The 144,179-nt window shown below is 41.7% G+C and overlaps 3 protein-coding genes across 6 annotated transcripts; 2 read left to right on the forward strand and 1 right to left on the reverse strand.

Annotated features, from left to right (window-relative positions):
- Positions 1–20,494: 20,494 nt before the first annotated feature.
- On the forward strand, positions 20,495–104,762 carry nfic (nuclear factor I/C). 3 transcript variants are annotated; one of them, XM_041934622.1, is made up of 13 exons: positions 20,495–20,637; positions 42,666–42,836; positions 43,042–43,218; positions 47,841–48,024; positions 62,090–62,164; positions 63,536–63,610; positions 64,549–64,681; positions 68,545–68,666; positions 73,076–73,189; positions 73,336–73,493; positions 74,272–74,455; positions 93,541–93,629; positions 103,410–104,762. In XM_041934622.1, the coding sequence occupies exons 1-13, from the start codon at positions 20,557–20,559 to the stop codon at positions 103,428–103,430; spliced, it is 1,584 nt and encodes a 527-aa protein (XP_041790556.1). In that variant the 5' UTR covers positions 20,495–20,556; the 3' UTR covers positions 103,431–104,762. The 3 variants fall into 3 exon arrangements, with proteins under 3 accessions (XP_041790556.1, XP_041790554.1, XP_041790555.1); XM_041934620.1 differs by lacking the exon at positions 93,541–93,629; XM_041934621.1 differs by lacking the exon at positions 103,410–104,762 and having other exon boundaries at positions 93,541–93,907.
- Positions 104,763–119,567: 14,805 nt separating this feature from the next.
- LOC121605303 (general transcription factor II-I repeat domain-containing protein 2B-like) lies at positions 119,568–121,390 on the reverse strand. The gene is given in 2 exon segments (XM_041935174.1): positions 119,568–120,305; positions 120,308–121,390. Coding segments are annotated over 2 exon segments (1,821 nt in total).
- A 5,409-nt stretch (positions 121,391–126,799) lies between these two features.
- sass6 (SAS-6 centriolar assembly protein) lies at positions 126,800–142,036 on the forward strand. 2 transcript variants are annotated; one of them, XM_041935161.1, is made up of 17 exons: positions 126,800–126,907; positions 126,988–127,076; positions 128,735–128,795; positions 129,003–129,082; positions 129,177–129,281; positions 130,114–130,282; positions 130,728–130,805; positions 131,422–131,541; positions 131,807–131,998; positions 135,081–135,275; positions 136,459–136,548; positions 136,972–137,151; positions 139,294–139,375; positions 139,882–139,985; positions 140,256–140,356; positions 140,680–140,771; positions 141,583–142,036. In XM_041935161.1, exons 2-17 carry the CDS (start codon positions 127,015–127,017, stop codon positions 141,633–141,635), a joined length of 1,764 nt encoding a protein of 587 aa, XP_041791095.1. In that variant the 5' UTR covers positions 126,800–126,907; positions 126,988–127,014; the 3' UTR covers positions 141,636–142,036. The 2 variants fall into 2 exon arrangements, with proteins under 2 accessions (XP_041791095.1, XP_041791096.1); XM_041935162.1 differs by having other exon boundaries at positions 126,809–126,911.
- The last annotated feature ends 2,143 nt before the right edge of the window (positions 142,037–144,179 follow it).

The following is a 144,179-nucleotide window of genomic DNA, read 5'->3' on the forward strand; positions in this document are numbered from 1 at the left end:
CTCGTCCATTGTCATTGTGGCTGCTTACATCCTACCGCGGGCTAATGCTAAGTTAGCATTAGAGGAGCTGTACTGCCTGATCAGCGGGCAGATGAACGACAACCCGGAGGCTGCCGTGATTGTGGCAAGGGACTTTAATCACTTTGAACTGAAGGCGGTGTTTCCCAAATTTCCCCCCTGATGACAGCTCTCCAGTCACCCTGCACTGGTCACAAAGTTTCCGACCAGAGACAGTAACATTTTAGATCAAGTTTACTGCAACAATTTACAAGGCTGCAGCAGCTCCACACCTGGGCATGTCAGACCACATCTCAGTTAAACTCATTCCTGCCTACAAGCCTCTGGCCTGCAGAACAAAGCTGACCACCAGGACAGTACAGATATGGACTGAGGAGGCCTCCTCTGCACTTCAGGACTGCTTCGAGGTGACAGACTGGACTGTGTTCAGAGAAGAGGCAGACCTTGAGGAGTACACATCATCTGTATTGTCCTATGTTCAGTTCTGCACTGATGCTGTCCTCCCAGTCAAGACCATCACAGTGTTTCCCAACCAGAAACCATGGCTGGACAGCACAGTGCGGTCCCTGCTGAAAGCCCGGGATACTGCCTACAGATCTGGAGACAGGCTGGCTTATAGCAAGGCTCGAGCAGAGCTGAAGAAGGGAATTAAGCAGGCCAAGCTCCAGTACAAAAACAAAATTGAAGATCACTTCAATAACAACAACCCCCAGAACATGTGGAAAGGCATCAGAACCATAACGGACTACAAGCCTAACACTCAGCTCGCCAGCCATGACCCCACCCTACCTGACACCTTAAACAACTTCTTTGCCCTTTCGACACATCAGGCAGCAGAGAAGTCACACACCTACCCCGGCTGGAGGAGCAGCACCAGCCCCTCGTCCTGCAGCAGCACCAGGTGACATCCACCCTGAGGAGGATCAACACCCGCAGAGCTACAGGACCGGATAAGGTGTCAGGCAAGACTTTGAGGACATGCGCTGACCAGCTAGCAGGAGTGTTCCTGGACATTTTCAACCTGTCCCTGCAGCTGTCTATGGTTCCTGAGTGCCTCAAGTCCTCCACCATCATTCCGGTACCGAAGAAGACATCCATCACCTGCCTGAATGACTACCGGCCTGTTGCTCTGACCCCGGTAATCATGAAGTGCTTTGAGCGGATTATTCTCAGGTACATCAGAGACTTCATCCCCTCGGACCTAGACAGCCTTCAGTTCGCCTACAGAGGGAATCGGTCCACAGAGGATGCTGTCTCCATCACCCTGCACACAGCCCTGACCCACCTGCAGCAGCCCAACACCTACGTCAGGATGCTATTTGTAGACTTTAGCTCAGCTTTTAACACTGTCATCCCAGACAAGCTGGCGCTGAAGCTACACGCAGTGGGTCTGCCTGCGTCTCTGTGCCACTGGATCTGAGACTTTCTCACCAACAGGCCTCAGGTGGTGAGAATAGGGAACATCACATCATCCCCTCTGGTCCTCAGCACGGGCACGCCACAGGGTTGTGTGCTCAGCCTGGCCCTCTTCACCATGTTTACTCACGACTGTGCAGCCATACACCCCACCAACACAGTCGTGAAGTTTGCGGATGACACAACAGTAGTGGGTCTCATCTCAGATAACAACGAGACCCCCTACAGAGAGGAGATACGCCAGCTCACCCAGTGGTGTTCAGCCAACAACCTGGTGCTGAACACAGGGAAGACCAAGGAGGTCATTGTGGACTTCAGGAGGTCCAGGAAGACGGATCACGCCCCCCTCCTCATGGACAGAGAAGTGGTGGAGCGTGTGGACAACATCAGGTTCCTGGGCCTCCACATCACATCTGACCTCCCCTGGTCCATGAACACCTCCCGCCTGGTGAAGAAGGCACAACAAAGGCTCTTCTTCCTCAGGAAACTGAAACGAGCTGGACTCTCCTCTCGGTTGCTCGTCAATTTCTACTGGGCCACAATTGAAAGCATCCTCTGCCTTAGTGTGACAGTGTGGTATGGCAGCTGCACGGCACAGGAGAGGAAACAACTGGCATGGGTGGTTAAAACTGCACAGGGCATCATGGGCTGCCCTCTTCCTGACCTAGACTCTATATATGAAGGCCGGGTCAGGAAGAGGGCGAGATCCATCGCCACGGACCCCAGCTATCCTGGCCACAGACTGTTTGTACCGCTACCATCAGGAAAGCGGTACAGGAACATCCGCACCACCACTAAGAGACTGAGGGACAGCTTCTTCCCCAGAGCTGTTAGAGCTATCACCCCCAGCAGCCCCTCACAGGAGTGAGAGACTGTGAGAACTGTGAACCACTGCACACCGCACTTTACACCTACACTTCCACCTCCACCTGCACCTTCTGTGTACTTAACTTTTAGGTCCACACATATACTTAACTAAATTATATACATTTTAGTATATTGGCACATTTCATTTTCATTGGCATATTTTATTGTCCACTGGTATATTTTATTCTGTCGGTACATTTCACTGTGTATATTTTATTCTGCTTGTATATTTTATTCTGTTTGCACATTTCACTTCCGTATTTTATTGTTTATTGTTTAGTATATTTTATTGCCTTAGTATATTTTCATTCTGGTATATTTTTAATTGCTTTACGAATATTTTTATTGCATGTTGGTTTATTTTATTTTATTGTAGTTATCTTAATTTTATTCTTTCTAGTCTTCTTAATCTCTTACTATCTGTTCCTAACATGGGGGTTGCAATGAAAATTTCATTGACATGCTCAATGACAATAAAGACTCTTGAATCTCTTATTGCCACAGTCTTCTGACCTGTATGACAGGGAGTGTTGCACAGTGTGGTAGACGCTCGTTAGTTCAGCTGCTGTCACCTTATCTGTGTTGGAGTCTTGGTTGGGCTTCAGCAGGAACATATTCATAGAGTGGGAACTGTTCTTTTGAGCCATACGTTTTTTGTGAGTCTCGGACTGTTGGTGTCGTCTCACATCATATTCACCTCCATGTGAAACGGAAAACTTGCTCTGACAAACATCACAAAACTTTGGTGCAGTCACCCTGCACTGGTCTTACCCAGGAGGAGTAAATGGTTTCCCACTCTTTGTTGTAGCTGCATTTCCTTTTTTTACGAGTCGTGCCTTCATCTTTTTCCTCCATGTCTCCTGCTGCATGCTGAAGCGATGCTGTTGTTTTTGGCGGTGTGGGCAGGCAGCGGGCGCACACACCTGCGTCTAGCTTGATTGACAGATCATCCCCGCCCCCTGATGACAGCTCTCCCGTCTCCCGACCACATACACACAGCTGTTTGATAAGCGCCAGATTATAGCCTACGGTGAGACTGCATTTCAAAAAATCAAGTGCCACTGTCAATAAATGCAGGACAATATCTCAATTTGCGGGACGTGTGAAAAGTATTTAAAATGCGAGACCTTGAGTAGAACCAGGCTCTGGGTGGGCAGCCAAGCGACGGAGAGAGATGTTCGGAGCTGTAGCCGTAACGTCTCTGGTGCCTGTCGTGGCGCCAATCCCCTAACCGACCGGATGCCATCAAGCTAAGTCCTATGATCCGAACAAGTCAACAAAATGTCATGGAGACACGCCTGGTGGCATGTCAGTGTAAGGCTAGCAAGCCTGTAAGCCTGCATGTTCTATTACGTGTAAAACCATGACCTAAATGATAACCATCTTCACTGGAACAAAACTGCATACCCAAACCCCTGGGTCGTGGAATGTTACTGGGTCTCAGAAAATTGTCTATCAGGCCATGAAGAAATAATACAATTAGACAATAAATATTTATATAGCTTTATCAGCAAAGGTAGAATAAAGGAGATGTGGGAGCTATGTACCATTACTTATTTTGGTGTATTCAATAATTTGTTTACTGTTAATAAATAAGATAAGATGTATATATTTTATTACAATGAGAGCAACTGCAACTGACCCAATTTCCCCTCGGATAAAGTATTCTGATTATCATTCTGATGATCTCTCGTAACATTTCTTAGTAGTCTGGTTCTGCAGTAATCTGTCTTCTCTTTTTTTCGTCCAATGGCAAAAAATGATAAGCTGACACAATTGAACATTAGCCAAATTATACGGTTTGCTATTAGCTTGGTATTTTTGGTGTTGCTAATCAAACAAGTCATCCTGTAGAATCTTAACTTGTGTTAACTTTTATTAGTGCCTGAGAAAGTTCATATCTTCTGTTATGTGAGACACCAGTCCAAGTGTCAGCTATGGGGAAATGTCTGATTTATTTAAAAACACCCATTGCATGTGATCATCAGAAAGGTTTCTTGACTGGCAGAGGACTGGATTTGTACATTTAGTTTATGACCAGAGAGTGGCCACTGCACTTTAACTCCAAACAACACTATTATTTTTAATACTACTACTACTACTACTACTACTACCACTAATAATAATAATAATAATAATTCAGAGGTAGTGAAATACTTGCCATTTTGACCAATTTGAATAAAATGAAACGCCATCTATTGTTACATTTTTGCGTGTGTGTGTGTGTTTGATGAAATGCAATTTAAAACATTTAAAAAGATTTTGATCCAACTAAGATTCAGTTTGGATTTAACTAACAGAGTCAGTTGGTTAGAGGTGGTGTAAAACTGCTCTTCTTGCCTAAAGAAAATGAAATTGAAGAGTTAAAACTTTCTTTGATTGCAATGGATAAAATGCATTCATAGAAACAATCAAGCTTTCATACTGGCCTCTCTGCAGCAAAAGTCTACTTTTTGGCAACTCTGCTGCGTTTGTGGTCACAATGTTGGAATTTTAATATCACAATACACAGAGCAGTCTCTGTGTCAGTTTATCACTGTCTTCCTCTGCACAGATTGTGTTTTAACTCCAGCCTTTGACAAAGACGGTCACTGACACTACAAGACTTGGCATCAGATAGTCTAATGTTTTCATTAGGAGTCCTGATGACAATAAGCACTGGTTGGCATAGAGAAGAGTCATAGATTTAGTCGGAACATATTTTACTGTTTATACAGTGAACTGTTTCCACTGAATATCAAGAAGCCACATGTTTTGAATATGACCTCACTCCATCTGGAAGAAACGTACTACCTGTGATGGACAGCACATCTCCTGCAGGTAGACACACACACACACACTCTAACATGTTCAGTACAGTTTTTCCACTTCATTCATTCAGTGACAGTGGCCTTCCATGCCACACAGAAATATCTTGTGCTTCATGTTTCCTTATGTATCATTATTTGTCAGCAGTAATTCTATCATTCAGTCACAGCAGCCTAGTGCATGTGCCCTGAAATCATTGTGTTTTAATCAATAAACAGTTGTAAGCCATTACTCTGAAAGTAGAATTGTTAAATACGCCAGCAGTGGGTGGCTTATGTTGTCAAACCTATACTGACAACATAATTTCTAAAGATTTTAAGAGATTTATGTGCACTTTATTACACCTAAACATATATTATCAAAGAAAATAGATTTTTTTAAATCACAAGGACAATGACCGTTTTTCAGTTTGAGAAAACTTTAAACTGTCATCTTCTAATAAAAATGAGTGACATTTTCTTCTTTTAAGCTGACCTATGGATGCACACAGCAGCTCAGCTCAGTTTAAAAGGTCTGTATTCCACCACAGTATCAACATTATACATGTGAAACTGTGCATATTACCTAGGCTAATAGGGATGCACTAATCTTTTTCTTCCCTTTTCACAATTTCCAGTAACCCAGATTCCAAAAATATGGGATTCTGTGTAAAACGTAAATCAAAACCGAATGCAATCATTTGCAGATTCAGAGTAACAACATATTTACAAAAATCAATGAAGCTGAAGAGGTAGAACACTAAACATATTGTCTATGTACTTTTTAAAATTAATTATTAAATTAAGTATATGTCAAAAGGGGTTAGCAAATTATCACATTCTATTTTATTTATCTTTTACACATTCCAACTTTTTTGGAATTTGGATTACAAATCAGTTCAAATCTGTATCAGCTCATGATGTATAACAGATTGAAGTAATTTTACTATGTGTACATGGTTCCATATAACAACCGATCCCTTCTTAAATGCAGAGGCATTCAAATTTTAATCGTGTTGTTTGAAAGGGTTTATGAATTCAGTTATATTGTTACAGTGCATCAACCTCATGACGAAAGACAGGCCATGATGTTTAACTTGTCTTGTACATGTAGCACACTAGTGCAGTATGACAGACAAAGACCTGACAAACAGTGCTAGGCTATCATGAGGAAAAGTGAGCAGAGCAGATGCTGCAGGGGAAAGTATTTCACTCTGCTTCATTGCATGTCATGGCATCTTTAGACTGAACCACTTATGTGTGGCTCCTTTTTTCTTTGTTTTCCTCACAAACCAGAATCAACCTGTTACACTACATTGGTTACATATGTATATATGGTAAACATGTTTTTGTGACTGGTTTTGATTTGCTCTGTTTAATTCAGTTGAAGTGAAGACCGGTGAAAGCAAGCTGCCCTGAATCTGTTGATTTAGTTCTGGAGTCGATGGGACTCCAGAAGAAGAACAAGGTCAGTGCATACCTCTCGTTCTAAAAGTGACTGTAAGCTGATACAGTCATGTTGTCTTTGTTCTACTGATCATCCAAAGCTTGATATTTCTTTCATTTTATATTCTTGTGTATGAACACAAATGCAAAAATAGTGCACTCAGCATTAGTGCAGAGTTCACTTTTCAATGTTTATATATTTTATGCCACAGAGACTCTCAGACAAATATCACATAGAAGATGTATTCAGTGAAAGCTTTGGGTCTGCTGCATTTTATTTCTATAGGTTAGACAGAGGTCATGTTGTCTGTTGCATCAAACCACTGACTGTAGCAAGACCAAAATAAAATAGTTTTGTTTATGTGTGATTAACGAACACCCTCCACTCACTAAAATGTCTCTTTTTCTGTCTTTTGTTATAGATGGTGCTGATTGATCAAGAAACTTTAACTTGTTAAGAAGAGCTGTTAATCGTTAATTAGTTCAGCACAGGGTGGTTTTGGGTGACTGTGATGTCACTATTTTGGTGTGAGCCGTCTTTGGGCCAGACCATTTCAGTACTTCCTTCAGTCCAGGAGGAGGAGGGGGAAAGAAAAATTATGCATCTGACTGTTGTAAGTATTTTGATAAAGTTGATTTTTCATTGTGTTTGGAATCCTAACTGACGTCCTAGTGATGTGTTTTTCCACTGTCTAGAATTGTGTCATCTGTTGATATCTACTGCACATCTTTTGCAGCACAATCCCAGCATTTCCAGACAATTTTAAGCACTAACATCAGAAAGGCTCAACTTTGGAATAGGTTAGTGACCCTGTTGTTTACATCTACAGATCAAAAACCTGTTAGTGGCTGTAGGATGTGTGAGATGCTGAACATAAGTTCACGATAACCTCCTTTATTGATGAAAACATATAGCAACGAAAAATATCTTACAGGAAGAAAAACTGGTAATTTCAGGATATAAAAATGCTAGTGAGCTGTGCAATTACACATCCTGCCATGACTCTAATGGGAATGTGATACACAACAAAAATGACTGTTACGGTTCGATCAAGGAGAGCCAGGACCCAGATGCAGAGTTAAGAATCTGATATTTATTTACAACAAAAAGTAACAAAAAAAACACCTTGCGGGGAAAAACATTAGAGCTAAGATTAAACAACTGAAAATCACTGTTACAGGAAAAGTAACAAAGAAACACAAAATCACCACGAAGAAGAATAGGGAACTAGGAAAAAACAAAAGTTGTCCAGGAGAAAAACTAAAACTGGTTAGATAACAAAAGAACTTAAACAATCTACACTGATGAAACTAGAGACACGAGAGGCAGGAGATCAGCTCATAAGCAGGGTAACACACGGGTATGTGTTGGGCACAGAGGTGAGTTTGGAGGAGGCTTAAGTAGCTGTGCTGATTGCAGAATGCTGATCAGGTGAGACTAATGAGTCCCGCTGCCCCGCCTCCCTGCGCTCAGCCTGCAACACAGGCAGAGAGAAAACAGAGGAGAGGAGGGAAGCACAGGCAGGGCGAGAGACAAACACTACAAAAATAATCACAAGAATCGAGACCACAACAATGACTTTGTTTTGTTTTGGAGTTTTGTCATGAAATACGGTCTAATCACTAACGAAATGGTATCTTTTTTTTCATTTAGGTGCTCAGTAAACTCTGACGTTCAGTTAGCACTCCTTCAGGCAACAAGCCACAAACAATTTATTGAGATCTGGTTTTGAGGGAAAGTATAAACTATATCAGACTTTTGTGGGGTAATTGTTTTAATGAACAGTGGAGACAGTTGGCCCTGTATGTTCAGTGTAATGTTTTGTGAAACCAATGATGAACAATTACACTATTAGGTTATTATTTTGTTATTTTTTAATTACTGCATGTTCATATTATCTGAATAAATCCAGATAACTTTTAGTAATCTTTATTGTTCCCATTATGTATTTGTTTACTACCATTTTCCTGTTTTGCTGTTAGTATGATACTGATAAGGTGCCTGAACAATAACATAACAGTAATTGAAATAGCAGTTAGGGATATTGATTGAGAACGTGATCGCTGAAACAGAGGACGGCGTGACTTGTATTGTAATGTATTCTATCTATCTAGCTATCTAGCTATCTATCATCCTGTGCTTGCATAATGTTACACTTTTATAGAGTGGCCATTCCATCCTTATGGCTTTAATTTAGACTTTTTTACATTTGAGCATGCTGTCTGTGCATTATTCTCCTGTAAAAAATAAGGCCTGTCATTTGCAGAAATTTCTGCACACATATCACACAAAAGTGGGGACGCAAGAGGATTTTCTGCAAGAAATGCAACCAGATTTTGCACTGAAAATGGCTCAACCAGAACAAGTTTTAAGCCAATGTAGAAATGTAGAAATACAGAAAAAAAATACATGTAGATAAATAAAAAAAGATCAACTTTACTTGACTCCTGTTTTTACAGATCTGTGCACTTTAATTTTCTCTCTCACACGAAGAAATTTTGAAGAAAAAATATTATATATATATATATATATATATATATATAATAAAACACACATTTGTCAGTATATACGGTATGTTATTTCTGTGATGCTGATTTTTCTGAAATACCAGACCTGTTATATGGGATAATAATTAAATAACTAGACAATTCCGCCGAATTTTTGACAGTGGCACGAGGGGGCTGCTGGTCTTATTAACTGAATCAATAAACATGAATGAATTTAATGGAAATGAACCATCTCTATTATCATCAAAAGTTTCCTTTTACTAACAGAGCTCACGGCACTAACACTAACGGCGCCAACAGAGCTAACGGTGCTAATACTAACGGCGCTAACAGAGCTAACAGCGTTGTGCTTGTTTATGTATATGAGGCTGTCTGTGTGTATTTAACTGTATTTGAGTGTGAGTGTGTCTGTGTGTATGTATCTGTCGTGTGTGACTGCATATGTGTGTGTCTTCATCTGTTTGTGTGTGTGTGTCTGCTTGAACTACACATTTATCAAATTGTCCAAAGAATTTTGAACAAGCAGCCCAACCAGTTCCTGCATGGAGATGTGTCTGGTATATGTGTATCTGAATGTGTATATGTGTGTGTGTGTAACTTCTGCCCCACCTGCTGATAATTACCTCTCTATCTCTCCCACTTTTTACCTGTTCCTGAACAGCTACTTTTTCGCTGTCGGTTTCTTCCGAACAACTTCTGATTGTGACAAAAGTAGCTGCTATCAAAAAAACGATTACACTGTGAGATGCGGACAAGTCTGGGCCAGATGTACGTGTGTTTTATGTCCAGATATTCTTTAGAAAAATGACTAAATGGTTGATTTAAAAAGACACACTCTGGCAGGCTGCGACTCAGAAAACATTTGGTGGGGGCTTAACCCTTTAAAATTGAACTTTGACGAGAGAAGAAAGGTTTGTCTACAAAAAGATCCAAAAATTATGTGTCTCCTATTCACCGTTTGGATTTTACGGCAATTTTAGAAAAACATTTCAGGCAATTTCTCACTGGCTCTTTCACTCTAAGTGATGATGTCATCCACTCTAGGGGGAGAAATTCTGAGCATTTTTTGAGAAACTTTATGGTCTTCAGATGGTCATAGCTTGAAAACCATAAGATATATCAAAAAATGTGCTGAGGTTCATATCGACCCGACAAAATTATCTACGTTTTAAAGTTTGAATGAAGTCTCTAGGAGAAAGTATGGCGAAGCAGCCGACAACTGAAAAAGGCTGAAATTTGAGGAAATTTCCCATTAATTTCTTATGGGAAATTCTTCGCATTCCCGATCGAGCCACACGTTTTGATATATAGTTTGCGAGGGTTTTCTCAAAGCTGTGGGACTAGTTACGCGCCAAAATTCTGGCGGAAGATGAAAAATGGGAAGAAAAAACGTGCGGGACCTCTTTGAGCTATAGAGGCGAGTGGCTCTTGCGTTGCCTCGTGCCACTAATTAAGTAATGGGCTGATAGAACAAGCAGGCTGTGGGGCGTACAGGTGGGAGAGACACAGGAACAACAGGAATAGAGGCAAGCAAGTTTATTCCTTGTAACAGACCTAAAATAGCTTCATGTGCCTCGCACATACACACCAGCCTCACTCAGCAAAGCAGTGCTGACAGAAATGTGCATATTCTCGGATGCCTTAACCATGGCTGGTGGTGCTGTAGCTTACCTGAAAGTAGCTCAGGAAGAAGGGAAATTCGAAGTAGAATTTGTTATGGGCAAGGCCAAACTGGCACACCAGAGAAGAGAGAAACTAGAGAGAAACTAGATCTTAAGTTGAATTCTGTCAGGGTCTATACAGACATTAAAGTAGCACTCAGGTACATCTGTAATGAGACAAAACATTTCTACACATATGTCCACAATAGTGTACAACGTATCCGTCAATCCTCCACACTGGAACAATGGCATTATGTACGTACAGATGAAAACCCAGCAGACCACGCCTTGAGATCCTTACCTTCATCCCACCTTGGACTGAGTTGTTGGTTCACTGGGCCCTCATTTCTATGTAAGAGGCCACACAAACCAGTGAGAAGTTTGAGCTCACTGAACCTGAAAATGATGGGCCTCATTATGGGCTTTGTCCAAGAATTTTGGGCATATCAAATTATTGCCATTGCATCCCAAAAATCTGCTTGGCATGTGCATTGTGCAGTGGGCAAAGCATCTACCCAGATCTGGACAGCTCCTTCTTTTACCACTGGGGATGGGTCTCACCTGTGTCTGTGTCTTTTTGCATTATAACAGGCAGCGCAAGTATCCTTGCTTACTTGTTTAGCTGAGTATTCTAACGATTGGTAGAATATGTTTGTCTCCCATTGTGAGGTTCTTTGTTTCTTTATCATGGCTTTTTGGTCTGGTTCTATATCCTGCTTTATTGTAGGCCTAAGCTTGGCATAGTTTTGTTCCTTATTTAGTGTCTTTGCTCTATTAGCTCCAGCAAAAGAAATAAATAGTGTAGTTTCATGTTTCAAATTCACACAGCAAATTGGGCTGCATTTTATGATGTTTTATGTTATGTCCTACTCGTTCCACTTTGTTATCCGATTGTCCTGACAAACTAGAGACAAATAGATTGGTCCTGGATTGATCAGTTATAGGTTAGAGTCAATACTTTGCCTGAAACCAAACACTCTTACCTTCAACCTTGGTTGGGGTAGATAATATCACCTCGAGCAGCTTTGACTGTCTGGGTTCACTCCACCCTCACTTGAAGATTTTGACATGCACCCAGTCTCCTGGCATTATTTGTCACAAATCCTCTGGGATCTGTGTTTCAGTGTTGGATGGTGTTTTTCACCTGTCAGAAGACAATTCTGTGGACATCAGTTAAATGTTTACAGTAATTGGCTAATTCTGCTTCAAGCTGTGCAACAGAGCATACTGTAGGTTGTCTGGTGAGCCTGTTGCAAACCAGTGAGTTTGATTTTTCATGCACATTAATGCAAGTGATAGTGTATGGCCGTTTGACCTTACCTTCAATGTCAGCACAAATCTTAGTTAATTTACCCTTCAGGCTCCCATTTGCTCCTTGCACAATTCCCTGTGACTGGAGATGATATGCACATCCCAATCCGCATTTGACTTTTAGCTAAAATTTCTTTTGTTCTATTCACCAAATGAACTCATTATCTGAGTTGATCTTATCAGATATCCGAAATTGTGGTCCTCACCATAGCCCATAGTGGGGAGTCCATTTTCTTGTAGGCCCCTCTCTTGATCTATATGCTTTTCTCATAGACACTGGCTGTTGTTTGTGCTTGAAGTAGAGAGTCCAGCTTTGACTCTGTAGGTTCATGAGGTAAATTCGTTACCAGGGTCATAATGTGGGTTTCCACACATCCTGCAATTCTGGTGCAGGATTGGACAGGTAGCAAGATCATTTGACAATCTATTACTCATAGCGGCCTGTCTGGCCAACTGCCACATGGTTGCCTTTGGTTATCATTGTGTTTGATTTCTGATGGGGAGAGCATTTCATTATCTCTATGGCTGAAGGGAGCTGCATAGCTGCTAATAGGTCTGCTAATCCAGCCCCATGAGTGACGGCCATGCCATCTGCTCTCTGGAAGCCTCTCTGCTTCCAGATGTTGCCAAACACATGTCACACACTATAAGCATAAACTGTCTGTGTACTCATTGACTCATTTGCCTGCAGGCAACTTACAGTTTGTGGTTAGCGCTTTAAAATCTGGCAACTGTGCTGGACAGGGTTGATCAAGATTCAGTCTAGCTGTGCCATAGCCAGCATGAGTACCAACCTAATCCTTGATGCATGAACCATCCACGAGAAGTGTTAGCTGTGTTTCTCATAATATAAATCTGCTGGTGCCTTCAAGAATGAGTCTGTGTACCCCTTGCAATCATGAGGTTGTCTGTCACATGGTAGTACCATTCTAGCAGCTGGATTAACAGTGGTACAACACTGTATATCAAGCTTACTTTTTCTGGCATGATTTGGCACAAACCTTGTGCTGGTGAACAAGGCATGTAATTGATGGAATGCTAATAATGTACTGGATTTCTCATTGTAATTGTACAGGCTTTTTGATAAGCAAAAGCTGCTGCTGCTAATCCTTGGTAGCAAGGTGGCAGATCTAGACTATACTGGATCAAGTTTTGTGCCTAGAGCCAGTGCATTTTGTAGTTCTGTTTTGAGAGGTTGGAATGCCTATTCTGCTAATGCCATCTCCTCCACCCACTGTCTGCTAAAGCCAACCATGCCAAGAAAGCTAAGAAGTTGAGTCACTGTGGTTAGGGTGCTTTAGCTACTGCTTCAAGTTGGGAGGGAGCCATGTGCCTTGCTACCCCACTCGCCTCCCAAGATATACCATTTCTTGTTGAAAGAAATGTACCTCATCCCTGCTCATTTATGACCTGCTCCCGCTAACGCTTTTAGCACTGTTACAGAATCCTTTTCACACTGCTCCTTGGCTGAGCTGCAAAGCAACTAAGTCATGCATATACTGCAACAATGTACTGTAGATTTGCAACCCCTACAAGTTCTTCTTTAATATTCGATTTAATACTGACAGAGATTCTTGATATCCCATAGAAACACGCCTATAAGTAAACTGCTTGCCTTGGTGTGCAACCTGAAAAAGGCAGAACACAAATCAATTACTGTGTGTTTGGTGGTATGTTTGACAGCAATGTGTGTGGGTCTGGTAAGATTGGTATTTAATAATAATAATAATAATAATAGATTTGATTTATAATGCACTTTACATTTGAATACAAATCTCAAAGTGCACAGTACAGGCACTAAATTAAATTACAATTATTAAGCCATGTACCACCATGAATCATTGGAATGTGACTTCTTAATCAGGAAAATCAGGGAATTGCATGGGCTCTTGGTTCTAACCAAAATGGCTACTTCCAATAACCCACCAATTATGGGTTTGATACCAGCTAATGCGTGCAGCAAGAGAGGGTACTGCCTCTGATAGGGTAATCTAGCACCCGTTTTCAAGATGACTTTGACTCTCTGTTGTGATTTTACCAGCCCCACATCTGTTTTGTGTTTAGACCACAGGCAGTCAGGAACTTGTTGCAATAGATCTTGTTGCGCTGTGCTACATGCGACAGGCATCTGAGCTGGTGGTCTGTGGTCCAGGAGCACTCTTTCTGCTGTCACACCTTGAGGTTCCCACTTGAACCACTGCTGGATGTGTTCAGGCTGCTCGTTGTGGTCCAACATAGAAGTCTTCCACCATCAGCAGCAGTTGTTTTTTTATTAATTAGCTCACCCCAACATTTCTGGTAATTTGTCTCTTCATTGTGCAGTGGAATGGCAAGGTTGACATCCAGGCTTGTCTTCGTTGTGCCTGTGCCCATGGTCTTTATTGTTCCTGGTGCTGATAGAATGGTGAATCTTGAGGTATAAATCTGATCCAGTACACCATTGGATGGAAACTGAGTACTGATTGATTTTCTGGCAGAGACAATGACATCATTGTCCCTTGGCTATCTTCTAATTGGCTTTGGAAGGAAATATGGATCCCCTCAGGTGTGCACATTATTCTGGCTTTGAGTGTCCATATGTCCCTGCCCAAAAAGTCGACAGGTGTTTGTGTTGAGTATAAAATGGATCATACACCATTTTTCCTTCAATCATCATAGGTATAGGCTGTGTTAAAGATGTCACTTGTTTCTTCCCAGAGAAGCTGAGAGGAATATATATACAGGAATATGGCCCACCTGAGTCTACCATAAACTCATGTTATTTCACTTGGATGGTTACTGATATGGTAGGTTATTCTTTAGGATGCCTCAAGATGGGAAGTACCAGCCCTCTCCCCCTTGGCACTTGGCCCTGTCCACGGGTACTAAGATAAGATAAGATAAGCCCCCTGGCTGGGGATTAGTAAGGACAAGATAAAACTTTACTAATCCCCAGCAAGGGAAATTTGGGTGTTACAGGCAGCAGGCAATAGGAACTGTTTTTGGAGTTCTGCCAATATCTCATTTGAAGACAGAGGATGTTGTCTTCATCACCCTGCGCACAGCCCTGACCCACCTGCAGCCGTCCAACACCTACGCCAGGATGCTATTTGTAGACTTTAGCTCAGCTTTCAACACCATCATCCCAGACAAGCTGGCTGCGTCACTGTGCCACACACACCTTAGCCGCCATGTGTTGAAGTTTTCCCCATTGAACGAGAGGGTTGCTGCCCTACGACTTCGGGTTGGGGACAGGTGCCTCACTGTTGTTTCGGCCTACGGCCTGAACAACAGTGTAGAGTACCAACCCTTCTTGGAGTCTGTGGGAGGGGTGCTGGAAAGTGCCCCGACTGGGGACTCTGTCGTTCTACTGGGGGACTTCAACACTCACGTGGGCAGCGACAGTGTAACCTGGAGGGGCGTGATTGGGAGGAACGGCCTCCCCGATCTGACCGGAGCAGGAGCTTGGTTCGCATTGCCGGCAGTAAGTCAGACTTGTTCCCAGTGCATGTTGGACTCCGGCAGGGCTGCCCTTTGTCACCGGTTCTGTTCATTATTTTTATGGACAGAATTTCTAGGCACAGCCAAGGGCCGGAGGGAGTCTGGTTTGGGGACCACAGGATCTCATCTCTGGTTTTTGCTGATGATGTTGTCCTGTTGGTTTCTTCGAACCAGGACCTCCAGCATGTGTTGGGGCAGTTTGCAGCCGAGTGCGAAGCGGCTGGGATGACAATCAGCACCTCCAAGTCCGAGGCCATGGTTCTCGACCAGAAAAGGGTGGTTTGTCCCCTCTGGGTTGGAAGAGAGCTCCTGCCTCAAGTGGAAGAGTTCAAGTATCTTGGGGTCTTGTTCACGAGTGAGGGAAGGATGGAGCGTGAGATTGACAGGCGGATCGGTGCGGCGGCAGCAGTAATGTGGTTGTTGTACCAGTCCGTCGTAGTGAAGAAGGAGCTGAGCCGAAAGGCAAAGCTCTCGATTGACCGGTCAATCTACGTTCCTACCCTCACCTATGGTCATGAACTTTGGGTCATGACCGAAAGAACTAGATCTCGGATACAAGCGGCTGAAATGAGTTTCCTGTGGCGGGGTGCTCCCTTAGAGATAGGGTGAGGAGCTCTGTCACTCGGGAGGAGCTCAGAGTAGAGCCGCTGCTCCTCCACGTTGAGAGGAGCCAGCCGAGGTGGCTCGGGCATCTTTACCGGATGCCTCCTGGACGCCTTCCTGGGAGGGTGTTCCGGGTATGCCCCACCGGGAAGAGGCCCCAGGGAAGACCCAGGACACGCTGGAGAGACTATGTCACACGGCTGGCCTGGGAACGCCTCGGGGTCCCCCCGGAAGAGCTGGAGGAAGTGTCTGGGGAGAGGGAAGTCTGGGCTTCCCTGCTTAGACTGCTGCCCCCGCGACCCGGCCCCGAATAAGCGGAAGAAAATGGATGGATGGATGGTAAGTAGCCTCTTTTAAATTCATAACTGAAGCATACTGTGTAAGTGACGTACATATCCTTCATGTAATAAGTACTATAAAAGTGCTGAATTTATATGCTCTTATGTGCTGTCATTCATTCAATGCAGGGATGTTCACAGCATTTCATTTAAGGCACACATAAACTGCACCCAGAGCATTATTAACATCAAAACAAAAACAAATGACTCCGACCTTGCAGCTTCTTGGAAATATGTAACTACTGCCATCAATTCAATGAGAATTATGCTGATGTGGCCAAACAGCTAACACACCTACTCAAAACAAACATGTTGTTTGTCTGGTGCAAACTACAACGGCAGGCCATTCAAGTTCTAGGATTCATGCTTTGCACAGCTCCACACTTGGCCTATCCAAATTGCAACAGAGAGTTGCACCTGGAGGTGGGAGTCTTTGATTATTGCTAGAGTGTGAGTCTATTCCAAATGAATGACCAGGACTTTTGTTGCCTATGCCAGCAAAACACTGTCCCTGAACTTAAAAACTATGACTGTAAAAAGGTACTGGTCAGAAAGTGATTGTTGCAACCCACCACCAACTGGTGACCTTCCTCAACAGTCATTGTCCCTTCCTGATAACAGTCATTATCAGGAAGGGTGTGATTACTAATGCTTGTTTGGCCTCTTGGTTGATGGCCCTGCAAAGTTTTGAAATGGACGTGTGTTGTGCTCAGAACAGCAAAATTCCCTTGGGTACAGGACTAGCAGTCTGCCACCGATGCTCTGACAATGCTCCCACTAGGACCACTCCGGCCCGTACCACCACCTGAACTTTCATGCCACTACTATTTTGACCAAAATGTCAAACACCAAAAGTTCTAGTTGGATCCCCAAATCACTGGCTCATACACAGAACACTTATGATCGCCACTGACTCAGCTTTTTTTGCTACATGCCACAGAAGTGCAATGGCTTTATAATCTCAAACAGGAAACAGGTAAAACTGGAAGGAGCTGTTCATGGCCTACAAAACCATGTGAGCATGCAGGACATACAGGTTTATTGTTGGTAAGACAGGGGTCACTCTTAGGAACTGGTCAAAGGCAAAGAACTCAATGATCTGACTGATTCTTTGGCCAAACAGGGCTGCCCTGAACGGCACACCATGGACATTTGACACTCCCACCCCTACGGTCTGTGCTGTCACTCTGTCTCTGGCAGCTGCTGTGACTCTGGTTGCTCTGGCCAGTTCAGCTGTCGTCTCTATATTGCTTATGTTTTCTGATTCCAATAATGTATCAAATGCATGATCCAGCCATCCATAAGATGGATTTCTATCCAACCGATACCTCAACCCATGCTATCTCAGATGCAGACTTTGAGTCTATTCTTGAATTAAAACACATCTTCAAGACCAGCGACTCAGCACTGCGACTCATCAAGGGCATCCTGGTCCATGTTAGCGAGCTACTCATTTGTCCTGCATTCATGATGCATCAGAACCACAGGGGGTGATGCTTATGCATGACCACCATGTGCAGACCACAGAGGCACCTAGGCCACACAAACATGTCACCTACATACACAGAAGGTGTTTGTCAGGCTTAAACCGAGACAGTGTGTAGGAGAAACATCCAGACTACAGCTACACTAACTTCTTGGGCTGAAACAAGGAGGTTAAAACACATACAGAGGTGGACATAACCCACATGTTACAGCAGCTACAAAAATTCACCATTATCCAATCAGAACTGAGTGGGGTCAACAAGAGAGAAACTGTTCTTTAGGGGACCGCTAACTGCAGCCTCCACCATCGGCTGTCTTTTCAGCATATGAATCTCCACTGCTGCCTTCAAACTCCACATAAGTGAACTACAGGTGGAGATTCCTGGAATTCAAGAACAAATAGAAAAGTAGAAATTAAGAAAAAAAAAGACAAAATTTGTCTACATTTTGCTGTATAAATAGTGTATGTGAAGTCCAAGTTGTGGAGGGTAAAAGGGATACTTTTACTCTCCATCCATCCATTATCTATACACTGAATACGCTGAATCCTTTGCAGGGTCACAGGGGGGCTGGAGCCTATGACAGCCGTCTCTTGGGCGAAGGCAGGGGACACCCTGGGCAGGTCGCCAGCCTACCACAGGGCTACACATATAGACAGACAACCATGCACACCACTCATTCACACCTACGGACAATTTAGAATTATCAATTAACCTCAGCATGTTTTTGGACTGTGGGAGGAAGCCGGAGAACCCGGTGAAAACCCCCGCTGCACAGGGAGAACATGCAAACTCCACACAGAAACTGTGGAACTGGGGATCTTCTAGCTGTGAGGCGATGCTGCTAACTACCGAGCCACCGTGCAGCCCATACTTTTACTAAAGTACTAAAATTTTGACAAGTACAGAGGAGCAGAAAGGGATCTGTTGGTGATGTCACAGGTCATGTGACATACTCTAAGGAGCATGGTACACACCCATTATAAACTTTGAAAAGGACTGAACAAGACTAGACTGAACAAGACTAGAACTGTGATATTTCAAAATGTTAAAAGTTAAATACAAGCTAAATAGTCTTGTCCACCTTTACCACTGTTCGCATACGCCTTACATTTAGACAAGAGTACACACAGTGAATCCTGAAATTGCCTATTGGCAACCACTTGCTCAAAAATATCAGAGCTTGGGCTAATTGTGGGTATAGATTGGGTAAACTAGTTCCCACATTAGGTATGTGACTGCAATTAGGTGGTCAAAATCATATACCTGGTTGAAAATGAAATACCATGAACATCCCTGCATTATATAAATTGCAACACGAAAGGGCATTTAGCACTTAGTATAAATAAGTATTACTTGAAAGATATGTACAAATCACTTACACATTTATGATTCAGTTGAGATTTTGAGAGAGGCTACTGGCAAGTGAGAAATAGCATAGATAAAGTCATTGGCGGAGCATGTTTCTCTTTTCCCTCAGTGTGCCAGAAAAACACGTGAAGCATATTTTGCAAAAAGCATGCCCTTCATTGATAACGAATAAACCTCCCTATTTTAGTGAGATACTTGAACAACCTTTTTGATACAGATGATATCTCTCTCATGTTCATACCTGTTCTTCTTATTTTTCCTTCTTTTTTTTTTGGTGGGGGGTGTTTGAGTGAAAGACTAGTAGAAGTAGCAACTAATGTTTTACATACTGCCACCTGCTGTCCAAGAGGGGAATTTAGTACACACATCAAGTAGGCAGTTCCGCCTCCTGTCAACTTTTTTGTTGAAAGGTTAAAAATCAGGGAGATGTAAAGGAAAATATTTAAACGGGCGGAGGAAAAATGGGAGGGTTGACAGGAATGGTCTTGTGACCTGATCAAAGTTTAAATGATGTCTGTAGCTAAAAGTATCAGAACTAGAAGCATTTCAAAGTCTAAGTGAAGATTGCTTCATTTACTTACATTGTAAAAATGGTTTGAAAAACTAATACTTTTTCAAGAGGTATGAAAGGAAGAAAAAAGATTAATACATGCATAAATGTCCCTCAAAAGCTGAACATTTTGATATTTGAACAGTTTCTTTAGCTGAAAGTATGCATACGTAGTAGCTGACTGAAGGGGTATGGAATCAGAATTTAAAAAATGAAAATAAAGAGTGAGAAAACAATTGTTAATCATTATAATGGTTAATAAAAACAAGAAATCAGAGCTATTACAGGCACATTCTCCCAGATAAGCAACACTGACCATTAGCCATTAGTGCTTTATTTTTACAGCCCATTCCCCCAAATGTCTAGTAGATGTCATGTTGTCATCAGGGAAGACTGAGGAGGCAGTGATGAGAACAGAGCGAGAACTGAGTGAAAAATAAATGAAAGATGAAAGAAGAAAAGGGATTGGAATATCAGGCAGCAAATAGAAAATGTAATGGGCTAACAGTGTGAAAGGACAGAAACAGTGACAGAGGCAGAGAGAAATCTGAAAACAAGCGGCAGCACTATTCTCTTCTGCCGCAGCCTACCGGGTGGTGGTGGGGGGTGGGGGGTTTGCTGCCGTTGAGCCAGAAGCTTGACGCGGGACGTTCCTGCTCTAGAGCACCGCGGATTTACTCCACCTGGCACGCGCACGATGATGGAAATGAATATGGAATGATAACGACCGACAGCGCAAGATGGGCAGGCGATGAGATCAGCTTTAACTTCTCCCGGTGGCGCCTCGGCTTCGAAATGGTAGGACTAAACCCGTTCCGGTACAATAATAGATTCGAGTGTCCCTTCCTATTGGTGTGCTGTTCCATGTTTTCCGAAAAGACGCAATGCGAGGAGTTGATTGAGTACAATAACTACGCAGCTGAAAGTGGAGCAGAATGTGGGCAAGCCCTAAATCTCAGTTTCTCTCCGTATTTTAGTTTGTAGCTGCGTCCAAACGTTACACTGTAGTCCCATACGTGACGTTTGTCTATGTAGAGAATCTGCCGCTAAATTTCATTCAAAAAGCTGGCAGATAAGATATCCCTTGCACGCCTCCAAGTATAAACACCTGATACGACACAACTTCAAAACAATCGTGAATTGTCACGAATAATGCTTAAATTCGGCAAACACTGTCCACGAAAAATAGCACATACTTTAATAAAATCCTAACTTTTAGAATCATTTTCAGTCGTTCGTCCAATTGGTGCCTTCCGTCAAACACACTGCAGGGCGGAAGCCAGCAATGAGAAGTGATTATAAAACTTGATATTTTGCTGACATAAAGTTCGTTTTGTGTATTATATATATAAGCCGAATTTGCCAAAATACCATCAAACAGGAGGCGAGTTGATCTCACACATGAAACGATAAGTGTGTCTGACATGAAACAATAAGTCAGCTTAAAACTCTTACAGTTTTGAGTGAAGTTTGGAGTAGCGTCGCCTCCGTGCAGGCGAATGGGGCGTATTGGCCTTATACGTGATCTAACCCACAGGCATATGTGGTTTCCTACGCCCGGTGACGCATTTGCAGCGGACAAAATAGTGTGTGTATATCGGTGGTGAAAGTTGTTCAGTGTCGGGGTTTTGAAGAAGAGCGTGCAGCGGCAGGCCCGTCTGCCTCCGTTGCCGTTCGTCACGCGGGACGGCGGATGGCCAAGTTGAAGTTCACCTCAAGCCTCCTGTGTGTGTGTGTGTTTGTGCGCGCGCGTGCGTCTGTGCGTGCGTGCGTGCGTGCGAGCGTGTGTTAGTCAGCAGAAAATGGCCGCAGTTAGAGCCAGCGGACTGAGTTAGTATGACAGGCCGACAGAGGGCCTCCTGTCCTGGTATACAGCTGGGGCAGAGAGCGTGCGGATAAACACAGAGCTGCAGATGGTGAAGGCAGTCCTGCTGTATCCGCAGTCCCGTTGGAAACACTCACTGGAAGATTCGAATTCAAGCTGCGAAATTAGTCGATTGACAACAGCCCAGATGCCACTGTGGAGAATAAAGAAGTGAAATAATGCCCCTCCATCACCCGTCAGTTCCATTAGATGATACGTGGCACACATTAAACTTGAGAATGTGTATTTAATTGATTGCTGTGGTTAAATCACCCTAAACCCTGCTTCAAATAGCAACGTGTACAGACATTTTGAGGGGCTGTTGCTCTATCCTGACGAAAGGGCATAGTGCCACCCCAATTTTACGTGTCCCCAATCCCTATGTACCTGAATTGTGTACAATATGGTCATTTAACTCACCACAAATAAGCTTTAAATATCTAAATTGTTTCAATATTTAAAGACTAATGAAATTAAAGAACTGCAGATTGCAGTTCTTGTAAATAGTTTAAGCAGCAGTATGTTTTTGCATCTTGAGCTTAAGACTGCCAGCTACCACTTTGATTTAAAATCAAAGTGGTAGCTGCAAATCAATGATAGTTGACCTGTATGGTAATCAAACCATTTCAACATGGCTCAGTGTCTTTCAGTTAATTACTTGTTACAGCAGGAGCTATGCAAAGCATTCAGCATTAAGGAAATTCCTTTGAAACCAAAAACATGAAAACCACAATATTCTTTGAAAACGTTTTGAATTTTGATGATTATGAGATGATATTGTATACTGTACATTATGTACAGTTAAGAATACCAAAATACTTTTTCCAAATTCAATTCAATTATTAAAAATTTGATGTACTTCATCCATCCAATCACCCAAAGCCAAATTTGATTGTTGTCATATCTCCGTGAATGAATAACACAGAATGTCAAAGTTACAAATATTATTATAATAAACATTTCTGCGCATGAAATTTCCAGAGACAATAATATAAAGTAGGTTTGGCAAACCTACACAACTGTTTATTTCTATTTCATATTGTCCATTCATGGTTACTCAAGATCAGCAGCCACCTCACTAATTGCTGTAACTGTAAACCAGCACAAAAATGACCAGTTACCAACATAAACCACCATGTTCTCAACAGAGACATTACAAACACAAACAAAGGTAAAATGTTATTTTGGAACATAAAACAGCAAACTCAAATGTCTAGTGTGTAGGATTTAGGGGCATATACTGGCAGGAATGGAATTTGATATTCATAATTATGTTTTCATCAGTGTATAATCACCACAATGGAGCTGAAGATTGGAAACACTTCTGATCGGAGGCTTTGATTGGACATGGCCCGGCATCCACAGTTGAGGTTGTGAAGCTGTGGAGGTGGGCTACACCAGCATCACAGTGCTGACTTGCAGCTGAATGACAGCAGAGAGAGAGAGAGAGAGAGAGAGAGAGAGAGAGAAAGAAAGAGCATTTTTAAAATTTGACCACTTAAGGTGAATGTGTCAGGTTATGTATAGTTGAAGACAAGAATTAGCCTTTGGAGTTTAGAGGTTACGAGAAACTGTTCAGGGTGACTTAGAGGACATGCACAAGGAGATTCCTGACTGAACTACGCCAAGCTTAACCCCTTGATGCCTGAATTTATTTAGAATTACATTAAAAAATTAATTCTCTGCGTTTTTGCTTTCAAATTGATCCTAAATAAAGAGGAGTTTGTTATTTTTTCTGTAGCACATACAATAGATATAATTTTAGGTATGATGCAAATTAGCGACAACAGGCAAATACTTTTTTTTTCAAAATTCATAAATGTGCATCATAAAAGCCATTCAAAATTCATTTATTTCATCAAAACAGCCACAAAATTGGCTCACAACCATTACATTGGAAAAACAACACAACAGATTTAGTGCTTGCAAAGGTTCCTAGGTGTGTGTTGAATATGCACAAACCGCGATTCTGCTGCAATGTGGATTAAAGCGATATGATGCGAATTCGCGACAGTCGGTGTTAAGGGGTTAATTTATTCAGTGCCTTTTTATTGGGCATCAACCTTGCATTTACACACGTATTGTCTAAACAATAGACATGAAGCACACACAAATGCTTTGGACAACTGAGTCATGAGCCTGCTGGAGCAGACAAAATGACAGATACGCTTGCAGTCTAGACGACTACAGTACAGTAATTGTTCAGTAATTTCAATTTTTAAAATAACCATACTGGACCATATTTCATCACATTTGATTATTTTCTCGGAAATCTGGAACCAAATCAAACCAAAACAACTGCCTCACATGAGACAACATTTAAGTTTGAAAACAAAAGCGGCAAAACAGTAAAACTAACTGACTTTAAAAATGGAAGCTTCAAGGTTCCAAATGAGAACAACAGAGATGCAATAGAGGTGCATTATGTCGCTCCTGCGCCTCATGACAATGTGGTAGGCAGTCCTGCTGCTTAAATCACATGACCTTGCAAGACAGCTGGATTGCTAAAACATACTGCCTGCCCCGAATATACAACAAAGACACTAAAGCGTTTTTTAATATGAACTCTGATTCTGTCCACAGAATCAGGTCTGGACATTGTCCAGGGTTGTCCTTTCACACATAACATACACGTAACATGTTCTCACTTGAGGGGTGGCACCTGGGTAGAACGTGCAGGAGGGCAACTCATTTCTGGATGTATCTGCAGTGTCAGCAAAAGAGTGGAAAGCAATATACAGGCAAGCAGTAAAGAGTATGAAGCAGCTACACTTCGTGCAATGTCATCAACACACCCACTCACTCACTGTGTAGCAAGGTAGCAGAGCATACACTATCAATGACAGTGTGTAAATACGGCTTAAGGCATAGCTCCTGTGGTGGAAGCAGTTTTGCCAAATCTCTACTGGTGGACACAATTCTACCGTGGCACGATACAAAGTGTCAAACCAACTCTAATTTGGGGATTTTGGGATTTGCAAGTTATGTAAAAGTCTGTGCTCAATGCAACAATATCACAGCATCATCAGCAGCAGTCATAAAGACAATGTGGAAATTTTCATACATAGGGCATCACATTGGTCATACCATTCAATTTTTTTTTCCCCTCCCGAGGGTCACCTCAGCCAAAGAGGGCAACTGGCAAGTTTCATAATTATTAAAATAATGTAGAATGAGCTCCACCTGTACCAACACAGTACAATTTTTAAAAACTGTTCACATGTATAGGCATCAGTAATAATAATACATTAATTTATATAATAATAAATTAGGAAACATTCTGTATAATGAGATCAGAATGCAAATTATCAACCAGGTAGCCTTATTATTTATTCATGTTCATAGTGTGCATTGTTACATTAGTGACATGTCAGCTGCATTCCCATATAATTTTTTTATATAGGCCATATTTGTTTATTGTTCATTTTGTACATTGTCACATTCACATTCCCTTTTAATATATTACCCCATTGGCTAACATTCTATTGATTCACTTATCTTCATATATCTGTAGGCTATGCACTTTTCATTGCTTGCACTGAATCATCATCAATCATTAGAATGCATCAGAAACAAAACAGTATTTTATTGTAATGGTGGAAATGGTAATAGTTGTCTCTGATTCAATATTCAAACTAAATATCAATTTTTAGCAGTGGTTTAGTCCTGCATTGAAAATATCAATTAAAAGTACATAAGTATTATTAGCGAAATATATTATATTATTATGATTATTATTACCGATGCATTGATGTAGAATCATTTTATTATTTAGTTTGTCAAGGTGGGGCTAGCTTTAAATATTTTAACGTACTATTGAATAGTTTAAGCTCTAGCAAGAAATCATAGTTCATAAACTGATACTATTCTTTATTTGTAAATTTTGTTTTTCAAAAGAACATGTTGAGTCGTGCTCTGGGAAGACTATCTGTGTGTACTTGTGTTATGTTTGGTGTTGTTTCACCACTCAACAGAGCGGGGCAAATTACAAGTGTGAACACCTAGTGTGAATTGCTATACTGTGTAATAAGTGCCCTCAGTTTGTACTCATAATGAATTCAAGTTGTTTTTCAAGACTGTATTAAAGCCACAGTTGTAGACAATGTAAAGCGAATCCTGAGATGAGCTGTTATGTTTGATATAAGTATCGTTTAGGGAGGCAGTCCGTCATTTGGGATTGGCTGAAATCATAATGTCATTTCAGTTTTCTTTCTCTAAATTCTTTGGCCACTCACGTCCTTCCTTCTACAAATGACACAGTCTCCCGTGGTCTGTTACACTTCCGGCCATATTCTCGTAAGATTGATTATTCTGAAACTTGTCCGTGTTTTTCTTCCTGTGAGGCATTTTTACAAGGCCTCAACTTTTATGGCATGTTGTCATTTTTGGAGTTAACCCAGTAAAGTATCTGAGGCAACCAAAGCTCTCTCCTGTGTGGATTCTTAAAAAAACGCAATGAAACGACCAAGGAAAGGCAGCGCTTTCTCTAACCTGGAGGTACTGCTGCTTAACTGAATCAGCGGGGAAGAGCATGCAGAAATCTGCAAAAATAAATGATGATGCTATGGAAATTAAACAATTCATCCGAGGAATGTTATGTCAATGCAAACCTTGGTCTGATTCAGCTTCTCATCAAAATGATGTTTTTTCCTCTTTACGCCTCTCAGGTAAAACTACACTGTGCATCTGTCTGCCTCCTAATAACTGCTGTTACACTTGCACTGCTAGTTAAATATCAGGAGCAGGTGCACAAAGTGAAGGGATGGGGTGCTGAACCACACTGACACCACAATATGCTTTGTGTGTGCCTGTGTAGGCATGTATCTGTGCTTTATTTTTTGTCTGGGGACTTGGCAGAAAGCCTCTGATAGCTGCAGAGTTTTCCACGGTGCAACAGCATAACAGTTCCTTCCCTTATTACACTAATGATACAGCCTGTCAGTGCTGCTATTGCTGTTATCACTAATACTACTACGGCTACTACTTTTTTGGCTACAAACCAGACTCAAACGTTTGTAGATATTTAACAAGACTCAAGATTAAACAGTGATATCTGCATGGAAATTAGGTGATTGTGGCAAAAAAATGCAGTTCATTGAGGTGAAAAATATGCACTATATTTGCACAACTATAATAGAATATGAAGTGGGAGAAACAGTAGGAAAATGTCAAATATTAAAAGTAGTTGTGGGACTTAATTATATAAGTGTTTTTAGCATTTTTAGCATGTTCTGTGGTCAAAAAAAAAAAAGATTATCCATAGTGATGTTTTGTTCTTCTTATTTGTCCTGATATAGTATTATGAATTGGTCATAGTATTGACACAGGGGGCAAGGGGCAGACTGACCAAATCACCAGTTTTAACATCATACGTGCCGTCACTCAGCCTTGCTTATGGATGGGAAGTGATAAGATTTTACCGATACCAACACCATTATGAATTCTGCTTATTGTTCCAATTCTTTATTGATTCGATTATTGTTAATCCTTTTAGTCAAACTGGCTAGAACCTGAGAGCTGGCTGTAGCAATGTTCAGTCTGTTGTCATCTAAAATGGATGAAATGAGAGAATATTTGTGAGAGAAGACTGAGCAGGGGGAATTCAGGAGGAGATTGCTGATCCAAAGAAGGTTTCAGGTGGAACAGGTTGTCAGAAAAAAATGCATTGATAAAAGGGATTGATAAACTCAGACATGTGATTCCAATGGACTTGACAATTTGGATGTCGTAGTAATGCACATTTACTGGGATGCTATCAGTGACACAGGAAGGTTGGAAGACATGACATCAGTAGTCAGAATGCCAGACATTCATTTGTCTTTTAAATGTTATTAATTGTGCAGCCTAACAGCATTTTCCTCATAGGTTCAGCTCACATTAAGTAGTGTAAGGCAACCAACTGCACTGAAACAAGTTTGTGCAACAAATTGACTTGCATCTGCTGCAGTGCAGACTGTTACTGTTATTTCACTGATAAAAGCAGTGTTCTCTGTTGAAGGTGATTTGAAGACTTTTCATTGAGTTTAATTGTAGACTGGGGTTAAACTATGAAGTGAGTCAGTGAGCACTCGATTTCCATGACAACCAACATGCTAGACTCCACCAACTGAGCCTCTTGTGAACGCCACAGTTTGAGGCTATTTTTCAAGGATCAGATTGTGTTTGTTTATAGGATTGGTTGGTAGATTGTACTAGACCAAACAAGGCGGGTACCACACTGTCTTTTCTCCTTTTGTTTTACAGTATATAGTTTTTCAAGACTACCTAGCATTTAGGAAATCGCTCGTAAGTCATACAGATAATAATATAAACAACAATAAAAAATGAGAAATTAATCTGATGTCTTAAGCATTGCTGTGATAACATCCCAAGCCCTCTGGCTCTTGTTCTAATCATAATTTCAATATGTAAAATTATATAGAGACAACAGAGTTACATTCCAAGGATTTCAACTCAGAAACACAATTTGGCCCGCCATAACTGTCACATCACATGGTTCATTTTTTATGCAAACATGGGAAATGATTGGTCAATTGCACACCTTCTACAGTTGTTGCTCTCTCTCTGCAATTTTTAAATATGCTGCTAGGTGGGGCTCTAGAATTTTAGGCTGTGGTTAAATATGGAACTTCAGTCACTCAGTTACTTCAGTAACCTGTCTCTGGTCAAAGATGGTCTCTGGTGTCAGATGTGAATATGCTCGTTGATCTTCCTACACCTGTCGACTGACTACTGGTCAATGGCTTCTGTCCCCTTCCAGACAATGCTATGATTAGTTTTGGTTTGGCGTTCACAGACAGGTGGGGCCTGATATAGAAATTATGTGTATGCACACAAACTATGCATACACCATTTCCCAAACATAAAGTGATATTCATAAAAGCAGAACATGTGCACCTCATCTATGCTTAAGAGCTGGGCCCAGATGCATAAAACTGTTGTGTAGATTCACAATTAAAATGGGTTCAATAGAAACTCAATAAGTTGACATTTAGTAATATACTGTATATATCTGTGGCTATAGGTGCTATAAAAAGTAGGAATGCAACAACTAATGGATTACAGTTGTTGGCGACGAGTTTCATCATTGATTAACTGGGTCTATCTTATGATGCACAGCAAGCGCTGTGGTAAAGTCTCCTAAGGTGGGCTCAGTAAGCAATGCCTTGCCTTGTTGAGCTTGTGATGATTTAAAGGAAATGACACAGTCTGCTTTATCTGTGGGGTAAGCATTTGAAAAACGGTGGAAGCAGAGAATAACTGTACAGCAGAGAAATGCATGGTTACAGGTTCTAACTTAAAAACACACTTGACACACAGAAATGTCTTCCATTAGTTTTTTTTTATCTATTTTTGGCTCCTGATAAAGCTGTTGTAAAGTTAACACTTCATAAAGCTAAGACCCTTGATATTTTAACAGACGAAGACAGAAGGTATGTATGTCTGTTACCTGTAATTGTGTGTGTGCCTGTCAAAACAGATGCAAATCTGCCAGAGGCAGCAGATTCAGCTAACATTAATTAGTTGAAATGAGGTCACAGAGTATATAACATATAACATTCAATATGGCACCGCACAAGTGACAGCTTGTTACAGCAGCTCCGACCGCTCCCCAAGTGCAATTTGTGTACAAACTGTGTAATCCTATAGAATTTATTTTTCTTGGCAGTATATTTTACAGCAGTTTTTCTTATAGTTCTATGTGGCCATATATATTTTTTCAACATATTGTTTCTTTTATATAGTCCTTTGCATAAAATGTACATATATATAGCCAGCTTTTATTTTTTTATTCTGTATTTTGTATTCTCTCTATTTCTGTTGCTTTTTTTTTCCCAACTGCTATTACCTGCTGCCTGTAATACCCGAATTTCCCTGGCTGTAGATTAACAAAGTCTTATCTTGTCTTATAACTTTTTAGATTTTTCCAGCTTTTCCATGCCATTAGTTGAAATAGTGAATCCTTTGTTTCTTTGAATGAAAACATAGTAACATCTGATCAAAGAATGTTAATTATATTTTCCCTTTTTTTTAAATGTGTCACACCGCGGTGAGGTTTGTCTCGTCTTGGGTTTTTGTCTTGTTATTTCCTGTTTTATTTTGTGAACCTAACTCTCCTCTCGTTTCAGATCACTTGCCCTTCCTCATGTGTCACCGGTGCGTCAGCCTGATTACCTATTGTCTCCACCTGTTACCTATTACCCTCCTTGTGTTTAAATTGTCTGCGTCTCCCTTGTCTCGTGCCAGTGTGTTTTTTGTCCTAAGGTCGTTTCACCCGTGCCAACTATTGAACCACAGCCACAGCTCAAGTCATCGTGTAAGCCATTGTTCCTCCTCGTGAGCGTTTTATGTTTGTCAAAGTTTCATAGTCTAGTTCTGAGTTTTTGTGTTCCTTTGTTTATTCCTCGTTATTCCAAAGTCCTCCTTAAGAGTGTTTTTTGTTGATCACGTTTCATAGTCCTTTTGTTTGCTTTCTTGATATTCCCTGATCCTCCGTGAGAGCGTTTTTTGTTAACGATTCTTATCTCATTCTGTAAATTCGTCTTAGTTCTTACCTTCCCTCCTAGCTAGCGCCTTATGTTCTAACCATCCCAGAGATAATTGCGATATTCCTCCGTCTTTTTGAGCGGAGCGTATTTTGGTTTTTGTAGTAGTCAAGTCCCTGTTTAATTTTGATAGCCTTGTTTCGTTTCCTCCTTCTGGAGCCGTTTATGTTTCTTAAGTTTTACAGCCTCTATTCCTCGGCTCAGAGCGCTTTGTGTTATTCAAGTTATTGTTTTGTATCTCTTGTCCACAGTCAGGACCAAGTAGATATTTCTAAGGGTAATTTCATAGCTGTTGATTTCATGCTTGTCGAGGAGTTCTTTGGTGAGTCTGTGAAATAATAAAGCCTGTTGCCGTGTAACTCTGCACCTGAGTCCTCTTTCCAGTATTGGCCTGACAAAATGCAGGAAATACTAAAATTTCGCTTTTTTTATCTTATTAATAATAGATAATTAGCTAAATAATTGTTAGCCCTAATGAAAAGCCACATACATGACAACAACTGCTATGTGTGATGTCATTCTGGGGTCATACAGAACTTCAGTTTCAAATTATATTGTTGAGTAATGACTTATTGCGTTTTTTGGTGCTGAATGGTGAGCTCTTGTAAAGTACACTTTATATATGTGCTTTACTTTGCTGCAGTATTCTGTCACTGTCACTGAAATAGTTTTCATTCTCATTGTGCTGCAGCAATTACTTACATATTGAGGATATAAAGGACCAAACTGTCTCTCTCTGTCTGTGTTTCTGTCTGTCCCTGTGGCAGTTCACGGTCTTACTAGCTCAGTCACTCACACTGACCAGTTCATTCACTCTTTATGGTGGTGTGAATTGTTGTATTTCTGCTTGTTTTAGTTTAAGCTGTACCTAGGACTCTAATGCTGGTGGTAGTGGTGTCTGTGTTTTTCATATTCATAGCACAGTGGCTGTTTTAATGTTGTTGATAAGATGGTCAAAATGTTGCTTTTGTTTGTCTCTTGACTTCATCTCATTGATCACTTTTGATTTAGCCACATACAGTCTATTTGTTCTCACTGACAAAATTTTCTGTTTCTGCTGTCATAACGAAGAAGGAATTTAATAGTGATTTCATTATAGCTCAAGAACGCTACCTGTTAAATGAGAACCAAAGTATTTTTTTGCAAGACTAGAAAATTACTTTTATACTTGCACAGTCATTTGTCAATATAGAAAATGTTTCTTATTTTTGGTCATTTAAAACAAGTGACCACTGAGATAGGTAGACACTGATCATTGGCCTTTTAAGGGGTATAGATGGTGTCACTCTATATTTTTCAACAAATCCTGTAAAAAGACCAAAATCAAGAATGTGTTAGTCCATCTCTCAATACTGTCTGACGTCCCTACCCCGTCTGTGGCACTCAGCTCCAACCAGCCTACTGGTTCCCTACTGAAAATATGAATCTTTAAAAATCACCACTGTTGCCAAGTGCTTGCTCATGAGGGAATTGTTCGGTCTCTGGAGCTAAAGAGTTTGGTCTTTGCCTGCTCTATATGTATAGTGTCCTGAGACAACTTTGGTTGTGATTTGGCGTTACATAATTGAATTGAATTGAATTGAAAATGCCCCACAAATTGTTTCACTTGGACAGGAGCAAATAGTACATTTGGGACTATTTTCAGTGGTTGATTAATACACATTTGATGCTTTCGTAAGTATTTTACAGCAGCAGGATGGAGTATGTGGCAATAAGTCAAAATCAATTACAGTGTGTATGTTAGTTATTAAGTAACGTCACCCAGTGCAACAGTGTGGCTCACTGGTGTGACAACAATGGAGCTCTATGGCAGAGAGGAATGGGATATATAATTTTTTGAATGTATACGCAATAATTAATAGAGGGTGTTCTGTCTGCTGAAAGACTTAATCTTGAAAATGCAATGAGCGAATGTCATGAAGGAAAAGAAGGCCAGCACATCAAGAGACGGGAATGAAAGGCCTTTATTGAGGCGTGGAAAGCTTCCAAGCAATTCCATCTGGTCAGATATCATGAGAGCATTCATGGGGCAACGCTGTGGTGGATGGTGTATTGAGAAGCGGTGACTAAATGTTCTAGCTCCATGGTCAGTCGAACATGGTGGCTGAAAATAGTAGAATAAGAGTTGGAAGAGGGTCAGAGCCTGGTGCCACACATCTGATTTTCTGGAACAAGAATGTGAGTCAGCGATCAAGTTTTTGTGATATGGGATGTGGGAGGCTTAAACAATGAACTGATGCTGGGCCAAAATTAGTGCAGGGAACTTTTGTTTTGTCTGAGGAGAGGGGAACTATGAGTTTGTGAAATGAGTAAGTGAAAGTGATTAAGATAAGATAAGATAAGATAGCCTTTATTAATCCCCAGCCGGGGAAATGTGGGTATTACAAGCAGCAGGCAATGGCAGTTGGAAAAGAAAAAATAGCAACAGAAATAGAGAAATACAAAATACAAAATAAGAGCTGACTATATATATGTACTGTACATTTATACAAAGGACTATAAAAAAGAAAAATATGTAAAATATATATACTGCTGCAAAAACTGTAAGAAAAATTGCTGTAAAAATATGCTACCAAAAAGTCTATGGAATTTCATAGATTTTACACAAATAGCACAAAGGTGGATAAGGTCACTACAGCGTTTATGCTTATAAAGGTAATATGTGTATGATAAATCACACGAGTGCAAAAGACAGTCTGAATATGGAAACCAGTGCTACAATAAGCAACACTGGTGTTGAGCAGTCTCACGCCACCATCGTCAGCCCAATTAGGCTATAATTGAGCTGAAGATGGTGGCGCGACAGTGAAAGAGTCATCTAGGAGATGGATGACATATGAGAGTTTATAATTATTTGTCAGGAGATCAAATATTATACTTCTGGAGATCAAATATTGTTGGCTGACAAAGGTGAAAGGACAGAGGCACTGCAAAGTATTATTCGCCCTTCCAGAGTACACCGAAAAGATCCCAATAGTCGGGGCGGATAGGAAAGACTTTGATGGTGATGTCTGCCTTTGACAACTGGGTTCCTTGGCCTGCAGGGCGGATGAGGGAGATGGCACGTTTGATTTTTAAATACTGCATACAAAAGTCTGAGCTGGGAATTAGGCTTGGGACAGTGGAGCTGTGTGGGGCTAACAGGTCAATGGTGAGGCTCTTTTTTGTGAATATTTCCTAGTAACTATGGCAGTTGGACCTAGAAAATTGACCTTTTATGAATACTTGTGCCTTGTGTGGTCTGGCCTATCTGGCTCAGAGACAGCTGCCTGTGACATTTGTAAGGGGAATCTAGCATAACCTGCAAATAAGTGTGTTGAAATGACACAGTCAATCACCAAAAAATAAACCCAAAAGAACAGGAACAGGGAACGTCTTGAAGCTGGTGTTGAAAAGCAAGGCTTCTCCACCAGCTAGTAAATACATTTCAGTTGGTGTGTTCTGTACTTTTTTGTGTGTGTCATTCCACTTTACCAGTTAACATTTTTTATGGATTTGAATATTACTATTTCTTTATCTGTGCAGTTCTATTGAATTACTACCAATGTCTGGCCTCAGTTTCATGTTAATTTTGAGATGTTGAATATTTATGTCTCCCACTGAATCACCATATATCGAAATTCCATGTATAGTGTTTAGTTTTCATATGTGTCCAACACATTTTTTCCATCATGTGTATTTGTTACACAGATGCTGTTATTGAATGGGGTAGCTGTACCTCAGCAGGTTGTGTCCAGTATCAGAAAGGCCACTGATTAGTCTGTTTAGCAAGCTTGCAATCTTCAGCCATCACTATGTCATTCATTTATTCATGTGAGTCCTCACTCACTCAGTCCTCTCCTACTTGCTCACTTGCTCAAAACTAGACTATAGAAGTAACAACAAATCAAGCACTCACCGGGAACATAGGCATGAATACAGATAAACCAAGGGAAAAACACAGACATGAACAGAGGTGCGGACATGGACAAAGATGACGCAACAAAACACTCACTAAGGTACTATGGCTGTGGCTATGGCAAGGGATTCAATAAGGGAAATGCAGACGGCAAAGTGACGCAGACAACAACCCGACAAAGACTGGGGGGAGACACAGACTTATATACACAGGGCAGGAACACTAATGACACACAGGTGAAACACATCAGACAATCACAAGGACGGAAAACACAGGAAGTAAGTAAACCAAGAAGCAAGGTGGCCCACGATGCCCTGTGCATTTTTAACCACCCGTGCCAGTTGTTTCCTCTCCTGTGCCGTACAGCTGCCATACCACACTGTCACACTAAGGCAGAGGATGCTTTCAATTGTGGCCCTGTAGAAGTTAACGAGCAACCGAGAGGAGAGCCCAGCCCGTTTCAGTTTCCTGAGGAAGAAGAGCCTTTGTTGTGCCTTCTTCACCAGGCGGGAGGTGTTCATGGACCAGGAGAGGTCAGATGTGATGTGGAGGCCCAGGAACATGATGTTGTCCACACGCTCCACCACTTCTTCGTCCATTAGGAGGGGGGCGTGATCCGTCTTTCTGGACCTCCTGAAATCCACAATGACCTCCTTGGTCTTCCCTGTGTTCAGCACCAGGTTGTTGGCTGAACACCACTGGCCAGTGGATGAACCAAAACAGACATTTTCATTTGGTTCTTTGTCAGGTATTTCAATGTACTTGACAAGGCAAGGTACTATCACTTTGATGCAAAAATCCTCCTTAATGTGTGATTTTCTCAAGCTAAGTGGCAAGGCAATTGGTTGTCAGGTGTTAAAAATTGTCCCCTGGCACTTAAACATGTTCATTGTTAAGACCTAAAAGACTTGAGGAATTAGTCAAGGCCTGCAACTAATGATTATTTTCTTTTTCAATTAATTGACTAATAGTTTAATGTACAAAATGTGAAAATATAAATTGTCGTCACACTTATGTTTATTTATTTATTTTATTTATTTATTTAGGACAGTGCACATTGATGAACATTGCTGTAAATGTGCCAGTTTATAGCTGATTAGCTAATTTGCAACTGTAGTCCTTGGGCAGAATGTTAGTTGCCTAATAAAACAACATGGAAGTACACATTAAAAACATGGAAGTACACATTACATAAAAATACAATTACACAATACACATTTCAAAATTACATTCACAAGCACACAATTTAATACAGTCCAACTTAACCAGATCCAGTGGTCTCAGTCTACTTAATGGACACACTTCTGGGCATCCTTTAACCAGTCTTTAAGCTTTGCTTTAAAAGAGGAATATGTAAGACATTCCCTTACTGTGGAGGGAAGACTGTTCCAGATGCCCCCCCCCCCCCCCCCAAGACAGACAACACATTTCTACCAAAGGTGGTCCGCAGGCCCTGGTGTTCATACCCCTGACAGTCCTGTTTTTTATAAATTCATTCAGAGGTGGGGGGGCAAGACCGTGAAGACTTTTGTATATAGCGCACGCAAATTTATAGACCTTGAAACTATGAAAACTTAGAAAACTATACTTTTTAAGGATATTACAGATGTGATAAGAGTACGTTTTTTTGTCCAGTGTCTTTAAAGTTTTTTTATAAAGGGATTCTATTGGTTGGAGTGCTGATGAACATGCCAGTGCCCAGCTAGTGAAACAATAGTCAATGTGTGAGAGGATCATGCAATGTAAAAACATCAGAGCAGCAGTATTATTTAATGAGTTCCTTATTTGCCTGAAGTTTGCCAGGTTGTGTTTAACCAAATTAGATACCTTTTTAATGTGTTTACTGAATGAGAGTGTCGAGTCCAGGATGACTCCAAGATATTTGAACTCGTGTACCAACGAGAGCTCCTCTCCTCCCAGAAACACACCAGAATGAACAATTTTTGGTGGCTGTTTTGCAAAAAACATACAGACACTTTTTTTGACGTTTAGGCAAAGACAGGATTTAGTGAGCCAGTTTTGAACTTTACACATTGCTAATGTGAGACTCTGAGCAGCCTCTGTTGTATTTTTTGCGGCGGCAAAAATAACCGCGTCATCCGCATAAAGCTGGGCATGGACACCTTCACAGACATCAAAGAAATCATTTATGTACAAGGAAAACAGTAAAGGGCCAAGTACTGATCCTTGGGGGACCCCCACTGGGCAATCCAGGCATGGGGACCTGACACCATCGACCACCACACACTGCTTTCTATCTGCAAGATAGGATCCGAACCAATCAAGGGCCTGTGTAGAGAAATAGAATTTAGATAGCTTGGTTAGCAGTATCTGGTGATCGACAGTGTCAAATGCCCTTTTGAGGTCCAGAAAACCAGCTCCCACACAGCTGTTCCTATCTAGAAGGCACTTAGTTCTTTCCATAAACATAGTAATGGCTGATTCTGTGGAATGATGTGCCCGGAATCCAAACTGCATCGGGTGTAGTGTTGTAGAACCCATGTTAAGATGTTCTATTAACTGTGTGGCTACCCATTTTTCTATTATTTTAGAGATGACCGGAAGAATACTAATTGGTCTGTAGTTGTTTAATTCAGATTTACTCCCTGCTTTAAAGATTGGAGTTATCACGCTCACCTTCCAGTTGTTCGGGACAACGGAGTGCTTAATAGATATATTTATCAACTGTGTAATGGGGCGAACAAGGGACTCTTTGTGATATATTAGAAAATTTATGTCAAGTCCATGAACATCCTTGGCATTAGATTTGTTAAGAGCGCAAATGATTTTCATTACCTCTTTTTCAGAGATTCGCTTATGTTAAAGATGCAGTGTTCGCGATTGACTGGATGGTAAACACAACCAGGGGTAGTGAACAGACGTGATATTTCTTGAATAGAGTTTATAAAGAAAGAATTAAATTCTGTGGCCAAAATGGCCGTATCGTTCACTAGCTGATTCTTTATATTTATCTCCATTCCTTTACTGTTTGGTTTGGTCTGTCGACTGGATAGTTTATTGATCTCCTTCCATACCTTTTTTGGATTTCCTTTAGCAGACTCAATTATATTCAGAAAATAGTTTGCTTTTGCTTTTCGTAAGGATGATGTGACTTTATTTCGTGCTGAGGTGAAATTTTGGCGGTCAATAATCAGCCCAGATTTCAATGAATTTTTGAGTGTCTGGTCTCTAATTTTTAACAGTGTGCCACATTCATTAGTGAACCATTGAAGGGAGATGGATTTCCTGGTCCTTGCGTTCCCTTTCCTGGAGAAAGACAACATAACCTCCCTGATTTTATTGGAGTCAGTGCTTTGGTTTATATCATAACAAGAGATAAGATTATCCCATTCTAGCTCCTTGAGAGCTTTGTCAATATTTGGTTGTTGATTCTTCGGAACGAAGTTATAGTTCGAGGACTTATTAGACAGAGATGTATGAGACTTTAGGAGATGGTTTTTATTTAACTTACGGGAAAAGAAGATTACATTATGATCTGAAAGTCCTGTGATAAGGTTGTAAGTCTTAATGATTCTATCCGGCTTGTTTGTGAACAGCAAGTCAATTTTAGTTTTGGAGCAGTTTGTTAATCTGGTTGGTTGGTTGATTAATTGTTTTAGGTTAATAGAATCAGTGATTGTCTTAAGATTTTTTCTGTCTTTCTTGTTGTCCCAGTTTACATTCAAGTCTCCAATCAAGATGATCTCCTTTTTGTGATTTAATGATTTAAGCAGAGCCTTGAGTTGATCATAAAAATCTGCATTAGCTGTAGGTTTACGATACATGCAGATAACAATAAAAGACATTTTGGCAGAGAGGGTGATATTTACCATGACACATTCTAGATTGATGTCTTTAGGTAATTCTATCTGGCTGCAATTTATAGTGCTCCTAACATATAGCAGAACCCCCCCTCCTTTCCCGTAGCCTCTGTCCTTTCTAAAAACATGATAGTCATTTAATGCAACAGCAGCTTCAGGTGAAGAGGCGGATAGCCAGGTTTCTGTGAGACCCAAAAAGTCAATGTTTGAGTTATTCAGCAGATGTTCCAGTTGTTCTCGTTTTGGGACCATACTACGGACATTTAAGTGACTGCCGAGTAAGCCCCTGTTTTTATATTTTGGGTCCCATACTGTTCTAGCATGATTTAATGTTTGAAACAGTTTTGAGGATCGGTACCTTTTCATCACCGGGTTTCTGTGTACGGCTTGCCTCGTACTAGTGTCAGCCCCGCTGGTGTCCGTAGGCGGCGAGGCTCGGGCGACCCGACTGGAGCGATGCCGATGATCACCATCCGGTGACCGTGGTAGGCCCAGTCAGGCGTGGGAGATGTTGTTGCTCACCGGTTGCAGGCCCTGGGGAGGTGGGCAAGGCTCTGCTGGTTGCTGGACCATGGGCCGTGAGTGCGTCCTTACTTCCACCAGGAGCCTGAGGAATCAGGTGCCGGAGATGTGGATGAGGTGTTAGTCCTCCGGCTGTCGCTGGTGGAGGAGCAAGCCACTCCGCTGCTACGCTGGTGGCCGTGGACACAGCCCCGCAGAGGGCCGCTCGCGGTGGTGCTGGTGGCGGTAGCCTCCCGACTGGCGCTGGGAATGCTAGCCCGGCTGTCGCTGGTGGTGGAGTGGGCCATTCTGCTGCTGGGCAAGGGGCCGTGGGCGCGACCCCGCAGAGGGCCGCTCGTGGTGGCGCTAGCCTCCCGACGGGCGCTGGGGATGCTAGCCCAACTGGCAGTAATGGCGGAGTGAGCCGCTCTGCTGAAACGGGGAGGCAGAGCTGCCTGAACACCGGCGGAGGGAGATGGAGCAGCGTCAGTAGCATGCAGGCTAGAGAGGTAGTTTGCTGCCCAGTTGCTGTGGCGATGGGCGGGAGCAAGTGTGATGGGATGGCTATCCCTGTGTTTGGTGGTTCTGGCCCTGGACATGGGTGGATGTCGCCAGATAGGAGTAGACACAGGGAGATGATAGTGAGGATGTCCTCCTTGCCGCTCTGTGTCAGCGGGCGTAATGATTACCGCTCAAGCGCCCCATGGATCATGCAGTTACCGTGCCCGAGATGTTTTGCTTCTGGGAGAACTGCCGGGATGTAGAAGTTTGGGTAATTTTCCATGTGTTCTCCAACGAAAGCTTTTGGGATTTGGAGTGTTCTTAGGCGTGACAGTGCGGTCATGATGGTTAGGATCAAGCAGAGACCCCGAACTGTGCCTGCCACTGCGCTCCTCACACACTTCCTCGTACGCTTCCTGACAGCTGCCGTCGCCATGACAGCCGCCGTCGCCATCTTTCTAGAGGAGGCGCCCGGTCTGATCTATCTGTGATTTGACGACATGTGATCATGTCGTCAAATCACTTGCTTTGTCTGACCAACAGTCCAAAACTTAAATATATTTCCTTACAATCATAGAAAGCAGGGGAAGGCAGCAAACGACTAGGAACTCCATTTTCACTCCTAATTCGGCAAATACAGACGTTTGGTCAGGACCACTTCAAATATCTCTGACTCACCCTGGACAAAAAACTGAGTTTTAAACAACACACCACTGACAACCATAAATGCTGCCAACAAAGACTCTCCATCTCCAACTCAAAGCACTTTCGTTTGCTCCCTCAGGGGGGCTAGATTAAAAGTCTGTATACGTCGTTTCTGGACGTCATATAGATGTCAATGAAATATGTGTTAAAGACAAAAATTACTGGATATCCAGAAGACTTGCTGACTGCATGAGGATGGTGACTTTACATTTGGAAATGTTAAACATTCAAATTGGGTAACTGGGGAGAGCAGCTTGTAAAAGTAGTACCCTTCACTGCAATGCACTGACTTGAAATGATCACCATCATAGCTTTGCAACCATTCATTCCTTTGACCACTCCACGAAATCACTTATATATGTCAAATGCTTTCATTCTCTCACTTGAACCAAAGTGTAAAAATGTTAATACAAAACTTTACATCCGATCTGAACATCTGATCACAAAATCTAATTTTAACATAATTTGATCACCACTGTAAGAATTTTTTAATTTAATTTTTTTAAACACTTCCATGCATGGTGTCACTTCATTGGACTGATGCCTGGAACCAGTACCACATCCCAAAAAGCAGGCAGCAGACTCCAAAAGTCTTGTCCACATATAATATTTGTAACTCTTACAGCTGCAAACAAAGTCTTTACTGCTTATATCCACCTCTTCCCACCCTCCCCGGAGCATGTTTGAGGTGGTCAGCTGCTGCAGTTCTCATCTGGGCCTCTGTTGCAGAACTGTCCCACTGCATGACAGCAGCTAAAAAACAAACACAAAAATCATGTAAGGTCAATAAATGCAGACGCTACTGTTTAGACTTAAGGCACAAACACATAGCAAAACACAAAGAACCATTTTTTGTGCAGCATGACTAGAACCTCTTACAAGAGAGCTAAAAGGAATAAAAAGCTACGACAAATCTGAGAGAGACTGGTCGCCACCACTGCACCCCGTAGGACACATCAGTTATGTGCAAATTCAGCTATTCGGAATACAGTTAGGTAACGCAGAAAAAAAAGACAGACAAAGTGATGTCAAGTTGAGGGTGGACTGAGTCTTTTGTTGTTTTTAACAGGTAGGCTGCATGTGTCTGTGTGTATTACGGGTACGCGCCTAAAATACAAGCGACCGTTATTTTTCCAAGTCGCTTGGAGTAAGAAGACTTCATAAAATGTCTATCTAGCTTGCGTGTGTTTTACAAAAGTGAAATTAACTTCTTACCTTAAAATAGTCCAGGTGCAAGTCGTCCTGTGGCAGGACTTCCTCCTTTGCAAATGACCTTTTTTCATGCAGACGTCATATCCATCCATTGATATTTTTTTCTCCACTGAACTAGAGAAAAACTAATACATGGCAGGTTGGGTCCACTTAAAAGCTCGCTACCATGTTAAAAAAGGTTGGGGAAAAAATCGTTAAAAGCAATGATACCTACCATGAGTCCAAAATATGTCGTTACAATCACCATATTTTTCACAGCAGATGGCTATCAGCCTGGTAACATGAACAGGATTGGTTAATTTAACTCAACTTTATTGATACTGTGTAGTATTTTTCATACAAATATAGCCTAAAATGCTTTTAATAGCAAAATCTAAACATGACAGTACATTAACTAATTCACACTTTTTTATGGAACATGTCAAGATAAATAAAAGTGTTTTTTGTTTTGTCCACTGAACAGTTTAATTCACCTAGGACCCTTTGTTGGCCTGGCTGAATTCTCAGTGTTATTTAATTATTTGCCCACTAATTCTGGTTGTCAGTGGAAGTCCAAATGATATCTTGTCAGAATTCTATACCAGCTGTGTTTTCCACTGGACTTTCAGAGTGTGGCCTGTCAGAATGTGTCCTTTCAATTTATTTTTGTCTTTGGTAGACGTCCAGAATTTGGCCAGGCTGAACTCTTTTCTCAATGTCATTTATTAACTAATTCTAGATGTCATATAAACATCCAGATTGTGGCCTGTTGGAACGTCTATTTTCAACTAGTTCTGGTTGTCTGTCGACGTCTAAAACCAGGCCAGGCTGAACTCTTTTCTCAATGTCATTTATTGACTAATTCTGGATGTCATATAAACATTCAGATTGTGGCCTGTTGGAACGTCTATTTTTAACTAGTTCTGGTTGCCTGTGGAGGTCTAAAGTCAGGCCAGGCCGAACTCTTTTCTCAATGTCATTTATTGACTAATTCTGGATGTCACATGGACGTCCAGGTTACAGCCTGGATGGACAGATGTGATATCAACTTGTCTTGGATGTCCACAGACGTTGCTTGCTCAGTTGGTCAGCATTGATGCTGATGGGGGTGTGCGTGGGGTTGGAGGTTGACCTGTGTGTGCTGGAGGAGTTGAAGACCAGTTCATTTGTTTTGGGGGCATTTAACTAAAGGTGATTATCTGTGCACCACTGTCTGAGATGAGAGGTAGAGTCATGGTAGGTTGCAACCAAGGTGTTATTATTGAGTAGTGCAGGTACAGCAGTGTCGTCTGAGTATTTTTAGGTATGTGATGATGGGTAAGGTGCTAACACAGTCATTGGTGTAGATGGTAAACAGGAAGGGCTTAGGACACAACCTTGTGGGGCTCCAGTGTTGGTGATGGAGGATGAGGATATTGTGCTGCCCAGTCTCACAGACTGTGGTCTGTCACTGAGGAAGCTGAACCCTAACTCAGTGGATGAGAAGTGGTGGTGGAAGTGTTCTAGGAGGGAGTGGAGGAGACATTCCACCAAACACAAATTTCCATACTTTTTGTGCTATGTTTTTGTGACTAAAGATCCTAAAGTGCTCACAATAGACATTTTACATCTACAGTTCCATTACAGCTGAACAGGAGTGAAAACAGCTTTGGTGTGTTGTTGCCGGATTACACGCGTATACTGTTGGGAAAATATTACCAGATTACATGTCCTAACTGAGGAAGTTGGTTTGGTTAAGTGATAACTGTGTGTGTACCATGTAATGTGTATTTATGTTTATCTGTCTGTCTGTCATGTAGGATGAGTTTCATCCGTTCATTGAGGCTTTGCTGCCCCAGGTACGTGCCTTCGCCTACACATGGTTCAACCTCCAGGCCAGAAAAAGAAAGTACTTCAAAAAACATGAGAAAAGGATGACTAAAGAAGAAGAGAGAGCTGTCAAAGACGAACTGCTAGGGGAGAAGGCAGAGGTAGGATAAATAAATGTGGCGGACAATTAAAATAAAAATTTGAATTTATTTTTACAAATCAGGTCGCTAAAATTACCATATTATCATATTCATATATTTAACACATTTCCAAATTACAGTTACGGGTCTGAAAACCATTTTTAATATGCTACGAGGCAATGTGTTAATAGACATAACTCTCTTTACAACACCATTCTGTTCCTAGGTGAAACAGAAGTGGGCCAGCCGTCTTTTGGCCAAGCTAAGAAAGGACATTAGACCTGAATGCAGAGAAGACTTTGTCCTGTCAATCACTGGGAAGAAAGCTGCATGCTGTGTCCTGTCAAACCCTGACCAGAAAGGCAAAATGAGACGCATAGACTGTCTCCGACAAGCAGACAAGGTAAACTAAATTCTGGGAATAGTACATGTTCATTTCCAGTAGTTCTGTTCCACAGTTATGTTTGCATGTTATCCACCATCAAATGAATGTTTGTGTGAATTTGTGAGTGCAGACTTAAAGCACTTTGAGTGGTCGTCAGACAAGAAAAGCACAATTTAAATACAGTCCATTTGCCATGGTCTGTACATGAATGTAAATGAACCCAATTGTACACTGTATTTTTTGTCTTTTTGGCTGAAATGAGTGTACTTATTTTTTCTCACCCTAGATATGAATTTTGTGTCTCCAATCTCCTGTGAAATTGAGAGTAAAATCATCAAATGGTTACAGCAGAGTTATTTTTATTTTTTATGAAATGTTTTTGTGTCATGGGTCATAAAGGAGAACAATGGTCATGTCTCTGAGTGAGGGCTATGTTTCATCAACTTTATTTTTCAATAGTCACATCAAACAAGTAGCTCATAGGAGCAATACGTCTTTAGAAATACAATATATGAGTATTGAGTAATGATTGAACTCTGATTGATTGATTTCTCCATAAACAAATGATTTATGATCTCTTACTGAGCGACAGCAGCTCTTACCTCCAACAAAGGAGACCAGAGCTGGACTTCGTGGATGATTTGTTTTGAGGAAACACAGAACAGGCGGGGATGTAGGACAGTGTGTCTGCCTCCATGAACTGATGCAGAAAGGTTAGTTAGGTTTAGTCTAGGATGACAGGTGAGAGGCCCGTTGGAGAACCTGGGAGCAGACAGAATCTGGGATAAAGAGACAATTAACAGGGCAGAGTCGCCAATTTGTTGGCTGCTCTTTTACCAGCAACTGAATCTGCCAGGTGACGTCAGCAATAAAGCAGGTTAGATTCCAAATCAGTACTTGTGTCTTTCATTGAGAACAGGCCTGACAGTTTGATATGTTACGATGAAGTTAAATCTGACAAAAAACAGAGCCTACCCGTTGGGAGTTCAGTCGCTAAACTGATTGGATTTAGGCAAGGTTCTTGTTGCCTATCCACATTATTAATGGCTTGTCTGCTCCCTCCAACCAGTGGGGCCACTCCTTCAGGGTCAGCTTAACAGTGAGGAGCTCCCAGTCCCAAGTACAGGAGTGGAGTTTGTTATTAGTGGAGGCTCACTGTGAAAGAACAGCACCTACCCCAGTATCTGAAGCCTCCAAGGACCAGCAGAAGAGGGTGGAGGTGAAGGCAGTGAGGGGAGTAATGAGCTCAGCTCACCTGTATTTCTCCTATTTTACTGGGTGCATGGGGCAGAAGGACAGGCAGTGACCAGTGTAGCTGCAATAGAGGCAGGACTTCATGGGCACAGGTTCAAAGCTACTGCGAAGGTGTTAGGTGTGTTCGGGGTGTCAGCTGTCAGACAGCCCTCTCTTGACGGCGCTCAGTTCATCCTTTATTACATCATTTAAAAGCATTTTGGAAAGACACACCCTCACCATTTCATCCATTCGCCACTGCCAGGGTCCTGAAATCAATGGCCAGCTCAGCGACACTCCAGGAGCCCTTCTGAAGGAAAAGCAGACATTTAGCACTATCTTTACCACAGACAGGATGATCAAATAGCTTCAACATGTCCTCAACTAGATTATCATAGGATTAGCATATGGCTGATTTGCTCTCCCATGCTGCTGTACCCCAGGTGGAGCTGGAGAGTGGTGTAAGGAGATTGATCAGGTTGAGAATGGACTGATTACTTTCAATTGGGTCTTTAAGCAGTCCAGAATGCCAGAATGCAGTTCCAAACAAGGTCTCAAGTTGTATAGGAGGGGGTCAGAGGCAGGGTAAGATAACACTTTATTAAATTAAATCAAATTGTTACATGCAGCAAACAATAAAAGACAGACATTAGAGGGTCAAAATACTCAATAAGAAAGGTATACTGAATAAAAATATAGAAAAACAGCTATGTATATGTACATTATACACAGGAGTTTGACAATACTGCTGCCACAAGAATATCAAAATATGTTGCCTTCAGATAAACAGATAATAAATACAGTCTTAACTCTATTGCATAGTGGAAGGAAATATACAAAAAACAGTACAAAAATATGCAATATTGCACAATATGTATGCGCATAAATAACAGTAGTGATGTTGTAGTGGGAAACAACATCAACATCCCTCTCAGAGCTTCCACAGCCCCAGTAGACCACTGCATAGAAGATTGCAGATGCCACCACAGAGTCATAAGAAGTTTTTAACAGTGTCCTACACACTCCAAAGGACTTAAGTCTTCTTGGCAGATGGAGACGACTTTGGCCCTTCCTGTACAAGACATCTGTGTTGTTTGTCCAGTCCAGTTTGTGGTTGAGGTGAACAGCCAGGTCTTTTTACTCGTCCACAATCTCCTGGATGTTCCCCCATGTAATCTGTGGCACCTTCCTGCTGAAGTCTATCACCATCACCTTGGTCTAGCTGGTGTTTATGTGCAGGTGGTTCAGTCCACACCAGTTGACAAAGTTGGTGATGACTTCCCTGTAATCTAATTCGTTCCCCTGTGAGACACATCCAAGGATGGCGGTATCATCGAACTTCTGGAGGTGGCAGCTGTCTGAGTTGTGCCTGAAGTCAGATGTATAGTGGGAGAAGAGGAAAGGAAACTGTACCATGTGAAATTCCCTTGCTGCAAACTACTACATCAGATACACAGTCACTAAGCCTCACATACTGTTGTCTGTTGATGAGGTAGTCGATGGTCTATGCAGCCAGGTGGTGGTCTACTCCAGTTCCATACTGCTTCCCCCTCAGCAGTGACGGCTGGATTGTGATGAAAGCACTGGAGAAGTCAAAAAATGTGACCCTTACCATGCTCCTGGTGTTCTCCAAGTGGGAAAGAGACCTGTGTAGCAGGTACATGACTGTCATCTTCCAAACCAATGTCTGGTCGGTATGCAAACTGTAGGGAGTCCAGCTTGCTGTTCACCACATGACGGAGGTGGTTCAGTATGATCCTCTCCTTCATCTTTATCGTGTGGGAAGTTAAGGCTACCGGCATGACGTAGTTGGGCTCCCTGGATTTCAACTTCTTTGTGGAACCACACAGGAAGTTTTGGAGTCTGGAGTCTCTCCAGACTGAAGCTCAGGTTGAAGATGAAAATCCCATTTAGCTGATCTGCACAGTCCCTGAGCAGCCTGGAGCTGATGCCATCAAGGCCAGTAGCCTTCCTCGCCTTCATCCCCCTGAGCTCCTTCCTCACCTGATGATCTGCTGTTGTGGAGAGGCTTGGGGGGAGGGGTATGTGGTCTGTGATATGGAGTGGAAGGGGGTGAAGTGGTGTGAGGAGGGTGCTGCTGGTGTGAGGGATGCTCCAGGGGTGAAGGGGAGGGGGTATGGGGAAGTGACATTGTCTTGTCTGGGCTCTTGTGGGTGGGGGAGGGAACAGGGGTAGAGTAAAATCTGAAAAAACAGATTCAGCTCACTTGCCCATCCCAATCTTCACATTCAGGGTCCCTGCCGCTGTCACTGCTGTGGCCTGAGATGGTTTTTAGACCCCTCAAACCTCTCTGGCATTGTTCCCCCGAAGGCGCTCCTCCAGCTTCCTTCTGTAGCTGTGTTTACCTCTTCTCATCTTCCTTTTCAGCTCCTTCTGCACCCTCATCAGCTCAGTTTTGTCCACAAATCTAAAAACTGTCTTCTTCTCATTCAATATGGCTTTCAATTCCAGGGATGTTGTTTTTAATAGTCCAAGAAACAGTAAAAAACAAATCACTAGTCTCACCAGCTGTACATCCATACATGCGCATGATCGACAGAGAGTATTGCTGGAAGAAACACAAGAAAAACACACTCAAGTAAAGAAAAACGATCAGAGCTGCTTTAACAAACTGCTACTCTTGTGGCACCTGCTTGAATCAATATTGAAGAAGAAGGATTCTGACTAGAAAGGTTGCAGACACAGAGAAAGGAGAATTAACAAAGGCTTGATTAAACAAAGAGATCCAAAAGGCTGGAAGGAGACAAACTGGTGGTGAGGTGGAGTTGAAGTCCAGTCTTTAAAGCAGAGAAGATTCGCAATGATAAGCAGCTGTCAGCCCGACACCTGAACACCTGATCCCACTCCTGTAATCACAGCACAAGACAGACAGACAGAGAGAGAGGGAGGGGAGAGTCTGCTGAAGGAAGGAGAGAGGGCCGAAGCAGACGGTGTGTGCCCTGTCTGACACACCTGCCAGGACAACAGTCCCTGATGAGTCTCCATCACATGTTGTCATGCAACTCAGGCATCATGTAATTGGTTTAGTTATGAAGGACAGACAGACATCTGGTTCAATACATTTCAGGCTACCATCTGATCTGATTCATGTTTATTTTGGAATCTGCGGTTGGGGTGAAAAAGCCGCATGCTGCTGTGCCAGCTTCGACCAGTGAAATTGGTACTAACTGTTCATTTTGCCCTTGGCTCAAAAATAGAGGTGCTGGAATGACACGTATAGAAACATTACACGTATAGAAACATGGCAAAAATATGGAAGCAGCAACATGTGCCCTGATGCCCCATCCCCCACACAAATACAGAGGACTATTAAGTTTTACCTCTTTCTGCTTTTATTTATTTCTGTTGTTTTTAAGCAATAATGATTATGTTTTGTTTTTGACAAGGTGTGGAGGTTGGACCTTGTGATGGTCATCCTGTTTAAAGGAATCCCATTGGAAAGCACAGATGGAGAGCGGCTGGTGAAGGGAGGCCAGTGCTCCAACCCAGTCCTTTGTGTCCAGCCTCGACACATCTCTGTCTCTGTCAAAGAACTTGACCTCTACCTCGCTTACTATGTACAAGAAAGAGGTATGTACCAACACACACTGTAATGTCGCTCTTTGCTTTGAAACATTGAAGTGTGTTATCTATGTTATTCTTCATTTGTGAGCTGAGATACAGTATATTTCAGGTAAAACTTAACAATTTACTGCTTTGAGATATTGTGCTGACTGAGAGACTGTGAGACTGGGAGACCTGGTGGATTCTGCTGTCACCATTATGCAACCTAGGGGATTACCAAACACACACACACATGCGCGCACACACAGACACAGACACACACACAGACACACACACACACACACACACACAAACAAAATAATGTATTTTTTCTCCTCAGTTTCTGTTGGCTCAGAATTTGCTTCAGATTTAAAGGACTGGTCATGACATGACCTGCGTCTGCGTCATCTTGCGTCCGTGCCTTGCCATAGCCATAGCCATAGCCATAGCCCCATAGTGAGTGTTCTTCGTTGCGTTTCTTTGTTCTTGTCGGTGCCGTGTTTCATATGAGTGTTCTTTGGTTTGTCTTTGTTCTTGCTTTTACTGCCTTCATGCAAATGTTTGTCTGTGTCACCCTGCTGTCTGCTTTTCCATAGAATATCTTGCCATAGTCCCTCAGTGAGTGTTATTTGGTTGTGTTATCTCTATTCATGTCCGTGTCTCTGTTCATGTCTGTGTTATCCCTTGGTTTGTCTGTGTTCTTGTCTGTGTCGTGTTTCATGAGTTTTCCTTGTATTATAATTTCTATAGTCTAGTTTTGTTGCTTTGGTTACTAGTTATAGCCAATTTTTAGTTCTTTGTTAGATTGTTCTTTGGTTTTGTTTTATTTCATAGTAGTGTTATTTTCCTCCGAGTTTTCAGGAGTGATTTTTGTTTCTATTGTTTTGTTAGTTAGTTCTTAAGGTCTTGGTTAGCCATTTGTTTCTTCCTCCTTTGGGAGAGTTTTCTGTTCTTTATTTTATTCATAGTCTTGTCCCCTCCGTTGTGTCTTGTGTTCATGTATTGTCATTCCCGGTGTTGCGTCGTTGTTGTGTGAACTCTTTTATCCTTGTGTGTCTTTAGTCATTAGTCCCCTGAGTTTTGGTTGTCTTGGGTTTTGGTTGTGTTAAATAAATTTGTTTATTTTGGAATCTACGCCCCCTCACAGTAAAGGCTTATTGCTTATTGCTATGAACCTGCAGGTAGTGGTATAGTATCAGCAGTAGCTTTACCCGTCAGCATTACCTCAATCTTTCAACTGAATGGAGAAAAACAGAAAACACCAAAACAGATAAGATGCTGTCAAGGCTGCACCTGCCCTCAAAGAATGTGTGAACTATTCTGTGGAGAAACCAGATCTGTTGAGGATGTCTCTGAAGTGACCAAGAAATTAGTGGCAGTTGACCAGTGTCAGTCTTTCTGTGTTTGATAATATACAGTATTAAAGTGAAGCAGTTTTACACACAGAGGTGGTGCAAGGCATTAAGGTAGGTGGCACTAGAAACAAGAATGAAACACCTGGGGCCTGTTGCACAAAACCAGGATAAGGGATTAAGTCGGGATATGTTGGTTATCCTGGATCAACTTATCCTTGATCTGGTTGCACAAAAGCGGGATAGGGGGAAGTGGGATATGTTTTGACATAAGTTACCATGGAGATTTATTCTGTGGAGCTAGCCTGCTCCAGACCAGGCTAAGTTCCAGGATCTATTTGATCTCATCCCATATCTCAGTCAGCAGTTACCACAAATGGAAACCAATATTTATTCCACTTCCCACTACACAGTCATTTGTGATCATTAATTGCAATCATATATATATATATATATATATATATATATATATATATATATATATATATATATATATATGCAAATACTATGCTATGCAAAATATGCAAATAATGTATAAAGCAAAGAATAACTTACTGCCAGGTAATGTTCAGAAACGGTTTTGTGATAGAGAGGGATGTTATAAATTAAGGGCTGAGTTAAATTTAAAGATTCTTAAAGTGCGCACTACACTGAAAAGATTTTGTGTTACGATCTGTGGAGTAAAACTATGGAACAAATTGTGTGTAGAGATAAAACAAATATCTAACATAAGTTAGTTTAAAAAAAGGTATAAAAAATTGATTCTTGCGATATATAGTAATGACTAATAGGTATTTGGGTGTGTTTTGTGAATCACTTTTTTCTTTACATAATGTAACTGTCAATGCCTGCATACTGTGCACGTTATTCATCGGTAATTGCTGAATATATGGATCATGTATAGGTTGAGGATGAATCAGGATGTTTCAGTCATGAGTTTTTTTGATAAAATGTAATAGTACTTAAGGGGTAGGGTTTAATAAGTTTACACTTCTTCCTACTCCCTTTTGCTCATGTAATCTGAGATCAGCATGAATTGGAGAGGGTGACACCTTTTTTCTTCTGTATTTTTATCATCACTTTTTGTCTGTTTGCTTTGTTTTTTTCATTACATGATTGAAAAAAAGGAATCAATAGAAAAATACACATCATATAGTAACATGATGACATGAAGTTCCTTTATTGAATAGAATAAATCAAAGTACTCCATCAGTTCCTTTCAAAAGTGAAGTCACACAGTGCTCTACAAGATAGAAAGCACAGAATCAAAGCAAATTAATCATGACAAGAATAAATACACATTCTCAAAGGTCTGTATATAAAACACCCTGCATGTCTGCACGGAATAAATGCAGGACAAATCGATACTTAACAAATGAACAGACAAATGTCAGGTCTGTACACACAGTACACAGCACAATAGGCCAAATGAATAGAAAATAACACCTCTGCTATTGCAGGCCATATTCAACTTAAATGTATAGAATGCACTTTAACTGAAATAATTTACAACATATTGATCTCTGATCAGCCAACCGCTGTCGTCATCCGGGAAGATGGCTGGATTGTCCCAGTCCACGTCTGATGGCACTCTGGGGGCCCTCTCCTTCCTCAGGCAGGCCACATTATGGAGGACAGCACAAGCCACAGTAATGTCGCTTGCTCTGTCTGGACCGACCCTCAGATGGTGCAGACATTGAAAGCGTGCTTTCAGGAGGCCAAAGGTCATCTCGACCCGAGCCCTAGTCCTGGCATGGGCATTGTTATATGCCTGCTGTGCTCCCTGAGGGTCTGCGTAAGGTGTGAGGCAAAAAGGCTCACAGGCATACCCTCAGTCCCCCAGCAGCACACCAGAGAATTCACCTGTGAATGCAAAATGTCATCAATGGAGGGACAGTCTTCACACAACCTTGATGTTAAAAGTGGCTATTATTCGAGGTCATGTGGCTCACCTTGTGACAGGCGGCGATAGACTGCAGAGGACCGAAGGATTTGGGAATCATGGACTGAGCCAGGCCACTTTGCCACAACATTTCTGATCAGGTAGTCAGCATTGCAGACCATCTGAAATGATAAGATGTAGACTATTAAACCAATCAATGCACATCACAAGCAATGTACAGTGTTCATTAATGTCATAAAGTCATGTTCACCTGAACATTAATGCTGTGAAAGGATTTCCTGTTCCTGTTTCCTGTCTCCCTCATGGGTACCTGAGGGGTTAGGTCAGCTAGTGGTGACCCACCACCCGTACCTTGCCTGTGGGGTTTTTTTTTTTAATTGATATAAGTACAGACAATATGTGAGCAGGCACCCTCTGGGTACAAAGTATGTACATGCATAATATTTGTCAGGGCACTTACCATTCTGCAGGATGTTCTTGTACTTTATCTTGACTTGCTGCCAAGTTCGTTTGGGCCCAGTCGTGTTCAATCTGAAAACAATAAATTAAATTAAAAAAATGAACAAAGGACACACACACATAATGAATGAAACAACAGAGGAGCATGAGGAGCAAATACGGAGCTGCATTTACATGATTTTACTCACATCTGCAGTCAGTTTCACTGGCAGTTCCAGCTGTTTCATAATCAGAATACAACTACGTTTTTGGGGATGTTAAACTATTTGGATTGTAATTGTGATGGTTTCAGTGGAGTTCTTACGCATTCAGGCGATCTGCAATACTTTGCCACGCTTTCTCTTGTTGTTTTATGGCAGTGGCGGTGTTTCCTTTTTTTTAAAATTTGGTCTTTCACCTTCTCATATGTCTCCATAATTATCTCCTGCTCCAACGGGGAGAAGTATGCTGCACGAGCTGCCATGGTGAATCAGTGAATCTGTGATTGATTGTGGGCCCTATTTGAGGAGCTGTGTGCTGCAACTTATCCAGGATTGGTTTCACCTGGCTTGATGAATCCGTGTCTACTCATCCTGGCTTGGCGTTTGTGCAACCAATTAAGCCTGAACTCTGTTGTTTTGGATTGGTTGAGCCAGGCTCAATAACTTATCCTGGAAGTCTGAATCTACTTTTGTGCAACGGGCCCCTGAGACAACAAAAATAGTATTTTGACTAGTGCTGTTCATATTGTATCTCTACAGTGTGGAACTGCTACATGGTTCTCATGCTGGTCTTGACAATCGTGCATGTACATTCACCTCTGCAATTACATAATTGCAGCTGGCTCCTTAGCGATTTTTTGGAAATTTGAACTGAGCCAGTTACTTTCTCTTTCATCTCCTTCAACACCAAGATAGCCAGAAGAATACTGAAGCAAGTAGAAGAAAAAACACAGCACACATGCTGTACAATGATAATATGTAGCCATTGTAAAAGTTTGTAATGGTCAATACAGTGATGGAAAAGAATGGCAAGTCCCACAAGGAGTGTGGGAGAGTGACTTGTGTGTATAAACACATTAAAATTTGTGCACAAATGGAAGAGATGGAATGTGATTTGGTTCCGCAACTGTGGTCTGTGGAGGTAGAGCAGTCGTCCACTTATCAGAAGGTTGGTGGTTCGATCCCTGGCCTCGGCAGTCTGCATGTCGAAGTCCTTGGGCCTGAAATTGAGTATTAATGCTTGTAATGAGCAGGTGGCCTAACTACGCTGGGTGAATGCAGGCTTGTGTTGTAAAGTACTTTGAGTGGTCAGCAGACTAGAAATGCACTATATAATTACAGTCCATTCACCATGCTGAGCCCTTTAACGGTAGGAGCTATTTGTGATATTGTGACAGCATTCACAAGTTTCCGAAACAGAAGCAAGTGAAATATTGTATGCCTTGGTCAATGTCAGACTCATCAGGACAGAACAGTTTTTCAAATTGAATTGATTGAAAAATATGGCTTGATGCCGTAATGGGACTTTGACGCTATCTGCCTTGACAATACATGGTTATTTACGATCCCTCCTTGTTGAAAATTGTATTGTTTTTTTTTGAACGGCAGAGGCCGCAATCATAGTAGTCAGACTCCCATCATCTTTTGCGTGACAGTCAAACACTGCTAAAAATAAACCCAATGAGAAAATTATGGATGAATGTGCCGATTTTGAAAAAAGATGCTCAATTGACTTTTAGAGCCGATTTCATTTTGGTTTTCCTGTTTCAAGACAATGGCCACGCAAAACAACTTGCAAATACTGCCTTTCCTACAGAAAACACATCAAACATGAGAAGCCATTTGGCACATCGCCACCTAGAAAAGCTCAAATCACATAACAGCCTTCAGCTTCAGCCAGGCCAAAGGAGCCTGAAAGAACATAATTGAGGTTTTGAAATCTGCTGTTTTGGAGTGGGAGCTCGATATGAAGAATAGCAACAATCTTCCCAGTATTGCTGTCATTACATACAATGCACGATAAATGGATGTGGTGGTGAGAGAGGCCGGACTGTCCCTGCACATGAAGTGTTTTGCAGAAACTTTAAACCTTACCTCACATGCGGGTTTGAATATAGGCTGCACCAGCCATGTGCTTGGTCGACTGAAGCGTGTAGCAGCGTTTCTTCAGCGTAGTTCAAATGCCCCAGCTGTGCTGACCACCAAACAGAGACTGTTAAACCGGCCAGTAAATAAATTGATCATTGATGTGGTCATCCAATAAAACAGCTTTAATTATTTTTTAAAAGAACTGCTACTGACTCCTGCATTGTTTTTGTTTAAATTGTACATGGTTCAATCATTCATTGCCAAAGACAATTCATGCTAATTTTTTGCACATGCTTAGGTCATGGTCACTTTTATTTTATTTCATGAAAGGAGGAAAGCAGAGGCACTTTTAAAAATTAAAAAACAAATTGTATATGAATTTAAAATGTTGCACACACGAATTCATCTACATTTTTCATTCATATATTTCAAGTAATTTTTCTTTCTTTCTTTTAGTATTGCAATAAATATCGTACCAAGACTTGATATTGTTTCATCCCTAATCATTACTCATGTTAAAAGAATATTACTGTAAACTGAAATAGTACAAACTCATTCACATAGATACATGCAATATTTACTGTAGTAAGGAGTTGATTTTTCATTAGGGAAATGTAGAGAGACTTGTTGTTTATATGGCTGGATGGTAGTGAAGCATTAATCTTGGTCTTATCTTCGTAATACTTTTAGTTGGATGGTGTGTGTGTCAGTGGTGTGTCCCAATTTATATTTTGTTTTCTTATTTACCATCTAATTACAAATCTGTGTTTAGGTCTGTAGGTCTGAACAATGAAATGTCCACAAACGGCTTTCTTCATTTATGAGAAAGATTTTTCTTTTCTGTTATTCTCCCCATGACCTTTCAGTATGGGTACAATTAAAGACAGAAAGCATAGGAGGGTCTGTCTGTCAGCACAAAACAAGTTTTACATCATTTCTCATCATTTTCCTTCAGTCACATGTGCTGAAACATTTAGCCAAGATGGTAGACATGACCAGGTGAGGGACTAGGGACGGGACAGGACCGCAAGAGTTAAACATAAAAATGAGATAAAAGATTAGGGAGGACATGATTCACAACGAGAATAAGATGGCGTGGAGCTACCACACTACCTGAGCATTTAAGGTCTGTGTGTGGGTGTATGTAAGGGCGCACGGACGTGTGCATGTGTGTTTGGAAAAAGAGATAGAGGAGAAGGCACTCAGGGAGAGGAGAGGAGATCCTAATGGCCACCAAAAGACACAATAACTGTCCCCCTATCACTCAGAGCTCAGCATGTGGCACTGATCTTAAAACCAATAAAGTTCAGCTTAGCTTTAGTGGCAGAAACTAGCACAAGCACAGCCACAGCGTGGGACAACACAATCAATTTAGGGTGTTAGGTACACAGAAACAACAGGACCTTGTGCATTATTATTAACCCGTCTCTGGCCAGACAGTAGATTCTTACCTGAGATCTTTTGGAGTGATTTATGTGTGTTTCAGACTTTCCTTTTTTTACCACTTCGTTGGCGGGTTTAATGGCAGGCTGGTCCTTGGGTGGCAGTGGGAAAATGGTGAGAGTCAACTTAATTGAGAGAAAGCAGGGCATAGAAGTTACTTTCTTGAAGAGAACTTGTAGGCTGTTGCCTAGGTTACTTAAAGTACAAATGTTTGATTGGGAATGAGAAACCTCTTTTAGCACCTTGAGTGCAAAGTAAGACCATGATCTGGCAGGCCACTGATGAGAGCTTCCCCATGATCTCGAAGGGGCCTGACCATTTTGGTAGGAACTTCTTGATGATTCCAACCGATTTAGTGAAACTGAAATGAAAGATGCCTACTTGGTACTCACGGTAAGACACTTTACTCCAAAGGGAGTTTCATATCCTAATCCTTGCCATTGCTGTTGACACACAGTGGAGAGAATAATTATTTGATAATTATTAATGGAATGTTTATTTTAACAGTGAGAGTATCAAAAAGAAAATCCAGAAAATCACATTAAAAATATATATTAATTGATTTGCATTTAATTGAGTGAAATAAGTATTTGATCCCCTACCAACTATAAAGGATTCTGGCTCCCACAAATTAGTCTTTTCACTTTAAGAAAGTACTCCTAATCTCAACTCATTACCTGTATAAAAGACACCTGTCATTACCTGTATAAAAGACACCTGTCCACAGGATCAATCAATCAATCAGACCCCAAGTTCTCCATCATGGGCAAGACCAAAGAGCTGTCTAAGGACATCAGGGACAAGACTGTAGACTTGCACAAGGCCGGAATGGGCTACAAGACCACTGGCATGAAGCTGGGTGAGAAGGTGACAACAAATGGTGCGATTATCCTAAAATGCACAAAATGACTGTCAGTCTCCCTCGTTCTGGGGCTCCACACAAGATCTCACCTTGTGGGGTATCAATGATCATGAGAAAGGTGAGGGATCAGCCCAGAACTACATGGGGAGGGAGCTTGTTAATGATCTCAAGGCAGCTGGGGACCACAGTCACCAAGAAAACCATTGGTAACATGCTATTATAATGGATTCAAATCCTGCAGCGCCCGTAAGGTCCCCCTGCTCAAGAAAGCACATGCACAGGCCCATCTGAAGTTTGCTAACGAACACCTGGATGATTCAAAGAATGCTTGGGAGAAGGTGATGTGGTAGATGAAACCAAAATCGAGCTCTTAAGTATCAATTCGACGCAATGTGTTTGGAGGAACGACTATGACCCCAAGAACACCATCCCCACTGTCAAGCATGGAGGTGGAAGCATTATGCCTTGGGGTTTTATCTGCTAAGGGGACAGATCGACTTCACCGCGCCAAGGGAGAGATGGATGGGGTGTACCGTGTACCATGTACCGTGCTATCCTGGGTGACAACCTCCTTCTCTTCGCCAGGACACTAAAAATGGGTCATGTATGGGTCTTCCAGCACAACAATGACCCAAAACATACGGCCAAGGCAACAAAGGAGTGGCTCAAGAAGAATCACATTACGGTCAGTGGCCTTTATCCCATAATAAATCTATAGATTTCCATGGGATAAAGGTCTGGAGACTGGCTCTATAGTATAGAGGGAGCTGAAGCTTCGATTTGCCAAGCAAAGGCCTTTTAAAGATTTGGAGAGGATCTGCAAAGAGGGGTGGTCAAAAATTCCTTCTGAGATGTGTACAAACCTGGTCATCAACTACAGGAAACGTCTGACCTCTGTACTTGCCAACAAGGGTTTCTCCACCAACTACTAAGTAATGTTTTGATAGGGGATCAAATAATTTATATTATATATATTTTCTGGATTTTCTTTTTGATAATCTGTCTCCCACTGTTGAGTAAAACCTACCATTTACTTACAGACCATTCAATTCTTTGCCAGTGGGCAAACTTACAAAATCAGTGAGGGTTCAAATAATTATTTCCTCCACTGTACTTATTGAGCTTATTGACAATGGTGTGGTATTCGATTATGGGACAGCATTTGACACTCAGCCAGCCAGGTTGTAGATTGAGTTGCATTCTCTGATTCCTGTGTAGCACCTTGTTGAGGGTCTCTAGATTGACTCGTAAGCAGCCAGTTTTGGCAATGGTGGTCATTTTGCTTGGAAATGAATGAGTGAAGAGGACATTGTACAGGTTGTTGTCTCTTGCTAAGGTTGAATCCAGTCTTTGCTGTGCAGTGTTTTGGTGGTACAGACCACCTTTGTTCTTGCAAAGGTAGCAGTTTGGCACTAACTTGTTTCGTTGTTCCTGTAACTTGTGAAGTTAGCTGGAAGGCTTTGTGTCACAGCGGCTGTCTCTAAAGAAACTTGTTTACACTTGATTAGCGTTGTGGATTTAACTAGCTAACCAGCCATCTTAGGCAGGCTCATGTATTGCTGTTATAATACTTTGGTGTGTCTGCTCAGTCTGAGCAGGCTACAATTCAGTCAGAGAGCCATCAGGTAGTTGTTGGTAAGAGAGGAAGAGAAAAAGAGAGAAAAAAAGAGGAAGCTTGGGTTTTCTTGACCAAATGACATCATGGGTCGGAGATCACACTCAACCAATGGAGTTCATCACATCATCATCAAATACCTGCCATAATTTCAGCTCAAATGATTGAAGTCAAACGAAATACTTGTCAAAATATATGAGACCCTACTGAACCAAAAGCATGACTCTCTCTGTTTTTAAAGAGTATTCATGCACACTCCCTAAACACTTCACTTCACTAGCCAGCCTGCTCATAACATGGTACATCTTAGTTGAAAGTAACCATTTTTAATGTTATGAGTTAAACTTGACAGTGACAAGTCAAAATGTCTGGCATGACAAAGGTATATAGCAGCAAAATGTATTGGTATACCCTGCCCTCTACTGGCACAAAGTGTGTCTAACGTATAGGAACAGAAGGATAAGAAAACAGACAATGTCAGACAAGATTCCCCTATGCCCGAGCTTTGTTTTTTTATCATCCCAAAGCTGGCACTTTCACTGAAGCCCTCCTTAACTCTTAAGTGGTTGTTGCTATTGATTTGCCACTTGCGATCTGGCTGTATTGTAGATGCAGTGCCTGATTGACATTTCTCCAGAATAGGCAGTATTTCAATTAAATGTATTTAAAATATCTACTTAATTATTTCTGAGTATTTTGCAATTTGTATTTTGCTGTGCAGAAAGTGAGTTATGTGTAACTGAGATGGAAGAACTGCAGTGTTATGGGGTTACGCAAAGGAGAATGCTTTTTTTAAGTTTTTTGTCTGTATTTGGAAAAGGTCTTAAAAAAGATGTTTGCTAAATGCCCAGTGTTATCGGCATCTGAATGAACTAGTTCATCACCATTGCCTACCTGTTGAGTTCCCAATTGCATTTCAATTGGCTCTTTACTCAATCAGCCAGTGGTCCTTTTGATTGACAGAAACCATGCATTGTGCACCCCTGAATTCACAGCCTCCCACTTCCAAGATGTTCTGATTGGCTACTTCAAATTTATGATGTGGGAAATTAGCAGAGCTCATCTTTTCAATCTTTGGTGGTTAATTTGCAACTTCTGAGAGCTGACAGGAGAACAACGTAGTGCGTTAAGAGGAAGGTTGGGGGCACACGGATGTTTGTGAACAACAGGTTAACCCAGGACACATTAGTTTAAAGGAACAGTGCTGCACGAGGGACAGAGAGTTGCTAGCTGTTAGCATTCAGCCATATTAACTTCCGAAGGAGTTCCTACACGTCATCGCGATAACGATGTACATGCCCCCACCAGCTGCTGGCACTGCACCCCTAGGCCCTCCTGCGCATCTTTCTTCAGTCTTCACTCACGCTCCCCTGTCTTCAACTCTCCCAACCTTCACCCTGTATGTTAAATGCCACACCAGAGCCAGTAGAACACTGGCCTTACTGTATGCTAACACTAAGGATTTCTTCCTCCCTCCCCCAACTGGGCCGCTCTGATCACAACCTGGTTTATCCGCCAGCCATTAGGCATGTGAGGAGATGGTCAGTGGAGTCCAGTATGGCACTGAGGGATTGCTTTAACACCACTGACTGGGAAGTGTTGTGCAGTCCTCACGGGGAGGACATTGACAGGTGCAGAGGGAGCTGAAAAGGAAGACAAGGAGAGGCAAAGATAGCTGCAGGAGGAAGCTGCTGGAGCAGTGCCTTCTGGGGAGGTTTGGAGGGGCCTGGAAACCATCTCAGGCCACAGCAGTGAGCTGAATCTGTTTTTCAACAGATTAAATTCTACCCCAATAAAGTCTCCATTACCTACCACTTTTATGTTGCATTCGATCATTAATAAGACATTAACTACCTGATATTCAGCAATGACCTGATTTGACCAAAAGTGGTCAGCAGTGACCTAAGTATTAGTAATTAGGAAATGCAGTTTCATAATAGGTAAAGACAAGAGATAAAACACATAACCACCGACCACCAGTTACATGCATGCTTTGTTAACAAATTGCTTTAAGAAAACAGACAAATTCTGATAGTAACTGTTTACCTTTACATCACTACTAAACTGTAGAAAACATTTCATTCTGCCATGTATGTAGGGCAAAACATTTCATTTCCCATTTACTGGTCATTAACATGAACTGTGACTGTAATATAGTACTGAGTAGCTTGGGAAGTCTACCCATCTGTGGTTACTGAGATGTACTCTCCTTCTTTAAGGCCCTGTGTCACTTCACTTTTTGTCTCTTGGTACAGAGCTGCTATCACTGTGTGACTAAAGTGTCGCCTTGGTGGACTTGTACACTTTGGCTCTAGCGTGTTTACTAATTCTGAAATCCATTGCTGTCAAGTCTGTGACTGTATATTTACCGATGCATCTTGTACCATCTCATGCTTTAGTGTAGTTGACCGTCGCCCTGCAGTATTTGCAAGTTGTTTTGCGTTTTTTGGTTTCCTTTTCACCATTGGTAGTTCTTGATATGGGAATACAGAAATGTTGCCACATATCAGCTCTATAATTCAATGCAGCATCCTCAATCTCTTTTGTTATCGGCATGTTCTTCCGTAATTTTTATCGTTTGGTTTATTTTTAGCAGCCCTTGACTTGCACGCAAAGGATGATGGGAGTCTGTCTTCTTGACTACTATGATTGTGCACTCTCCTGTTCAAACAAAAACAATACAATTTTCAACAAGGAGAGGTGGTAAATAGCCATGTATTGTCACGCTAGATAGTGTCACAGTCCCAAGACGGCATCAAGCTATATTGACCCTTCAAAACATTTGAAAGTGTTATGTTTAGCAGCCTTGTCAACCCTTCTATTTTTCCAGGGATTCTCCTGCATTTTACCTTTCTCTCCTGCTTTCCTCATGTTTAAGTACTTAATTTTATTAATTATTATCTAAATCTCCCATATTTGTAATCTTTCTAAAAAACAAAAAACAAACAAACCCCTATGCCAGGATCAGACTACATTATTTAAAGATGTCAGATTGAGTGATCACAGTGCCATAAACTCTTGCCATGTCTTGGTTGGGTGACTGGCAAGACGGCCAATCACAGCACATTGTATTTAACGATCATGCTTGAGTTCAGATGTCCTCAGGGAGGTGGGTGAAGCAACTGTCTATCAACCTGATAGAAACATTATGTGTGATGCTGGTCTTGTGTCCCGAAAAAAATGAGAGAAAGAAAAAACTGCTGTGGATGCAATATAACACTAAAGGCAAATGCAAGAGGCTGTGTAAACATTTCTACATGTACTGGGTAGCTTGTGAATAACAACTATGACAGGTACAACAAGTTTTGCACATAGTAATTTTATTTCCATGGTTATTTATTCTACAAGGAGCAGGATTGGCTGTGCTTGCCACATTAAACAGGCTACTTTAACGTTAGATCTGCAATTATTAAGGATAAGCATATTCCAGGCAATTAGGTTGATAGTGCTTCCACTATTTCTCGCCAACATTTCTCTTTTTTGACTCAGTCATGATACTCCCTCAAGGAAATGTCAGATAGGCAGGGGTACTATTACCACAGCTCAACCAACTTTTCCTCTCTTTCATTGTCCCACCTGACAGCAGCAACCTCAGCATCCTTCCTCCTCCTCACCACCAGACTGTGCTCTGGAGACAGCTTTGGTCAACACTCAGGAACATGCTGTGGGAGATGTCACACTAAGTGTGCCAAGACAAAAAAAATCTGACTTTGGGGGGTCTTGAAACTCACTGTGATACTGTCGACTTGTTATTTTTAGGTTTTGTTCAATTATTACATTTAAGTCAAATCAGCCTGAATCAATGAAAACACCTGCACAGCTGTGCAGGGTCTTCAGCAAGCCAGCCATCTGTGCATATTATCCCAAAACAAATTCATTGGGAGGCCTAACTGAATGCAGTTATTGGTGATAGAAGTGATGAACAAAACTACAAAATAAGACCCAAGTATTAATAAACTGAAATGTCCTTTAATCTTAGACCATCCTATTACTGATTAGTTATAGGTGCATCATTTAGCATTTCAATTAATGTGAAATGTACAGTATATTTTGACAAACAAACTAGTTAATATCCAATTGCTTCATGTTAACCATCCTGATTGTTTTCTCAAGTGTACTAATGGAGTTGTAGTAGTAGAGCTACAAAAATAAGCTTGTTGACAGTGAGGACAGCCAAGTATGTATGAGAGACTGGCTAATATCATGGCCATCTGAGAGACGCCCTGATGGATGCATGGCAGATGCATGGTCAGGAATTTTCTGTTCTCTGCCTGTCTCTCCCACTCTCTCTATCTCTGTTTTCCTCTGTGACTGTTAATCTGGTAATGTGTCTTGTTAAATTTGTCTTGATTGTGAAGTGTTTTAAAAAATCTCTCTCTTTCTCTCCAGAGGCAGAACAGAGCAGCAGTCCCAGTCGAACAGGAGTGGGTTCTGATCAAGAGGACAGTCGAACTGCCACCATGGGTAATGTAAAGGATCTTCCATTATAGAGGAACATTATGTTTGTGTCAGCAGATTGCATAAGATTAACTTTGGCCCGTATTTTTTACATGGTATTAAAATGTGATATGTATCCAGACACATTATCTGGATAAGGAAAACACATGGAATGCAAAATGTGAATGAGTGTGTGAATGCGTAGAACTGCATGAAAAATAAAAGCAATACAGGTCGGAAATTAATGGTGTACAGCAAGAAATAACTGTAAAAACACAAAGGCAAGATCCAATCCGAACACAGATCCCATTTTAATACCAGTTGTAAATGGGGTGTTTATTACAGTTTATTATGAAGTGTACGTGCATTTTCATAATCTTTATCATTTTTATCTGACTGTAAACCATTTTTTTCTTCATTTCATATTCACATCAGTTTGTTCAAACATATGAACAAATACAACAATTATCTATTACATAACAGTCCATAAAGATTCTGATGTGATAGTAATAATTTCTGGTTACAAAAAAAATCATGTAAGACCCTTCAAAACATTTGAAAGTGTTTTGTTTAGCATAGCTAAATGCCGCACTTAGGCAGAGAAGAAAAGAGACAGGAAAACGATTCAACATTTTAATGATCACTGAGATTAGTAACAACAGGCAGGGTCAATGTGTTTCCAGAGTTATGGCAAGGATTGTGGAAGAGTAGGCCAGACAGGTGAAGATCCAGTCCTTTCGTTCATTGAGTCAGTAGGTAAAGGTGAAGTTAAACCAGCTAAAGAACAGGGACCACTGAGCCTGGCGACAGTTTCGGGGCTTGGTTTACTGGATGTAGGACAGATTCTTGTGTTCAGTCCAAATGACAAATGGTAACTCAGAGCCCTCCAACCAGTGCTCTAGCGCTAACTTCACCACCAACAGCTCCCTGTCACCCATGTCATAGTTCCTCTCAGCCGGTGTTAAAGGATAACTTTCGTTTTTTACAACCTGGACTTTATTTGTAGCATTAATTACGACCATTTAGACACCCATACAACTTTGGTGGCATTTGGAGTCGTTTTGAAGAAATTAGCCCCAGAGGAGCGGCGCGTATATCCGTATAATGCGAGTTATCAGGGCACCCGTGCATAGCCTCTATAAACGCATAATCTGCGGTGAAACTCGTTCATATTCCAATATTTTGTTATGAAAGCAGAAACAGAACTCAAGGCACGAACCACTTCGGCAATGGTGTGGTGTACATCCAATACGTAACATTTATTGCATGAATAAACATCAAATTATATGGGATCAGCAAACATGTGAATTGATTGACGTGAACTAAGTGCTACTGCTCTAGACTCTCACTCACACACAAACACAGTATTACTGTGAAACTACTGTTGTGTTTCTACAGATGGTCCAGAGTTCCAGGAGAGTTTTTTGACATCAGGAGTTTTCAGTGTCACTGAGTTGGTCCAGGTTTCAAGAAGTAAGTTTACTTTACCATTAATATAAATTAGCTTTAATATAAATTACATTCACCATGTCACATCATCAGACAACACAAGGTGGTTGTATTATTACAGAGTTTGCCATGTGACAGTTAAGAGTCCTGTGCATTGACAACACTATATCCATACTATTTGGGAAACATGAGTTTCCAGGTTGTAATTATGTCTTGCATGTTGATGTGAATGCCATTTGCAAGTCAGAGGCTGATAATTACTGCAGTATAACATTAACATTGTTCAACCATTCATGGCATATTTTGATGCTAAAAATAGTGATAAGCATGAACATGGGTTCATTAGTGGGGGTGGGTCAGTGGGTTAGTTTGAAACCATGAAATTGATAAACAAGGAAACACGTAGTGAAACAAAAATGGCATTACACCTCAGCCATTGTGGCTGTTGACTTTTTGTCAGCATGAAATTGCATCAGATGACACATCAGAAGACAGACATCAATGCCATCTGACTTCTTTTGGGACTTCCCAAGTCCCAACTCCTAAACATTTGGAGTCATAGAGAAGCCACTGTGCACCCTTCCTAACCTATAAAGAACCTACAACAACAAAAAAGCCTTTTTAAAATTGTAAATAATTTCAATTAAACGTTAAACGTTATTAAATTTAAAAGCAGACTATTCAGGTGTGTCTCAGTGTGTCCTTAGCTTTTCAAATGGTAGTTGATCATGGCAGAAACTTCACAGCTAAATGTGATAATTTGAGGTATCATCTGTTGTCTGTCTGCTGCTCTGAACTGACAAACACACCTTTTCTTGCTGCTGTACAACCTGATTGGTTGCTGTTGGATTGATTCAAAGTATATGAATTGCCATTTTAATGAAATGTCACACATTCCACAAAATGGAACAAAAGAGTGTACAGTATGTCATAACCGCAGTGTGTTTTCCTTGTGTGTGTAGCTCCAGTAGTCACGGGAGTAGGTCCTAGTTTCTCTATGGGGGAGCTCCAGGGTCATCTGGCCTACGACCTCAACCAGTCTGTCAACCAGCCAGTCAGCCTCAGACGATCACTGGCCAGCACCTCATCCACCGGGTAATCACAAAGACATGCTCAAATGCACACACACTGCAAATTGCTATACATCTGCACTGAAAACCTTGCATTAACTTTTTGCCATCAGGGCATCAGAATGTAATCAACTTCGTTGATTAATCTTAACCTAATCCCAGTACTGATTTTAACAATTTTTATATGACTGTCAGCCCTTATCATGACTTTAAACTGAGCCTACTTCAAATGTAAATCCTAAACCCAAGTATGTTTCTGAGTATGCATAATATGAAGGTGTAAGGAACTTCTTACTTTTTAAAAAATGGTGTACTCATTTTAGGGCACTACCTCCAAAGTGGAAATTTAATAACCAAATTAATTCTGTGAATCCACCTAATCAGTCTGATATCAAAAGTCTTCTCAGTTGTACTGATCTTTACCACAAAAACAAGACCAGCAGGAGTAAAAAGAGAAAGGGAAAATTGTAAAAAGCCTCCCACAAAAAGGTGTCAGCCATTTTTATCCTCTGGGAATACTGAGTGTGCATTGTGGGTCTGGTAATGGTTGTTATCACCAATCAGGCCTCTTCCCACTCCTCTGTTTGTTTCAACCAGAGAAAAGAGTAATTCCTTTGCAAAATGTTTTGGTTGAGTTGTTTAACCATAAGTTTACGCACAAATAGTGGCATATCTGTCCTCCATCATGACCTATTAAAACACAAAAATAAAACAATGAAACTAACTCTGCTTTTAATAAAAGAATAGGAACAATACAAACATTATTTTTCTCACTACTAGTTAATGAGTTTAGATTGCACAATCCTTTTATTGATACTAGTAAATCACCATGTGAATTAGACATATATATAGACCTAAACATATGCTTGCACTGTGAAGAACTAGCTATACCTTACAGTAGATGGCAGTATGGTCATGTGGCAGAAATATACTATACAACGGCAATCAAAAACTCAGGCCAAGTATGTGTTCTAGACATGGGGGTTGCTTTACTTTTAATGGGATCCTTGGTTGGATGTTATTAACTTGGTTGCAGAGGAATAAAGCAAATAATTTCTCAATTCCAACATGTGCTAAAAATGCTAAGTACTAGTTTCCAAGTCACTGCTAGATCTGTTACATTCTCAGGGGAGGCAACAATCAGAATCAGAGGTGAGGCCTTATTGCCCTGCCATTGTAGAATGAAACTAATTTTCATTCTGTAGAGATTTTGATTACCATTTTCCTTGTGTCTCTTTGGACGCAGTTAATTTCACCAGGCCTCTGCCATAAATCTCTCCGTCAGGCTGAAAGCTGGTCTTTTCTGGGAGTGGATCATACCTCCACTCTGTTTAATGTAATTATGAGTTTCGCTTTGGGGACGCAAACATAAACAAACTGGGTGTGAAATGAATAAAGTTTAGTTGCAGAAACACCCTGGTTGTGCACAGCAATGTCATGCACCTAATTTTTTGAGAGAGCCCATTTTAAAAACCATGGCAGTGACATGCACTTTAGTTTTAACTCAAAAATTACTTGCAAGGTGAGGATATGTGTAAAGATGATATGAGAGCTACAATGGAGCTAGTCAGAGATACTTAAAGAATAACTAAAAGTGATTTCATTTCACTGTTAGATTTAGTTTGCTTTTTATATTAATGCTAACCTTAGGTAGATAAACTTTATTTATCCCAAGCTGGGAAATTGCAGTGCAGCAGCAGCATTACACACAGTGAAAAATTGTGACATAGGACTATAAAGAACAAACTATACATAATTAAAAAATCATGATAGATAACAGTTTATTCAGCGTCCTCCTCTCCACCACAGTCTCAAAAGACTCAAGTCTGAGTCCCAGTAACATAAAACAGGAAGTGACAAAAACAGACCATGACAATGGCTGCACAGATATGTTTTTTTGTCAAATATCAACACTTAATCATGTCCCTCTGTGTCTCATACAGACACAAAAGAGTACCTTATGCATCTGTATGAGATGCAGCAGGCTTTCATCAAACGCAGGCTCTACTGATTATTAAACTTGAACTTCTGGTAAAGTAGGAGGAGAGCTGCAGCAGAGCCGTGTTTGTAATTTTCATGTGAAGCAGTGCTTTTCTGGTGTCAGAAATTGTGATTGTGCTTCTGTGCAATCATGGTCGTCTTCTGCGCTATTTTGGGCTTGTTTTTAAATGCTTAACAGATTTTGTGTGCAAGATATGTTGGAGAGTGTGATATGTAAATCTCCCATACAGGAAAAAACATGTATATTCCAACTCCATACTGTGTATATATATGTGGTAGTGAGTGCACCACAACAGGACCGTAAGTACACATCATGTAACCTATTCTGTTCCAATCACAAGCTGTCCCGATCACTTAGCAATAAGTGATCATAATGCAGTTCAGGACAGTGAGTAGTCAATTTTATTTATACAGCCCAAAATCATGAGTCATACATTTGCCTAAAGGGGCTTTATTATCTGTACAGCATACAACACCCTCTATTGTTTGATCCTTGATTTGGATGAGGAAAAATCCCCCCCAAAGAAATGACTTAAAGGATCCAACAGGGAAAGAATGGAAGAAAGCTCAGGAAGCTCAACAGGCAAGGGATCCTTCTTCAAACATATAAACATATATGAAGAATGAATCTGGGGGGAGGGTTAAAGGATAACTTTCGTTTTTTACAACCTGGACCTTATTTCTAGCATTAAATATGACCATTTACTCACCCAGACAACTTTGGTGGCATTTGGAGTCGTTTTGAAGAAATTAGCCCCAGAGGAGCGGCACGTATATCCATAGCCGGCGGTCGGCTAGTTTAGCTGTAGTTGTCACAGCTATGGTTCGTTATTGCGTATTCGTAGCCGACTGCCGCAGAGTCAGCCGTGTTCGGTAATGACATCATCCACGTCAGAGGTAGTTGTCTAGAGATGCCGGATATTGATAACATGCCACCACGGGCTCAGAGGGGAATAGCACCAGCATATCATAACTAAATATTGGAATATGAACGAGTCTCGCCGCAGATTATGCGTTATATAGAGGCTGCGCATGGATGCCCCGAGTACTCGCATTATACGGATATACGCGCCGCTCCTCTGGGGCTAATTTCTTCAAAATGACTCTAAATGCCACCAAAGTTGTCTGGGTGAGTAAATCGGCGTATTTAATGCTACAAATAAGGTCCAGGTTTTAAAAAGCGAAATTTATCCTTTAAGCAACTTCATTTGTCCCCAGAGAGATAGGACCTGAACCACACGATCTCCTCTCCACTTTGGAGACCACAAACACACAACAGTCAAAGCTCAAGCAGCTATTTACACAGATAGGAGAAAATATACAAACACAGCTACAGAGAGCGGCAATAACAACATGCACACAAGGAGAGAGGACAGAGAAGAGAGGTGAGGCTAATATTCCTGGAGGAAAAAGATCCAGATCCAGATGATAGAGACATTCCGGGATGGTTGATGGTCAACAGAGAGAAACCTGAGTAAAAGAGTGGAGAAAATAGAGTGAGAGAAAGAGATCAGCACACAGCTGTGCTTGTGGGAGACAAACAAACGGGGGGTTAGACAGATGCAGTGGTTTTCAGAAAGTTTACAGTAAACATTGACTATAACTATGAGGCTAAATAGATTTATTGAGACTGGGACCAATCCCTGGACAGATACTGGTAACAGGTACAGGTACAGGTACAGGTACAGATTCCATGACTGACCATGAGAAGCACTTTTGAGAAAAGAAGGTTAGAGACAGGGCGATAATATTCAGACACCCTGAAACAATTTTAGAGAAGTAGCTTGAGGTGAGCAACAAATTTTGTGTTATAAACCTTAAAGGGTGAGTACCTAACAGACAGATGTGATCCTAAAGGTCTGCCTGTGTCTGTGTCTGTGTCTGCAGGAGTAAACGTCATAAGTCTGGCTCTATGGAAGAAGAGGCTGACAGTCCAGGAGGGGAGTATTACCACTCACCTTCCTCCCCTGCCAGCAGTTCCAGGAACTGGACTGATGACATGGAAGGAGGTAACAGAATAAGAATATGAACAAGAATAAGGCTTGTTGTTTCCAGTGTCTGTACTAGGAGCCACAAATAACAATTATCATTAAAGCAAGGGTGGGGAACCCTTTTCCGATCAATTTTTCTAACATCCTTCAAGGCCCATGCTTTCAAAATATATCACACTAACGTAGATGGGTGAACCTCTGGGGTGTGATCCTCACCATCAGGAATCAGGGGATGATGTGCTTTGAGTGACCACACTCTCAACCACACATCCCAGGGGAGCATACAGGGGAATCACTGACTTGAGTCTGCAGGGATATGCACCTAGTGGCCACTTTATTAGATAAACCTGTACAATCTAATCCAATACACCAGCTCAGCCAAAAACTCTGCTTTTATTTTGCCTACAATGTTCTGGGTTTATTTACTCTGTCTAAAAGGTGTTAATTCAATTCTATGTTTTAACATCAAAAAGAACATTAAAGTCATAGTTGGTGATATTGTACTAAGCTGCGTCCATGTATGTAAATAGGGAGGGAAAAAAGTGAAAATGCCTGTCAATGTAATGTACTTCAGGACAACACCACCTTTGACTATGGCCGCAGTAATAAGCACCTAATTGAATTTACACATTTCCAACAAAAACTGAACATTATAAAATTCATAAAAGTTGAATCGATGGCAGACCACAATGAGAGACATGTTTACATGTTTCCGAACACAAGATGTTAGGGAGCAGGCTGAGTTGTAATACCACTATCAGCACCCTTAAGGTGTGCATGTGAATACCTGTGAAGGTGCATGGATGTGTGGGTTAGTAAAAGAGAGAGGGGCAAAGGCACTCAAAGCGAAGCAAAAACAGATCTTAATTGCTGCAGGAAGACACAATAACTCTTTACCACGCAGAAACCCAACATGCAAACTCAGGTCAGGGTTCGTCTTGTAAGTGCAGCCTACCAGCTTTACCTAAGTGGCAGAAAATTAACACGAAACAAAACAAAACCCAATGCTGCAGGACACACAATCAATTTAGTGTGCTAAGAGCACAGAGCAGCAGATACAGTGACTGAGGTATCTTAAACAGCAACAACAGACTAGGTGGTTAATTAATTTCACAATACAGTAAAGCTTATGCAACAATGAAGCTTACAGTAACACACTGGCATTAAACCGGCTCTGCCCAGACAAAAACCTCTTAAGATTGCTTCAGGAGGGATAAGTGAGTGTTTCATTCTGTCTAGAGTGTTCAGCACTTCTTCAAGCTCAGACACCATAGTGTCACTACTTCAGTAGTTTAACAGCAGGCTGGTCCAGCAGAGGAAACAGGTGAGAATTGACTTAGTTGAAAGAGAGCGGTTATTCTTCTCTTTCTAAATGAAACTGGTAAATCTGTGTCTTCCTTCTGCATGTAAACTGAAATGGCCAGATATGTGAACAGCCATTGTATTTCAGGATCTAAACATTTTCAGTGAACACAAATCCAGTGAGTTAAAAGACTGTTGGCTAGTGTACTCAGGGACGGCTGGTATAAAGGGGCTAACAGGGGTTCAGCCCCCACCAATCAGTCAGAAGAAAAACATAGAATATCTGTAGATGGGCTAATTTTTTACAGCTCCAGCAGGTACAGTCCGCTTTCATTCAGTCAGTCATTCTCGTAAGTGATTGACAGGTGTCATGTCACGCCCCAGTGATTTACTGATCATGTGGGCTACCTTCAGTCAGCCCACAGGCCGCTCACTGTTGACCGATAGCAGCGAGTTAACGCAGAGCTGCTGTCTGTGCCAGAGTTGGGACGGAGGGAGAAAAAGTTCAGCTAAGGCGGGTGTTGGCATGAACGAGGTGGATTATTTGCTTTCTTGTCCATAATCCTCAATGTCTTTGGAGGAAAAGCTGGAAGTTAAGAGACTGCGATCACATCGGCCAAACGATGTGAAGAGAAATTGAAAGCTGAGATGATTGTGATGTACAGTAACGCGGAGTTCAGGGATTAAAGTCGGCTTTGTCACTTTTGAGGATGCTGACGGGGAACAACCTTCAGAGCACTTTTTCTGAGACTCTGAAATTAAGACAAATAGCCATCACAACTCCAATGACATCGGCAGAGCCAGAGAGGTGTTTCAGTACGTTAAAGAGGATTAAAGCGTTTCTTTGAAGTACGATGGGCCAGGACACATTGAATACACTTGCCATGCTGTCTATGGGAGGGACTTCATCCAAAAATGACCAGACTTCAATGACATGATTAACCTGTTTGCATCCCAGAAAGGCCGTCGATGTGAGCTTCTTTTCAAATAAGGTAGGCCCATGTAGGTGTTGTACTGAAGGCGCGTTTGGCACTACATGTCGCCAAAGCAGCAGGCTATCTGTGGGCAGTCGGTGCAGTTGGAACACGTTTTGTAGTGTGTGTGTGTGTGTGTGTGTGTGTGTGTGTGTGTGTGTGTGTGTGTGTGTGTGTGTGTGTGAGAGAGAGAGAGAGAGAGAGAGGGTGTAGAGAGAATGAGTGTGTGTGTGTGTGTGTGAGAGAGAGAGAGTTGATGTAGAGCACTAACAAAGTATAGTGTACCTGTAATTGATGTGTGATGTGATGTGTGTATCATAGGTGATGTTGCTTTTGCAGCTATGTTAACTATTTAATCTGTATTATGCATTTGATAGCCAACCCACCAAATTTCACCACCAGCCATGTTATGTAGTTTAATTATAATAAGGTGTACTGAAATGGAAAACTTTAATGGCAAATCTAATAACTGAAGATAGACTTTATTCTTAAAACACTGTAATAGCAACCATTAATTTGAGGGAAATTTAGGCCAACTGACATTTGGTTAAGGTAGCTGGTGAAGTGATGCTCATGCTTGCTAACTGCAATTAGAATTTAATTAGGTGTCTTACAATTAACATTAACTGAAGCTAGCTCCATGAAATACCACTATTGACTAGATTCATTAGAGGTCAGGTAATGCATAACAATGTCAAAAAATGCTATATGTCATTTCATCAACTTATCATCCAGTGTGCTCTGGAAACACTGAAAATGAATATGAGTCAGTGCTGGAACTATTCACTGTTTGGAACTATTTTTTACCCCACAACAGTCTATGGAAGGGTTGCAACTCTCTTATTAGTTTCTGCAATTATTATTGGCCACTCCCCTTTCATCCTGTGAGCCTTGTGCACTGTGAAGTCCTCAACAATCTGCTTTTGGTTCAACTTCCTTCCCCATTCTCAGTTTATAATATAACCAGTCATCACAGTCTGCCTGTCCCACAATGACTAGTCCACCTCTCTTTCTCACTGCGCTCCACAAAATTTTCAAACATTTTTAGCCAAAAGACACTCTGCAGTCCCAGCTGTGACAGAAATTGTCAGAAACAGCAGAAAGGCCTCATGCATTTCACTGAAGGTAGGAGAACATTGGCATCGTAGCAAGCTTAGAAGCCACCACTGTAGTACTGTTAGCATTTCAGCATTTAGCATCTAGCCAGACCTGTTGGTCATGCAACATCTTGGATGTGTTTCATTTTTGTCACTTTGCATGCTCAGCTGGTGCATTAAATCAGTGTTTAACCCCTTGACGCCTGAATTTATTTAGAATTATATTAAAAAATTAATTCTTTGGGTTTTTTGCTTTCAAATTGATTTGAGTTTGTTAATTTTTCTGTAGCACATACAATAGATCTAAATTTAGTTATGATGCAAATTAGCGACAATAGGCGTTAATGCTTAAATGCAAGCATTAACGCCTTTTGTTAGAGGAATGCATGTGCAATTCGGCTCCAATGTGGATTAAAGCGGTATGATGCGAATTCGCAACAATAGGCGTTAATTGGGGGTTAATTGAAGTAGGTACAACCTTTTAAAAACCATGCTGAGGTACAGTAATACTAAAAAATACCCAGAATAACTTCATCCTTAATTTTAGTTTTGTTATTGTCCATTGTAGTACTGTAACTGTAACTAACTGCTAGGCCCAGCCCAGGTGAGACCGGTATCCCCCCTGACACTCAGCCAGTGAAACTGCACATTCAACACTTTCCTCCCCATCCAAAGACTGATGTGCCTGTGTGCACCGATATGTGTGACGTAGCTCTCCTGAGAGGAACCCTGCTACCAGAACAGGAGGGTCTTTCCAACTTGTCAGGTCCAACTGCAGGAGTGAGGGACAGTTAGAGTTAAGAATGGGCATTTTTATCTTGTGGCCAGTGACAAAGATATGAATATATTTGAAGAAGTATAATTCCAATCGAAAAACAATGTCAATATGAATAAAGATGGATGGAGGGTCAGCAAAAACAAAATTTAAAGCTGCTGTTAAGTTGCTCTTTAAACCAACAAGTTAACAAATAACAGAGTGTTAGTACCTTTGGTGCTTGCACTGATGAATATGACTGTGTATTCGTGTATATGTTTGTTTTTGTGGTTGTTTTAGGTCTGTCTCCTCCAGTGAAAAAGGCAGAGCTGGACAGTCCCTCTCCCCAGGAAGATTCACCAAGACTGGGCTCCTTCACTCAGCACCAACGGCCAGTCATAGCTGTTCACAGTGGTCAGTAACACACACACACACACACACACACACACACACACACGCATACACACACACATGATTTACTCCCATAAGGAATAAAAAAAAATAAAATGTCATTTACTGTATTGTTTTTCCCTCTCTGCCTCGTCTCTCCCTCTGTTCAGGTCTGTCTCGGAGTCCCCACCCCTCCTCATCTCTTCATTTCCCATCCTCCTCCTACTTCCCCCATGGAGCAATCCGCTATCCTCCTCACCTGGCCCAGGACCCCCTAAAAGATCTGGTCTCATTGGCCTGCGACCCTGCCAATCAAACCACCAGCTCGGTAAGTGCAACTAGTCAAAAGGTAAGTATGTCGCAGATACTGTTCCCTTTCTCCATTACTACTTTAGCTGGCTAACAGCTAGCATTTTTATAAATAAATATGTACACAAGTTTTCACAGACGTTATTAGAGATGAGAGAATCCACCTCTAATCTAGGTTTCGAGTAATTTCTTGCTCAGTAAAACAAAGAAAACAGGCAGTTGCAGTATCATAGTGCCAGCTGTTTCATACTTTCACACGCAGAGAGAGAGGGAGAGAAAAGAAACAGCAGTGGTAAGAACAGAAGAAACTGCAGCTCTTTGCAACACTCAAATATTACATTTAAACATTTAAATATTTAAGGCAACATTAAAATATCAAATACCATTTGCAGAACTAGTCAGACAAAGTCCCCATAGCTCCTCCTCAAGGAAAATCTGAAGCCTGCCAAAGGTGAACTAATAAGTCATGAGGATCTATACAGTATAACTCTATAATATATTATATATGATATGTGAGTCAGTAGCAGATTCTACCAGATTTCTTATGTATTGGACATACACAGTGAAATGGATGTGTGCCACTCCCTTTAAGTTAATGTTGTAGTTTAAGTTTGCATGAGAGTTGCAAACGAATCAAAAACTGCTTCAAAAATGCCTGTGACTTCAGAGTGCAAATGAATAGAAAATATGTCTGGGATGTATACTTAGTACTCCACTGACCAATTGTATAATTTAAAGTATTGCAGCACATGTTAAATAAAAGTATATTTGGTTATCTGCCTTTCTGACCTTTCTAGCTGAATGGCAACAACCAGGTTAAAGTGCCCAGTCACTACATCTCATCTCAGATGTTGGCACCCCCTGGACCAGCACCCTCCCTGGCTCCTCCCCCATCTTCCCTCCCCAGGCCAACACTGCCTGCAGAGTCAAAGGCCACTACCACCTCCTCTGATGGTGGAGCAAACTCCCCCACATCACCCAGTAAGTGGTCAAAACCCTAACAAACCTCCATTGTAAGAATTGATGTATATATATATATATATATATATATATATATATATATATATATATATATATATATATAAATGTTGGGAAGGAAGTCCAGAGGAAAGACAAAGGGTTTACTGGTGTAAAGGTTCCCTGGGGATATTCCAGACTGTTTTAAAAATACAGAAAATCTGAACGAATACAACAACAACGGCAGCTCATGAGCAATAGCATTCTAAAACTTCCACACAGTTACAGTAATATGCAATTTAATACTATACATTATTGCTTTGATTACCCATTCAACACTTATTTGATCTTTATCATTATTATTATTATTATTATTATTATTATTATTAGTAGTAGTAGTAGTAGTAGTAGTATTGTCTGTTTATCCAATTGTTGTCCTGGAACTATTTAGATAATTCAGTTCAATTCAATTAAATTTTATTTATGTAGTTGTCTCAGGACACTACAAATAGAACAGGTACAGACTAAACTCTTTATCTACAGAGACCCAACAATTCCCTCATGAGCAAGCACTTGGTGACAGTGGCGAGGAAAAACTTCCTTTTATGAGGCAGAAACCTCGAGCAGAACCAGACTGTGGGTGGGCAGAGCGAGCGAGCGAGAGAGAGAGAGAGAGAGAGAGAGAAAGAAAGACAGAGACAAAGACAGAGACAGAGATAAGCTAAGAAAGCACTTTATTAATCCCACGATGGGGAAATTAAATTGTTACATGCAGCTAACAATAAAAGATAGACTGTAGATCAGAGGATCAAAATACTTAATAAAAAAGTTATACAGAGTAAAAATTGAAAAAAAACCAGCTATGTATATGTACATTATATACAGGATTATGAGAATGCTGCTGCCACAAGAGTGTAGAAAAATACATCTTGCCTTCAGATAATAATTAATACAGTGTTACTAGTATTGCACAGTAAATGAAAAAATACAGTAAAAAAATTTGTAATATTGCACAATAAGTAAGATTTAGGATGAATAGTAACATTTGTGCAAAACAGTAGATTTGTGATGATGTTGTGGGAACAACATCAACACAGTCCTATGTTAAGTGATTCTGGAGTTGAATAATCTGACATCTGTTGGTATGAAGGACCTGCTGTAGTGTTCCTTCTTACAGCAGTCTCTTACTCAAGGAACTGCTTAAGCCCCCCCACTGTCTCATGCAGGGGGTGGGAGGGGTTGTCCATGATTGATGTCAGCTTAGCTAACATCCTTTTGTCACCCATTTCCTCAATGGTGTCCAGAGGGCAGTCCAGGACAGAGCCAGCTCTCCTGACCAGTTTATTGAGTCTCTGTCTGTCCCTCTCAGAGCTTCCACAGCCCTAGCAGACCACTGCGTAGATGCCACAACAGAGTCATATCTTTTTTACATTGTCCTACATATTCCAAAGGACTTAAGTCTTCTCAGCAGATGGAGACGACTTTGTGTTGCTGGTGTTTATGTGCAGGTGGTTCAGTCCACACCTGCTGAAAAAGTCGTAGAGGATTTCCCTGTATTCCAGTTCATTCCCCTGTGATACACATCCAATGATGGCTGTATCATTGGAGCACTTCTGGAGGTGGCAGCTGTCAGTGTTGTGTCTGAAGTCCAATGTGTAGAGGGTGAAGAGGAAAGGAGAGAGCACAGTACCCTGCGGAGCCCCAAACTCCACATCTGACACACAGTCACAAAGCCTGTTGGTGAGGTAGTCGATGGTCCATGCAGCTAGGTGGCAGTCAACTCATGCTCCTTCCAGCTTTCCCCCTGAGCAGTGATGGCTGGATTGTGTTGAATGCAGTGGAGAATTAAAAAAAAAAAAAAACATGACCATCACAGCACTTCCAGTGTTCTCCAAGTGGGAAAAAGATATGTGCAGCAGGTAGATGACTGCATCTTCCACACAAACTGTAGGGGGTCCAGCTCGCTGCTCACCAGAGGTTCATTATGATCCTCTCCATGGAACCACCAACCTTCTGATAAGTGCACAACTGGTCTACCTCCTGAGCCACATTTGCCCCAGGTGTGTGGAGGGTGCTGCAGGTGTCAGGGGTATTCTATAGGAGAAGGAGGGGGTGCGGGGAAGTGACGCCATCTGGTCTGGGCTCTTGTGGATGGGGGAGAGAACTGCGGTAGAATCAAATCTGTTGAAAAACAGATTTAGCTCATTTGCCCATTCCTGATCTTCAGATTCAGGGCCCCTGCCGCTGTCACTGCTGTGGCCTGAGATGGTTTTCCGACCACAGCAAAACAGCCAAACCTCTCTGGCCTTGTTCCCATGAAGGTGCACCTCCAGCTTCCTCCTGGAGCTGTCCTTCCCTCTCCCTATCTTTTCAGCTCCCTCTGCACCTTCTGCAGCTCAGTTTTGTCCCCAGATCTAAAACCCTCTTCTTCTCATTCAATATGGTTTTCAGTTCAGGTGACACCCAGGGTTTGTTGTTTGGGAAACACTGCACCTTCCAAGGCACAGTGTTGTCCACACAGAGCAAGCAGTCCCTCAGTGCCATACTGGATTCTTCTGACCATCTCCTTACATGCCTGATGGTTGGCTGTTGTTTACTCACCAGAGGTATGTAGGCAGGGAGCAGATGAATCAGGTTGTGATCAGATCAACCCTGTGGGGGGAGGGGTGAAGAACTGTCAGGATCCATAGTGCTTGCATAGTCCAGTGTTTTATTGGCTCTGGTGTGGCATTTGACATACTGGGTGAAGGTGGGAAGCATGACTAAAGTCTCCAGAGATGCGGAGGAGGGCCAGGGGGTGCGATGTCTGCTGCTGTGAAACTAAAAAACAGCCATACCAATGCAATGGGTGATACATTGTGATAACCAAGGCATGTGTCGTTGTTTCCCTCTCAGCTCATCAAACTATGAAATTAGTGTAAACACAGAACTATGTCCCAGAGCGTCTTTGACATCTGCCCTACACACAGCTACACAGATGTAAACTGTAATTGTGGAGTGGTTTCAAAATAAAGCACACCCTTTGATTATTACAGCCACCAATTTTGTGATTAATTTTTTATGTTAATCTTTTCTATTTGTACTGAATTCATAAAGTATTCTATTTGTATGGACCATATACACAACAACTATTTTTGGCCTGATTTATAAAGAAACTGGTGAAGCACAAATATACGTTGTGGCTATTAAGGTTCAAGCCAAAGGAGCTTAACTCTTTTTTTTTTTGTGCCAGTTTATTAAGGCAGAAGTCCCAAAGGGGCAGGGCCCTATTGTATGTACGGATGTATCATTGTTATAATTATTAGGGACACGGGGCACGCTCCGAGTCACTTATTACTATCCCGCGCGTTTCTTCTTATTAGGGACACGGGGCACGCTCCGAGGCACTTATTACTATCCCGCGCGTTTCTTCTTCTTCTTCTTCTTCTTATTAGGGACACGGGGCACGCTCCGAGGCACTGGCTCCTGCAGCTCTGCTGCAGGAGCCAGTGACTCGGGGCGTAGCCCCGAGTCACTTATTACTATCCCGCGCGTTTCTTCTTCTTCTTCTTCTTCTTCTTCTTCTTATTTTTCATCTTCCTCCAAGTTTTCGTCCTCAAACTCGCCCCGCAGCTTTGAGAAAACCCTCGCAAATTATATATCAAAACGTGCGTATTGTTCGGGATCGGTGTGCTATTACTTTTCTCAATTTATCGCAGTTTTTCGCGTCGTAAGACGCGAAAAACTGCGATAAATTTCCCATAAGAAATGAATGGGACGGCCGAAAAAAACAAGATTGAAATTGGAGTTTTTCAAACATCTGTAGCTCAGGCATACATTCACCGAGAGACTTCATTTCAACTTTAAAATGTAGACCCAAGTCTGGTCTATTGGTGTGTTCATCCACATTTTGATTGGTCCTATAGTTTTTGATCAGTCACTGTTCAATGACAGTGATCGTTTGGCGGGAAATTTTGAGATTATAATGGGTGTGTATTGCGCGGAATGTTCGTGCTAGAGTGCGTGCTAGAGTGGCACAGAGTCTAAAAACGATCTGAAAATCTTCTCGTTTTCTCGTCGCTACGGCCACAAATTACACTCTACACGCATAATTTTAGGATCTTTTGTAGACAAACTTGTCCTCTTTCGTGTGATGTCCTCGAAAAAGCCGAGAGACTTACTGAATTTAAATAGTGAGACGTTTTGTGCAGCCAGCGCCCTCCTGTTCTCCCATTAAGTCCCATGTTAAAATTCAGAGCTGTTTTGTGAGCAAAGCAGAAATGCCTCCTGTCTTTAGATCGCCATAAAACGAAAAGTTGTTGTGTCAGGAATAAAACGAGATGATGGTCGGACTCAGGAAGTTCTCGGGAGTCCGATGATCTATAGTACACTCTGATACGAGGTACGGTTCTCTCACCAGAGGATTTAGTTCAGGAGGTTCGCCGAACCCAAATCTCACTGCATACAATACAAACTCCTGTTCTCTGAGTCGCAGAGTCTTTTTAAGTCGACCATTTTGTCATTTTTCTAAAGAATATCTGGACATAAAACACACGTACATCTGGCCCAGACTTGTCCGCATCTCACAGTGTAATCGTTTTTTTGATAGCAGCTACGGTTTTGACACAATCGCAAGTTGTTCGGAAGAAACCGACAGCGAAAAAGTCGCTTTTCAGTTAACAGGTGTAACTGTCATTTACACACACACCGGTCAATAACCCACGCACACACATCTGCAGGACAACAAGCCTGAGAATGATTATCTTAACGAGCTCAGTCAAAACAAGGGCATTGTTTGAAAACAATCTCCGTCCAACAAACAGTTAAACTCAGCTTCACCAAGCGCTTTGCCAAAAAGGTTGAGACAGTAGTCACACAAACGCACACACAAGCAGGGCTAACCAACAGCTAAAAAGTGATTAAAAACAAGCACGTCAAAACTGAACAGGAACAGGTAAAAAGTGGGAGAGGTAGAGAGGTAATTATCAGCAGGTGGGGCAGAAGTTACACACGCACACAAACAAACACACACACACACACACATTCAGACACACATATACCAGACACATCTCCATGTAGGAGCTGGTTGGGCTGCTTGTGTAGTTCAAGCAGACACACACACACAAACAGACGAAGACACACACATACGCAGTCACACACAATGACAGATACATAAACACACACACACAGACAAATGCATAATGAAAACCCCATCCCCCCGCCCCCTTGTTAACGCCGTTAGCTCTATTAGCTCTGTTAGCACAGTTAGCTCTGTTAGCGTTAGAGCTGTTAGCTGTATTCGCGCTGTTAGCTCCGTTAGTGTTAGCTCTGTTAGCTCCGTTAGCATTAGCTCCATTCATGTTTATTGATTCAGTTCATTAATTCATGTTAACAGAGACATGAAGCAGAGGAGAGAAGCAGACACAGACAGCTGAGGTGATCAACAGAGACAGACAAGGAGAAAGCCACAGAAACACAGCTGGGACCAGTTCATTAATCAGGGACTGACTACCTCTGATATCTGCTGTTTTCTCAAATTGCAGCCTTTTTCAATTGTCCGCTGCTTCGCCATAGTTTCTCCTAGAGACTTCATTCAAACTTTAAAACGTAGATAATTTTGTCGGCTCAAAATGACCCTCGGCACATTTTGATATCTCTTACGGTTTTCGAGCTATGACCATCGAAGGCCGACGTAAGACGCAAACAACTGCGATAAATTTCCCATAAGAAATGAATGGGGAAATTTCCTCAAATTTCAGCCTTTTTCAATTGTCCGCTGCTCGGCCATACTTTGTCCTAGAGACTTCATTCAAACTTTAAAATGTAGATAATTTTGTCGGCTCAAACGCACCCCGTGTCCCTTTCAAAACTTCCCAGGGGGAATTTTCTAGTTAGGGACACGGGGCAACGTCCCGAGTCACTGGCTCCTACAGCTATTTCATAGCTGCAGGAGCCAGTGACTCGGGGCGTAGCCCCGAGTCACTTATTACTATCCCGCGCGTTTCTTCTTCTTCTTATTATTAGGGACACGGGGCAACGTCCCGAGTCACTGGCTCCTACAGCTATGAAATAGCTGCAGGAGCCAGTGACTCGGGGCGTAGCCCCGAGTCACTTATTACTATCCCGCGCGTTTCTTCTTCTTCTTATTATTATTATTTTTCATCTTCCTCCAAGTTTTCGTCCTCAAACTCGTCCCACAGCTTTGAGAAAACCCTCGCAAATTATATATCAAAACGTGCGTATTGTTCGGGATCGGTGTGCTATTACTTTTCTCAAATTTATCGCGGTTTTTCGCGTCGTAAGACGCGAAAAACTGCGATAAATTTCCCATAAGAAATGAATGGGACGGGCGAAAAAAACAAGATTGAAATTGGAGTTTTTCAAACATCTGTAGCTCAGGCATACATTCACCGAGAGACTTCATTTCAACTTTAAAATGTAGACCCAAGTCTGGTCTATTGGTGTGTTCATCCACATTTTGATTGGTCCTATAGTTTTTGATCAGTCACTGTTCAATGACAGTGATCGTTTGGCGGGAAATTTTGAGATTATAATGGGTGTGTATTGCGCGGAATGTTCGTGCTAGAGTGCGTGCTAGAGTGGCACAGAGTCTAAAAACGATCTGAAAATCTTCTCTTTTTCTCGTCGCTACGGCCACAAATTACACTCTACACGCATAATTTTGGGCTCATTTTGTAGACAAACTTGTCCTCTTTCGTGTGATGTCCTCGAAAAAGCTGAGAGACTTACTGAATTTAAATAGTGAGACGTTTTGTGCAGCCAGCGCCCTCCTGTTCTCCCATTAAGTCCCATGTTAAATTCAGAGCTGTTTTGTGAGCAAAGCAGAAATGCCTCCTGTCTTTAGATCGCCATAAAACGAAAAGTTGTTGTGTCAGGAATAAAACGAGGAGATGGCCGGACTCAGGAAGTTCTCGGGAGTCCGATGATCTATAGTACACTCTGATACGAGGTACGGTTCTCTCACCAGAGGATTTAGTTCAGGAGGTTCGCCGAACCCAAATCTCACTGCATACAATACAAACTCCTGTTCTCTGAGTCGCAGAGTCTTTTTAAGTCGACCATTTTGTCATTTTTCTAAAGAATATCTGGACATAAAACACACGTACATCTGGCCCAGACTTGTCCGCATCTCACAGTGTAATCGGTTTTTTTGATAGCAGCTACGGTTTTGACACAATCGCAAGTTGTTCGGAAGAAACCGACAGCGAAAAAGCCGCTTTTCAAGGGAAGAGTTTAACAGGTGCAACTGTCATTTACACACACACCGGTCAATAACCCACGCACACACATCTGCAGGACAACCAGCCTGAGAATGATTATCTTAACGAGCTCAGTCAAAACAAGGGCATTGTTTGAAAACAATCTCTGTCCAACAAGCAGTTAAACTCAGCTTCAGAAAGCTCTTTGCCAAAGAGGTTGAGACAGTAGTCACACAAATGCACACACAAAAAGGGCTAACCAACAGCTAAAAAGTGATTAAAAACAGCACGTCAAAACTGAACAGGAACAGGTAAACAGTGGGAGAGGTGCAGAGGTAATTATCAGCAGGTGGGGCAGAAGTTACACAGGCACACACGCACACACACACATTCAGACACATATATACTATACACATCTCCATGTTGGAGCTGGTTGGGCTGCTTGTGTAGTTCAAGCAGACACACACACACAAACAGACGAAGACACACACATACGCAGTCACACACAATGACAGATACATAAACACACACACACAGACAAATGCATAATGAAAACCCCATCCCCCCGCCCCCTTGTTAACGCCGTTAGCTCTGTTAGCTCTGTTAGCACAGTTAGCTCTGTTAGCGTTAGCGCCGTTAGCTCTATTCGCACCGTTAGCTGTTCGCTCCGTTAGTGTTAGCTCTGTTAGCTCCGTTAGCATTAGCTCCATTCATGTTTATTGATTCAGTTCATTAATTCATGTTAACAGAGACATAAAGCAGAGGAGAGAAGCAGACACAGACAGCTGAGGTGATCAACAGAGACAGACAAGGAGAAAGCCACAGAAACACAGCTGAGAGCAATTCATTAATCAGGGACTGACTGCCTCTGATATCTGCCGTTTTCTCACATTGCAGCCTTTTTCAATTGTCCGCTGCTTCGCCATAGTTTCTCCTAGAGACTTCATTCAAACTTTAAAACGTAGATAATTTTGTCGGCTCGAACGCACCCCGTGTCCCTTTCAAAATTTCCCAGGGGGAATTTTCTAGTTATTATTATTTTTCATCTTCCTCCAAGTTTTCGTCCTCAAACTCGCCCCGCAGCTTTGAGAAAACCCTCGCAAATTATATATCAAAACGTGCGTATTGTTCGGGATCGGTGTGCTATTACTTTTCTCAAATTTATCGCAGTTTTTCGCGTCGTAAGACGCGAAAAACTGCGATAAATTTCCCATAAGAAATGAATGGGACGGCCGAAAAAAACAAGATTGAAATTGGAGTTTTTCAAACATCTGTAGCTCAGGCATACATTCACCGAGAGACTTCATTTCAACTTTAAAATGTAGACCCAAGTCTGGTCTATTGGTGTGTTCATCCACATTTTGATTGGTCCTATAGTTTTTGATCAGTCACTGTTCAATGACAGTGATCGTTTGGCGGGAAATTTTGAGATTATAATGGGTGTGTATTGCGCGGAATGTTCGCGCTAGAGTGCGTGCTAGAGTGGCACAGAGTCTAAAAACGATCTGAAAATCTTCTCTTTTTCTCGTCGCTACGGCCACAAATTACACTCTACACGCATAATTTTGGGCTCATTTTGTAGACAAACTTGTCCTCTTTCGTGTGATGTCCTCGAAAAAGCCGAGAGACTTACTGAATTTAAATAGTGAGACGTTTTGTGCAGCCAGCGCCCTCCTGTTCTCCCATTAAGTCCCATGTTAAAATTCAGAGCTGTTTTGTGAGCAAAGCAGAAATGCCTCCTGTCTTTAGATCGCCATAAAACGAAAAGTTGTTGTGTCAGGAATAAAACGAGGAGATGGCCGGACTCAGGAAGTTCTCGGGAGTCCGATGATCTATAGTACACTCTGATACGAGGCACGGTTCTCTCACCAGAGGATTTAGTTCAGGAGGTTCGCCGAACCCAAATCTCACTGCATACAATACAAACTCCTGTTCTCTGAGTCGCAGAGTCTTTTTAAGTCGACCATTTTGTCATTTTTCTAAAGAATATCTGGACATAAAACACACGTACATCTGGCCCAGACTTGTCCGCATCTCACAGTGTAGTCGGTTTTTTGATAGCAGCTACGGTTTTGACACAATCGCAAGTTGTTCGGAAGAAACCGACAGCGAAAAAGCCGCTTTTCAAGGGAGGAGTTTAACAGGTGCAACTGTCATTTACACACACACCGGTCAATAACCCACGCACACACATCTGCAGGACAACCAGCCTGAGAATGATTATCTTAACGAGCTCAGTCAAAACAAGGGCATTGTTTGAAAACAATCTCTGTCCAACAAGCAGTTAAACTCAGCTTCAGAAAGCTCTTTGCCAAAGAGGTTGAGACAGTAGTCACACAAATGCACACACAAAAAGGGCTAACCAACAGCTAAAAAGTGATTAAAAACAGCACGTCAAAACTGAACAGGAACAGGTAAACAGTGGGAGAGGTGCAGAGGTAATTATCAGCAGGTGGGGCAGAAGTTACACAGGCACACACGCACACACACACATTCAGACACATATATACTATACACATCTCCATGTTGGAGCTGGTTGGGCTGCTTGTGTAGTTCAAGCAGACACACACACACAAACAGACGAAGACACACACATACGCAGTCACACACAATGACAGATACATAAACACACACACACAGACAAATGCATAATGAAAACCCCATCCCCCCGCCCCCTTGTTAACGCCGTTAGCTCTGTTAGCTCTGTTAGCACAGTTAGCTCTGTTAGCGTTAGCGCCGTTAGCTCTATTCGCACCGTTAGCTGTTAGCTCCGTTAGTGTTAGCTCTGTTAGTGTTAGCTCTGTTAGCTCTGTTAGCATTAACTCCATTCATGCTTATTGATTCAGTTCATTAATTCATGTTAACAGAGACATGAAGCAGAGGAGAGAAGCAGACACAGACAGCTGAGGTGATCAACAGAGACAGACAAGGAGAAAGCCACAGAAACAGACGAAGACACACACATACGCAGTCACACACAACGACAGATACATAAACACACACACACAGACAAATGCATAATGAAAACCCCCTCCCCCCGCCCCCTTGTTAACGCCGTTAGCTCTGTTAGCTCTGTTAGCACAGTTAGCTCTGTTAGCGCTAGCGCCGTTAGCTATATTCGCACCTTTAGCTGTTAGCTCAGTTAGTGTTAGCTCTGTTAGCTCTGTTAGCATTAGCTCCATTCATGTTTATTGATTCAGTTCATTAATTCATGTTAACAGAGACATGAAGCAGAGGAGAGAAGCAGACACAGACAGCTGAGGTGATCAACAGAGACAGACAAGGAGAAAGCCACAGAAACACAGCTGGGACCAGTTCATTAATCAGGGACTGACTACCTGATATCTGCTGTTTTCTCAAATTGCAGCCTTTTTCAATTGTCCGCTGCTTCGCCATAGTTTCTCCTAGAGACTTCATTCAAACTTTAAAACGTAGATAATTTTGTCGGCTCCAAATGACCCTCGGCACATTTTGATATCTCTTACGGTTTTCGAGCTATGACCATCGAAGGCCGACGTAAGACGCAAACAACTGCGATAAATTTCCCATAAGAAATGAATGGGGAAATTTCCTCAAATTTCAGCCTTTTTCAATTGTCCGCTGCTCGGCCATACTTTGTCCTAGAGACTTCATTCAAACTTTAAAACGTAGACAATTTTGTCGGCTCGAACACACCCCGTGTCCCTTTCAAAATTTCCCAGGGGGAATTTTCTAGTTATTATTTTTCATCATCCTCCAAATTTTCGTCCCTAAACTCGCCCCGCAGCTTTGAGAAAACCCTCGCAAATTATATATCAAAACGTGCGTATTGTTCGGGATCGGTGTGCTATTACTTTTCTCAAATTTATCGCAGTTTTTCGCGTCTTAAGACGCGAAAAACTGCGATAAATTTCCATAAGAAATGAATGGGACCGGCGAAAAAAACAAGATTGAAATTGGAGTTTTTCAAACATCTGTAGCTCAGGCATACATTCACCGAGAGACTTCATTTCAACTTTAAAATGTAGACCCAAGTCTGGTCTATTGGTGTGTTCATCCACATTTTGATTGGTCCTATAGTTTTTGATCAGTCACTGTTCATGACAGTGATCGTTTGGCGGAAATTTTGAGATTATAATGGGTGTGTATTGCGCGGAATGTTCGCGCTAGAGTGCGTGCTAGAGTGGCACAGAGTCTAAAAACGATCTGAAAATCTTCTCTTTTTCTCGTCGCTACGGCCACAAATTACACTCTACACGCATAATTTTGGGATCAGTTTGTAGACAAACTTGTCCTCTTTCGTGTGATGTCCTCGAAAAAGCCGAGAGACTTACTGAATTTAAATAGTGAGACGTTTTGTGCAGCCAGCGCCCTCCTGTTCTCCCATTAAGTCCCATGTTAAAATTCAGAGCTGTTTTGTGAGCAAAGCAGAAATGCCTCCTGTCTTTAGATCGCCATAAAACGAAAAGTTGTTGTGTCAGGAATAAAACGAGGAGATGGTCGGACTCAGGAAGTTCTCGGGAGTCCGATGATCTATAGTACACTCTGATACGAGGTACGGTTCTCTCACCAGAGGATTTAGTTCAGGAGGTTCGCCGAACCCAAATCTCACTGCATACAATACAAACTCCTGTTCTCTGAGTCGCAGAGTCTTTTTAAGTCGACCATTTTGTCATTTTTCTAAAGAATATCTGGACATAAAACACACGTACATCTGGCCCAGACTTGTCCGCATCTCACAGTGTAATCGGTTTTTTGATAGCAGCTACGGTTTTGACACAATCGCAAGTTGTTCGGAAGAAACCGACAGCGAAAAAGCCGCTTTCAAGGGAAGAGTTTAACAGGTGCAACTGTCATTTACACACACACCGGTCAATAACCCACGCACACACATCTGCAGGACAACAAGCCTGAGAATGATTATCTTAACGAGCTCAGTCAAAACAAGGGCATTGTTTGAAAACAATCTCTGTCCAACAAGCAGTTAAACTCAGCTTCAGAAAGCTCTTTGCCAAAGAGGTTGAGACAGGAGTCACACAAATGCACACACCAAAAGGGCTAACCAAAAGCTAAAAAGTGATTAAAAACAGCACGTCAAAACTGAACAGGAACAGGTAAACAGTGGGAGAGGTGCAGAGGTAATTATCAGCAGGTGGGGCAGAAGTTACACACGCACACAAACACACACACACACACACACACACACACACACACATTCAGACACACATATACCAGACACATCTCCATGTAGGAGCTGGTTGGGCTGCTTGTGTAGTTCAAGCAGACACACACACACAAACAGACGAAGACACACACATACGCAGTCACACACAATGACAGATACATAAACACACACACACAGACAAATGCATAATGAAAACCCCATCCCCCCGCCCCCTTGTTAACGCCGTTAGCTCTATTAGCTCTGTTAGCACAGTTAGCTCTGTTAGCGTTAGCACCGTTAGCTCTATTCGCACCGTTAGCTGTTCGCTCCGTTAGTGTTAGCTCTGTTAGCTCCGTTAGCATTAGCTCCATTCATGTTTATTGATTCAGTTCATTAATTCATGTTAACAGAGACATGAAGCAGAGGAGAGAAGCAGACACAGACAGCTGAGGTGATCAACAGAGACAGACAAGGAGAAAGCCACAGAAACACAGCTGAGAGCAATTCATTAATCAGGGACTGACTACCTCTGATATCTGCCGTTTTCTCAAATTGCAGCCTTTTTCAATTGTCCGCTGCTTCGCCATAGTTTCTCCTAGAGACTTCATTCAAACTTTAAAACGTAGATAATTTTGTCGGCTCCAAATGACCCTCGGCACATTTTGATATCTCTTACGGTTTTCGAGCTATGACCATCGAAGGCCGACGTAAGACGCAAACAACTGCGATAAATTTCCCATAAGAAATGAATGGGGAAATTTCCTCAAATTGCAGCCTTTTTCAATTGTCCGCTGCTTCGCCATAGTTTCTCCTAGAGACTTCATTCAAACTTTAAAACGTAGATAATTTTGTCGGCTCGAACGCACCCCGTGTCCCTTTCAAAATTTCCCAGGGGGAATTTTCTAGTTATTTTTCATCTTCCTCCAAGTTTTCGTCCTCAAACTCGCCCCACAGCTTTGAGAAAACCCTCGCAAATTTTCAACTTTAAAATGTAGACCCAAGTCTGGTCTATTGGTGTGTTCATCCACATTTTGATTGGTCCTATAGTTTTTGATCAGTCACTGTTCAATGACAGTGATCGTTTGGCGGGAAATTTTGAGATTATAATGGGTGTGTATTGCGCGGAATGTTCGTGCTAGAGTGCGTGCTAGAGTGGCACAGAGTCTAAAAAACGATCTGAAAATCTTCTCTTTTTCTCGTCGCTACGGCCACAAATTACACTCTACACGCATAATTTTGGGATCAGTTTGTAGACAAACTTGTCCTCTTTCGTGTGATGTCCTCGAAAAAGCCGAGAGACTTACTGAATTTAAATAGTGAGACGTTTTGTGCAGCCAGCGCCCTCCTGTTCTCCCATTAAGTCCCATGTTAAAATTCAGAGCTGTTTTGTGAGCAAAGCAGAAATGCCTCCTGTCTTTAGATCGCCATAAAACGAAAAGTTGTTGTGTCAGGAATAAAACGAGGAGATGGCCGGACTCAGGAAGTTCTCGGGAGTCCGATGATCTATAGTACACTCTGATACGAGGTACGGTTCTCTCACCAGAGGATTTAGTTCAGGAGGTTCGCCGAACCCAAATCTCACTGCATACAATACAAACTCCTGTTCTCTGAGTCGCAGAGTCTTTTTAAGTCGACCATTTTGTCATTTTTCTAAAGAATATCTGGACATAAAACACACGTACATCTGGCCCAGACTTGTCCGCATCTCACAGTGTAATCGGTTTTTTGATAGCAGCTACGGTTTTGACACAATCGCAAGTTGTTCGGAAGAAACCGACAGCGAAAAAGCCGCTTTTCAAGGGAGGAGTTTAACAGGTGCAACTGTCATTTACACACACACCGGTCAATAACCCACGCACACACATCTGCAGGACAACAAGCCTGAGAATGATTATCTTAACGAGCTCAGTCAAACCAAGGGCATTGTTTGAAAACAATCTCCATCCAACAAACAGTTAAACTCAGCTTCACCAAGCGCTTTGCCAAAAAGGTTGAGAAAGTAGTCACACAAACACACACACAAGCAGGGCTAACCAACAGCTAAAAAGTGATTAAAAACAAGCACGTCAAAACTGAACAGGAACAGGTAAAAAGTGGGAGAGGTAGAGAGGTAATTATCAGCAGGTGGGGCAGAAGTTACACACGCACACAAACAAACACACACACACACACATTCAGACACACATATACCAGACACATCTCCATGTAGGAGCTGGTTGGGCTGCTTGTGTAGTTCAAGCAGACACACACACACAAACAGACGAAGACACACACATACGCAGTCACACACAATGACAGATACATAAACACACACACACAGACAAATGCATAATGAAAACCCCATCCCCCCGCCCCCTTGTTAACGCTGTTAGCTCTATTAGCTCTGCTAGCACAGTTAGCTCTGTTAGCGCTACCGCCGTTAGCGATATTCGCACCGTTAGCTGTTAGCTCAGTTAGTGTTAGCTCTGTTAGCTCTGTTAGCATTAGCTCCATTCATGTTTATTGATTCAGTTCATTAATTCATGTTAACAGAGACATGAAGCAGAGGAGAGAAGCAGACACAGACAGCTGAGGTGATCAACAGAGACAGACAAGGAGAAAGCCACAGAAACACAGCTGGGAGCAATTCATTAATCAGGGACTGACTGCCTCTGATATCTGCAGTTTTCTCAAATTGCAGCCTTTTTCAATTGTCCGCTGCTTCGCCATAGTTTCTCCTAGAGACTTCATTCAAACTTTAAAACGTAGATAATTTTGTCGGCTCGAACGCACCCCGTGTCCCTTTCAAAATTTCCCAGGAGGAATTTTCTAGTTTTTCATCTTCCTCCAAATTTTCGTCCCTTAACTCGTCCCGCAGCTTTGAGAAAACCTTCGCAAATTATATATCAAAACGTGCGGTTTGATCGGGATCGGTGTGCTATTACTTTTCTCAAATTTATCGCAGTTTTTCGCGTCGTAAGACGCGAAAAACTGCGATAAATTTCCCATAAGAAATGAATGGGGACGTCCTCAAATTTCAGCCTTTTTCAATTGTCCGCTGCTTCGCCATACTTTCTCCTAGAGACGTCATTCAAACTTTAAAACGTAGATAATTTTGTCGGCTCCAAATGACCCTTGGCACATTTTGATAAATCTTACGGTTTTCGAGCTATGACCATTGAAGGCCGACGTAAGACGCGAACAACTGCGAAGATTTTCCCATAAGAAATGAATGGGGAAATTTCCTCAAATTTCAGCCTTTTTCAATTGTCCGCTGCTCGGCCATACTTTGTCCTAGAGACTTCATTCAAACTTTAAAACGTAGATAATTTTGTCGGCTCAAAATGAACACCGGCACATTTTTTGATATCTCTTACGGTTTTCGAGCTATGACCATCCGAAGACCATCAAGTTTCTCACAAAAATGCTCAGAATTTCTCCCCCTAGAGTGGGTAATTTCAAAAGTTAGAGTGAGACAGCCAGTGAGAAATCGCCTGAAATGTGTTTCTAAAATTGCCGTAAAATCCAAACGGTGAATAGGAGACACATAATTTTGGGATCTTTTGTAGACAAACTTGTCCTCTTTCGTGTGATGCCCTCGAAAAAGCTGAGAGACTTACTGAATTTAAATAGTGAGGCTTTTTGTGCAGCCATCTCCCTCCTGCTCTCCCATTAAGTCCCATGTTAAAATTCAGAGCTGTTTTGTGAGCAAAGCAGAAATGCCTCCTGTCTTTAGATCGCCATAAAACGAAAAGTTGTTGTCTCAGGAATAAAACGAGGAGATGGTCGGACTCAGGAAGGTCTCGGGAGTCCGATGATCTATAGTACACTCTGATACGAGGTACGGTTCTCTCACCAGAGGATTTAGTTCAGGAGGTTCGCTGAACCCAAATCTCACTGCATACAATACAAACTCCTGTTCTCTGAGTCGCAGAGTCTTTTTAAGTCGACCATTTTGTCATTTTTCTAAAGAATATCTGGACATAAAACACACGTACATCTGGCCCAGACTTGTCCGCATCTCACAGTGTAATCGTTTTTTTGATAGCAGCTACGGTTTTGACACAATCGCAAGTTGTTCGGAAGAAACCGACAGCGAAAAAGCCGCTTTTCAGTTAACAGGTGTAACTGTCATTAACTGTCATTTACACACACACCGGTCAATAACCCACGCACACACATCTGCAGGACAACAAGCCTGAGAATGATTATCTTAACGAGCTCAGTCAAAACAAGGGCATTGTTTGAAAACAATCTCCGTCCAACAAGCAGTTAAACTCAGCTTCAGAAAGCTCTTTGCCAAAGAGGTTGAGACAGTAGTCACACAAATGCAGAAGTTACACAGGCACACACGCACACACACACACACACACACACATTCAGACACACATATACCAGACACATCTCCATGTAGGAGCTGGTTGGGCTGCTTGTGTAGTTCAAGCAGACACACACACACAAACAGACGAAGACACACACATACGCAGTCACACACAATGACAGATACATAAACACACACACACAGACAAATGCATAATGAAAACCCTATCCCCCCGCCCCCTTGTTAACGCCGTTAGCTCTGTTAGCTCTGTTAGCACCGTTAGCTCTGTTAGCACAGTTAGCTCTGTTAGTGTTAGCGCCGTTAGCTCTATTAGCGCGGTTTGCTGTTTGCTCCGTTAGTGTTACCTCTGTTAGCTCCGTTAGCATTAGCTCCATTCATGTTTATTGATTCAGTTCATTAATTCATGTTAACAGAGACATGAAGCAGAGGAGAGAAGCAGACACAGACAGCTGAGGTGATCAACAGAGACAGACAAGGAGAAGCCACAGAAACACAGCTGAGAGCAATTCATTAATCAGGGACTGACTACCTCTGATATCTGCAGTTTTCTCAAATTGCAGCCTTTTTCAATTGTCCGCTGCTTCGCCATAGTTTCTCCTAGAGACTTCATTCAAACTTTAAAATGTAGATAATTTTGTCGGCTCGAACACACCCCGTGTCCCTTTCAAAATTTCCCAGGGGGAATTTTCTAGTTGTTATTATTATTATTATTATTACTCGTAGTAGTAGTAGAAGCAGTAATAGTATTTAATATTATTAATATTACATACTGTTGTTTTTTTCCTGTCGCAGCAGCTCAAATGTGTGACCTGGAATGAGTTAGATACCTGAAACTCAGCCCCGTAAGTGGAAAAGATATGCAAGTGTTTCCTAAGGAATAGGAGTCCAGTCGGCCAGACAGTGGTGCTATAAGTATGACCATCTGTAAAGGTCCCGACCCACACATTCTAAGTCTAACCGATTGAACACAACAGTCCAGTTCAATGTGCTGTGCAAAAAAGCATAAAGGGTCACCATGGTAGATTTTCTACCATTTTGAATAAACAAACAAACAGTAATATGAATAGAACACATTAAATTTTTACTGTATCAACACCAAAATTGGTATATAGCATGGGACTGAGATACACATTTCTATTAGAAATTAGCAAAATCTATCAAAAAACATGAAAAAAAATGCAAGGGGCAGGGCTTTGCAGGAATATTGCTATAACTCGTTAATGATGTGTCCAGTCATCATCAGTCTATGTACATATCTTCAGGCTGTGTTTGGGACTTTGGCTACTAAAGCAACAGGGGCGGGCACAAATCTCCAAAACATGTCCCTCAAAATCCAGTGGAGTTTTCTGATTTCAGTGTACCTGCTCTGGGGGCAAGTACTAACCAAAAATGGATTGGTGCAATCATATATGTGCTCGGAACTCAGGACACCACTGAGCAATTCTGATTAATCTCACTGGAGATATCCCGCACGATCTTCTGAACATACAGAATGAGTTTTGTTCAAATCCAATGAAACGGGGACCAATGGCATAACTCTGAGTACACAGTATTGAAATTCTGCAGGCTTTGTGATGATGAAACAGGTGTAATTGGTCTTACTCTTTGTTTAAATAGAATACAGCCAGCTGAGATGACTTGACTCGGCTTGTTGAATCCTAAACCCTGCTTTTTGCTTCTCCTGCCTGTAATTTTGGCCCATTGAGCTACTTCCCTTTTTTTGTAACCTGTGTGTATTCAGTACTTGATTAACTAAGAAAAGCAGCTCATTAGACAGTGGGCTTTGGACTGAGCCTTGGACTGACGTGGCAGGGTTTCTATGAGTTCACAAAAGAAGTGAAATGAAAAAGAAAATAAATGCTGATGTCATGATCAACATTAACCCAGGCCACAGTTAAACTGAACATTAGCCTTAAAAATTAGCCCTAATAGACCTTAAAATTTTGGACCCCCTACATTTTTAGTGGAGAAGTCAAACAAGCCTCAAGGGAAATTAAAAACCAGAGATGGAATAAGATGGTTCCTAGACCTTTAAATATATTAATTGAAACTGGACAGAGATTACAATCACATTTAAATATCCCCAATAACCTTGCTATCAGTACCATGCACTTAGTTGTGACAACCTTTAGAAATACAGAGACGTGTGTGTGTGTGTGTGTGTGTTCATATGCTTATATATATACATTAATGTATACATAAAAAAGATTGTGTTGAATGTGAAATGAACTTTTTGCCTACCAGTGATTATAGAGACAGCTAGTTAGATCAGACAGGATAAATCAATAACTCAAATTCAATTAGATTTGATACAATACTCTTTTGTAGCTTATTTGTGATATGGACAGATGTTGTTGTTAAAAATACTGCATCATGCAACTTTACAAATAAGATGGAATTATGATAGACAGTATGAGACTGATGTTGTTAACGCAAACACCCTCAGCATACTCGGCCCCTGGGACCCCCCCTGCCAATCGCACCTCCTTCGTTGGAGTCACCCCTCGAGATCCTGGTGGACTCTACCAAGCCCAGGTTAGTGTGGTTCATTTGACATTGTCAAGCTAAATTTAGGATGGGATTCAGATGACCCAGCAAAACCCAGATTATTGGAGGGTTATAAGCATTCAGCAGCTGTTAAGAAAACAAATCAACCCCCACTTACTTGTAATGATAACTCACCATGTAAATAGTTTCAGAAGATGCAAAAGGTTGATAACATCTGGTTTGTGGTGCTCAAAACCTTGATTATTTTACTGTATTTTAACATAACAAAAGTCACTTTAAATTTGTCTCTGAGTTTGTGCTAAATCAGGCGGACTGAGTATGATTTGATGTATCCACTAGACTCCACACCTAGGCAGGTGGGTGCCTAGATTGCCTTTATTGTCATTGAGCATGGACATGTCACAAAATTTGCATTGCAACCCCCGTGTTAGAAACAAAAATAATAAGAAATATAATAAAATAAAATAAAATAAAGATAATAAAATAAACGAAAATGCAATAAAAAATTACATAAATGCAATAAAAATATACCAAGATGCAGCTGAATATACCAAAATGTATATAGTAAAATGCAGTTGACAATTAGTTAAGGATGTGCGTACTTAAATGTTAAGTACACAGAAGGTGCAGGTGGAGGTGGAGGTGAAGGTGGAAAAAGTGCAGTGTGCAGTGGTTCACAGTTCTCACAGTTCTCACAGTCTCTCACTGCAGTGAGGGGCTGCTGGGGGTGATAGCTCTGACAGCTCTGGGGAAGAAGCTGTCCCTCAGTCTGTTGGTGGTGGTGCGGATGTTCCTGTACCGCTTTCCTGATGGAAGCGGTACAAACAGTCCAGTGCCCTGTGTTCAGCACCAGGTTGTTGGCTGAACACCACTGGGTGAGCTGGCGTATCTCCTCTCTGTAGTTGGTCTCGTTGTTATCTGAGATGAGACCCACTACCGTAGTGTTGTCCACAAACTTCACGACTGTGTTGGTGGGGTGGGTGGCAGCACAGTCATGAGTAAACAGGGTGCAGAGGGCCGGGCTGAGCACACAACCCTGAGGCGGACCAGAGGGGATGATTCTTACCACCTGAGGCCTGTTGGTGAGAAAGGCTCTGATCCAGTGGCACAGTGCTGCAGGCAGACCCACTGCGTGTAGCTTCAGCACCAGCTTGTCTGGGATGACAGTGTTGAAAGCTGAGCTAAAGTCTACAAATCGCATCCTGACGTAGGTGTTGGGCTGTTGCAGGTGGGTCAGGGCTGTGTGCAGGGTGATGGAGACAGCATCCTCTGTCTCCATCATCCTCTGTAGGCGAACTGAAGGCTGTCTAGGTCTGAGGGGATGAAGCCTCTGATGTACCTGAGAATAATCTGCTCAAAACACTTCATGATTACCGGGGTCAGAGCAACAGGCCGGTAATCATTCAGGCAGGTGATGGATGTCTTCTTAGGTACCGGTATGATGGTGGAGGACTTGAGGCACTCAGGAACCATAGACAGCTGCAAGGACAGAATAAAGATGTCCAGGAACACTCCTGCTAGCTGGTCAGCGCATGTCCTCAAAGACTTGCCTGACACCTTATCCGGTCCTGCAGCTCTGCGGGTGTTGATCCTCCTCAGGGTGGATGTCACCTGGTGCTGCTGTAGGACGAGGGGTTGGTGGTGCTCCTCCAGCCAGGGTAGGTGTGTAGCTTCTCTGCTGCCTGATGTGTCCAGAAGCTGTTCAAGGTGTCAGGCAGGGTGGAGTTCTGGGGGTTGTTGTTATTGAAGTGATCTTCAATTTTGTCTTTGTACTGGAGCTTGGCCTGCTTAATTTCTTTCTTCAGCTCTGCTCGAGCCCTGCTATAAGCCAGCCTGTCACCAGCTCTGTAGGCAGTATCCCAGGCTTTCAGCAGGGACCGCACTGTGCTGTCCAGCCATGGTTTCTGGTTGGGAAACACTGTGATGGTCTTGACTGGGAGGATGGCATCATTGCAGAACTGAAGTCCTGGAGTGCAGAGGAGGCCTCCTCAGTCCATATCTGCACTGTCCTTGTGGTTGGCTTTGTTCTGCAAGCCAGAGGCTTGTAGTTGTTACTACAAAATGTTACTGTCTCTGGTAGGAAAGCCTATGTACTTAAGAAATTCGGGAAACACCGCCTTCAGTACAACGTGATTAAAGTCCCCCACCACAATCACAGATTAGGCAGTACAGCTCCTCTGATGCTAACTTAAAAATAGCCCACTCTTAGTTCTATAACCAGCTTGAACTGTCGGCATTTCACCGCCAGGTATTCCAAATCAGGAGAGCAGAATGTGCTGACGGTGCGTGTGGCTGTACACCAGGCATTGTGTACATACAGTGCCAAGCCTCCGCCTCTGCTCTTACCTGAAGCTGCAGTCCTGTCCGCCCGGAACAGAAAACCCCCCCGCTATCTCCACCTCTGCGTCCAGGATGTTGTCGTCCAGTCAGGTCTCTGTGACAGCGGTAACACAGCTGTCCATCCGGCGAGAGACTATCCTTAGACAGATCGCGTTGATTTTGTTGGTGAGAGACCTGGCGTCAGTAAAGAAGAGACTGGGGAGAGCCGGTCTGTGAGGGTTAGCATGTAGCCTACCACGCAATCCCTCTCTCTTGCCCCTCTTTTGTTTATGGTGCCTCCTCCGTCTCCTTGGCAGCAGTGGGGGGATGGTGGTGGGCTCTGGGGTCCGTAGCAGCTCCGGTGGGATAAAATCCAGTTTAGGGGGTGTGTGGAGTCCGAACTGTACTCCAAAGTTCCACAGTTCAGACCTGCTGTACTGTGTCAACTACTGCGTCTGCACGCGGCACCATCAAAGGAGGTATATAATTTAGGTATTTAGAACAAAATGGGTGAGCTGGGTGTTCTATTTCATCCTTCCTGACCGCCAGAGGCGGTGCTTTAAGCACTGAATGAGTCCGTCTCGCGCATGCGCAGGTCGAGAAGTAATACCAACAAAGTCACCTGTGAGTGACCCCCTGACGACCTCGGACAGGCTATAACTTCCGATGTCGCCAGGGGATCTGTTCCTTTTTTCTTCTCGCTTCGCAGGTGTACTACGGTCATAGCATTAGCTTAGAGCTAGTTATCACCGCTACGTACAGCAGTCTTGCAGCTTGTCGCCGGTAGCCTTGTGACCGCTCATTGCTGGTCGGAGCTGCGAGGTGCTCGCCCTCCAAGGGCTGCGTCAAGCTGTCACTCCGGGAGGCGGTGTATGCGGTTTCACCGGCATCGCCCCGGGCAGTGAGGCGCTCCATCCTTCGGATTATCCTGCATCACACGGCTGGATCCGACTGGTAAAGTACCGCTAATCAGACACATATTGTACTTTGTTGGTGACGGCAGTGTTTTCGCTCCCTCTCCCGGCTTAGTTGTGCTCTGTTACCCTCACAGTTAGCCGCAGTGTGTCCGCTTAAGCTAACTTTATTAATTGGCAGCAACTTTGGTTGCACCTGTTTTATTTAGTAGCTTTACAGTTACGACTTGTTGGTGACGGCAGTGTTTTCGCTCCCTCTCCCAGCTTAGTTATGTTCCGTTATCTTTTCAGTTAGCCGCAGTGTGTCCACTTAAGCTCACTTTACTAATTGGCAGCGACTTGGTTGCACCCGTTTTGTTTAGAAGCTTACAGTGACGACTTGTTGGTGACGGTAGTGTTTTCGCTCCCTCTCCCGGCGTAGTTGTGCTCTGTTATCTTTACAGTTAGCCGCAGTGTGTCCGCTTAAGCTAACTTTATTATTTCGTGGCAACTTTGTTTGTACTTGTTTTGGGCTAGTAATCTTGCAGTAGCGACCTGTTGGTGACGGCTGTGGTTTCGCTCCCTCTCCCAGCATAGGTGTGTTTTTTTCTTCGGTCTCGTTACGGTTAGCAGCAGTGCTTTCGCTCGAGCTAATCTGGTTGTTGTGGCAAGGACCTCGTACTTCGCAGCGTCCCTTTTGATTTAGAGTTGGCAATAGCAACTCGATCGTACCTATTATGATGAATTCTCACTCCTGTACCGCCTGTATGGCGCCTCTGCAGCCTGAGGACGGTCATGACCTTTGCCCCTCATGTCTTGGCATCGAGCACCTGAAGGAGGGTCTGTCAGAGGACCCCTGCATGAATTGCAGCTTCATGCCCCGGGCAGTGAGGGTTGCAAGACTGGCTGAGGTGGAACAATTTTTTAGTGGTGTCCCCTCACCGGAAGTCCTAACTGATACTCGCAGGCGGTCCCCAGCCCGACCTAGCCGGCCAAAACGTCGGGCTCCGGACACTGACGGTGCTTCCTCCAGGAAGAAGACAAAAAAGTGTGAGCTTGCTTCCAGAGTTGACCACTTGACAGCGGAGCTTAATCAGATGAAGTCCATCTTTTTAGCCCTCCAGACAGGGACTGGTACAGGGAGTGCGTCTGCATCCGCTCCTCGGGTGACCTTGTCTGGTCCAGAGGATGACATCCTCTCAACGGCAGCTTCAGCCACTGAGTTTGGGGAATATGGGACAGACACTGTCTCTCATGACACTGTTTCCCATCCCTCACAAGCAGGCTCTCGTTCCTCGACCCATAGTTCAGGTGGTTGCTCAGAGGGTAGCTCCATGGGGGCCATCATACGTATGGCCTTGGCGCGCCTGCAGCTAGATGCACCGCAGGCCCAGTCGGCTCCAGCGAGCGCATTTTTTAGGCGCAGCACAGCCCCTGCCGCATTCTCTGTGCCTCCTTCAGAGGAGTACCTAAAGGAGTTGCATGCATGTTGGAGAGATTCTAAGGCTCTTTCTCATGCAACGTCTGATGGCCGAACACTAGCAGCCATGCAGGATGCGGCCAAGTCTGGTCTTGGCCGCATGCCGGCTGTTGAGCCCACGGTGGCCTCACTCATAGTCTCTCCTGATGAGGCCTTGAGGCCGAATGCGAGGTGTCCTTCACCCCAGTGTCGCATCACGGATGACTTACTTTCTAAGGCCTATGATGCAGCGGCTCGTATGGGCCGCATCGGGAACTCAATGTCTCACCTCATGCTCGCCCTCTCAGCCTGCCTTCAAGAGATTACACAAGACACATCAGCTCATAATTTTCACCACAGGCAATTCCTCCGGTTTGCCTTTCAAGGCCGTCATTTTCAGTTCAGAGTGCTGCCCTTTGGTCTCTCCCTCTCCCCACGGGTGTTCACCCGCTGTGTGGCAGCAGCCCTCTCTCCCCTGCAATCACGGGGCATAAAGATCCTTCCCTATCTAGACGACTGGCTGGTGTGTGCGCCTTCCCAGTCTCAAGTGGTGCAAGATACGGCTGCTCTTCTGGCTCACGTGGCCCGGCTGGGTCTCAGGGTGAACGTCAGCAAGAGCTGTCTGACACCTTCCCAAAGTATAACCTTCCTAGGTGTGGCTCTGGACTCTGTAACCATGAAGGCTTGCCCTTCACTTCGGCGGGTGGACGACATCCTCCACCTCCTTCCCCTCTTCCGGCAGGGCAAGTGGTTGCCCTACGTGCAGTATCTACGCCTCCTGGGCAAGTTGACAGCTGCTGCAACTGTTGTTCCTTTAGGCTTGCTGTCACTTCGCCCTCTTCAACGGTGGCTGAACAGCCTTCACTTGGATGCCAAGTGGCACAGGCACAGGAGGATCAGGGCATCATGGCGCTGCCTCCTTGCTCTGTCTCCATGGAGGAAAAGGGCCTTCATGTTACAGGGTGTGCCAATGGGGTCTGTTCCGTTCCGTCGGGAGACTGTTACAACGGATGCTTCCCTCTCAGGGTGGGGTGCAGTGTGGCAGAACAGAACGGCTCAGGGACAGTGGTCTGCTCAGGCTCGCACGGAGCATATCAATGTACTAGAGCTACGGGCTGTGCACCTGGCGCTCAAGCACTTTCTCCCATACTTGAGGGGGAGGCACGTGCTGATACGGTCGGACAACATGTCGACCGTTTCTCAAATAAATCATCAAGGGAGTACCAGGTCAATGCGGTTGCTGCAGGTGACCTGGAGCCTCTTGACTTGGACAGCCCACCGTCTGGCCAGCCTCAGGGCAATGTATCTACCGGGGAAGCGGAACGACGTAGCAGACTTTCTTCCCCGCCGCAAGCCTCCCCCAGGGGAGTGGCGGCTTCACCCGGAGGTGGTGCTCCACATCTGGGGCCTCTTTGGCAGGGCAGAGGTGGATCTCTTTGCCTCAGAAGAGACTACCCATTGTCCTCTTTGGTTCTCCTGGATGGAGGAGACCAGCACTCTGGGGCAGGATGCCCTGGCACACGAGTGGCCAGAGGGTCTCTTGTACGCATTCCCGCCAGTCCCTCTGATTATGGCAACGCTGCAGAGGGTTCTTCAGCGGGGCCACAGACTGCTGCTGGTGGCCCCCTTCTGGCCGGGGCGGACGTGGTTTCCTCTCCTTCGCAGGCTCTGTCACGGCTCACCATGGCGCCTCCCCGACAGGAAGGACCTCCTGTCTCAGCTGGGGGGCCGGGTGTGGCATCCCAACCCTCGTCGTCTTCAGCTGTGGGTCTGGCCTCTGCAGGGTCCGATCCGCTGCTGAATGAGTGTATAGGCACCGTCCGCAATACTGTCCTGAACGCCAGGGCACCGTCTACCCGTGCACAGTATGAGAACAGGTGGCGGCTGTTCTCTGGGTGGTGTTCAGGAAGGCATGAGGACCCTGTGCACTGCTCTGTGCCTATTATTTTGGAGTTTTTGCAGTCCCTCCTGGATAGTGGTCGGTCACCCTCTACCCTGAAGGTGTACGTAGCCGCCATTTCATCTCGGCACGTTTTAATCAATAACAACACGGTGGGATGTCACAGGTTGGTGACGCTCTTCTTGAAGGGGGCTCTGAGACTACGTCCCCCACGACTGCCGAGAGCTCCAGCGTGGGACCTGCCTCTGGTGTTGGATGCTCTGTGCTCGCCACCCTTTGAGCCCCTGGCACAGGCAGGCCTACGGTGGTTGTCAGTGAAGACTGCCTTCCTACTTGCTATCACCTCGGCAAAACGTGTTAGCGAGCTTCATGCTCTGTCGGTCAGCAGTTCTTGCCTACGCTGGAACTCAGACGGTTCAGGGGTCACCTTATGGCCGAATCCTGCATTCTTGCCTAAGGTTTTGTCAAACTCGCACCTTAATCAGCCTATCCACCTGGCTCGGTTTGACCCACCAGTAGGGGAAGGGGATGGGAAGTCGGTGCTGTTGTGTCCTGTGCGTGCTCTGAGAGCCTATGTGGACAGAACTGTGGGTATACGCCAGTCGGACCAGCTTTTCGTGTGCTTTGGCGGTCCAAAGAAAGGTTTTCCTCTCTCCAAACAGCGTCTCGCTCACTGGATCGTGGAAGCCATTTGTCACGCATATAAGGCAGGTGGTCATCCTCTGCCATCTGGCGTGAGATGCCACTCTGTGAGAAGCGTCTCCACATCATGGGCTGCGCTGAGAGGAGTGCCTCTGGAGGCAATATGTGCCGCAGCCTCGTGGGCATCGCCAAGCACTTTTGCAAGGTTCTATCGGGTAAACATTGCCTCTCCTCACCCACTGGGTGTGGTCCTCCTACCAAGTTCTTCTGCTTCCAGTCAATAAGGTCTGTATTTCGGATTCCTCGTGACTTTGTTGGTATTGGTCATCCAGTGCTTAAAGCACCGCCTCTGGCGGTCAGGAAGGATGAAATAGAACGATAGTTACGCATGTAACTACGGTTCTATGAATCCTGGATGACCGCCAGAGCGTTCAGTCCCTCAGAATCCTTGTGGCTTCGCAAGAAGATTCTGCAGGAACAGATCCCCTGGCGACATCGGAAGTTATAGCCTGTCCGAGGTCGTCAGGGGGTCACTCACAGGTGACTTTGTTGGTATTACTTCTCGACCTGCGCATGCGCGAGACGGACTCATTCAGTGCTTAAAGCACCGCCTCTGGCGGTCATCCAGGATTCATAGAACCGTAGTTACATGCGTAACTATCGTTCTGTGCATTGCAGTGCCTGTGCTCCAGAAACAGCTCAGCTAGTACTGCTAAGAAGTCCTTACTCTTACTTTCTTTATCTCTTTCCCTGTCTGTCTCTGTGTATTTCTAAACTTTGTCACAACTACATAGTGAGATACATTTTATTGTTTTGTAGTGACAACTAGGTTTTACTAGCTTGTATGTTTGGTAAAACAGGATTAAAACTGAATTAACCCTTTCACGTAGAGTAGTCACTACAGTGGACAGCTATTCAAACGCTGTTTTCTTGTATATGCATGGCTTTTAATGGTATAGTTGCACATCAACTGCCACAGTGGACGCTAGTGCGTCATCCCTTACACTGCCACCCACTGGCCAGCCACTGTAAGTGCAACACAAATATCTCAAAACTAAGAAGGCAGATGGAAGGCCAGGAATGCTGAGCATCTTAGGAATGCCTTACCAATCCTTCTATAAAGGCGACTCCTGCAGCCAAAGACTCATAAAAACACTCAACAACATCTTGACTGTGGCTGTCATTCATGCATGAAAGGGTTAAAAAAAAACCCTGAGCAGCTTCAACGTGTTCAATCTGACAACAAAACAAATATAGAGTATATATAGAGTATCATGGATTTCAGATTCATTGTATGTCACACTCGGATGGGTCTAAAGGCTCTTGGTAGCAAACTGTGAGAGACTGTGTGATTTCAGTTTTGAGGCATGGCAGACTAGTGTGGAAGAGGCAGTCAGACCTTTATTTCAGTAAAGTTGGAATACTACAGTGTTTAAATGCTCTGTTACAAGTAAACATCCTCCATTCAAAATTTTAACTTAAGGAACAAAACTATTAGCATTAGAATATACTTAAAGTACCAAACGTAACAGTACTCATTATGAAGAATGGCCCATTTCAGAAAAAAAGATATTTTGTGATTATACATTTCAGTGCATTAATGCGTAAGAATTACTAATATTGCAGCTGGTAAAGGTGTGGCTTTACCAGCTGAGCATCATTTTAGCTATGATCCATAAAAATACACCAATACAATATAGTAGTTTGTTATTTTTTAGATGAATAATCTGACTCTACAAAGTATCTTGTAACTAAAGCTGTCAAAATAAATGTAGAGTGAAAAGTACAATAAGATAACATGGAAGAAGTCAAGTACCTCAAGTACCTCTACTTAAGTACAGTACTTGAGTGCTTTTGAGTGGTAGCTGTAAATGTAAACAGTACACAAGCAGAGACATGTAATGAACTCACATTGTCTACTGTATCTCAATTGCTCTCATGTTCTGAAAATGCAGCAAAAAAAAAAAAAAAAAAAAATGTTAGCCATTATACTGGCACTTTACAGTCAGTCAGAAATGGTACTAAGAATGCCGTAGATAGCTACACTTCCAAGTGGTATCTGCATGTTCTGCATACAATATATGCACAATGTTGGGGCTGGCTGGTATATCTTGTACCAATTCATGCCATATTCAGAGTGTTCAATCTGTAGATGTTGGCTCTAACAGCAGCCACTTCATTAAATTTAGCTCTCTCAAAGCTGTAAATGAGCTGTCAGTGGATGTGTCTCACAGTTAAATATAGGAACAGCTTTTTTATTGACAACCAAAGATTTTCTCTTACTTTCATTGTCACCTCTGGGGCAGCCCAAAATTGCAACATTGCAATGTTAGATGTTACAGAAAGTTGAACAAATGACTCAAGTTCATTTTGGTTGATTGGCTTCACGTGACATTTGATTGGTGCCCACGTGGATCAGTACAGTTTGGGTTGAAGGGTGAACATTGGGAGCACAGGAATGTAATGTAAATTACCAATGTTTGATTCTATATCGTCTTATGCTTGTGTGAGAGAGAAATGCAGGCTAAGGTTGTGCATATATCTGACTCATTTCAAAGTTAATTTTAATTGTGTGTTTGTCTCTTGTGTTCCAGTCTTGGTATCTGGGCAACTGAGTGAACTCTGGAAGAAAGATGATTGTCATGGCAGTACTGTCCTGGAGGAAAGGAAACAATGTTGTCAAGATATTGCCAGAGGGAAAATATATTCAGCTCTGTAGCAGCATTACATGAGGTCACTACATACACACACACACACACACAAACACACACACACACACACACACACACACACACACACACACACACACAGACACACAGACACACACACACACACGCACACCTACACCCAGAAGAGACAGAGACAGCCTGGATAGAAGAAGGATGCTGCTTTCACTCAGCCATTTTGCAGCCACAGAGTGAACTCTGCTATATTACACTGAATGATTCATGGCCACTGATGTGAGTTGTGATTTTTAAGTCAAAGTAACGGAGTGATGCATATGTCTGGTGATGAACTGCAGACCAGAACCAGGCCTCAACACACCAGATCCTAAGATCCTGTAACCAAACTGTTCCCAGGATAAGGCCTGTTTCCCTGGGATGGATGTCAGCCTTTTCTCCCTGTACTCTGGATTTTTACACTAAATCTAGTGTAAGACCTCCTCCCCGGGACAGACATGGACCTCATCCGCCTCAACACCTAGAATGCCCCTCTCCGCTGCAGGTGCTGCTTATAATATATGCAAATAAGCCTCCCTTATTTTCTGAACTGACTAGAAAGAGAGATCCTGTTGTTAATATGTAATGTTTCTTTGCACTTTTTAATGTTATTGATTAGTCTGAAGAAAATTAAGAGTTTAAACAACGCAGTTTTTTTCCTCTCTTCGCACCAAAAGACAGAGGCTTTGTCTTTTTTATTGACAATCATCAGCCTGAAATCATTAAGTTGCTTTGCTAAGCTCATGTTTCTAAGACTGTTTGATTGTGCTTTTCTTAATCAGAAAACAATGAATAATAGTGGAATATAAGAGCTATATTCACATCTCCTCCAACACAAAACACAATGCTACAGTTAAACACCATATTGAGTTAGGCCCAAAGCTACTGGTATCAGGAGGGACTGTGTTTAGCAGAGGACATCTTTTTACATGAATATCCTGCTGCTCCTTCCCTTCAGATGCTAATCAACTTGTCATTACAGTACTTATCCAAAGACACAATGTTTGGAGGAGACATTATCTGCCACAAAGAAACAGCTCAGTAGAACTGAGAAAAGGCAAAGACACACTAAAACTGGCTGCTGAACTCAACATGTTTGAAACTGTAGCACGGTGTGGTGCGTGTGTGTGTGCGTGTGTTTTTGTTTGTGTCTCAGAAATCAAAGTGACTGGCTTTGTTCTTGTATGTAGTTAGATTAGAAAGAAATATAGCAGGCATTGCACTATGCTTCAGTTAAAATTCCTTTTTGAGAAAGATGCAATGATGTGACATGTTACCAACCTGGCAAGCTATAGTGTATTGTTGTCATTGGTTATGACAGCAGGTCATGTGCATACTGACTTGACCTGAGCACAAAATCCAGGTATCTTGTCCAGGTGTAGAATGAATGACGGTCTAGAAGGCATCCTAGACAGATTCTGAAATGTGTAGCTCAACCTCAACCCAACCAGAATAATTTGTGAAGGAACTGTAGCAGTAGGGTTTTGGTTGGAGTTCAGGCAGTAGTGAGCTGGGACAGATGAACGGAAGGATAGGTTCCAGGCAGTGCCAGGGTTGGTTTCAGTTCAAACCTTGATGGTTTACCACTGCAACAAGCAACAAATCAAGCATTTAAAAACAGTTTTAAGCCATGACCTTGCTTTTTTTTGTACCCAACCTTGACATGAAATTTGCCTAATGGTAGTGCTTTTGTAAGGCAAAGCAATATTCTCTTGTGGCTGACTTTTCACAGCTTCATTTAGTCAATAATTTCTGAGAGGCATTTAATATCTTAAAATCCTACATGCTGCATTTTAAATTTGATTAGAATTGTTTGAAACATCTGACAAGGTTAACATTTAATAGAATCTGAACACTAATTCTTATCTGTCGTAATGCCAACAGCTCCCATCCACACGCTCATAGAGATAGCGAAGACAACTGAGTCTGCCTATGTCTGTCAAAGAGTTGAGTCTCGAAGCAGAGTAATATCCAGAATCAAACATATCACAATTGAGATATGTATGTAATATTCAATGCAATCTCCAAATACCCTGCACCCTGGCCTTTTGATATTTTATCTCTTTGGAGATGAAGGCTCTGTATATTTATGTGTGTGTGTACACACACACACACACACACACACACACACACACACACACACACACACATAAATATAGAGACATTTTATTTTATTCACTTAAATGTGACAGGATTTTCTGCAGTCTGCAGGTGGTACTCCACAATTTGGTCCCTTGGGTTCAGCAGCAGGGGAAAAGTCAAAATCTGTTGTACAGCAGTGGTTTGTATCTTGAAATGTGTTTTTCTTGATCCTGTAGGTGTCATCTATCTGCCTGCAAAGATCAAATGTTTTCCAAGCGCGAAGTTTAAATGCAGTATTTCTGACCACTGCCATTGCCTGAGCAACGGACCTTATGTACATGCAGTTAAGAAGAGGAGTAGAGTAATGTGGTACGGTCAGTGGAAATATTGGATTCATTATTTCATTACGAGCACAGACAGCAGACATCTGTAGGATCTCAAAAATAACTTTGAATATGCAACCTGCTGTAGTAAAAGACAACTTTTTGAATTTTCCTTTTAGGTTCACAGAGTAACTTTTAAAATGTGTGGTGAGATCAGAGATGGGGCTACTCAAACAAACAGTGTACCAACAGTAGAGTAGAGTAATCCTTTGATACCCAGGGTAATTTGGCTTATACACAGCCGTACAAGCTTGCAACATATCGATCTTTGACATTGATATTTTCCTCTGTTGGAGTAAGTCTGGTTTTCTGAGGAGACCCCACATGATTGTGCACCGTCAAGAATTGGCATCTTTTCAGCCAAATGCATCTTTTTATTTACTCTGTGTGGTCGTGTCAAATATTTGCTTTGCTTTCAGTCTGAACACAGGTGTCCATGTCATTTCCTTATCCTTTCCCAGGTTTTGGGGTAAAAGTTGACTGCAGTCAGTGCCTACTAGGGGTTCAGATTTTGTACTGAGGGTGATGATATGAGCTGGGTTTTGGTAAGGTTTAAGGTTTGGTTAAAGTTGGCTTAAAGTTGATGTATACTGCATGGTGCTGCACTGGTCGCTGTGCTGACCAAATGAATGCATGGCTCAAATTGATGATACCTCTTCCTCTTTGTCCTGCTCTTCCTCCTCCTCTTCCCCTTCCTCTCTCTGTACTGTGTTGTACATCAGAGGGCAGTGGATGGAAGGGCTGTCCATTTCTTTAAACATTTTAATAATATCCCTGTTGTTAAACTTCTATTTTGCACGATATTTCATAAAACACATTATGTGCCTTGCCTTAAGTTAAAGAACAATAATAAATTATTGGAAAGTATTCACACTTTTCATTGTACAGCTGGAAGCTTAAAAAGAAAAAAAACAACAACAACAAAAAAGCTGCATGTGTGATTGCTTGACATGAACCAGTGTAGCAGGTACACAGTTTAAGACTAAACAGTATCAGTGTAACTGCCAGCTGAGATACTGTCTTGATTGTAAGCTCAGTGAAAGCTTGCATTAGCCTCAGCACAGGCTCAGACAGCACTTATTCCCTACAACCATTCAACTACAGGCACTGCAAATTTTTATTTTGGGAAATACATTTGTTTTCTGTCATACTCAGAGTCACATGAAAAGGACGTATCTATATTATGCCACAGTATCCTATAGACACTCTGCCGATTGGACACACAGTGCAAGGATTTGTGATAAGCTGAGCTTAACACATCCCAGCCCTTACCACAATTATCTTAAATCATGGACCATTTACTACCCTTTTCCTTTGCTTTCAATCACACTTTACAGGTGTCATTAGCTGGTTGAGTTGGCTCAGGTGTCATCCCATGGCATAAGATATTTAACTGATCCCTATAACCTCTAACCCTTGAGGGTGAAAACGCAATTTAGTATGGAACTTTGGTCACATGATAATTTATCTAGGGCAACCTCTAATCCTATATCTGTCACACTTGAGTATGCAGAGAAACAAGGTTTTGGATCCAAGTGCAGGACTCCAAACACTCAGTTTGAAGAAACAGAATAAATAACGCTGATTCCAGCTTATTCAACAACACAGACAGGCAACAAAAACGGAGGGAACAGGCTGAGGCAAATCCAAGAACAAGGGTGAAATATAATAACAAATTAAGAACAAACCAGAGTAATATGAGGAACACAGGCGGGAACACTGACAAGCAAGAAATGCAGATGACCTGACAACTGAAACAGGAAAAACACATTGAATGAATACACAAGAGGCTAATTAACTAATGAAACACAGGTGACACAGCAAACAGGTGGAAAAAACATGCAAAGACAGGAAGCAAATCAAACATTACACATGGGGTGAGTAACTTTCAAAATATAGGATATAGGATCTGCCCTCCAGATACAAACACCTGTGATCACATAACTGAAGCTTGATACTTGATACTTGATACACCTGAGCAAACTGTGAGAAAGCTCTGAATTAGAAAAGAGTTGTATTTCCCAAAACTGTGTGTTGAAATGTAACTTTTCAACAATATCACTCATTTACACCTGGCTTAAATATGTGTCACAAGTGGACAGCAATACATGAGTATAAACGACCCCCAAGACACATTGTGATCCCATCACTCAAACCACTTACCAAGGTGGTGTGAGACACACATGACCACATATCTCTTGTAGTGTTAACGCTAACATACCTCATCACTGCAGGATGTGGTCATTGTTGTGTCATTGTTTTGATGACATCACACCAATGCTTGAAAACATGAAGAGGAGCACTGGTTTACATGGTTGGATTACAAGTTCCTTTTTTGTCTTGTCCTGTGCTCATTAGCAAGTCGCAAGTGACTTGGTACTGCCAGTCACTACTTTTGGAATAGCCTGTACATGTATATCAGTTTGTGAAACATTGTTGTTTTCTTAGCTACCTGTTAGCCCATGTTAAGCAAATCAGGCAACACCTAATAACTCATGGCCATTTGACTGAAGTGACGTAGGCATTAGCAAAATCTGAACACAAGTGCTCATCTGGACACCTTGGAGACACATGATAGACACAAGTGTGAATGGTGATGTGTCTTGGCTGTCCACTTGTGATCGGATCAGGCCAGATGCATGTTAATGCCAGGTGTAAACAGAGTCATAGAGGTGATCTGTTTCAATGGCTCTGCTGTTTCAAGCTAAAGTGGCTTGTAGGTGTGTGTGAACTTGAGGTTAATTGACATTGTTGTTGTGTGTGACACATCATTCACACAGTCATGAAAATTAGATGTGTGTTGTCCAAAAATGTGAAGGCCAGTATGTTGTAAATGAAACACTATTTTAAAGGATGATTACCTTAAAAATGACACTTTGCAAAAGCAAAAACATTGGTCCTAAAAGTAAAGTCCTGTGTAAATGTTCACAGTACAAACTAAAACCATTTTCAGAGACACTGCTCAATCTACATCATGTTTTAATATAAAATATTAAATACATGCAAACAGATTTGATAGTACTTATTGAAAGGGAAAGGGCGGGGGAAGGTGAATATGTTGTTAGGCATTAGCTAATGTGGCCAAGCCAATAAATCCCCTGGAAACATGTTCAGGTTTGAGCTTCAAGGCTCAGCAGCTCTATGACTGGCCATAAACACACCGTCCAGTTGCCTGTATGATGACTTTGATCATGCAACTAATCATGTAAGAAGATAATATAAAAGGCCATAGATGAGTTTGAGTTTTATATGGATGCATGCACTAAACACTATTCTTACTCAGCTCAGCTTTTAGGTAATTTTTTAGTTATTTCTTGAGTTATTATGTTGCTTGGGGAATTGTAATTTTGCCGTAAACACAGCAATGTGTATAAAAATATGTACAATGTGGACTTATCTGTTCTAAAAAGGATGTATAGAGTGTTTTACGTCTGTCATGTTTGTGTGTTTTAGTTAGTAAATTGTGGGTCAGCTGGTAGTAAAGTTTCGCCATGTGATGGATGATGAGTGATGATGACAGGGGAAGAGAGACAATGTTGAAAGACAAGTTAGATTGGACTAGAAATGCAAAAGTGCTTACCTTCACTGAGGCTGCACAATCCTCTAAATGCGTTATTTTAATCACAGTCAGTGATCAGAAAAATCTGTGACATGATCTGAATCAGGGACAAAGTGATAGAAATGCTGATGTCATGCTGACTAGTGGTTGGCAGGAATTTTTTAAGAATATCTAAATCTTTGCTTTGTATGGGATGAATTGTGTAAAATTCTACACTTGTGACTAATTAAATATTTCGATTTGCTCTAGCACCACCAATATGGAAAATGCCCTTAAAATTTGGAGAATGGCTTCAGTTTATGTGTGGATAGATTTAGATGGTTTTGTTGCAATTGCTCAGTGTGTTTTAGTAGCAGTTATTCAATTTTATGTCAAAAAGGTCACATCTAATGAAATCTGAGCATGGTAAATCATGTGGCACATCAAAAAGTAAATTAATCAAAAAATCTGAAATTTGGTGAGACTGAAATTAAAAAGGCGAGTAGAAATATTTTACCAAATTTTCAAAGGATTGTTCAGAAAGAAGTGGACTCCATACTGATAGTACATTTATCTTTACATAATGTTCAGGAAGTTAGAAATAAAGATCTTCACCATTCCAGATTTTAGACATGATCCAAAATATACAGTCATACCTGGTCTGAACCAAATCAACGATAATTAGAATGTCCAAAAACTTGGTGGACCTGAATAGATTGAACATACATTGTCTTCTTAAAAAACACATCACATGATCACACGATTGGCTTGGATCCCTCAGGTATTATACATATTGACACACAGACCTGAGACCTGCAGCAGTACAATGGTACCCAACCATACTGTACATGGCTGACTCAGGTCTTGGGTCAAGTCTTGGATATTAGCAAATCAGTCGACCTATGAAGACCTCTCATTAGGAGTTCTGTCAGAAATTATGATCTAAAGTGAAAAGCACTTTATAAATGTCCATATAATGTTATTGAAATCTATTCAATTGTGCAAGATCAGAAACGTAAATGTTATAATTCTGAGATTTATGTCTGCTGAAGAGAAACAATGGCTTGAGTTGAGTATAGTACTAATTATGCGTGTTACCCTTGAATGCAAATGGCTAGATTCATGGATACCAGGCCAAGTTGTAATTACAATTTTTATGGCTACCCTCCCTCTTTTAATTTTGATATTTTGGCTGTAACAGTGTCCAAAGTAAAAAAAATAATGGTGATATATTAAAGACTGTGTAATTAACAACACAGGTATGAAGCTAGATTGTGGTAATCACATCACTGCCACTTATAACTATGATCTGGAGGTTAAAGGCTGTTTCTGTGAATTGTGTTAAAAAAGATGGAGCAGAATATTAACCCATGATGGGTATGACTGTGGTTGCACTTGGTTGTGATGTGTTTGCGATGAGGTACTGGTTGCCTATTCGTTAATGGGTGAAACTCTGCGCCCAGAGACTGAAAAAGATTAGTTTTAGATTAAAATAAGGCTAGACAGAATGGTCCTCTGTTCTTGAACTGAAGTCTATCTGATTTGATCACTCTAGTTAAGATTTAAGGTGGCGGACATAATAAAAACAAAACCAGTTCAGTATACTGTAATACTGCACGGAAGTGCACAGGAATGGTGTAAGATGTGCCAAGGTTATGTGTATTGTAGGGCTGCTTTTAGTGGTTTACAGAAAATTGTAGATTGCTGTGTCTGCTCCAGATGATGACCAAGATCACTGTGCACATTGCATATGAAGATTCTCAGTCATTCAGGTCATGGTTGCCCATGCAGAGTTGAATCAAGGGCAACTTAGTTATCAAAACTTGCCTCTCATTCAAGGGGCTCCTTCCGTTCTAACTGACTGGTGAAGAGTCCCAGGTATTTAACCTCTGTGTGGTCGTTAACAAGGTCATTGATACAACTTGGGTGTACGAAACAACAGTTGTTCGAGCTATCACATGAGGACAACTGTAAATACATTTTCAATCTCCTGGGAAGGGATAACAGGATAAATGGTGTCATAGACCTCAACTGCTCTTAAGAGATGGTTTCTTTATTTTTACTGAATAGCCTCCCTCACTCCTCTTTCAAGCTGTCTGTCCTCCCTTGCTCTGGGTGTCTACTATTGACTTACAGTGAAATTACTTGAAAGCCTGGTGCGTCTCATACAGGACTAAAGCAGTTGTCCCCAACCTTTTTATCACCATGGACCGGTCAACGCTTGACAGGTTTACCTCCACTGTGTACTCTTATGCAACTTTATTAGCAGTATTGTGACAACAACATTGTCTTTTAATCCAGGATGCTTGGTCTCCAGGTGAAGCAGTTTTGAAGGCTTCATTGCCTCATTAGAGAGCCGGTCATATGATGCAGATCGGGCTCTGTGTGTGGGAATCACCTGTCGACAAATCCATATTTCAAGCAGGACTCCTGGTGTTGTCTGTTAAAAGCTTTCTTTTTCTTTGAAGTCGTCGGCTCTTCTTCTGCCTCTTCACTGGGCCTTTTCCCCTTCGCAAAGAAACTTCCCAAACACGTCTGTTTTTTACTCATTTTGCTATCTTGTGGGTTAAATTTGAGCGCTCAAGTGGCCGAGATGTAACCGAGAGAATCCGGTCATTTTTCAAAATAAAGATCGTTCAGACTCAGATAATAAATAAAACAGAAATAAGCCCGGGGGCTGGGGACCACTGCGCTAAAGGATACCTGCATCTGTATGAGATGCCAAGGGTCATGACAAAGAGTCATTTCATGCTTTGAAAAACATGGGATGCAGTGTTTGTTGAAAATTCTCCTGAGTTTCCAATCCACAGAATTGGTAGAATAAATGTTGGCATTGTACATTTCACATGTTAAATTTGGCACAAAAACCACTTGGATAGGGTTAGGTAAAGATCATGTTTTGGCTTACTCGGTTTTGTCAAATTAACCACGGCTGGAAATGTCTTCACATCTCTTTACAACCACCCACTTTCGTTACTTTTGAACTGTGGTCTGCTGTTTAGCAGCCGTCTCGCTTAGTATGCATCGCTTAGTTAGTCACACCGCCACCACCCCCTCCTCCTCCTGATGTGAAAATTCAGCTCTGATACATGTAATTTGAACTAGGTCACTTTAGAAATGGTGATACGATACTCCAGATGGGTGGTCATAGTCAAGGAGAAAGCATTGGTCTGTTTGTGTGTATATACTCCCAGGTGGAGGCCCCTGTCCTGTTCAATGTGTACACCACAGTCTAAAAAGGCCAAGCTGACGTCTTCCTGTGTGAAATTGATGTTTGTGAAGGCTCACACTTCCTGCTCGCACTTCCTGGGTTTTGATTTTGGCCCATGTGTTGTACAGATAGGTAAACCAGTAGCTTTTTTTCAGAGGAACAGCACCCCCACTCAGGGTGGATACATGGGATTCCCCACTTCCCAGTCAGTGTCTACAACCAAGCCCAGCTGCCCTTGATTCAACCCACCTTGGAGGTGTACATTGTACTTTGGGAATCTTTATAATCAATATTATCCATCTCCATATTATCTACCAGAAACTCTACTTATAGCCAAGATTTAAAAAAAAAGATTTGAATTCTAAACCATAATCTGTAGAGATGTTGTGTACACTATTTAAAGATAGATCTCTTAAAATCATGCAACAAGACACACAGTATTCCCAGACATCGATATGAAACCCAATCAAACAAGGTAAAATACCATACAGCTCTCAGTCACTATGGTAACACAGTTGACAAGTGGAAATTTCTACCAACTCTTGTGAGAGGGGAATTGGGCTGAAGTCCAACTGAGGAATCAACAATAATCATCATAATGTTCAGGATATCTGGAAATTCCCACCTCAAGTGAAAAGTGTTAATGATGTGAGAATAAAGTGTTAATCAGAAAACTAAACTTTCAGAAAAAATAATACAATTGTATCAGTTCAGCCTCTCGTGCAACACTCTCTATAAAAGGCTGGACTGCATAACTTATTGCTTTCTCTGCTCTAATCAAATAAACCAGCAGGTCAACAGAATGGAAACTGAAGAAAAGCAACCAAAACATTTTTTAACAAGCAGTGCCTATCATTTTACTGCTAGTTTAATTATAGTTATTTTGTATGCTGTGCTTTGCAGTACATGTTGTATTCCACCACACCATGGTTGTGTGAGGTGTTGGTGATCAGTATTGAGAGCATTGCCAGCCCTGGACAGTGGAGATAGGCAGTGCAGATCCTGAGGTGACAAGCCATAACGCAAAGATTTGAAAAAAATCTATAGGAACACTGACAGACGACCTGCATTTTGAGGGAAATTAATTTTCTTTCCATTTCGGAGTCATGGTTCTTCATTTTAGGTTGGATTATGTTTAGGGGCTATAGCTTTGTCCTGTTTTTGCCTCCTTTCAAGGTTGCACTGGAGATAGCCTTTCACATTCTGAATGCAGCTAAATAATGTGGTGATACCACTTCACAAAGGTACTAAAATTGTGAATAGTTACCAAAGACATAGTAGGAAACAAATCAGCAACTTAATGCTAATTGATGAATAGTTAGCAAGTATTTCGTGAATACTGTTGAAGCAGTAGCAGCGGTATCAGGTGCAATTTTACAACACAGGGTTGCAGAATGAAATCAGTCACTCGTGACCCCTTAATGCTACGCATCCATAGAATAATTACACATACATAGAGCATATTCACAAATATTTATGTTGCACAGAGTCATATATATATGTATGTATTTACACACACATATGCACGTATATATACACATTTGTGTGTGTGTGTGTGTATATATATGTATATGCGCACCCAGAAAGTATTTTACCTTGACCCAGTGTCTTAATGTAAAAAAATCTGCTATGAAAAAGGACTGATGAGTAACTCCAAATCAGGGGCTAAATGGGACATAACATATTACTGATCACTGTATTATTTTTAAAGTACTACTTGTAGTATAATACAATGTTTCATCATACTAAGTGCATCACTTCAATGCATCATTACTTGATCATAAATTCACCATTTATTACCATTTTTGTATGTTTGTACAGAGAATTAGACCATGACTGACACAACCCTGTCCCTCCTTTATTTACTATTTTGAACAGCTTTCAGTCATTAATTTGGCAAGGACTACATCTTTAGCCACTTTCCAACAGTTTTAGAGTTTGGAGATGGATTGAAAACAATACAGTCCACATTGTTAGGATACCAAGTATTATTGCTATTATTTTCCCCAGTCACATCTTTTGTCCATCTTCATAGTGTCTTTGTAGTAACGCCATACCATAAATGTTGGCAGTGGAAGCATTAGACCTGATAGAAAACTAAGGTTATCCGACTTTGTGCTTAATTCTAAATGCTTCATTGAGGGGAATGGCCCATGCTTAGTATCAGTTGTATTCAGTGCACATTTTATATTAATACTTAATTCTATATGTCATATTAACTAAGAAACAATAATGTGTGCCAAGTCATAACTCAGCAACTAACTATGTACTAATTAGCCTTTGGTTCAGCATTGTTTCAGCATTTGGGTCATTCAGGAAAGTTCGTAAGTATCTATGCATAATGGTTTACGTGGTACTAATTTGTTATCTACTTCACAATCCTTGTTTTATACAGGGGATATTTGTAATCCATCCATTAGCATTTCCTTATTTCATCCAAAGTAGTTGGGGACTACTTAGAATTTTGTGTACCTCAAGGTTTAGTGTTACTACCACTCCTAAATTTGAAGCCAGTGTGTCCCATGCAGTTTTCAGTATCCCCTATAATGAAGTAACCACTGAATCCACTATATAATTCAAAACACTGAGTTGAAGTTTTCACAGATTTGAACTTGGTTGAAGCCGCTAAACTGACATGATTGTAGTTTTGCACTAATGGCAGGTCGAAACATCAAAAGCTCTGATTACCTTTGTGGAAATATGCATTGCAGGAATGGTCCTGTAGAAGTTCATTGTCAAAGAAAATTTGTTGACTACATACATGATGACTAAGATGTCTTTTTTATTGGGATCGATTTAGGTGTTAAGTTGCCTGCAGAATTTTCTTTACTCTGTCGTACAAAGTGCTGTTTTGACCACTGTTCTGAGTGAATAACCGAACAATATTTCTGGATGACTCCTGTTGAGATGCATCAAATCAGAATCATAACTTCTTTCTGAAGCTTTTGATTGTGATTGGTGGGTTACAGTTAGTATTGTGAGCAGCTCTAACTGTAACTGAATAGTAATACTGCTGGTAGTAATTCCTGTTTGTTAGCTTAACAGCTGCAGTTGATCAGAACTTGAGCTGTGAGGAACAAATGGACTGTTGGTTATCTAGCAGTTAAGTTTTGGGGGGTGTTTTCAAAGAGGGCTCTTTTCTATAAATTGTTAACATTATTCAGCACACTACTGCTGCTGTTGCCTGAAAACCCTGTAACTTTAGTGTTTCTTTTTTCTCTTTCTTACATGAATTGCAAGTTTGCTTTTTTAATTGTCCTTAAAAACCATTTCTGTAATTCAGAGTTACAGCAGTTGGAAAACCTTTATTACTGATCAGATTTTGAATCAGATTTTGTAGAGCTACAAGTTTTTCTGCGACAGTAATGCCATATTGATTCCTTTCTTTGTCAGTGGGTACATTGCTTTTGCACACTCCATGTGCTGAAGACAGTTTGCAATGAATTAAATTGATTTGAGTTGTTTCTCAGAGAATATTTTAATGCAGTCTCATAGTTAATTTTTTTCTCATAACTTCAGATATTGTAGTAAAGGACCGCTTTGCTTGCTTCCAGATACATATCCCTTACATCAGAGAATGCATAGGCATGATGAGCTTTCATCAGTTATTGCATGACTGCAATCCACAGAGACCACAGTCCTTTTCACATTAACTGCACATCAGGATATTATATGGATCATTTAGTTATTAGATAACACAAAATTTTTGGTAATCAATGATACATGATGAGGTCCTCCAGTACTTGAAAACAAGGTGTTTTCAGATCAGTCCTATCCTCAGTCTAGTACTTTCTAGATTGGAACACCTTAGAGTGTATTACCATACCATGGCCACTTCTCAAACAACACATTAAAGAAAAACATGGTCACTATTGCTATAGTTACTCATTGTCTAACAACGGACTATACCAAGACTGTCTTGTCTAATGTGATTATTGATTGATAACTTGTTCTAATATACACTTATAATTGACACCTGACAGCCAGTCAGAAATACATAATAGTGCACGACTTGGAATTCCAATATAGAACGATAATAGATGAGGTAATGGAAAGTTTAGTTTCTTATGCTGAGTCTATTATGTTCCAGCTTGCAAGAGCTGGAGCCCTGACCTTAACCATAGCCTGAGATGTTCACTGTGGAAAGGTCTGCTGCTCTGAACTGGATGTAATTTGTAACTTTACAAGAACTTTAAAGTACTTTTTCCTTGGCTGTTTTTCAACTGAAGTAAATGTCAATGATCAACCTTCATTTGCATGATAAAAACTGTTCCTTTAAGACTACATTTAGACAGGGATAGGAAATGGTGTCAACACTGTGGCATAGTAATGTCTTCTCATGGCCTCTGAAGTCATGGACCGACAGTTGTCTGTTCAAGGTTGGATCTGTTCCTGTTTGAATGAATCACAGTTTGAGTGACAGCTGTCTCAACCAGTGTTTCTGACCTAATGTTATTCATCTGCTGTGGGGGATATTAACATCTTTGATAATATGTCATTATAACCATATTTAGCCATTGCTATCAGCAAATGCTGATGAATTCATTACTGGAAATGAGTATGTTTCCCTATGCAAAAATATACCATTAATAAACAAACTATACCACAACCAGACAACAGATCTGTTTATTCATTCCATGTGTAGAAAACAGCCCTGCATCTAAACAACACAGAGAGATTTGTGTTGGTATGTTGCTTCAGGTACAGGTGAGCTGTGAAACACACACTGCTTATGTGTGTTGCCGTTTATGTTTCTTAAGTAAAGATTGAAGCATCTGGTAATTATTCACTGTAATTCCCTGCCAAGTCTCTTGTCATTCTCATACAGATGCGTAAGGTACTCTTTATCATCTGCATGAGATGCACTGAGCTTTCAAATCCACTGTAAACCAATCCCAAAACACAGAGAGTACCTGCCGTCCAACACATTCTCATCCCAGGGACTCAAAAAGCCTTCCTGCCAGAAAGCCTTTCAGACGTTTAATGTTACAAAACAGTTTCAGTTTGGTTAGGTCTAGGCACCAAAAGTACAGTCAGGTCCATAAATATTGGGACATCGACACAATTCTCATCCTTTTGGCTCTAAACACCACCACAATGGATTTGAAATGAAACAAGACAAGATGTGCTTTAACTGCAGACTTTCAGCTTTAATTGAGGGGTATTTACATCCAAATCAGGTCAACGGTGTAGGAATTACAACAGTTGTATATGTGCCTCCCACTTTTTAAGGGACCAAAAGTAATGGGACAATTGGCTGCTCGGCTGTTCCATGGCCAGGTGTGTGTTATTTCCTCATTATCATTTCAAGTGTGGTATTTGCATTTGGGATCTGTCAACTCTCGATATGAGATCCAAAGAGCTGTTACTATCAGTGAAGCAAGCCATTATTACACTGAAAAATCAAAACAAACCCATCAGAGAGATAGCAAAAGCATTAGGTTGGGCAAATCAACTGTTTGTAACATTTCTAAATAGAAAGAACGCACTGGTGAGCTCAGCAACACCAAAAGACCCAGAAGACCACGGAAAGCAACTGTGGTGAATGACCAAAGTATACATTCCTTGCTGTAGAAACCCCCCTTCACAACAGTTGGCCAGATCAAGAACACTCTCCAGGAGGTAGGTGTATGTGTGTCAAAGTCAACAATCAAGCTTAGCGGTCATAGTCTTGCTTGATGGATGTGTAGTGCTGTCAATGGTGCTGATATACTTATCTGTCAAGGCTAATGACTGCCTTAGGCCACAGACTGTTTGTGACTGAATTTGACAGAAGTTTAATAGTGGGCTGAGACTCCGTGTGTAGAGTCTCTCACCCTTTTTCTTTTTATTCTGTTGTGTTTTTCCCCTTCTTTTGTCACCTGTCTGTCTCTCCTCTGTGTGTATGTTTAGTGTGTGTTACTGCAGGGCGTTGCCAACAGGTTGGACCCAGCCTCCTCTCCTCATGAGCACAGGTGCGCTCAAACAATCAGGACTTACCTGTCGAATCGTCTGCTTTCCTACATGGTCATGCCAAAGACCCGAAGAGAACGTTAAGTACTAGTTTGTCAGTTTTTTGCCTGTCTGCAACTTGCCTTACTAACTCTGAGCATAGAACAGGGGTGTCAAACTCATTTTCACCGAGGGCCACATCAGCATAATGGCTTTCCTCAAAGGGCCAGATATAACTTATAAATGTAAATAAATGTAATCGAATGTAATGTAAAATAAATGTAACTACTCCTTAATGTTAAATAACTCATTATTTATTATAACTTATTCAAGTGACAATTACAGTAATAGAAAAAATATGCTTGCTTGTTGCTCTAACATAAATCCTTTTAAATTTTGTCAGCTTATGAAAACCCACATAACTCCATTAATGAAAGATCAAACTGTCCAAGTGAATAAAGAAAAATAACATAAAACTGAGCTGCAAAGAACATGTATGACACATGTGGCATTTTACAAAAAAAGGCTGCACACAGCCTTGCATCTGCAACTGATGGTTTGATGACAACAATCTGCACACACACATAAGACCTGCAAACAGCAGCTACACATAAATAATATGTAATCAACTTAAAATACCAAAATAAAGGTTGACTCAGTTCACAACTATATTGATCAAGTTTTTCAGTTAGTCTTTGATGAGGAGATGCTGCCTGTCCTTGAACACACCAAGTGGATTCTCTCTCTACTATCGATTGATCATGTTCTGAAAATGATAAACACAAAACAAAATGCAAGCACAATCATTAAATTGCACACAGTTTAACTGTTCTTCTTCTTGGTTGAATTACATGTTATTATATTTAATTAAGTTTTTTAAAAAATGCTTACCTGTGTGTTTTCTGACCAGATGCCTGACACCGTTTTCCTGTTGCCAGTGTGTCAATGTCTGGTTTTAGGTCCTGTGCTGAGGCAACGCGTAAAACAGCATGGAGATTGTCATCCGTGAGGCGTGATCTGTGCTTGTTTTTGTTCAGATTCATTATGGAAAAAAACTGTTCGCACAGATAGGTGCTCCCAAACATGGACAGAACACGGGCAGCATGAAGTCGAAGCTGTGGCATCAAACCAGGGGGCAGCAGACGGTAAAAGTCCTGGATTGCAGCATCCTGGAACTTTGCTCTCAGGCCACTGTCGCTTTGAAGCTCAATTAGCTCCATCTGAAGGTGTTGGGGTGCAGTGCAGACATCGGTGGTGAAAGGATTGGCAAAGATGTCAAAGCCAGACTGTTGTGCTCTGAAGTCAGAGAAGCGCCGATCAAACTCAGTCTTTAACCAGCTCAGTTTGGTAGCCAACTGAGTACATGAAAAAGTCTCAGGAAATGAGGCTGACATGCTCTGACAAACAGGAAAGTGGACAAGATTGTCCTGTTTCACTTGCCACATCCATAAGTCCAATTTACGCTGGAAAGCCGTGATCATGTCGGACATCTGCGTGATGACTTGTTTCCGTCCCTGCAGCTTCTGATTCAGCTGGGCGAGATGGTCGGTTATGTCACACAACACAGCAAAGTCACACATCCATTTTGGATCTGATAGTTCAGACATGGGTTTTCCTTTTTTCTCTGCATAAAAAGAGCAATGTCTTCCCTGAGCTCAAAAAATCGCTTGAGGACTTTGCTCCTACTCAGCCAACGCACTTCTGTATGGTACGGCACATCCCCGTGTTCTGAGCCCATCTCCAGCAAAAACTGCTGGAACTGACGGTGATTCAGGCCACGCGCCCGAATGAAGTTCACTGTTTTCATGACTGTGGTCACAATGTCCTCCATCCCCAGCACCTTCCCACATAAAGCTTCTTGATGGATAATGCAATGATACGTTATCAGAGGCGTGTGACAGTTCATTTTTTGCATTTTCCCCTTCATTAGTCCAACCAAGCCCACTTTTCCTCCACACATTGCCGGTGCACCGTCTGTAGTTAATCCTACCAAGTTTTCCCACTGCAATGCATTTTTACTTACGGACTTCTCCACCGCATCAAAAATGTCCTGTCCCGTCGTGGTCTCATGCATTGCAACCACATCCAACAGCTCCTCAGTGATAGAGAGGTCCGACTTTACGCCTCTAATAAAAATTGATAACTGCGCTGTGTCCGTGTTATCTGTGCTTTCGTCAACAGCTAATGAAAAAGCTGTGTAGCTGCGTGTCTCCTCGGCCAGCTGTGTTGTAAGATTTTCTGCTAGTTCCTTCACTCGGTCGGCGATGGTGTTTCTTGATAAACTGACATTTTTAAAAGTCTGTAACTGGTCGGGACACACCTGCTCACACACCTTCAGCATGCACTGCTTCAAAAACGCTCCCTCTGAAAAAGACTTGGAAGCATGGGCGATTTCTCCAGCCACAATGAAGCTAGCTTTCACCGCGGCCTCGTTTTTGGCTTTGGATTTCATGAACATACTCTGCTGCGACCGCAGTTTGCCTTTTAATTCTTGGGCAATTTGTTGCTTTTCTTGAAGGCTAGCTTTAGTGTATTTAGCTTCGTGTTTGGTGTCAAAATGTCGACAACGATTGTACTCTTTGACAACCGACACCGCCTCGTAACACAAAAGACATACCGGTCTTTCTCCTTGAAGCACAAACAAGTATTCGCCTTCCCATCTTTCTTGAAACACTCTTCCGTCTGCATCAACTTTTCTCTTTCTGGACATTTTGGGATCATTATTTATATCTCAATTCCACTTGTTGGCATGGACACTGCCGTGGCTAGCGTAGTCGAAGGCATTGTGGGAAATGTAGTTTTTGGTCAAAGCACGCTCTTAAATTATTTTTTGTTATTTATTTTTAGACACTCAAACCTTTTAAGCTCTCGCGGGCCACATAAAATGACATGGCGGGCCACATCTGGCCCGCGGGCCTTGAGTTTGACACATGTGGCATAGAAGAACAGGTGTTCTTCTATGGGTGGTAGAAAGTGGCAGGTTGAGGACAAACGTGAGAAAGAGAGAGTTGGCTGGCAGGAGAACCAGATGGTTAATTGCTTGAGGTCATCTGCGACAGAGAGACAGAGCACAGGTGTGACAAGAGTCACACAACAACACGGGCAATCACGATCACAAAACTAGTAACTAGAAAATTCCCTCTGGGAAATTTTGAAAGGGACACGGTATGTGTTTAAGCCGACAAAATTATCTACGTTTTAAAGTTTGAATGAAGTCTCTAGGAGAAACTACGGCGAAGCAGCGGACAATTGAAAAAGGCTGCAATTTGAGTAAACAGCAGATATCAGAGGTAGTCATTCCCTGATTAATGAATTGCTCTCAGCTGTGCCTGTGGGTTCAGCTCAGAGGTTGCCATGACAACTTGGGGCGGAACAAACCGCACGTTTTGATATATAATTTGCGAGGGTTTTCTCAAAGCTGCGGGGCGAGTTAAGGGACGAAAATTTGGAGGAGGAAGAAAAATAATAATAATAAGAAGAAGAAGAAGAAACGTGCGGGATAGTAATAAGTGACTCGGAGCGTGCCCCGTGTCCCTAATAAGAAGAAGAAGAAGAAGGAGAAGAAACACGCGGGATAACAATAAGTGACTCATTTGATCATCTACTTAATGAGCATGTTTGCTGCTCGTAGATCTTCAGGGTGAGTGCTGTTCAACAAGCGGGACAGCATCTTGGATTTTTCCTCGTCCTCAAAGACGGCACTTTTGGCTCTGGGTGGAGGGGTCACAGTGACTTATTGTCACTGGCTCCTGCAGCTATTTCATAGCTGTTGGAGCCAGTGACTCGGGACGTTTCCCTGTGTCCCTAATAATAATAATAAGAAACGCGCGGGATAGTAATAAGTGACTCGGGGCTCTGCACTGACTCGGAGCGTTCCCCGTGTCCCTAACTAGAAAATTCCCTCTGGGAAATTTTGAAAGGGACACAGTGCGTGTTTAAGCCGACAAAATTATCTACGTTTGAAAGTTTGAATGAAGTCTCTAGGAGAAACTATGGCGAAGCAGCGGACAATTGAAAAAGGCTGCAGTTTAAGTAAACAGCAGATATCAGAGGTAGTCAGTCCCTGATTAATGAATTGCTCTCAGCTGTGCTTGTGGGTTCAGCTCAGAGGTTGCCATGACAACTTGGGGCGGTTAGAAGCAGGCAGTATGCAGAAAGCAGGCAGTATGCAGTGAGATTTGGGTTCTGCGCACCTCCTAAACAAACCCCCCGGGAGAGAACCGTATCTCCTATCAGAGTGTACTATAGATCATCGGACTCCCGAGACCTTCCTGAGTCCGACCATCTCCTTGTTTTATTCCTGAGACAACAACTTTTCTTTTTATGGCGATCTAAAGACAGGAGGCATTTCTGCTTTTCTCACAAAAAAGCTCTGAATTTTTACATTGGAGTCAATGGAGAGCTGGAGGGAGCTGGCTGCACAAAAAGCCTCACTATTTAAACTCAGTAAGTCTCTCAGCTTTTTCAAAGACATCACAAGAAAGAGGACAAGTTTGTCTACAAAAATATCCAAAAATTATGTGTCTCCTATTCACCGTTTGGATTTTACGGCAATTTTCGAAAACAATTTCAGGCGATTTCTCACCGGCTGTCTCACTCCAAGTGATGACATCACCCACTGTATGGGGAGAAAATCTGAGCATTTTTGTGAGAAACTTTATGGTCTTCAGATGGTCGTAGCTCGAAAGCCGTAAGAGATATCAAAAATGTGCCAAGGTTCATTTTGAGCTGACAAATTTATCTACGTTTTAAACTTTGAATGAAGTCTCTAGGAGAAAGTATGGCCGAGCAGCGGACAATTGAAAAAGGCTGAAATTTGAGGAAATTTCCCCATTCATTTCTTATGGGAAATTTATCGCAGTTTTTCGCATCTTACGTCGGCCTTCGATGGTCATAGCTCGAAAACCGTAAGAGATATCAAAATGTGCCGAGGGTCATTTCGAGCCGACAAAAGAAAGTATGGCGAAGCAGCGGACAATGAAAAAGGCTGAAATTTGTGGAACTTCCCCATTCATTTCTTATGGGAAATTTATCGCAAATTAGAGAAAAGTAATAGCACACCGATCCCGATCAAACAGCACATTTGATATATAATTTGCGAGGGTTTTCCCAAAGCTGCGGGACGAGTTAAGGGACGAAAACTTGGAGGAAGATGAAAAATAAGAAGAAGAAACACGCGCCCCGAGGACTCGGGACGTTGCCCCGTGTCCCTAACTAGAGCAGGGTAAAAACTGGGACGATATACCACAATGGTTAACGACGATCTGGGGAAGACTGAAGTGAAAAGCCAGGGTATATGTATATGCTGCATGAGTTGATTTCATCAAATTAACCTCAGGTGTGCAGGTGAATTCGCAGCAGGAGGGAGAAGATGACCCCAGCACATACTGTATGGGTGTAATAGCAAGCTATTTAAACATAAATCACATAGTCGTGCAATCAGTATGGATGTAAATGCAGTGCTACAGTAAACAATGCTAGAGTTGAGAGCCTAGATTACTGCATCATCCACACCAATGCCAGGTCGATATGTGAACTGTGGAGGGTCCTGCTCGACGGAGTTGGTTCTGTAAGATCCTCCCCCTCCTCTCTTTCTGGGGGGAGGCTATCAACAGTTTATTTGCACAACAATGAGACAATATGTGCATTCAATAGAAAATAAAAATGATTGTGTGGGACAGGAAGTAAACTTAAAAGGCTTCTGCAGAGTCTTCTTATTTAAACAAATTTTAAAAATTACATTATTATTCATTAAAATAAAACAAAGTCAAAGACTGAGCTGAATTTTAAATGTATCTAGTGAAATAAATATGAATATAATTTTATGGTAGTCTTCTAACATATAAACTTACACAATATTGAACTATTCAATATGAATCCATTGTGGCATTAAAAAGTCTGAAAAAAAGTCTCTTTCATTGAACTAAGATTGATTGAATAAGCTTGATTGTCAGGCCCCTCCAGTAAAAACCAAATGATCCGCTAGTTACTTTTCTCTAGTGCAGGGACTGACTACAACACAAGCATTTGATACGCCCTTGAAACAGGTACAGTATGTTTAAGCAGCAGAACTAGATAGATAGAACAATAGATCCCAGGGGGTGTGTCATCTAATGAAGCTACTGTGTCATGTCCCAAAGTGGGTATGTCATGTACTCTGCAAAACTGCAGATGGACATTTTTTGTACTACTTTGTCAATGGACTCCTTAAAAACTTTTCAGCTGGGGGCGATGCCTTACTTCCTGTGTCACACAGAGCATTGTGTGCCTTATTCATTTTCCCATCGGCTTGCATTGGATCATCTCGTCACTTTTTGGATAAGCAAGGAAAATACAACCTTAAAAGTTGCTTATTAATGCTGCAGTGTGTAAGTTATGGTCAGATTTTTTATTTACAAAAGGAAGGTGATGATGCAATAGAGATATCTACTTAAGTTAACTTGCTAACCAGTTAGCCTTCAACCCGTCATGTCTCATACGACTTTGTACCTCAATAGTCCAATAGTTTAGCCCCCACGTAGTTTCAGCTGGGAGATGTATGTGAACAGTGAGTTCACTATGTTTCCAGATTTCTATTTGTTTTTTTGTTTGTTTGTTTGTTTTTTTAAATCTTCTTCTAAGTTTGAAGTTTGTCTCTTTTACCAGACTGTATCAGAATATTAGCAGTTGTGATAATGGCACCTAATTTCACCAGCCCCAGCCTTGAGATTAATGTAGTAATCCCTCAAGGCTGTACCATCTACTATATTTGTTTATGTTGGTTACTGAAATGTTTGCAGTTTACCTTAAAAACTGTAATGACATGACAAAAAAAAAACTAAATGTGTAGGTACAAATATTATCATCTGTCAACTAGCAGATGACATTTATCTAACATAGATGGAAAGTTTGTTTAGGTGTACTTATCCAACCTACTCTAATGCCATTTCAAATAAATTGATAAAATCTATTTACCAACTTAATTTTAACTTCATTAGGAGAAACGAACCACATTATATGAAAAATGTAATATGGTTAAAGAAATAAAAGATGGTGGCCTAAAAGTCGGCAATTTTGATTGCCTTAATGGAACTTTGAAGATAAGTTAGTTAAATCTTGGATCAAACATAGCAACTCCTTTTGGTATTGTATTCCAAATCACTTATTCAAGAAAACTGGAGGACTGAAATTTGTGCTTTTCACAGAGTATGATACATGTACATAACTTCTCCTACATACTACTGTACTCTGGATTAACAGATATATAGTACTGGAATATCTAATAATCTTTATTTTATGAAGACTGGGTTGAGATAGATGTATGGTCTAATGCTAGTGGGATTTTGGAGATTATGATCTATTCTGCACTAAACACAGTTTCAATCCTCCAAATTAGACTTGTTACATTACATAAAGCACTACCCCAAGAATTCATGCTTCTGACAAAAAATATGATGACATACCAACCTATACAGCTGTAATGGGCTCCATTATCTGTTCAAGGGATTTTAATCCTGGACAAGAAATGTAAGAACTATTTTATAAGAATCTATTTCACTGAAAAATTATTCCTCGGAAGATAAAACGAAAATCACAGCCAACACAAATTTGATAAAAATGTAATTAATAGACTAAGAAATATCTATTTAACATTCCATGTAATGCCCAAAATTAAAGAAACACACTTCAAAATTAAATTAACAACATTTATCATGCTAAAGAATTACTCAGGCTTCATTGTAACATTGATGATGATTTGTGCTAATTTTGTGAAAACTGATATTGAAACTACAGACCATATAATTTTCCCATGTAGTGTAATACATGCATTTTGGCTTGACATTCACAAATGGATAAAACAAAAAATCTTTCCAGCTTTTATCTCTAGAGACAATTCAACTGTATGATCCTGCAAACAAAAAATGAAGAACTCTGTCTTCGATAATTGTATGTACTTCATTATAATATCAGAATGTGAATGTTGCCATACCTTTTTTGTACATTTTCAATGAAAAAAGAAAAACAAAAAGAAAAGAAAAAAAGTTAAACATATATTGGTTCTACTCCCAGTGAGCAGGTGGCGGTAAGGAGCTACCGCCACTGAACTGCCAGGCAGGAAGAAGGAGAAGAAAAAGAAGAAGAAAAAGAAGATCGTTCATGTTCCAGATTCAGTTGGCGGTCGAAAAGCGCCAAATCAAAAATACTGAGGGAAATGCATAAGAATTTGAAGGGTCCGACTGAAGCCACTGTATGTCAGTATTAACCGCTTCTCCTTATTTGTGTGTTTAAAATTAACCGGTTTGTTAACATGTCCGTTTATTATCCCAGTGAAAGACTCGGTTAGTGTTCAAAAACATGGAGGAACTCTTCAGCAAAGTGTTAAAAGTGAACGTGCAATGCAGGGACTGTGAGGAAAGGTAAGTTGCGGTCTTTGTCGTGAGATTACCTATCGTAAGTAAATTAGAGAGTTGTGCTACATATTTTAACTGTACAACAGGTCGGAGTGATCTTTCTAGTGTGTTTATGCTAGCAACATTTTTTACCAAGCCAAAAGAAAATAACGTAATATACAGAATTAACTGTGAGGTGTAACCTGTAGCGCTAGGGAACATCAATAACAATGATGACCAACCTTGTTTCTTTAACGTTATATTTGTTATCGTTTATATTTTCTCGTTTATAAGTCTCGTAACGGTATTGACTGACAATCACTGAATGATACCCTGCACTGCAGCTACTGAGCTAGCTTCACAGACTGAATGGCAACGAGGAACAATCATTATTCCAACCTCCAACCTGGAGTATGTGTAGTGCATGGCCACAACATAAACCACATAGTAGTGCAAACAGTATGGATGTAAATGCAGCGCTACAGTAAACAAGTAAAGTAAACAACTGACAGTTGGAATGAAGGACCTGCGGTAGCGTTCCTTCTTACATGGTGGATACAGCAGTCTGTTACTGAAGCAGGTAGATAACTGCTCTTCCACACTAATGCCAGGTCAATATGCAAACAGTAGAGAGTCCAGCTCGACAGAGTTGGTTCTGTGAGATCCTCCCCCAGACAGACGCACACGAGTCGGGGGATGGCTGGGCTGGGCTATCAACGGTTTATTTGCACAATAATGAGAAAACAGGTACATTCCATAGAAAATAAAAATTATTGTGCCTGAGAGGCAGCAGACTTACTTTGCAGAGTCTTCTTATTTAAACACGTTATATTTGTTATTGTTTATATTTTCCAAGTCTCATAACGTTAATGACTGACAACCACTGAATGATTCCCTGCACTGCAGCTACTGAGCTAATTTCACAGACTGAATGGCAATGAGGAAAAATCATTATTACAACCTCCATCCTGCAGTATGTGTAGTGCATGGCCACAACATATCCCACATAGTACTGTGGTTTAAACAACTACAATGCACCACATACATGAAACCTGTAAGATGTGGTAATGCACATACATCTTATGAATCGTGCATGCTTTGGTGAATAATGTTTGTAATGCTTTGGTAATAAAACAAGTGGTTGACGCCCACCATGAAGCAGTGTCAAATATAATGTACCATTATGTCTACTGTATAATGTAATACAGGGTAGCTTAATATCAACAACAAATAAGAATGTATATTAAAAAGTAAATAACTACAAGGAGACAAATGGCCACATAAGTCGTGGGCTACAGAACCGTTTTATGTTGACCCCATCTGACCAGTGTTTCATAGAAGGGATGGGAGATGCTGCCATTTTCTTCTCAAATGCACTCAAGTGCTGTCAGCTTCTCATGCATGTAAATAAAGTCATTGGCGTTGCTCTTAATGAAAAAGACTTGAGTGGCAGAAAAAGTCATTGGTATCAATTGTGTTATTGTTAGAAACTGTGATTATTATCATTATTTGTTTTACTTATCACATTAATGACATTATCATTATCAGTTTCAGGGAAATTATAACTGGTTGATGGTTTGAAATGATGGTGCCTGTAATATGTTTTTATAGGCTAAGATTACATATCATAAATACTGTTTGAAGTCAGACTGTTATTTGCCAGTATTAACTGTTTAATTTTATAGGAAAGCAAATATCCGTGTCACCATTGTGCTTCAGATGACAACAAGTCCAGTACACAAAAGGGTGAGTAGCATGGTATTAACAATTTAGATTGTGTTCCATATTGTAGTCAGCTAATTGTAAAAAATAGGGAGCTCTCAATACCTCAAGGCCTAGACCCAATCCTCCCCTCCCTCAAGTTATACTTCAGTCCTTTAACCTTTATTGTATAACTGTTTTTAAAGAAAAGCTTTCTGATGACTAACCTTCTGTTATTTTTGTCCATATTAGGATCTTCTAGTGAAACTAACAGATGATGTAGATCCATTTTTTCTCTTCAACCTCTCTATATCAGAGGAAGATTTCCAAAGGTAAGCATTGGTAGGATTCTATAAATTGCATTGCTTGGTGTTGAATTTAGGATGTCATGATCTGATTGTTTTTTCTTTGTCATTGTTTGTGTAGTTTGAAAGTCCAGCAGGGGCTACTGATAGACTTCACATCATTTCCTCAGAAGTTTATTGACCTGCTTAATCTATGCTATTCTGAACAAGAGTCAGACAATCCAAGGTATGAAGAAATGCAAGCCACCACACAACATCATGCTGCTCTAGGGTTGGGCGTTATCCAATTTGTGATACCATTAAACCTTTCCCAAATATTTCCCTGGTATACGGCATCACCAGCTGAATTAGAAATCACATTGGAGGACTTTGAGGGAGCCGCCAATCACTGCTGTACCGTTTTCAAGTACTTCAAGGCCACCCTCAACATCAGTGGAAAGCAGCTGGCATTTTATTCCACCAGAGAAGGGGATCTTTGTCTATGGCTAATATGCTGCCAAACTGCAGCAGTTGCATTTTTTTGGGGGGAACCCAAAAAATTTTTGGACAAATTACATTGTTTAGAAAAAGTTCTGTCATCACTTCTTTTATAGCATGTTCAACCACCCAGACAGCGGTGCTGGACAAATACTCTTAATGCATATACTACGTATATGCCCACATCGCTCAGCAGGATTTTATCATGATAATGAAACGTACACTGTTGCTATTTTCTAATACCCTGGGATACCGTATTACCACCCAACCCTATGCCAACTAAATTAGTTCTGCTTTACATTATGTACTAATTTGTATCACTCCTTATAATCAATTTTACATGTGAGATACAGACCTTTAAAATGTAAAATAAAGTAATGCTGAGATTGTTTGATTTGGATAACTCATTCCCGATTTGTTGCAAATTTTTAGAGACAACATGACATGCATGTTGTTGATGTTATCATCATATCAAGGGTAATCTGTGAAGTAGACAAAATATTACAGACACCTTTCATTATAATGTACTCCAGTAAAATAACATCACACACTGTATGACTGTTTATTATCTTTTTCTGCAGGTTCCTTCTGCACTTGTCTTGTCACTCTCCAGTTCTCGAAGGCCCTGGCAATTTAAGTGTTGTGGAGACAAACGTATTCAAACACCTGAACCACTTGTCTTTACGGCTTGCTCACGGCTCTGACAAAGAGATCAAAGACTATCTGGCAGTGTGTCTCTCCTCTCTGAAGGTTGGCACATTCGTCATCATAATGCTGCTTGGCCTTTTGCGTAGAAGTTCAGATTATAAAACTCAAGTGTATCTGATCAAACTGAGTTTGTCTTGTGGCGTTCTACAAAGGGATATGTTAATCCAAACAGTGCCAAGAGCTTTCATGTCTGTGGTGTTTGTTTAAGTGGTTGACTGTACACATTACTTGTATATTTCTTGTACATTTCAGTTGAGTTGAATCAGTTAAGTGAATTGATATTCTTGAATTGTTCTACCTTTTAAGATCAGGAGAGGAAATGTCTTCAAATTGGAAAATCAACAGATATGCAAACATTCACATGAATAGTTTAGGAAAGTGTAGGCTTTATTTGATAAGCCTAAAAGTAATAATTTCACTGGAAGTATCTATCAAAGAATTCATTTCCTAAGTGTGTTTATAAAGATGTGCCATCTCAATGTTCCAGGTGGAAAAGCAGGCCCTAGAGACAAAGCTTAAGAAGACTGAAGATGATCTGTCCAGACAGCTGAGTTATGCTCAACAGGTGTGCATTTTCATTGGGCTTGGTGTTTAGAGCCTTATTTTAATTGTGCATGTATGTGTGGCAGTGCCAACATGTATTTTGGTGCTGAAATGAATCCAACATCTCCCAGACAGAACGTACATTCTTATATACATACAACTACATTACTGACCACTCTGCTGTCTGTAGAGGTGTGTGTGATTGTACTATAGCAGCCTGGTGTCATTTGCATGTGATTTCATCAACAGACAGCAAAAGAGACAGCAGTGTGGCACTGCACTCCCACAAATCAGAGGCTGTGGTCTAAGGAAGGAGATACAGCTTCATGAATTGTCTTGTATTAAATATATATTATATCCTTTTGCAGGGGTAATTTCCAAGCTTTCTTCTGGCTGCAGGGATTTAATAAACTCAAGGAGAATGTTCTCAATCAGTTAAAAGTAGCTGTGGACAACATATACTGTAACAATCACCCATATTAATTTATAGTTAAATGTGGACTACTTAAACACTTTAAATTTGATGTTGAATAATGCAAACAAACAGTTTTGTTTAACTCAACAATGGCTTTTATCAGAATGCTTAAAAAAAGAAACAATGCTGATGTATCTTAACATAATATGTATTTTTCTCACAGACTCTCTCTGAGAAGACTAAAGAGTTGGACAAACTGCGCTCAGAGTGGACTAGTCAGACCAGCTGTCTGTCCAGCCGTCATTCTCAGCAGTTACAATCAGAAAGAGAAAAGGCTGTAGAGGTAAGACTCCTTGTCCGCACAGGAGTATGATTGTAATGAAGTTGTTATTAAAGGACATTAAATCATAAAAATGAAAAAGAAGACACAGGGTGAAAAAAGAATCTTTATGACAAAAAATCTTTGTCATAACAGAAGCTCTGCCAAATGTCGTGCATTTAGTGATTTGTTGGGATGTATAACAAGCATATGGATCAATAGCAAAGATGTGGATTATGCTGAAGTTGTTAGAGATGTTTACTTGGCATGTCTTCATGGTGTCGGTCAGTTACAGAGTAGGCTTCAGCAGCAGACTGAACAGCTCCGTCAGGAACTGGAGAGTGCTCATACCAAGAGCAGCCAGCAGCTTCATAGCCGACTGTCGGAGTTGGAGGCATCCTGCAAAGAGCTGACGGAGAGGAAATACAAGAATGAGTCTGTCATCAGAGACCTGAAGCTTAAACTTGTGGGTGCAGAGGAGGTAAGTGAATGAAGAGGCCAGATGAGAAATGACTGGACCCAGAATACTGGAGTTTTAAACCTGCAATAACTGATTGGGTTTTTTGTTGTTGTAGTTGTTGTTTTGGTCACTTGGGTCAGTGGAAAGAAGTTGTGAATAGGGGTGGCAGTGTACCAGTTTTGTCACAGTCACTGGTGTCACATTCTGCCAGGACATAAATTTTGCTTTCATTACCTTGATAAAACCTTTAGCATGCCTTGCTGTGACTGTGATAACATGCAGATCGAGGGCTATGCATGTACTCTTAGTCTGAGTTACATCCAGAAGCTACAATTTTCCTTCCTATAACGCCAACTCCAGAAGATGTGGCAGGCAACATAACAAGCAATGCATGCCAATTTCTCTTGTTGGCTGCAAGAACTAACACAAAAGTCTTCATCTACTCAAAGAAAAGAAGGCCCAGTGCCCACAGCAACTCCAAAACTGTGGGCACATATTCAAACAAAACAAACTCTTAGGCTGTATGTGTGCATTAATCATAGTACTGCTGTGAGGGCCAATACAAAGCTTCAAAACTGAACCTCAAGGATGGATCGATACTAACTTCAGACAGAACCTGTAAGTTTTGACATTTTTATGTGCTTTGTTAGCATATTCTGCTGCTAACAGCATCTACTGTGGACCCACACGCCACGTTTAATATTGAGGGTCAGTCAAGATAAACCGTGAACGTTAAGCATCATTCAAAGCCAGTTAAATAACCAGAGTAGGTGCTTGGATGTGGGAAACTGTTTTTTAATGTTGCTTATTCTGTAGTTTGACATAGCCGGACCACACCCCCTCTGCAACATGCCGTGTGTGTGTCTGTTGCTGCCATATGTTATAATGTTTAGAGGACGACCAGTTCTCGGCCGGGCCGATTATTGGCGCCGATATTTGGAGTTTTGGCTTATCAGCCTTTTTTAAATCCAACAGGCCGATATCAAGGAATCAATTAAAAACTGGGTTATTTCGGCTCAAATACAGCCGCCACTCTCTCTCTCTCTCTCCTGCCACTTCTGTTTCTGGCATTGTTCTGCCCATGGCGCTATCTGATTGGTTAAGCCCGCCACAGTATGCCTAAGTGGCAGAGCCAAAGTAAAGTGGAAGCTGTCCTCACACACACGACGGAGAGGGAGCTCCCCGGAGCTTTTTCACACAAGAAGTTTTCTCACACAAGCGGCTAGCTCGTAGTACCTCCACAAGAAGTTTTCTTGTGCGGAGAAGCTCCGGAGAGTAAACACGTGAGTCGAAGGTAAACGCAGAAAACTCTCCCGAAATTGTGATAAACATCCCAGTGCTCTACATCTCACAACTACTACTAACGTTACAGTGTGCAGCAGAATGACATAAGAGCTGAGTAAACATTAGCGGCAGCTCTGCTAGCTCGTAGTACCTCCCGACATGTCTGTGAATTACTTGAAAGAAGGCTGCTGATAATATCGACAGTCAAACAGTCTGTGATTGTAAAAGCATTTGTGTGTGATTGAGAGAGAGAGCGCGTAAAAAACTCAATGCACTTGTTTTTTTGTAGGGAAGCACGCTAAGGTGGAGGCTGATTAGTTTTTACCATAACATTAGTTTGCCGGTCTGGCTCTAAACGCTCAGCAGACTGTATTAGCAATGGGGATAATGTATGTAATGTGGAGAATAGTGTGTGTTTGCGTGAAAGACACATGAAAAACTCTACAGCTCACGACTACGACAATAACCTTACGTTAAGAGCGGAGTAAACACGAGCAGCAGCTTTGCTAAGTGTCTAGAAAGTGTCTTTTGCCCAGCAGTGGTGGACTTGGATGTTAGGACGTTTGTAATCAAACAGGAACAGCGGTTATTGCACTGAGGGTGTCTCAGTCGGCCATTAAAAGAGCTGCTCAGCTCCTCTACAGTCTGGTGTCCGGTCCAGTGGGTGAGAGCTGTTGTCCATGATGGCTGTGAGCTTGGCCAACTGCATCCTCTCACCCACCTCCTCCACTGAGTCCAGTGGGCAGCCCAGGACACAGCTGACCAGCTTGTTCAGTCTCTTTCTGTCCGCTCTGTGCTGCCCAGGGCCTAGCAGACGACAGCGTAGAGGATAGCAGAGGCTGCCACAGAGTCATAAAAAGTCCTGAGCAGGGGTCTGCACACTCCGAAGGACCTTTTTCGAAGGTGCTTGTTGTGGACTTCAGGAGAAGACGCCCCCAGCATGCCCCCCTTACCATCAATGGTGCTACGGTGGGTATGCAGCACCAAATTCCTGGGTGTGCACGTCACTGAGGACCTCTCCTGGACCACCAACACCACATCGGTGGCCAAGAAAGGAAACCAGCGCCTCTACTTCCTGAGCAGCTGAGAAGATCGTTGGTGCTTATCTCCCCTCCCTCCAAGACCTCTACACCTCTCGCCTCACCCGCAAAGCCCTTTGCATTGTGAGAGATCCCACCCACCCGTCACACAGCCTCTTCAGCCTGCTGCCATCAGGGAGGAGACCACAGAGTCTGCGGGCCAAGACCAGCAGATTGCGGGACAGCTTCGTCCACCAGGCTGTCAGGATGCTGAACTCTCCCTGCTCTGCCCCTCCTCCACACAAACACACAACCTGGACTGTAACTCCCTGTTACACCATCTGTTGTTCACAAACATCGCTATGCCTCCACCCTCCCTCTTACTGCTCTCCGTTGCTTGCCTGTCCGCTCTCAGAAGTTGAAGTCACATCTCTGTGAAACACATAATACTACACTCCCGGTATTCCTGTTGCAGTCTGGTTAGTGCTGTTAGCTCTTTCATCTTATTAAGGAGAGATCTTACATTCCCCATAATAAGAGACAATATGAATGGTTTATACTGTCCATTGCTGACTGACTGACAGACACTTACTGTAATATTTGTTTAATAACAGTACAAACAGTGAACTCTAAAATGACCATTAACACCCTCTGATTGATTAAAGAAAAGACTTACAGGAAGAAATACAGGGCTCCTGTACTGTGGTGTACATTATTCTGTTCTTTTGTCCACCTATATAGATGATAATGATCATTTGAATACTTTTTTCAGTTGACTACATCTGTTGTTACTTCTGTAGGAGTGCCAGCGTTCGAATAAGCAAGTCCTGTCTCTCAGAAGGGAGAACAGCACTCTGGACACAGAGATCCATGAGAAGGAGCGTTTGGTGAGCCAGCTACAGATGAGAGTGGCTGTCCTTGAACAGGAGATCAAAGATAAGGACCAGCTCATGCACCACACAAAAGAGGTGCTAGAAGCCACACAGCAGCAGAAGGTAAGAGCTGTGACACCCAAAAATCACCCAAAAAGCCATAATGGGGAAAGGGCACAATTCCAGTAAGCTCAAGTTACACCTGTAGCACATCCTGACAGACTCAATTTCATACCCACTTTGTTTAATACATTTCCAGGGGCACAGTTCCTCATTTGGATTGCCAGGGCTGTTTTTTCATTGGCCCAGTTTAGTCTCCTTTAATCACACTGTGTATTTAAAGCTGTGATCATTTTGATCTTCTCTGTGTGTGACATGCTCCTTCATTCCCATGAACACGCAATTTAGGTTGGGTCAGTTGCACATATATCCATATTGAAACACTTGAACACACTATTGTTTAACAACAGTTTAGGGGGTGACTACCAGTGTTTCAAGGCTTCAGATGTAGCAAGTGGATATCCAGGCCTCGACTTCCTCTTCAACTTGCCGTCATTGTTTAAATTCTGATCAACAACTTGAGATGTGAAGAAGACATTTGAGTTATACTCTATAAACAGATATCTGCATATGAATGCAGATGTTTTTTTAAAAAGCTAATAAAAAGCTAAATCATTGTCTGCCAATAGCCACTGGGTTCCGAGATAGCATTTCAGCCAATGCGTTCCACCTCTTTTGCTCACTACATTGACTGTTTACCTGCATAAAATAAATCACTGAAAATGTGATTGGTCAATACTACTCAAACTATAAATGGAAAAAAGAAAAAAGAAAACTTCCAATACCAATTCCAATCTTGTCCCTTGCAGAGAGACTCTGCATTCATCTGCAGATGTGTTTATATAGAGAAATTACACATACGTTGTTCTACTGTCTAAAATATTTTCAACAAAATCTGGATTCATTCTCTGCTGAAAATAGTCCCCACCAAAGTCACTTTTCCTCCTGTTTCAGTCACATTTGCCACAGTGGCCAGCTGTTAAAGGAAATTACTTAGCCTTTTTCTTTGTGTTTTTTAAGATTTACATTTTAAGTAGAAAACAATGGTCTTTGGGATTGAGAGCCACAGACAGGGTAGGGAAATCAAAGACTATTTAGAAACACACAAATACATCATTGGTATTAGTCTTTTAAAGGGATTTGTTGACAGTAAGAAAAATATGGAATAACACAAGACTTATTGTGTAAGCAGGTGCTCTGTCTAATTTTGTTTAAATATTTTTAATTTATGTTTTTTGTTTTCTAGGAATCGGTGGAAGAAAATGCTGAAAGTAAAGAACTTCAGATTAGAAAACTTGAAGCAACAGTTCAATCGCTGTCTGAGGAGCTGATAAAGGTTTGAGAAAACAGTCCATGCTCATATATCGACATTCTGCACACACTTAGTTGCCAGTTTAGAAACTACACCAAGCTAAAATCTGTGTCATCTAATACAACATGCCTGCAATAAATCCTGCTTTTGTGAAGGTTCTAATTTTCAGGTTTTGTTAAAAACTGTTTAAGAGGTGTTGATTTAACCATATAATTATTTTTGAGGGCTTCATGGAGCTGTATTTTGCAATACCGAATGGTATTGCATTACAGAGAGAGAGGTGTTTCTGTTATTTACCCTGGCTTCACTGATATAAATTTGATGGACAAATTAATAATAAAAAAAAACAGTTGGCGTACCTAATAAATTTACAACTACGCCTGTGTATAACTTCATGAATGTGGTCCATTCAGATTCTTACCTCTTTTCCTTTTATTTTTTGTCCAGGCTAATGGTATCATTAAGAAGCTGCAGGTAGAGGTTAGAGGCCTGGTTGGAAAAATAAAAGTAAAAAACACTGTGACTGTGTCACAGGAGAAGGTCCTCAAAGATACATCAGACAAACTGCAACATGTTGAAGAGGATCTACAGAGCACACAACAGCAGCTCATCAGCAAGAATGAGCAGGTATGTCATCAATTTATAGACACTGAAGACACTGGATTTCATAGTCTTTAAGCCTTTCTTAGTCTCTTAATACTGGCTTTAAATATATACAGATATCACCACACAGCAATACATTGGTGGACAACAGGCAGTGTGGTGTGTTGTTTAATTGTAAATATATATTCCAGTGACAGTTGTAAGTTGTGTTGTATTTACAAGTTAAGTGCACTGCATCACATGGTAGCCAGACAAGAGCCAATGGTGCTCTTTTTGATTCCCACAGAAACAGAAAAAGCAAACAGGACAGGGGGAAGAGGACACGGCGGTTAGATAGTTTATTGTGAAAGTGAGCAAGACCTGCAGCCTTTCTAAACAGCAGAGTCCAAGTGCTTTAGGAATCCATTAATCAGTCGACCAGTACGTAATGTTATTCAGTTTCTCTTGTCTGCGCTTGTCAATACAGAAACATGGTATGGTGTCAATTACAGTTCCATGAAAAAGTTTGGGCACCCCTGAGCAAAATGTATGTTATTGTGAATAGCTAAGTGTGCAGAAGGTGGACTGATCTTCAGGTATAAAGTTAAAGATGAAACATTCTCCTCAACAGTTTTAGCAAGATTTATGCATTATTTTTGTTTTGTACAATTTTAGATGGAAAAAAGGAAAGGAGCACCGTGCAAAAGTATAGGCACCCTAAGAGATCTGAGCACAAGATAAGTTTTACTAAGGTCTCTGACCTTAATTAGCTTGATAGTTCTATGGCTTCATTACAATCATTGTTAGGAAAGGCCAGGTGATGCAAATTTCAAAGCTTTATCAATACTCTCTAAGCAGTCGCTTAGCACTCTGAGAATTAAAATAATTGATACCCACAAAGCAGGAGAAGGCTATAAAAAGATAGCAAAGGGTTTTCATGTAGCCATTTCCTTAGTTGTTAATTAAGAAATGGCAGTTGACAGGAATGGTGGAGGTCTGGCTTCAGCGTCAGATGTTTGCAAAGGAACATCTAAAAAAGCAGGTTGTATTTTACAAACAAGTCCTTTGGACTGATGACGTTTAAATTGATCTTTTTGAGCAAAGATATGCTTGAAGAAAAAAGGGTGCAGAATTTCATGAAAAGAACGCCTCTCCAGCCAACGCCAGCTGTTAAGCAGTAATATTAACATTTTACTGGTAGAGGGAGGAAAGTATTCAATGAAATACCAGCACATTCTGCAACCAAGCGTTACAAAGTCTGTAAGAAAGCTGAAGATGAAAACAGGGTGGCTTCTACAACAGGCTAATGATCCTGAACTCCCCTTAAAATCCACAGTGGAGTACTGCAGGAGGCACAAGCTGAAGGTTTTGCCATTGCACAGTCACAGTCCCCCTACCAAAACATCAAAAATCTGGATAGAACTCAAAAGACCAGTGCATGCAAGACGGCTGCAAGAATCTGACAGAACGAGAAGCGTTTTGAAAGGAAAATGGTAGGAAAATCCCTCAAACAACAACTGAAAGACTTGTAGCTGGCTGCAGAAAGCATTATATACTGTATAAACATATTATATGTTACATGTATAGTAAACCTAGAGTAGTAGAGTTTATTACAAAAAAGTTTGCAGTATTAATGTTTATCATAGCAGTATCAACCACAACAGACAGGTATTATCAGTGCCAATAATCTGGTTCCAGCTCTGTCAATGGGAGAATGTCCTTCTTCTCTGTCTGTTATTATCATTGTAAATTGAATATCTTATATTGACCTTGTATTGACTCAAGTCCCACAGAAATAAAATTGCATGTTTTTCTGTTACAGCATATATATGTGCTCTTTACATTGCTCGTTGTGTTTTCTCCTTTGGCGGGGGGGAGGGTGGGTATTTTAATGTTTTTTGTTTTGTTTCACGATGATGCCTCACATAGATGGAGATTTTGTTTCCATACAGCCAATCAAATAACTTTGATCGAAACCATATTTGCCATAAAGCTATCTCTATGCTATCTCTCTATCTATTTCTATCTCAGGCAGACAGTCACACTGAGTAACAGCTCTTACATACAAACGTAAATACAAAAAGTGCACTGCCAATGTCAGTTTGTAGGCTAGATGGCTTTGTTAGGCTAATTAATACAAAATAAATGATTTGATATGAACTTGATGACAAAATATGTTTGTTACAGGTTTCAAAACTGAAAGAGCAGTTGGAGACGACAGTACAGAAGCTAAATGAAAGCAGAGAGGTGTTAAAAACCAATGAGAATGGTGAGGATGCTTGTCTCACTCATTTCAATGACGACTGGACTAAATGTTTTTTACGTTACTCACTGGAGACAATTCATATCCTAATTTTTTTTTTTTTTTTTCATTTTACAAACTGATCTAAACTTCTGACTCCATCAGTGTTAAAGACATGTTTAAAAACATGCAAAAATACTATGCTTGGAATAATTTATAATATATTACACAAAAAGTTGAATTACCTCATGAGTCATGAGTGAACAATCTGTTGTATTAAATTTAAATGGATGTTTGAGCATGGCAATAACGCTTAAAAAAACAATGGTGTTTTCATGTCATTAGAAAGAAGAGGCATGTTGAAGAGAACTGGTTATGTAAAAACAGTGAATTGCAATTAAAAATCTGTTGACATTAAACATCACACTGATTATTAAGTTGTAGTCCAAAAGTATGAGGATCAAAGCACCTTGGCAGTTTTTCCAATTTTCAACACCACTCTCATGCTCTATTATATTTTTCCTTTTCCCCAGTTATAAGCTGGCTTAACAAGCAGCTAAATGAAAAGCAGCTGTCCAGAAAGCCACCTGAATCTTTGGAGAATCCGTTGGTTTTATCCACAACAACAGGAGTCACGGTAGGAAATACCTCCTGGGTGTGCTTATAGCCAAATTTAGGCATTAGCTCTTACACGTTTTTGTAAACATTAATATTACTATTATACTTTGCATCAAATATGGAATGGAACTATCTTCAATTTAATTAGGTGAAATTAATGGTGCTTATTTACATCAAAATTTTCAAGGGGTAATGTTAAAGATGTTAAAAGATATTACATACCCAATTTTACATGTGTCACCAACTGTTCTTACTGACACCGGCTGACAATATCAGTGTACTTTTCCAGGCACACTTTTATCCTCAGACAGGCAAACCTGTGGTATGTCCTGTGGCGGCTGCTGATGTCACTCCTGCACAGCAAGCAGTGCAGCCAGCCAACAAACAGGCGTGAGTTTGCTTTTTCCCCAACTATATTCTTTCTTTCCAGATTATATGCTTTTGTACATGCTGTGTGGAATACAGTCAGTTTAAAGAGGATTTGGTTTCTGACTTTGTTTACATTTTCTTATGTTGAAAATTCTCCTATTCAACTTTTAAATGAGACTTGTGTTTCAAATTCTGCTTTCCTTTGGAACATGTCTTCCTTTTCTGTGGGGGAATTTTGTTTTACAACAGCACTGTTAGACCATAGGTAGGAGGCCTGAAAGATGCATGTTTCATTTTCATGTGTTCATGTTCTTCAAGCTCATGTGTTTTCTTATTGTCCTCAGTGAAGACTGTGCCGGTCTGCACTCAAAGTACTTTGAGAGGAGAGATGATAGCATCCCAATCTATGGTCTGTCATCTAATCACCTTCACAGAGGTAATACCGCTCATCAGTTAGAGCACTGCATGGACTTAAATTCAGCAGGATGTCCAACTGTATATACTGGTTTCATTTGATAGCTTTAGCAGAGGTCATGTTTCACATTAATAGTACAAAGTTAGCAAATTGATTGGTGTGTGAGACCAGGGAGGACACAGGGCACAAGAGTGTGAGCATAAATCAGGATGAGGATATAATTAGGCATGTGTCTTTTGTACATCACAGTGGTTGCCTAACCCAAACCATGCCTTAATCATGCTTAAGCAGGCGTGGATATAAGATAAGAAAGATTTTATTAATCCCCAGATGGGAAATTTGGGTATTACAGGTAGTAATATAAAGAGTATGCAATGAGTGTGTTTCTGTGCAGTTACAATGAGTAACCAGATTACAGTCATCTTTCTGCATTAATCTGATTTCTCCAATGTCATGTATATGAGAAACACAGTTTTAGGTCATGTGTTGAGTGTTAGTCTTTTCCATGTCAGTATGTACATGTTAAAAATGTCAGACCGAGTGGCTGGAGAATATCATTACATGTGGAGGTACAGCCTTATATTCAAGATTATTAAATCCGCTGTAACCAAGTTACTACAGTGCATGTAAACAAATGTAAATGAGTTTATATCATGATGTTCCAAACAACAAATCCATTAAGTCACATGTTTGTAGTGTATGCTAATATGGAAGTCTTCATGGAAATACGACAACTTAAATCATATTATCAGAGAGAGTTAGAGAGTAAGGATAATATGATAGAGGTTTCAGTGCACTTTCTTTTTTTTTCTTTCTTTTTTTTTCTTTTCAGAGTTCCCTCAGCAAACAAAGCCCTCCGTAGCTTCTGCTTACTTCTCTGCATGAAGCATGAAGCAAATAATCAGCACACAGAATGCCGTTCATCCCAGCTCCAAGTGGAAGTAAAACCTTTAAAACCTCACCTTCCACTTCATATTTTCAGCTCTTGTGCAAAACTGTTACTGACCTGCTGTGTAAAATAAACTTGTTTGCAATTGTTGCTATTTTAATTCATGTGCTAATGCTCTTCACACCTAACTTCTACTTTGTGATTCAAGTAAATGCTGTTCAAACTTTCCGTATGGTGGATTCCAGGGATTGTGGGGACTGTATGAATATCTTCAAATCCAGATTATTCTATTTTTACCAATACTGTTCATTATAATATAATTCAATGTTTATATTGTGTTTTTGTTTTGTTTTATTTCAGTAACAAAGTGAAATCTTTAATAAACATCTTTTCCATGCTTGTTGGTGTTTACAGTTATTTAGGATTTATTTATCTCTTTTTAAGCCACCATCAAATATTTAAAATGTGTAAAATGTAAATACTGATCCTGTTTAATGTTTGTCTAGTTTACTGTTTCATTCTAGAGTAATCTAATGCTACAATTGAAAGAAATATTCATGAAACACCTAGAATGAGTTTGAATGCCCAACCCACAGAGCAGCAGCAGGAACTCTGATTGGTCAGGCTCCTTTGGCCTGAACCAGTGGTGATCACCCCCAAATCTAACTACAGAACCTGCCAGCCACAATATTCTTTAAAATAAGATGGCATCACTCCAGTGTTTGACTCATTGAGAAAGGAGAAGTAATTATACATTGTGAAAATTCACCCATTTGCACGGCCATTTTTCCTGTAAAGAAGATGCGTGACATCCTTCCTGTCCCATCTCATCTTTTTTTCAAATCTACAACATCATAGAAGAGTTAAACGACAAAACACCTCTAGGCAGTTTTGACACAAGGGTTTACATTGATGCTATAGGGGTTCCCAGAGGAGTTCCAGGCGCATACAGGGCTAGCTGCAGGCTTCGAATCAATTTTCATTTGGCCAACTATTAACAAAAATGTTGACTGGATCAATTACATTTATTACAATCAACAATGTTTTAGCAATTACACTCATGATGCCATCAAAGGATTATCAGAACAACTCAGTGCTACCTCCCTCATGTCCTGGCAAAACAGAATGGACTTAGAAACGCTTTTGGTAGACAGAGGAGGTTTTTGTGTCATGTTGAGACAATTGCATCCATTCATCCATTTTCTTCCACTTATCTGGGGCCGGGTCGCAGGGGCAGCAGTCTTCTGTCAAACCCTGAACCTCTTCCTGTCCAACCCTGAACCTCTCTCTCTCTCTCTCACCCAACCGGTCGAAGCAGATGGCCGCCCACCCAGAGCCTGGTTCTGCTCGAGGTTTCTGCCTCCTAAAAGGAAGTTTTTCCTCGCCACTGTCACCAAGTGCTTGCTCACGAGGGAATTGTTGGGTCTCTGTAGATAAAGAGAGATAAAGAGGTCTGTACCTGCTCTATATGGAAAGTGTCCTGAGACACTTTGGTTGTAATTTGGTGCTATATAAATAAAATTGAATTGAATTAAGCAGGGATGCACGGACCTCCCTCTCTCCAGACACTTCCTCCAGCTCTTCCGGGGGGACCCCAAGGCGTTCCCAGGCCAGCCGAGCGACATAGTCCCTTCATCGTGTCCTGGATCTTCCCGGGGGCCTCTTCCCGGTGGGGCATGCCCAGAACACCCTCCCAGGAAGGCGTTCAGGAGGCATCCGATAAAGATGCCTGAGCCACCTCAGCTGGCTCCTCTCGACGTGGAGGAGCAGCGGCTCTACTCTTAGCTCCTCCCGAGTGACAGAGCTCCTCACCCTGTCTCTAAGGGAGCACCCTGCCACAGGAAACTCATTTCAGCCGCTTGTATCCGAGATCTCGTTCTTTTGGTCGACCCAAAGTTCATGACCATAGGTGAGGGTAGAACATAGATTGACTGGTAAATCGAGAGCTTCGCCTTTCAGCTCAGTTCCTTCTTCACCACGATGGACCGGTACTACGACCACATTACTGCTGCCGCCGCACCGATACTGACATTTGCTGTACTTTCATTCCCTACAACACTGCAGCAGATGGATCAGTCGCTCATGCCCTGGCAGGACTGAGTTCTCTAGGAGAAGAACTAGCAGAAGACTCTGGCGTGGACACAAGCATGTTTGGCTAGTTTGATTCTGTATTTGGCAAATGGAAAAATCTAGTTATGTCACTTTTGACACGTATGATTGTGGCAGTAGCATTGCTGGCTCTATGTGGTTGTTGTATTATTCCCTTTGTTAGAGGTTTGATTGCTAGAGCTATCGATAAGTCTGTTTCTACTCAAATGGTAACTACACAGGCTGCCTTTTCACCTTTGGCTACTGAACCAAACATTGATAGTCCTAATTTGTTTCTCACACCTAATTGGATTCCTCCACACCCTGACTCCAACAGCTCAGACACTGAAGCTAGTTGTAATTTTTAAAAAATATTTTATTTTATCCTCCCTGCTTGGTCATAATGTCTGTGTTCCACAAAAACAGCAATTTGCCTTCCACACTACACTTAA

This window comes from Chelmon rostratus, chromosome 4, assembly GCF_017976325.1.
Source record: "Chelmon rostratus isolate fCheRos1 chromosome 4, fCheRos1.pri, whole genome shotgun sequence".
Classification (NCBI taxonomy): Eukaryota; Metazoa; Chordata; class Actinopteri; order Chaetodontiformes; family Chaetodontidae; genus Chelmon; species Chelmon rostratus.

Excerpts from the sequence above, each read along its gene's own strand:
- sass6 (XM_041935161.1), top strand. The coding sequence starts at position 127,015 with ATGGAGGAACTCTTCAGCAAAGTGTTAAAAGTGAACGTGCAATGCAGG. Across the intron at positions 127,077-128,734 it reads TGCAGGGACTGTGAGGAAAG|GAAAGCAAATATCCGTGTCA; the intron begins GTAAGTTGCGGT and ends TTAATTTTATAG. Across the intron at positions 139,986-140,255 it reads CCACAACAACAGGAGTCACG|GCACACTTTTATCCTCAGAC; the intron begins GTAGGAAATACC and ends GTACTTTTCCAG.
- nfic (XM_041934620.1), top strand. The coding sequence starts at position 20,557 with ATGATAACGACCGACAGCGCAAGATGGGCAGGCGATGAGATCAGCTTT. Across the intron at positions 64,682-68,544 it reads GCCAGCACCTCATCCACCGG|GAGTAAACGTCATAAGTCTG; the intron begins GTAATCACAAAG and ends CTGTGTCTGCAG. Across the intron at positions 73,190-73,335 it reads AGTCATAGCTGTTCACAGTG|GTCTGTCTCGGAGTCCCCAC; the intron begins GTCAGTAACACA and ends CCCTCTGTTCAG.